The 144,179-nt window shown below is 42.4% G+C and overlaps 3 protein-coding genes and 1 long non-coding RNA gene across 9 annotated transcripts in view; all 4 read left to right on the forward strand.

Moving 5' to 3' along the window:
• The first annotated feature begins 9,583 nt into the window (after positions 1-9,583).
• PAIP1 (poly(A) binding protein interacting protein 1) lies at positions 9,584-47,370 on the forward strand. 2 transcript variants are annotated; one of them, XM_054032319.1, is made up of 11 exons: positions 9,584-9,898; positions 11,641-11,810; positions 16,083-16,271; positions 22,293-22,405; positions 30,837-30,948; positions 32,477-32,602; positions 38,253-38,359; positions 41,705-41,822; positions 41,992-42,046; positions 43,731-43,824; positions 45,978-47,370. In XM_054032319.1, the coding sequence occupies exons 1-11, from the start codon at positions 9,676-9,678 to the stop codon at positions 46,069-46,071; spliced, it is 1,401 nt and encodes a 466-aa protein (XP_053888294.1). In that variant the 5' UTR covers positions 9,584-9,675; the 3' UTR covers positions 46,072-47,370. The 2 variants fall into 2 exon arrangements, with proteins under 2 accessions (XP_053888294.1, XP_053888295.1); XM_054032320.1 differs by lacking the exon at positions 9,584-9,898 and adding an exon at positions 11,300-11,392.
• An 11,033-nt stretch (positions 47,371-58,403) lies between these two features.
• On the forward strand, positions 58,404-87,146 carry C6H5orf34 (chromosome 6 C5orf34 homolog). 4 transcript variants are annotated; one of them, XM_054032485.1, is made up of 14 exons: positions 58,404-58,422; positions 59,028-59,084; positions 59,319-59,542; positions 60,061-60,150; positions 61,752-62,416; positions 63,325-63,426; positions 68,974-69,097; positions 77,088-77,179; positions 77,489-77,558; positions 79,362-79,532; positions 81,197-81,324; positions 84,188-84,268; positions 85,609-85,649; positions 86,408-87,146. In XM_054032485.1, exons 3-14 carry the CDS (start codon positions 59,348-59,350, stop codon positions 86,596-86,598), a joined length of 1,950 nt encoding a protein of 649 aa, XP_053888460.1. In that variant the 5' UTR covers positions 58,404-58,422; positions 59,028-59,084; positions 59,319-59,347; the 3' UTR covers positions 86,599-87,146. The 4 variants fall into 4 exon arrangements, with proteins under 4 accessions (XP_053888460.1, XP_053888459.1, XP_053888457.1 ...); XM_054032484.1 differs by lacking the exon at positions 58,404-58,422 and adding an exon at positions 58,497-58,786; XM_054032482.1 differs by lacking the exon at positions 58,404-58,422 and having other exon boundaries at positions 58,497-59,084.
• Positions 87,147-89,625: 2,479 nt separating this feature from the next.
• Positions 89,626-104,380, forward strand: TMEM267 (transmembrane protein 267). 2 transcript variants are annotated; one of them, XM_054031994.1, is made up of 3 exons: positions 89,626-89,682; positions 99,366-99,753; positions 103,701-104,380. In XM_054031994.1, the coding sequence occupies exons 2-3, from the start codon at positions 99,442-99,444 to the stop codon at positions 104,034-104,036; spliced, it is 648 nt and encodes a 215-aa protein (XP_053887969.1). In that variant the 5' UTR covers positions 89,626-89,682; positions 99,366-99,441; the 3' UTR covers positions 104,037-104,380. The 2 variants fall into 2 exon arrangements, with proteins under 2 accessions (XP_053887969.1, XP_053887970.1); XM_054031995.1 differs by lacking the exon at positions 89,626-89,682 and adding an exon at positions 89,974-90,141.
• A 39,047-nt stretch (positions 104,381-143,427) lies between these two features.
• LOC128839209 (uncharacterized) overlaps positions 143,428-144,179 on the forward strand; it is a 14,295-nt gene continuing 13,543 nt past the window's right edge. The window contains exon 1 of the long non-coding RNA XR_008445384.1: positions 143,428-143,603. This is a non-coding gene — a long non-coding RNA (uncharacterized LOC128839209). The remainder of the gene's footprint in view (positions 143,604-144,179) is intronic.

Consider the following 144,179-nt stretch of genomic DNA (forward strand, 5'->3'; position numbering starts at 1 on the left):
ACATTTGCCAGGCACTCTCTTCTACCTACATCTACAGCCACCACACTACAGCGACTGAAGCGCTGATCAAATGGGAGAGCCTGGCTGAAAGGCAACCATCCAGCCTGTGGTGAGAAGCATCTAAGTTTGTAAGGACATTGAAAGTGTTAAGATCAGCTTAGAATGCATTGTGCTTTTATTTCATTTGACCAAATCTGACTTGTTATGCTTCGACTTATAATCATTTAATTTTCTTTCATAGTTAATACATTTGTTTGTTTATTCTGAAGCAGTGTGTTTGGTTTGAAGTGTGTCAGAGACTCCCTTTGGGATAACAAGCCTGGTACATATCAATTTCTTTGTTAAATTGATGAACTCCTATAAGCTTGCAGCGTCCAGCAGGCATAACTGGACACTGCAAGACGGAGATTCCTAGGGTTGAGTCTGGGACCGGAGATATGGGCTAGTGTCATTTAGTTGCACAATCCAAGGAGCAGGTTACATGCCAGAGGCTGTGTGTGAACAGCCCAGGAGTGGGAGTTCTCACAGCAGAGCAGGGTAAGGCTGGCTCCCAGAATGAAGGATTGGGGTGACGTAGCAGATCACCGGTCCAGATAACACCAGAAGGGAACATCACAGCCACATTACTATCTATGCCTATGAAAAAGGTCTTTACTGCTTCCTTGTATGGAAGGAAGATGTAGGGAATGTGTCAATGGTGGCGTTGGTGGAGGCCAATAGTACTTCTATGGTAATAACTGACCAAAAATGCTGAACAGATCCTTTGTTCACAAATGGGAAAAGGCTTGCAAATGGGAGTTTAGTGATGACCACCTGGGCAATTGTTCAGAGGCATTAAGAGTGCAAAGTGAATCTAGATGTGTCAGCATCAATTCAAACATTGCATATAAAGGTGGGAATGTCTAAGGTAAAAGTAACCAAGCAAGTGCAATTTGTGGTAGAGTTTAAATATAAAAATACATATCCTCTCTAATATCTATAGCGTAAGTCTGCATTGTTACAGTAACGCCAAGGGCATGTATAATTCATTTAGTAATGTAAATAGTTTCTGTAATATCGTAGATGTAAAATGTGTAACCAACTGTTACGGTACTAGTGATATAAATGTAAACATAAATGACACAGGCAGATGGTATGTATGGAGCTAGAGAGGTCAAACAAGTAGCAGTGGTACCAGAACATTACATAAGCAATGTAGGTCCTGTGGTAGTAAAGGAGAACTCCAAAAGGCCGTTGCTTATTGAGCCAGTCTATTCTTTAAAGCAGGGATTCTCAAACTTCATTGCACCCCAACCCCCATCTGACATCAAAAATTACTACACAACCGAAGGAGGGGGAAATGAGCCTTGAGCTCACCCAAGCCCTACCACCCTGAGCGGGAGAACCAAAGCCCAAGGGCTTCAGCCCCAGGCAGGAGGCCTGTAATCTGAGCCCCACCACCCAGGGCTGAAGTCCTTGGGCTTTGGCCCCGGGCTTAAACTTTGGCCCTGGACAGTGGGGCTGGGGCTTCGGCTTCAACCCTGGACCCCAACAAGTCTAAGCCAGCCCTGGCGACCCCATTAAAATGGGGTTGCAACCCACTTTGGGGTCCCAACCCCCACTTTTGCAAGTGGCAGTAAGCAGTAGTGAACCTAGATGAGCACCGTATGTCCAAACATTGATCTCAAGATGGGAAACGTGGGTCAAAGCATCTTGCCCAAGCCAAAGAGGATCAAGAGAGATACCGTAGCAAAGGTATTAGGAGGGGACATCTTAAATTAAATTGATGCCAGCATCCTGGATGGAAAAATCAGTAGAATGGGGCATGATGTGGCCTCGCTGAGCCAGCCAGTGACCTCCTCATTAAATCTCCTGAGCAGTCTAGGATATGAAGTTAAGTTGTTAAGACCCTACCAGACTGGTTTGATTTGCAAGAATTTGGACCAAGGGAAGCGTCACTACAATCTCCAGCCAGGTAGTAATCATAGGCACTGACTCCATGGGTGCTCCAAGGCTGGAGCACCCACAGGGAAAAATTAGCGGGTGCTTGGCACCCACTGGCAGCCAAGCTCCCCCTGCCTCGCCTCCTCCCCCCCTTCAAGAGAGCCGCATCCCCACTCCTCCTCTTCCCTCCCAGCGTTTCCCGCCCCCCTGCTGCCTAACAGCTGTTTGGAGGTGTGACGGGTTGGATCAGAGAAACCCCCTTGGGAGCTGCCACCCAATGTACCAAGACTACCTCTGTTCCTGTTTTCCCTGCCAGCTCAGGACTCCAGCACCATGTCTTGCTGAGCCAGACACTCCCATCTGCTCCAACACAGACCCAGGGTCTGAATCACTTGTCCCAAAGCTGCAAGTTTACCTAAAAACAGCTCACAGAAGTGTGCTTGTCTATAGCACTCAGATGCCCAACTCCCAATGGGGTCTAAACCCAAATAAATCCATTTTACCCTGTATAAAGCTTATACAGGGTAAACTCATAGATTGTTCGCCCTCTATAACACTGATAGAGAGATATGCACAGTTGTTTGCCCCCCAGATATTAATACATACTCTGAGTTAATGAATAAAAAGTGATTTTATTAAATACAGAAAGTAGGATTTAAGTAGTTCCAAGTAGTAACAGACAGAACAAAGTAAGTCACCAAACAAAATAAAATAAAATGCGCAAATCTATGTCTAATCAAACTGAATACAGATAATGTCACCCTCAGAGATGCTTCAGTAAGTTTTTTTTCTCAGGCTGGACACCTTCCAGGCCTGGGCACAATTCTTTCCCCTGGTACAGCTCTTGTTCCAGCTCAGGTGATAGCTAGGGGATTCTTCATGGTGGCTCCTCTCCCCCTTTTGTTCTGTTCCATCCCTTTATATATCTTTTGCATAAAATATATGGAGATATCCCTATCTCATAGAACTGGAAGGGACCCCGAAAGGTCATTGAGTCCAGCCCCCTGCCTTCACTAGCAGGACCAAGTACTAATTTTGCCCCAGATCCCTAAGTGGCCCCCTCAAGGATTGAACTTACAACCCTGGGTTTAGCAGGCCAATGCTCAAACCACTGAGCTATAAGGCAGGAACCCTTTGTCCCTCTGGGTTTCCACCCCCACTCACTGGAAAAGCACCAGGTTAAAGATGGATTCCAGTTCAGGTGACATGATCACATGTCACTGCAAGACTTCATTGCCCACTTGCCAGCACACAGGAAGATTCACAGGTAAACACAGCCATCTGCGGATAATGGTCCTTGTTAATGGGAGTCATCAAGATTCCAAACCATCATTAATGGCCCACACTTTACATAATTACAATAGGCCCTCAGAGTTATATTTTATATTTCTAGTTTTAGATACAAGAGTGGTACATTTATACAAAGTGGATGATCATACTCAGTAGATTATAAGCTTTGTAATGATACCTTACAAGAGACCTTTTGCATGAAGCATATCCCAGTTACGTTATATTCACATATTACCATATTTTTCTAAAACTATCCCAGTTACATTATATTCACTTATCATGTTTTTATAAAACCATATAGACTGCACAACGTCACAGGCGGCGCTTAGGACTTTCCCGGAGGAGGAGGAGCGGGGACAGAGAAGGGGCAGGGACTTGGGAGAAGGGGTGGAATGGCGAGGGCAGTACAGGGGTGGGAAGAGGTGGGGGGGGTGTCATGCACCCACCGGGCAGAGGGGAAGTCGGCGCCTATAGTATTAGTAATAGCTCATTCATTGTTTTTGTAAATAACCACTGCATATGTGTTCGAAGCTGGTGTACCTGTTGCTTGGTGAATTTCTTTTATAATGTCAGTCATAATCACCATGTCAATTTATGTTTGTGTCATATATATGCTATACAGGAGTGTGACATTGACTTTGTGTTTAAAAATGTTTCTGTGCAAGATGTTCATGTTGCCTATGTGTTATATATAAACATGTATTTACCCCCAAATTGATTGGATTCACATCTATGCTAAAACAGTTAATAGAGCACCCAAATTTAAAACAGCACCTTAAAGAAGTGAAGGCACAAGGTAAAAATGTGATGCTCACCATTCACCACTCCACTAAAAAGATAGAAAAAATCCTCAAAAGGATGCAAAGGGAGAAATGTTACTCTCACTGGTGGGAAAGCTTGTTTTTCAATCCCACCAACTTCAAGGAAGTGTGGAGTGTGCTGATCCACCCATTTGTCATTATTTTAATAATACAATTTGTCTTGATAGTTCCAATAATTACAACAATCTGCTGGATAAAGAGGAAGTTAAAAACCCTCTACAGAAACCAAAGTGGTGTCAACTGTGATAACTTAGTTATCACATCAACAGGGATGAGACTGTAAGGGGTCCTGCCACTCAACCCTCTCAACCCCCTTCTTGTTCGTCAGTTGCCGCCCTTTTTCAGTAAGAGTAGAAAAATTGTGTCATGTGACTTGGGAATAGCCTGCCTGGTAACAGGAGAGCATAAAAGCCCAGCACGCCCTGTGAAGCGTGCTGTCCGTCCCAGAGGCAGCCCAGTGGCTGCAGAATAACACCAAGAAAGAAGATCAACATACCTGTTTGTGAGTTCCTGAGCTGGTGTCGTCGTTCCTGATCCTCATCGTCCAGTCTGCGGTGTTCCTGGTTGTGGTCCTCTTCCCTTTCTGTTCCAGCCATGGTCTCGATCCTGTTGTGGCATCCCAGTTCCACTCTTGATATCCCTGTGAAATGATGATGTACAGTTTTACCTGTTTATCTTGTTAAGCCATTTGTAGTTTAGGGGTCCTGACTTCATGCCAAATTTGTGTGTTAACTACAGTAAAAGCTTTGTTATCCAGCATGTTGGAGGGAGAATGGGGGGATGACAGTTAGTCAAAAATTCCGGTTAACTAAGTTATACTTACCAATGGATTACCAATTTTCAAAGAATTAGAATACAATAATTAGGGGGAAGGGATAGCTCAGTGGTTTGAGCATTGGCCTGCTAAACCCACGGTTGTGAGCTCAATCCTTGAGGGGGCCACTTGGAGGGGGTCTGGGGCAAAATCAGTACTTGGTCCTGCTAGTGAAGGTAGGGGGCTGGACTCCATGACCTTTCAAGGTCCCTTCCAGTTCTAGGAGATGGGATATCTCCATTTAAATAAATAAAAAGAATAAAGTATAAAATAGTATCCAGGTACTCACCAATCCAGTAGTAATACTGCACTGCAGAGTGTTTGGTTTTTTTGAAGCACTTAGTCATATACAAGTAAAGTTTTCTATAGAGTAGGTTCTTATGACACTACATATCACTATGGGCAGTGCATGGCGAACACCCAGATAATTAAAAATACACAACACTAAAACTAGACTGAACATAATTTAATCTTTCTTTAGAATAGAATCATAGAATATCAGGGTTGGAAGGGACCTCAAGAGGTCATCTATCCAACCCCCTGCTCAAAGCAGGACCAATTCCCAACTAAATCATCCCAGCCAGGGCTTTGTCAAGCCAGGCCTTAAAAACCACTAAGGAAGGAGACTCCACCACCTCCCTAGGTAACGCATTCCAGTGTTTCACCACCCTCCTAGTGAAATAGTTTTTCCTAATATCCAACCTGGACCTCCCCCACTGCAACTTGAGACCATTGCTCCTTGTTCTGTCGTCTGCCACCACTGAGAACAGCCGAGCTCCATCCTCTTTGGAGCCCCCCTTCAGGTAGTTGAAGGCTGCTATCAAATCCCCCCTCATTCTTCTCTTCTGGAGACTAATCAATCCCAGTTCCCTCAGCCTCTCCTCATAAGTCATGTGTTCCAGACCCCTAATCATTTTTGTTGCCCTCCGTTGGACTCTTTCCAATTTTTCCACATCCTTCTTGTAGTGTGGGGCCCAAAACTGGACACAGTATTCCAGATGAGGCCTCACCAATGTCGAATAAAGGGGAACGATCACGTTCCTCGATCTGCTGGCAATGCCCCTACTTAAACAGCCCAAAATGCCGTTAGCCTTCTTGGCAACACTTGGCAACACTGTTGACTCATATTTGATGATTCAGAAGGCACTTCAGGATCTTGCAGTGCCTCAGGGTCATCATTATCAACATCAAGTATCGTTGTAGATGTAGAAGGTGTAGGAGATTGGGCTGAATCTATAATGACCCTATGACTCACCCTGGAAGTTGCTTTTTTGAATAAATCCCTGATATCAGCTTGCTTACTTGTCTTCTGCCTCTTTTGCATAAAAGTAGAGTGCAGAATGTGCAATTGCATAACCTCCTGGGCAGTATACTAGTTCCAGTTATTAGACTGAAGATTTGTATTGGGAGATATCAGAAATGCCGGTTAATAGAGCTTTCCGGTTGATAAAGTGCCGGATAGCACAGCTTTTACTGTACTGAGTTATTTTAATAAATCTTATTGTTTGCACCCCATTAATTGTCTAGTGCTCTTCCTTCAGTGGGAAGGTCTGGGAGTGAGGGAAGAGGATTGCTACTGGTGATCAGATACAGATCAAGGGGTACCTGTAGGAGATAGCGGGAATTTACTTCCTGGCTTCTCTCCTAACCCATTGGGGGTTTAACAGGGGTGGGGGGGCTTGGGGCTCCTCCAGCTACGGGGCAAGACTCGGTGCTCTGGCAGGCAGGGCCTCGGGTGAAAGAAGTGGGGCTGGTGGGCTAGCCTCCCCAAAAGGAGGGGATTAACCTGGCACCCATGGTGGTTCTGATTCAGATATCTTCCCATCAAATTTACCCCTTGCTGTAAACTAGATTGCACTTGAGCTTTTCACTTCCAATACTGAACTCCTAAAGGCTTCTTTGGGAGCATCTTTTATTTTCTACAAGGGAAAACAGACAGTAGTAGGCCTGGTCTACGTAAGGCAGCTTATGTTCACTGAATTATGTTAGTGTCTATACTACAGTCTTATCCCGATGATGTAAATGCCCTACTACACCAACATCATAATTTCACCTCCAGAAGAAGCGTAGGGCTTATGTTGGTGAAGTTAGGGTGATGCAGTGTCTCTGCAGACACTTCGGCTAACAGCCAATGTAAGTAACAATGAAAGTAGAGTCTAGCTGCCCTCTGCTCCCCCTGAGAGTTGAGTGGCTGGACCCCACTCCCAGCTGGGAGCCGGGGTGAGAATGGACCCTACTCCCGGCTGCGAGCCAGGGCAAGAAGGCTGGACCCTTCTCCTGGCGGGGAACTGGGAGGCAAGAAGCTCCAGGTGGCTTTCCCCGTTCCCAGCAGGGAGCCAAGGAGGACAGGGGTATGGCAGCCAGGCTTCCAGCCGGGAGCTGCTAGCGGAGCTGAGAGTTCTGGCTCTCCGCTCCTCACACTGCCCCTCTTAGGTTGGTGGAAGTGCTCCTGGTGAGGATGTGCACCACCAACCCAAAGAAGGTAGTGTGGACATGCAGAACCGTAGTAATAGGCCAGGGCAGGCACCTGCCCATTCCCTCCAGGGCGCTATAAGTTTACATACCCTTAAAGCAAAAGTCTCTGTTCTGCAGTCTTAGAAAATCATCAAACATTATGTGTTAAGCAAGGCAAAAGAAGTAACAGTAGTTCTTTTATATTGTTGCATAGGTAGGGATTCAATAGATATCTCTGGCATCTCATTAATTATGTCCTTTATTAGTCACTATTTACATTCATCATGTCTTAAAACACAAGTACAATTACACAATAAAACAAGGTTCACGATATCACAGCTGGGCTCTCAAATCACTTCATTCTTCTATCTCACTGACTGAAAGGTGACTTCTTGCCCCTTACATACTCACGGGGGCATGTCTGACAACAATCTAGGAGGATCAAGGAAAATGTAGTTCTCAGAAACTCTGAAAGGTTACATGAAATTCTATAAAGGTCCAGGTTTCAGAGGGGTAGCCATGTTAGTCTGTATCAGCAAAAACAACGAGGAGTCCTTGTGGCACCTTAGAGACTAACAAATTTATTTGGGCATAAGCTTTTGGGGGCTATAGTCCACTTCATCAGATGCATGGAGTGGAAAATAGAGTAGGCTGGTATAAATATACAGCACGTGAAAAGATGGGCGTTGCCTTATCAAGTGTGGGGGGGGTCAGTGCTAACGAGGATGTGGCCCATTCCCAACAATTGACAAGAAGGGGTGAGTATGAACTAGAGGTGAAAATAAGCCAGTCTGGTCTGGTCCGGCGTACCGACAAGAGCCGGTACACTGTGCCAGACTAGACCAGCTTCTCTGGCGGTGATTTAAAGGGCCCAGGGCTCCAGCCGCTGCGGGGAGCCCTGAGCCCTTTAAATCACTGCCACAGCTCCGACAGCTGGGCTTGGGCAGGGATTTAAAGGGCCCGGAGCTTTGGCCATTGCAGGGAGCCCCGGGCCCTCTAAAACACCGCCAGAGCCCTGCCGCCACTACCCCAGTGACAGCAGGGCTACAGCGGCATTTTAAAGGGCCCAGGACTCCCTGCAGCAGCTGGAGCCCCGGGCCCTTTAAATCACCGTCGGAGCCCTGCCGCCGCTACCCCGCAGGGGTAGGAGCACTGGGCCCTTTAAATCCCTGCCTGAGCCTGGCTGATGGGGAGGATTTAAAAGGCCCAGGGCTCCCCGCAGTGGCAGGAGCACCGGGCCCTTTATATCACCGCCGGAGCCCTGCCGCGCCGGGGTAGCGCCCCCGTGGTGATTTAAAGGGCCCGGAGCGCCGCAGTGGCCCGCCCCCCAGGCCCTTTAATTCGCCCCTGAGTCCCGGGGCTCCCAGCCGCCTCTGCAGCTGGGAGCTCCGGGGTGATTTAAAGGCCCTGGGTCTCCCAGCCACAGGTGGCGCCCCAGGGCCTTTAAATCTTGAAAGGCCCCGCCTCTTCCGGTTGAGGCCACGCCTCCGCTCAGGACTCCAACATACTCAGCGTACCGGTAAGTCCTTTAAGTTACTTTCACCCCTGGTATGAACACAGATCTCTGTTGATATTCACCCTTTCTTGTCAACTGTTGGGAATGGGCCACATCCACCCTAATTGAATTGGCCTCATTAGCACTGACCCCCCCCCCAGGTAAGGCAACTCCCATCTTTTCATGTGCTGTATATTTATACCTGCCTATTGTATTTTCCACTCCCTGCATCTGATGAAGCAGGTTTTAGCCCACGAAAGCTTATGCCCAAATAAATGTGTTAGTCTCTAAGGTTCCGCAAGGACGCCTCGTTGTTTTTACAAAGGTCCAGAACATTCTAGGAGGTTAGTGAAAATGAATCTATACGTGAAACATTTTCCTTCAGTCTATTTTCCCTTTTGTCGCTAACAACAGAAGCAGCGCCCCGAGCCCGGCACCCCCTGAGCTCTGCACCACAGGCAGTCACGTGCCTCACACGTCCCTAAATCCAGCCCTGCTCCTATGAACGGGTTCAGCTGGCACAGAGATGGCCCTTCCTGAAGCTTCTCCCACGCCACAACCCTGCCCGAAACCATTCCACGTGGCGTGACGTGGGAGAATTCTGTTCTATTTAATGCCCGTTAGATGCTAACCCTAAGGACACCGGGGCGGGACTTGCTTTGCCCCCGCCGCCTCGGCGGGGTCCAGGTTACTATGGTGATGGGAGGCCTCCCGGCCGCTAGGGGGCGCTGTGAGCCGCCGCCGAGTGCGGGATGAAACTGAAAGTGAAGGGCTCAGGCTGCAGCAGCTGCCGTGAGGGAGGGAAGCGGCCCGCGGGAGCTGCCTCGGGCCCGGCCTCGCGCGCTCTCCCAGGAGCGCTTGAGCGACCCGTCTCGAGCATGTCGGATTGTTTCGACCGGGCTCCTGGTGCCGGCCGAGGCCAGGGCCGGGGTCGAGGTGGCGGCGCCCTGCTGAGCGGATCCGGCGCCGCGGAGAGCGGGGCCCGTCTCGGAGGCAGCGGCTTCCCCAGCTCGGGGCCCGCCGAACCGCAGCACAAGCCGGGCTTCCAGCAGGAGCCGCTTCGGCCGCCCAAGACAGCGCCGCCGGCCACCGGAAACGCAGGTACTGCCCGCCGCCGGCAACGGAGCCCCTGGGAAACCTTCCTCCCCAGCTACCGGGCACCGGCGCCCCAGGGAACCCCTCCCCAGCTACCGGGCACCGGCGCCCCAGGGAACCCCTTCCCGTACCGGGCACCGGAGCCCGCTCCTTCGCCTACTGCCGGCTTGCTGGGACACCGTCCTGCCTACCGCGCGATCTGCTCTTCTAGGGCCAGCAGAGCAGAGGCCCCGAGCCCCGTGTCTCGTCCCACTGCCGAGCCGCCTTACGCCCTTCGCCCAGGGGCCCTGACCGAGCAGTGACCTAATAGCTCATGATTCAACCTCGTCCCCCCACCCTCAACTGAAACAAGCAGAGCAGAGCCAGGGCAGGCCCCTGCCCCTTTCCCCCAGGGCGCTATAACCTCTTCACTGACGCCTGTACCCAGGTTGTTAGATGTGATGTTGCATTATATATCGCCATAGGCTTCCCCTGACCACCCTCTTCTGTGTTTTCTATCCACCCACATGTCTCTTTTATTTGGCAGCAGATTGTGAGGTTTGTATCTCAACCTTTCATAAATGGTTCCCTCTTCAGCTCTCTCCTCCAGCAATTTTTTTTCCCGGTAAAAATAGTTTACTGAAGCAGATAACAAAGCAACAATGCTGGGTATCTAAATTTTTACTTCCACAGTTCAGCTAGCTAAAGATAACAAAGGTATAAAAATACATGCGAAAATGCAGATAACTTTTAAAAGCAAGAAATATAGCTTGATCTGTTTCTCAAGCAATGACTGACAACAGGGTGCATGGTTTGTTAAAATATAAATTCAGCAATTTTCATAGTACTTGTCAATAAATGACAGTCTTACGCTTATTTTAAAAAAAGTTGAGAAATCCACAAGATTAGCCAAATGTTTCTTCAGACATCTGTGATTTAGAAATGATGATTTCTATAGTTTCAGATTTTTTTGTATAATTGTCTTAAATGGGACCTGCAAAAAAGGGGAGAAAAAATAAGCTTTTGCTTCTTTCCAATGTAGAAAAAAGGCCTGAAATGTGTTTTGTTTAAAACACAGTCATGTGTGTTGTTGTTTTTGTTTTTTACAGTTAGAAATTCAGATCCTGTCTACTCTGGAAATTTTTGTGCTGATTAGAGAACTATTTAAGGCTCGGATCCTGCAAACACTTATGTATATGCTTTACTACCATGAGTAGGCCTATTGTACTAAATGAGCTTACTTATGGTAGTAAACTTAGCAGGTGCATAAGTGTTTTATCAAAGCCTAAATTATGACATCATAAGAAACTGAAAATTGAGCAATTGAAAGGAGAAAAGATTTTTAGTCAGATTGTATAGAAGTGTCTTGTTAAAATATTCGGGAGAAAATGATGTTTGCTAAAGATTCAGAGCCTTCTCCTGTTTTAGTTAAGGTACAAGAAATCACAAAAATCTGAGATCCTTACAAGTTTTCTAGCAAAACCAGTGAAGACCAGACTTGACATTTCTTAGAAATACCAGGTAAAAAAATCTCTTAAAACTAAAAACCTTTTAGGCCTTTTTACACCTTAAAGACCACAATATTAATTTAAAAAAGTTTTCTGCAGGTTGCTTTATGTGCGACTCCTGAAGTCATTTTGCTTTCTCTTCCATCCCCCAAGAACACAAATTCCATTATATACTTGTTTACTTGCGTGAAATTGCAGAAATTTGATAAATTCTAGGATTGAGGTGTTAATGTAACGTGATGGCTTTTAAAATCTTTACAGAACATATGCCGCAGACAAAAGTGCCCCCTGTATCACAAGATAAAATTGCAGCTCACGATTGTGGATCAGCAATGGCTAAACCTCAGTTGGTTGTGGCACCAGTAGCAACGTCAAAATTGTCAGTGAACGCACCTGAGTTTTATCCGTCGGGATATAATCCTAGTTTTACAGTAAGTGTTTGGTATCTAACTGGATTCAAATTGTCAATTTGTTTCTCATAATTTTTTGGTGTGAGATGTCAGCGGTTTGAAAGCACTAGATTACCCCCACCAACTTCAGCCATGCCAGAGGCCCACTTCCTGCAGCAATAAATTGGAATGTTAAGTGATCTGAATGAATATCACAGAATACATCAAATACATCTTTGTGTGCTGATTTTCTGTCCCAGATAACTGCATTCCTTCCTGATTACACCACACACTGATTTGACCAATATTCCAGCAGGCAGTCTCTTCCTGAGACTGCAATGCTTCTTCATGACCAGCTTATAAGTATAATGCAAGGTGGACTTCTCTGACCATCTATGTTATTGTCTTGAGTGTTCCCTCTGTAATAATTCCAGTCCTGGGGAGGCAGGTGAGAATTCCTGGAGTCTTCCTTTCCATTTATTCCATGATAATCACTCAGATCATTTAGCATTCCAATTGTATTGTTTGAACAACCAACCCTCAAACTTTAATGCTGTTGTTTTATAAATGGTGGGACAACTACTTTTATATTATACTGAAAAACTATGTTTTGAGAAACATAGGTGGAGAAATAAAAGTTGGATTTTAAATATGATCCTTTGACGTGCCAATTTTTAACATCATTTGTGACCTATAAATGCTGATGTGTTCATAGAATATCAGGGTTGGAAGGGACCTCAGGTGTTGAACTGGCTACCAGTGTAAACACTTTTTGCACATGGATGAAACTAGATTTGTGTGACATCTGTGATTGGTAGCATCCAATTTCTAATTATATTGCCAATTTTAACACCAGCTATATTAAAACATGGGGAAAGAGAACCGATTGGTAATGGATATAGAGTCAGTCACCTCTAAATCCGAAGCTTGTATTTGGACCAACTATTGCTGTCAGCCATTCCATCGCCTAATAACCAGTTAGCTAAATACAAGGGGTAGCAAATGGTACCATTTGTCAGTTTTTGAAGACAAAGGAGTAGGGGTGGAGATTGAGCTAAACTTTCCCTGAAAGAAGTGGTCCCTCCGGAGCATGGTGCAGGCACATAAACATTGCCTTCTTTGCTCCAATTTGTCATGTCCTACATATTGATTAATGTTAATGTTTTTTGACTTGATGCTCCTGTTTAAAATGCTGGTACGCATTTTGCGTGACTTAAGGACCAGGACAGAAGAATACATTGCTTTCTAAAGATATATTAATTTGAAATATGTAAATCAAAAGATGCAGTACTTTAAAGCAGACTGCATAATTGGTGTAGGATAGAAAACTGTATATTCTATTTAATATATGTGAGTATTTCTCATAAATGAGAATTAATTTTAAGACTTTTCATGATTATTTGATCAGATGACACTTACAACCAAAGGATTGTTGAGTTCAGTTCATTAAAGATCCCCTTAGCATTTTTTTGCAGAAGTAAGCAGTTGAACTCTGTTATTCAGATCAAATTCAAATTGCGTAATTACTTTGTGCCTAAAAGTCTCCCAGTGCTTTTATTTACAGTATTAGCTTCATAGTGTTATCTGCAGCATAGTGCTGCTGTGCACTGTTAAATAGCTGCTGTAATTCAGAGACAACTGAAGTGATTTTTGCAGGGGAAGAGCAAGTCCTGTCCTTCCTCAGCCCAGCCCTACCCACACAGGGTAGGTACCACGGGCCAGGGCGTCCCCACATCCTCCTCCTCCTCCCCCCCCCCCCCCCCCGCTCCCAGTGGTGATTTACCTCTCCACTGCCTACTCCGGGAACCCAAAATCAGGCACCCACATTGCTGGGGAGGGGCACGAGACCCCACTCTTGCATCTTCCCTTTACTTCCCCATCAGAAAGTCATTTTTCTGCAGGGAAGCAAAGAAATATGCAGCGGACATGAATTCTGTGTACACGCAGTGGTTCAGAATACCCCAGGAGTAGAACATGCAACAATAACATTACTGTAACTCCAGCAGAAGGCTACAGTGTTTTCACCTCAGTAACTTTCAGAGTCAGGTAGACTCCTTTTCTTGCCTTCCACAATTCATTGGCAAAGGGGATTGAGTTCAATAGGTGTTTCATAAGATTTACTGAAGTATAAAGCTATACATTGTTTCTACAGATGATTATAGAGAGGCACCAACCTCTCTCTGCTTAAGATTGCAATGAGCTTGCATTGTAAAGTCCTATAAGATTCAGCTGGTCAGTATATAATCTAAAGGCAGAGGAGTATGTTCCTAGAAAAGCTAAAGAAAACTTTTTTTTTTAAATGATAAATTATAGGTCATTAAAACAATTACCTACAAATCTGGCCCAACATTTCAAGCTAGGGTATGTTGGGACAGTGCTCACTATCTTACTATATCACTTACTAGGGGTGGGACAGACTTGCAGCCAAGGATTTGACACACAGCCTTTAAATCTGTTTCTCTGTCTCTCTCTAAAACAAACATTTGTTACTACCTCTTCAATCTTTCCATATCATTACATCTTTAAATTTCATACAATGGCTATGTTTGGGGAAAAGTAGGTTTTTGTTATGGATTGTTCGGGTTCCAGTCTTGCCCTGCTGCTATTGACTTTAGCTGGAGGATTGCATACTATGGGCCTAATACAGAGCTCTTTGAAATTAATGGGAATCTTCCAATTGATTTTAGTGGCTTTGGATCAGACCCTATATGAATTTGTGAGCATATTGTCTTTTATTAGCTGATTGCCACTTAGAAATAACTAGGATCACTCTGGAGTTCCTGACTAGCAGAGACCTTCTTTTAGTTGAGATACTAGTGAAGACAGTGATACTCACCTCCTTTGTAAAGTGCTTTGAGATCCAATGAAAAGTGCTATATAAGAGCTAGGTATTATTTTTTATTATTTGTATTATTAGTGGCCTGAGGGTTTTTTAAGATTTAGTGCTAGATTTAAATTGGTCCTTTGTGTATCAGGTGCCAACAAGCTGGTTCTATATTAGTAGTAGTAATATGTATAACGCATTTTCCCCTCCCATTTGGTACACAGTGTCCTCAGACATAATTCCCTCAAAACTATAGTACACTAGAGCTGTATATGATGGATGTGGTACAGCAGTTATCCTTTAAACTACAGAGGGAGTGTTAATGCAGGGACATGTCTAAGCTAACTGAAGCTTGAGGCCACCCTCAAAAAATGAATTAAGTTTTATCCTCCTACTTCTCCAAGATGAATTGTTATCTTCCTCCCATCTCCAAGTCCCTCATCTTTATGCCAAATGAGGGTTTCCAGTACATCCCAATAGCTGTTGCTTCTGATTGTCAGCTGTTTCTTTTACTTGTTACACTCCCCTCTGGCTGTAGAATCAGATTTCAAGGATGCTGTTTGAACCTGCACCTGTTCTTCTGTACCTGCCTAATGTGAATTGTGGTTGCTACGCAGTAACTCAGCAGTTATGGGAAAGAATAATTTTACTTTATTTTACAATACTTAATTTTTTTCACATATTCACATGATAGTTTACTGGATTATTATAAAGACTGCGATGCTTCTTAATGTAGAAATACAATATCTAGCAAGCTGTGTGAGGATTTGTTAATTAAGCATTGCATATAATAAAAATATGGATGTAAAATCATTGTCAAGTTTTTAGTGTTTCTCAGATATTCTTTAAAGTTGACAATTGTGTTTCAATAATTTTTTGTTTAACTCATTGTAGAAGGGATTTGTCGTCTTATGGTCTGAAGAAGTCTTTACAAAGTCAAGTTTCCCAAAAGTACTCTTGGTTCAGTTTGTTCCCTTCAGTAGGGTCTATAACTTATCAACTATTTGTCGGCTTAATTTAGATAATGTAGAGTCCTGTAAAATTAAACCAGATAAATGTTTTTATTTAATTTTAAAACAAGTTAAGGGGAAAACATAAAATGTTGTGAAAATGTTTGTGGGAGACTGTTAAAAAATGTTGATTGTGGAACTCATTGCTACAGGAAGTCATTGAGGCCAAGAGCTTAGCAAGATTCAGAAAAGGATTGGAAATTTATATGGATAACAAGAATATCCAGAGTTATAATACTTAATGCTAACAATTTTTGGAGGGGATATTAACCTTCATGCTTCCTGGCTTAAACCAATGTCTAACTATTAGAGGTTAGGATGAGATTTAATGTTGGGGGAAAATCATCTCACGGCAAGGTTCTTACACTTTCCTTGGAAATATCTGGTGCTGGCCACTGTTAGAGAGGATACTGGCACATATTATTTTAGATTGCTTTTTAAGTAGCCTCTAACCATAGGTATATTACTTCATTGCTCTAGGATTCCTCTTTTGAAGATGGATGTGATGGCTATCCAACTCTGACAGAGTATGTACAGGATTTCTTAAATCACCTCACTGAACAACCAGGCTGTTTTGAAACTGAAATAGAGCATTTTGCAGAGACACTGAATGGTTGGGTCACTACAGATGAAGCATTACAAGAGCTTGTTGAACTCATCTATCGACAGGTAGCCTGTGTATTGTTCTGTTTATGCATTGTTCTGTTGTAGGATTTTGCTACAAAGCATGAATTTATTAAAATATGTAAGATACAAATCACCAGGAATCCTAGTTTTCTCTGATTTAAAAAAAAAAAAAAAACCAAAATTCTCAGATAAAAAAACATAAAAATCAGTGTTTCTCCAAAATTAAAATGAAATCGGGTAGCGGGAGCCCCGCTGCCCAGGGCTGACAGCATCAATTTCCCATATTCCTGTGCATGTGCTGGTGGTACTGGGTTCTATTGTGTATGTTTTCATTTATTTATTTATTTATTTATTTATTTATTTTAATGCAAAAACTAAAGATTCTCTGTAAAAACGCAAATTCTGCGTCCCCACCCGCCCCAGCAAATGGATTTCTAGGATTGCTGCATATCACAGTATATCAACTAGCATTTCTGTGTACATGTAATATTTTTATAGTATGGTTCCATTCATATGTGAGATTGAAATATCTGGGCAAAGCTTTTGCCCTGTAAATTGAAAATAGTGATTGGAAGTGGGTTACTCTTTCATACCTCAAGGGGGAGGATAAATATCACTTGTTTGTTCGCACTGCCATTTCCAGCTGTATTCATTTCTCTATTGCTCTCTGATAATGTCTTGCAACTTAGGCGTAGATGTTATGTCTACACTGCTCCCCCCACCCCCCTTAAAAAAAAGACACAGCAGTGAGTCTCAGAGTCTGGATCAATGGACCCAGGCTTGCAGAGTTGTGCTACAGGGTTAAAAATAGCAGTGTAGGAGCCCGGGTTCTGAAACCTGGCAAAAGGGATGCGTCTTCAGGTTCTGACCTGTACCCAAATGTCTCCACCATTATTTTTTAGCCTCATAGTGCAAGCCCAGTGACCCGGGATCTGAGACACATTGCTGCGGGTTTCCCACCCTGTACCCCCCAGCCCTACCCACCAGTGTAGATATATCCTTAGTATGAGATTCACTGTTATGTGGGACTGAACAAGATACTTGTAGTCCTACTTCTGAGGCTCACTTTTTTAGTTTCTTGGCATTTGAGGGCTGCCAGGGGCATATGTTGGATTTTGTATAATAGAGATTAATGAAAGGTGACAGCAGTTCCTTTTGAATCATCCTTCCATCACAATGAATGGGCAAGTTAATACTTCCCAGAGCTATTGTTGCAGGTTCTCTGCAAACTCAGACATTGCTTCATCAGTTAAAACTGAGTCAATTTTTGAGGGTTTTCTTCTTAATAACAGTTAAAGATTTACGTTCTAAAAAACGAAAGCTGAGACTGGAAGACAATTGAGGGATCTGCCCATATCCCTTTGTGTGTCTGACACTGGGAAACGCTTCTCTACTGGCTGAAGATTCCATGCTTTCATTGGAATGTATCTGTTTTGGAAAATCATGATTGAAGAAAGAGCTAATCTCTGGGGTAGATAGATCCAATCCCATGGATGGCCATAAATATGAGGATGAAGGTCTTGAATTGAACTATGTACTAATTGGGGAAGGATTGGAAAGAGCAGTGTTGCTAAGCTAATTATAGAACTGGAAGGGACCTCAAGAGGTCATCTAGTCCAGTCCCCTGCACTCAAGGCAGAACTAAGTATTATCTAGACCAGGGATCGGCAATCTTTGGCACGCGGCTTGCCAGAGTAAGCACCCTGGTGGGCCGGGCCGGTTTGTTTACTTGCCGCGTCCGCAGGTTCGGTCGATCGCGTCTCCAACTTGCCGTCCCAGGCCAATGGGGGCTGCGGGAAATGGCGCGGGACAAGGGATGTGCTGGCCACCACTTCCCGCCGCCCCCATTGGCCTGGAGCAGCGAACCGCGGCCAGTGGGAGCCGTGATTGGCTTTACCTGTGGACTCGGCAGGTAAAGAAACCGGCCTGGCCTTCCAGGGTGCTTACCCTGGCGAGCCGTGTGCTGAAGGTTGCCGATCCCTGATCTAGACCATCCCTGACAAATTTGTCCAACCTCCTCTTAAAAATACCCAGTGATGGAGATTCCACAACCTCCTTAGGCAATTTATTCCAGTGCTTAACCACCCTGACAGTTAGGAAGTTTTTCCTAATGTCCAACCTAAACCACCCTTGCTGCAATTTAAGTCCATTGCTGCTTGTCCTATCCTCAGAGGTTAAGAACAATTTTTCTGTGCTAATGAGCTAATATCAATTGTTCTTCCAGGGCTTTGGGCTTAATTTCATGCAACATTTGTAATTACTACTTGTTACAGAAAGTGAAAAATAACAAATGTTGATTGAAACAAAAATTGTATTCAGCTTTAAAATAGAATTTGAGAATGATCTTAAAATATTTCAGGAGGGTGTAAGTTTGTAAATTGGTTTTGGTCTGATGTGTGAAATAATTTGAAGAATATTGAGTTGAATGAATGGTTGATCAGTCATATGGGAGTCTAGCCTGTATAAAGTTTCTCATATTTTTCCAAAAAGACTGATTCCAGTTAAGCAAACAGTTCATCCAACCCTCCCTTCATTTATCAGTGCTTCAATTCGCAGCATCACTGTTATTTTTCTAATTTTAATTCTCCATGGAGCACCATGAATAGAGAACTTAGTATATGCAACTCAAGTTTATTGGGGGGGGAGGAAATAGGTAAAACTTTTTTATATTTTTATATATATATATATATATATATATATAATATATATATATATATATATATATATATATATATATATATATATATATATATATATATATATATATAGAAGTAGCAAGGAGATTTCATGTAGAGTAAAAGTATCTGACAATTTTAATATTTCTTTTTAACAATTAACCATTTTTTTGCTTTGGCCTATTTTTGAGTTGCTGTGATTTCCTCAAATGCGATAGAGGAACCAGTGGAGGTAGACCACCCAAAATGATAGAGTGCATAATGTATACATTATGACTCAATCTTAAACATAAGGCACTTATAGTATCCAAACTGAAAAGTTTGCAGTTCTGTATGTAAAACACAAGAATATAATATTTGAGTTCCCAATCTACTAATTAGTTAGGCATACAATTATTTTTGTATCTCCTAGATAATTACACTTTTACCAACTTAATTAATTTTTCAGGATCTGACCTATTACAAAAATTTCAAACAAATCAGTTCCGGTGTGTTATAAGCATTTGCTCAATTGATGGTGTCCTAACAAGACAGAAGTACAGATCTTCTTTTAAAAACAAACAAACAAAAAAACCCTGTCGGTTCTGAATTCAGCTATTCTGTCTTTCATGATTTGACATCTACAACTTTCTACCATTTTGATGCAATGTTGTTGTCACACTGTCCTTTGGAAACATGGAATTTGGGCTAGAAACCTGAATATTCAATTTTTAAATATTAGAGAAGGACTAAATTTAGGATTACATTGCATCAGCTACATTTTGGGTGTGAGGGTGGGAAGAGGCGGTTTTGTTTTGGATTCTACTTCTGACCTTGATTGGTTCAGTCATGTTGGCAAAGTATTGAAAAAGTTCCATAGAATCAATTTTCATTTTTGTTCTTGTGTGGTTCTAGGTCTTCACTTAGATCAGATGAGAATTCAGTGAAACTGCAGCACTTTCTTCAGCCTGTAATCTTTCAAATTTATTTATTTATTTTATTTATTTATAAATCCCTCTGAAACCTCTTTCAGTTATGTTTGTAATTTTAGTACCCTCATATATCAAATGGGTGCTGTTTTGATGGCCTGCACAGAACAAATTTAATTATATTATCACAGTTGGATAGACCCACAATTTTCCTAAGAGATCTAGAGTGTCTTAGGGAAGCTGAGGCATGATTTCTCCTTTTTTCAACCAAGCATTAAGCCGGTTAGTGGGTTTTTTTGTAATTTCCACAGTGTTGCTATTTTGTCAATGGCTTTTAAATAGTGTGCTGAATGCCCATACATCAGACATTTTGGATGACCTTATTTTATTTTCATTAAGCAAATGGTAAAGACCTCCATGTCAGTATTTTTCTCATCCTTCTTGAATGGCATCATTTGCATTTTGGACATAAAGCTGTGTAGTTTGAATTTCGGATGTAGCATTAATAATTAAGTAGGAAAGCATTTTTCCTCTATGGAGTATAGCCATTGTTCAATTATCCCGTTTGACAAACTAGTTTACATTGTCAGTGTTGATTCTTAATTCTTTCTTTCTTTTTTTACTATCTTTCTCCATTTGCAGTCTCTTAGCAGTGGAATCATAAGTGTAAATTTGTCTGGTGGAGTGTGTGTATGTGTATATATTGAGGGAAAAGTACTTTGATCATTTCTTTTAACTTATTCATTTTGTGCTACATTAAAGGTGATGATATTGGCATAAAATAACTTTGTATCTTACCTATCAAGTTCAAGTCTGGCATAATCACAGAATTTGCCATTTTTGGGGTGTTGCAGACAAGCAAGCTTTAGCTGAAATTGAAGAGTTGCTAGAAGTTCTGTCTATGATGCCTGTATTGAGAATGTATTGCTTGCAGCAACATCAAACTAATCAATTTTCTGCTATTTCATTTCAATAGAAAAAATTTCAATGAAATGTTTGATTTTGAAGAGTCAGAAGAAAATGGCTTCCTAGAAGAATATGAATCCATTATCCATTCCTGAATAATTCTTGATAACATTTGTTTTAATTATTACAGTCCAGTCATTTGTTTTGTACCACTTCCTTTCAGTTTTAGGCATGTTGAGTCAGGAATTCATATGCTAATATTTGGTAATCAGTAAACAGTTTGTTTTACTGAACAATAGCTTTTCCATTTAGCTTTCTCTTTTAGAAAGAGAAACAACCATCTATGTGAATTCATCACTGAAGGCTTAAAAGAAAAATGAACTAGCTACCTTTGTAGAGAGCAACGTTATCAAATGCCCAGCACACTCTGTTTTAGTTTCTAGATTCTAGCAAACGAAGCCCTCCTAACAGTTCACAATTGTACCCAATCCCATCTCTTCAGTATCTGACTATTAATTGTAACTGCTAGCCATGATCTTCTTTCTAATCACCAATGTTGTTTACCCGTTACCCTTTTTCACAGGATTCTAGAAGGCTCTCTAAATTTCATATTGCTTCCTAATAGAGTAACGAAAATCTTGATGTCCTTCCCTTTTCAATTTTTAGAATAGACTTTCATTTACAGATCAAAATGTTTCTACTATTAAAAAACACAGCTCTTGAAATATTTTGCTCAATTAATTCAGAGTGATATAAAAGTTCAAAAAAATAGACCCCCCTTCCTCCCAAAATTAAGTAGTGTCTTTTTTTAGGAGAACAGGGAGAAAACAAAGGTTTTGCAACCTTGACTAGTTTATAATGGTTATGACTCTGTTTCCCAGGTGTTAAGTGCTTTGCCTATTGAGTGATCCACAAGCATTTTTAGTTGAGGTTTTTGGCTATTTTTATGTTGACAGCATTCTTAGGTTTTTCTGAACTTTCATCTAAGTATTGATGTTGAGGTAAACAATAAATTACTAATGGAGTGTAACTTTCAGATACATTGGGCATTAGGATGTGAAGGGAAGGAGGAATTACTGAGACACAGAATCATAGGGTTAGAAGGGACTGCAAGGGTCATCTAATCTAACCCCCAGCCAAGATGCAGGATTTGTTGTATCTAATCCATCCAGGACAGGTGGCTATCCAGACTCCTTTTGAAAACCTCCAGTGAAGGGGCTTCCACAACCTCCCTAGGCAGTCTGTTCCATTGTCCTACTGTTCTTACAGTGCCATCATGCTGGAGGGTGTTGGCATTTTTACAAAGTCAAGACTTCAAGGTGTGGGAAAGCTGGTTTGATATTGAATTGCCATTTGACTCTCTGAGCAATCCCTTGCTGAAATTAAGCATGTTACAAATAACAGTTATTGAAGTTCTCTCTTTTTGCTTAGTCTGCTAATCAATGATATAGCCAGCTTTTTAGAAATCCATTGGTGTTGATCAAGTGCTTTTACTGAAAGATATCTTTATTTCCTAATGAGCTAATTTTCATTTATTGTGAATAATAATTTATTTTCTGAATTTATTTTGGAAGGCCACATCTGTCCCCAATTTTTCCTACATGGGAGCACGGCTGTGTAATTATCTATCTCATCATCTAACCATTAATCCACAAAGTGGAAACTTCCGGCAATTGTTACTTCAGAGGTCAGTATCTACCTGTATTTTTATGATGAGGAAAAACTAGTATGCTTAAAAATGACTTGTTTTCCTCCTTTTGTCTTTACCTCCGAACTTAGTTCAAAGGAGTCAAACTACATATTTAATATAAAGCAAAGTTTAGACTGAGATTTTAAATGAAAGCTACATATTTGAGACCAAGACCCTCATTTTTGATGAATTTGTGAATTAATAAATTACTAATAAAGCCTGACTGGAAACTAGTTCCTCCAAAAATCAGTGTAGTATCCCCCACAATCTTTTTTCAATTTTTCATAACTTCTAAAGTGTCCTGTTTTAGTCTCTTGTTTGAAAAGGAAAATGTGCTTCCTCAGTGAAGTAACTTGCACCTTCACCTTGAAATTCAAGAGTGACATATCTCTGCAGTGTGTCTGTATCATATTGCTTCTGAATTTCTCTTGCATGTCAATATGCTCTGCTGCTGCTACCAACAGTCCTTAAATTCCCTGAATTGTTTGTGTTAAAACCATTTTTAGGATTTTGATATTTCATTTTTTTGGTCTCAAGTTTGTCTTCTGATTAGAAATACACTTGTGAGACGGAGAGAGACTAAGTGCAGTATAAAAGAATAGGATTCTCTCTTCAGAGTTCTTTTGGCAAGGCACTTCATTTTTAATCAAAAGTTCTGTTGCGGTAATCCTATTTTGAAAGAGCGGTATTCTTGGCCTCTAATAAATTATGGGGAGCACTTTTTATTAGTCTGTATGGCAAAAGGCTTGACAGATTAGTGCACTTGAAAGGTATACTTACATTTACAGTTTTTCTTCATAAGATTTAGTCTTTAAAAGAAAGTATTCTTCCTTTTCCCAAGGGTCCTTTGGGTCATTGTCAGAGCTGTAAAGATTTGTTCTTTTCTTCTTAAATCTTTCTTATACTCTCCTGCAATCAGTAGATTTCTAGCTAAACACATGTTAATCAGCGTTGAGGCTATCATCACATCAGTGAATCGGGAGAAATCTGCTGCTGGGCAATAAGAAGCACTAATTCTTTCCCCTCTTAAGAGTCTGAATTTCTAACCCTTTGACCTCCCAGGAAAGATACTAGACATTGAATAGATGTTTTTTCTTTTAAATAACTTTTGCCTACTGTGGATTTCTAGGAACTCTCCAAAGGATACACTACTCTATTTCATGATTAATAAAATACTTTATTGGAGCAGAGTCTGTTACCATGTTGTTGAATATTTATTTCCTTCTTTCCCTGAGTGATTTGTGAGCATCCTAATTCTAGATTATTAATATGAAATATTATACTCAGATAATAAATACAGTATAGGACTTATATTTACGAATTAATATTGTCAATGATGGAAAGTCTGCCGTGACCTTTGGTAAATTGTCCCAGTAGTTAATTACCCTCACTGTTAAAAATGTATACCTTACATTCTACTTTTTTGTTTTGCTAGTTGTCAGATAACTTGTCAGATAAAATACTGATTAGAATAAAGTTATTTCCCTGCTGGAAAGGCAAGGTTGACCACAACTCTGTGAAACGAAGTATAGTGCACAAATGATTTGAGATAGATGGAAAGTTCAGTTGCTATTTAAAGCAAATTATTTTCTCAGAAAACAAATTAAGGGCTTGTTCAACCTCCCTTCTATTTCTTCTATTCATTTGTTTGCTTCTGTTTTATTTTGTAACAAATGAAATTGGGGGATAACTCTTGGTTACACCCATATGAGTCAAATAAACGTTGTGTAGCGTTTAGAAAACCATTATTTAATATATATTTATTACAATTACAGAGCTAGCTACACCTCTGTCCCCTTTTGGGGTTGGGTCTCTTGTGCTTTCCTGTCTCAGGGTGGAATCTCATGATTCTTCCACTCTTAGTCCAAATTTTCAAGTTATTAGAACTCAGTTTGCATGGCTTTGTATGTGGAATACAGTTTTTGAAATGATGGTGTCAAGCTGTCTGAAGATGCTCACGGACATGAGTACCAACCTTAGGGCAGATTGCCACAAACCAGGGCACAAGCCCCAAACTGGTTATATGTTTTGTAGGGCTGTCAAGCGATTAAAAAAATTAATCCTGATTAATTGCATTATTAAACAATAATGGAATACCATTTATTTAAATATTTGTAGATGTTCTACATTTTCAAATATATTGATGTAAATTACAACACAGAATATAAAGTGTACAGTGCTCACTTTATATTTTTGATTACAAATATTTGCACTGTAAAAATGTTAAAAGAAATAGTTTTCAATTCACCTCATACAAGTACTGTAGTGCAATCTCTTTATTGTGAAAGTGTAACTTACAAATGTAGATTTTTTTTTTTTTAATTACATAACTGCAGTCAAAAACAAAACAAAAGAGCTTACTAGTCCACTCAGTCCTACTTATTGTTCAGCCAATCGCTCAGACAAACAAGTTTGGTTACAATTTACAGGACATAATGCTGCCCACTTTTTGTTTACAATCGCACCTGAAATTGAGAACAGGTGTTCACATGGCACTGTTGAAGCCAGCGTTGCAAGATATTTATGTGCCAGTTACGCTAAAGATTCATATGTCCCTTCATGCTTCAACCACCATTCCAGAGGACATGCGTCCATACTGATGATGGATTCTGCTTGATAACACTGGTCTACAATTTTTGAGAAGTCGTCTGCTTCAGAGATAAAATGTGCTATTTATTATGTATTTTGATGTGCTGAATTCAAATTTGACAATTAAAACAACTGGCTACTGTTTCTAAGATATTTAAGTTTTTACATTTTATGTCTATGTATAGATAGTAGTTTTTTAATCATAAATTGTAAACCTAGGTCTTTTCATGTGTTTATGGTTGCTTTACATGATAATATTTCACCTGTCCTGTTTATGTAACACTTTAAAAATCAGCAAAAGGGTTATATAAATAAAATTTATTATGAAACAAAAGGCAAACTATGTACATAGTTTAGTCCTATTCAGTGCCTACTCAGCGCTTCTTGGCTTGTCTCTTGTATTCATTAAATGGAGCATTTCTTGTCACTGTCCAGCAATAGTCTCCACGCATTCATGGGCTCCATTTGCCCTGATAGCGTTTCTCCATTGTTGCAATCTTCTGGTGAAATCGCTTGCCGTGCTCTTCGCTCATTGCTCCGCAGTTCGGTGGAAAAAAATCTAGATAAGAGTGCAAAAAATGTATCTTTAGTGACATGTTGCAACCAAGGCTTTTGTATGCCTTGAGGAGGTTTTCCACCAACAACCTGTAGTTGTCTGCCTTGTTGTTTCCAAGAAAATTTATTGCCACTAACTGGAAGCCTTTCCATGCCGTCTTTTCCTTGCCACACAGTGCATGGTCAAATGCATCATCTCGAAGAAGTTCACGAATCTGAGGACCAACAAAGACCCCTTCCTTTATCTTAGCTTCACTTAACCTTGGAAATTTTCCACAGAGGTACTTGAAAGCTGCTTGTGTTTTGTCAATGGCCTTGACAAAGTTCTTCATCAGACCCAGCTTGATGGGTAAGGGTGGTAACAAAATCTTCCTTGATTCAACAAGTGGTGGATGCTGAACACTTTTCCTGCCAGGCTCCAATGACTGTTGGAGTGGCCAATCTTTCTTGATGTAGTGGGAATCTCTTGCACGACAATCCTATTCGCAGAGAAAACAGCAGTACTTTGTGTATCCAGTCTGCAGACCAAGCAAAAGAGCAACAACCTTCAAATTGCCACAAAGCTGCCACTGATGTTGGTCATAGTTTATGCACCTCAAAAGTTGTTTCATGTTGTCATAGGTTTTCCTTCATATGGACTGCATGACTAACCGGAATTGATGGCAAAACATTGCCATTTATGCAGTAAAACAGCTTTAAGACTCGTCTTCGATGAATCAATGAACAGTCTCCACTCATCTGGATTGTGAACGATGTTGAGGGCTGCCATTACACCATCGATTGTTGCAGGCTACAAGATCCCATTCCATGAAGAAGAATAGGACAAGATCCTTTTGACGGTCACGGAACATGGAAACCCTAACATCACCTGCCAGGAGATTCCACTGCTGTAGTCTGGAGCCCAACAGCTCTGCCTTACTCTTGGGTAGTTCCAAATCTCTGACAAGGTCATTCAGTTCACCTTGTGTTATTAGGTGTGGTTCAGAGGAGGAGGCTGGGAGAAAATGTGGGTCCTGTGACATTGATGGTTCAGGACCAGAAGTTTCATCCTCTTCCTCTTCCTTGTCTGACTCAAGTGAGAATGATTCTGGTGCATCAGGAACCGGCAGCCCTTCTCTGTGGGGTACTGGGCATATAGCTGATGGAATGTTTGGATAATGCACAGTCCACTTTTTCTTCTTTGACACACTTTTCCCAACTGGAGGCACCATGCAGAAGTAATAATTGCTGGTATGATCTGTTGGCTCTCTCCAAATCATAGGCACTGCAAAAGGCATAGATTTCCTTTTCCTGTTCAACCACTGGCTAAGATTTGTTGCACAAGTGTTGCAGCATATGTGTGGGGCCCACCTCTTGTCCTGATCTCCAATTTTGCAGCCAAAATAAAGGTGATAGGCTTTCTTAACCATAGTGGTTATACTGCGCTTTTGTGATGCAAAAGTCACTTCACCACAAACATCACTTCTGCTATCTGCACTGTTCACACAAGTACGAGGCATCTCTGCTCACTTTGGCTAAACAGAAATGTGTCCCTTTGCAAAATCAAACACTGACAAATAAGAGAGCACGACACTGGATGATTTCTAGAGCTGATATAGGGCAATTTGTTCAGCAGAGTGATGTAAGCTTCATTATGATTGCATCATCCATGACTTCTAGGAATAACATGATGCAATTCATATCATGTATGACCCAGTACCAGCTTCAGATTGCATCATTCATTGTTTTGCCTAAAAAGCAAGTACTGTCCAAACCCAGTCATAGATTTATTCATAGATCCAGTCAAAGATGTATTTTAGTCATTTCTGGTTTAAATTGAGATCCCTTCCCTTTATAACTCACTTATCCTCCGCCATTCCCAAGTCAAGGGTCGTATATACTGACCCAATAGCATATCTTGAAAACTAGAGCCAATCAACAATTTTAAGCATCATTTTCGTTCTCAGTGACCCAGAATTAGTAAAGTTTGATTACATTTATTTCAGAAGCATTTTGGCTGTAGAGCAGTGTAACAGTCCAAAGCCAAGCGGACCCACACATGGTCATTTTCATCATCTGAGTCCGATGCCACCAGCAGAAGGTTGATTTTTCTTATTTGGTGGTTTGGATTTTGTAGTTTCCGCATTGGAGCGTTGCTCTTAAAGACATCTGAAAACATGGTCCATACCTTATCCCTCTCAGATTTTGGATAGCACTTCAGATTCTTAAACCTTGGGTCGAGTGCTGTAGCTGTCTTTAGAAATCTCACATTCATGCCTTTTTTGCATTTTGTCAAATCTGCTGTGAAAGTGTTCTTAAAACAAACGTGCTGGGTCATCATCTGAGACTGCTATAACATGAAATATCTGGCAGAATGCAGGTAAAACAGAACACGAAACATACAGTTCTCCCCCAAGGAGTTTAGTAACAAATTTAATTTACGCATTTATTTTTTTTAATCAGCATCATCAGCATGGAAGCATGTCCTCTGGAATGGTGGCCGAAGCATGGAAGAGCATACGAATATTTAGCATATCTGGCATGTAAAAACCTTGCAACTCCAGCTACGAAAGTGCCATGCGAATACCTCTTCTCACTTTCTGGTGACATTGTAAATAAGAAGCAGGCAGCAGTATCTCCCATAAATGTGAACAAACTTGTTTGTCCTAGTGATTGGCTTAACAAGAAGTAGGACTAAGTAGACTTGTAGGCTCTAAAGTTTTACAAATGTAGATTTTTTTTTTAATACATAACTGCACTCAAAAACAAAACAATGTAAGTTACACTTCATGATAAAGACATTGCACTACAGTACTTGTATGAAATGAATTGAAAAATACTATTTAAACATTTTACAGTGAAAATATTTGTAATAAGAATAATTTAAAGGGAATACTGTACACTCTGTATTCTGTGTTGTAATTTAAATCCACTATATTTGAAAATGTAGAAAAAATCCAAAAATATTTAATACATTTCAGTTGATATTCTATTGTTTAACAGTGCGATTAATTTTTTAAAACTCGACTGATTTTTTTTTGTTCATCGCGTACGTTAGCTGCAATTAATCAGCAGCCCTAATGTTTTGTATTAGATTTCATCAATCAAGTAACAAATGTGAACTTGACAAGCACTATAACAGACAGTCCCCTGGGGCACTCCAGTTTATCTTGTCACCCGTGCAAGCCTGCGTTTGTGATAGATGGTCCCTTCCACCAAAAATCACAATGATATTCTGGTTACTCCAAATCCCAAAGGGCCAGTCACTTACCACAGGTCAGTTATGTCTTAGATCTCTCGCCAAAGACCATGCTTGTAGCCAATTCTGTAATAAACTAACTAAAGATTTATTAATTAGGAAAAAGAAATGAGTTACTTACAAGGTTAAAGCAGATAACCATACACACACATGTGTTACAGTCTTAAGTTCCAAAAAGGTGATAGTAGCTGCTATATATGCAAGCACTATATGTCTTTTAGGGCTAACCAAACTAAGTGATTTGGGATCCCTGGCTTATGCTTAGAACTATTGCCCTCTCCCAATTCCAAGCAGCATAGTAATGATGATTTCTCCTTAACGAGGATTTCTATTCCCTTCCCCTAGCGTTCAATCTGTGATGGGATGAGGACTTGTGCACCTAGAATCATAAAATCGTAGGACTGGAAGGGACCTCGAGAGGTCATGTAGTCCAGTCCCCTGCTGTCTTCATAGGTGTGAGGGAAGCAATCAACAAAGTATTTTGTCCGCTGATGTTCTATAATGGTTTGTCTGGTGCTATAGGCCTTCTTTTGTTGGAGGAGGAGATGATGTCTCTTGTGGTAAACTAGTATATTGCACTTGGTAATGCTTCTCTCCTGGCTGTGGGGTTTATAATCTTAGCACACTTTTTATAGTTACAGAGCAAACACTTAAATATCACCTGATGATGCGGATAATATTAGTAAGATTAATACATGCAGCATCATACAAGCATTTCATAAAGTCTAAACACTAAATACATTCTTAAAACATTCTTAATACATTAATACATTCTTAAAACTCTAATATCTATTTTAACAATAGTAACACACAGGTGAGCCAGATTGGTTTCCAGCAATGCATTTGTCATTTTTGTTCAGTGAGGCTTAGGAGCCTTGGCATGAACTGACACCTCATCTGCCAGCATCACAGATAGCACTTTGGAAGAAAAGCTATAGAAGCTTATGCTTGAAAGAAGCAGGGAGAATAAGACTTGCCCAAGACCAATATAGCAAATCTGCGTCAGTATTTTGGAGTAAAAGTTTATGGTTTCCAGTCCCAAAATCAATCCATCAAACCACAATCATGCTCAGCTCTCTAAAACTGGGCTTAGAAACACAAATGTGTTCAGGAAGGTTTGCCTTGTTAGTCCATCTAGAAAACTTAGTTAAGATTGCTCATGTGGTTTTCTTATCAATGTTGACACTGAAAATCCAGGAAATAACATTAATATTTATGCCAACCTTAACTTGCATGTTCTTCTATCCAAACATAATCCTAAATCAGTCATACTTCAAAGCCAGGTCCCTTTCTGTTCCATCAAATTATCACTGAAAATGCTTGATAATGAAAAGGATTGGTCCATGAGATTCTCTGTTGCTGTGTATTGGTATGCACATTTCCAAAGACCTTGTTTGGTATGGGTACTTAGATTTCTATACAAAACTGCCCCTTATTCCCTTTCATCTTTTTTATGTTCTGTATTTCCATTCAACTGTAGTCCGCCATCTCATTTTGATTTACAATTAAACTATACATATCAATAATTTATAACTGATGGGCCAAGGTTATATGGGTGATGTTTATAAGTGGTGTAAAATAGTCTGTGGTGTTGCACATGAAGCCACTAATAGAAAGCTATGAGAAACTATCATTTAAAGTATCCCTACTCAACTTCTACTCACTGTGTGTAAGTTACATTTTCTTGGACCCACTTAACAATATTTAACTTGTATAGGGACAATGTAGGGAAATAATATATATCAGTGATATAATTTAAAAAAATTAATATTTTCTGTTCCATTCTGCTGTCTGCTTCCATTCTTTCAGGACTAGAAAACACTGCCTTTTTTGAAATCATACAATTAAATTAATTAATGTAAAAGAAAAAAATTAATATTGTCTGTACGAAGTCTATACATTGCTTCATGAATCAGTCCCTTTTTATTGATATTTTCTATCCAGTTTAGTAGTTCACAGCATTTTAACTGTTTAACACGCTATCTCTTATGAACACTAAAATTTCTAGCAGTAACAGTAGTTTTGATTCTGAAGATGTTTTTGTAGGTGTCGAACGGAGTATGAAAACAGAGATCAAGCAGCAAAAGGTGATGAGGCTACTCGAAAACAATTTCATGCTTTTGTGCTTTTCTTAGCTGAACTTTATCTTAACCTCGAGGTAAGAAAAAAGTTCTATATCGTGGCCCTTTTTTGTTACTCATTTAAAATTTCTTTAAAAAAAAAAAAAACTTCTATTTTAATCTTTTATGTCATTGAACCTTTAACCATCTAGGAACTTCAAAACTGATTCGTTATCATCAGTCTCAGAAAACAACCCAAGAACAAGCCATGTAGAGACTAGAAATGCTTCTAATAAATTATAATAAGAGCAACTTTCTTAAAGTCAGTATTTGATGTGGATGCTGTCTGTCTATCTTTCTTTCTTAAGCTAGGGGAAACCAGTCAGCATGAGGTGTCTCCTGTCTCTGTTTTGAAATGAGATTTTTGCCTGATGAAACCACCACAATATATATTACTGTACTCAAATCCAAGAACCAGCTGATAGGGGAAGTTCCTTCCTAACTCTTATCAGTTAGAACTTGGCTTATGCCTTGAAGCATGCCAGTTCATTTTCCATACATATGATTTTTTTTTTTATCTTACCCTGGTGAGTTTCATCGGTAAATATGTGATGAGATTTTTAGAACGTATATATTTCCTTTCATTGGTTTTTAAATTTGGTGCATGTTTCAATTTAATTGAATGTTCCAATAAGTTAAGTATGTGCTTTGCTGTTTTGGGGAAACTAATCACAAAAGAAATGTATGTATTGCACATTAATTTTTTTATAACTAGACATCAAAAAAGCCATTTATAAATTCATAGATTCTAGGACTGGAAGGGACCTCGAGAGGTCGAGTCCAGTCCCCTGCCCGCATGGCAGGACCAAATACTGTCTAGACCATCCCTGATAGACCTTTATCTAACCTACTCTTAAGTATCTCCAGAGATGGAGATTCCACAACCTCCCTAGGCAATTTATTCCAGTGTTTAACCACTCTGACAGTTAGGAACTTTTTCCTAATGTCCAACCTAGACCTTCCTTGCTGCAGTTTAAACCCATTGCTTCTTGTTCTATCCTTAGAGGCTAAGGTGAACAAGTTTTCTCTCTCCTCCTTATGACACCCTTTTAGATACCTGAAAACTGCTCATTTGCTGATGGCAGTCAGACTTTTCCCAGGTGACAGCCATCAGCTCTTGCAGAATCTAACCTTTATTTTAAAAAACAGTTTCTAGAACTTCTAATTACAAAGAGAACTTTCCAAATTTGACCTGGAGGGGAAACAGGGCACATAATGGTGCGGTAGAAAGGTTTTTATTCTCAAGAGCTTGGGATGACCTTTGTCACTCATGAATGGGGAAGTTACACACACATTTATGTAGGTCCTCCCAAACAAGTGCTAATACAGTCATTATGCAATACCGTCCAGCAAGTATGCTGTATGTCAAATTTTATAGAAAAGCTACTTTAACATTTTTTTTGGAGTTTTTATTAATCTTTTTCATATTCCTCTCTCTGTCAAGTCCAATTGCTGTATTATCACATCGACCTGTACAGAATTGAAGAGGGGAAACCTTTATAGCAAACTTTAGAAATAATTTGAATCCATTTTAAGTGTTCAGACATGGTTTTTGGTCATTTGTAGATTAAGGGAACAAAAGGGCAAGTAATGCGAGCAGAGATTCTGCAGACTGGCCTTCGGGAATTACTGAACGCGCTTTTTTCTAATCCTGTGGACAACAATTTGATTTGTGCAGTAAAGTTACTGAAGGTAGGAAGAGTTCAATATTCAGTGTTTTCTTTCTTTTAAAAGTATATTGTAACTGCTACTTTTTGTAAACTTAAATGTTGATGAAATGTTGCAGGTTTTGTCATAATATAACCAGATTGCCCTGCTGTATGAAAGTAAGTACTTGATCAACACTACCTTTTTATATGAAAATATAAGTTCTCTGTTGAGATCAAATAACACCAAGATATATTTAAAAAAAAATTGCTAGTTCATTATTATTGCTTTCATATTTTCATGTTAAAATAGCTCCTTAAAGTGATTGTTATATTTTTTGATAGTTGCCTCTGAGGTAAGGAGAGAGAAAACATTGCCTGCCAGTGATGAAAAGTGCAAGGAATGCAATATAGCAGTTGCTATAGTTTCTGCTGGTAAACTGCAGATTTTCTATAAAAGTATATTAAGAGCTGAAATCATTAATATAATTTTATGTGTAGCCATAACAAATGCAAATATGTTTGTTTCAAAACATTGAAAAAGCATTTGCTCCTTTGCACACAGAGCTCTTCTTCGGGTCTGGAAAACTTACTTAGGGCTTGTTTACATTCTACAGCGCTGCTGCAGCACAGTTCACCACTTAGTGAAGACACTACTTATGCCTTTCTCCCATCCATGTGGGTATCCCGAGAGGCGGTAGCTATGTCGAAGGGAGAAGCCCTCCTGTCAACATAGTGCTGTCTGCACTGGGGGGTTAGGTTGGTATAACTTTGTTGCTTAGGGGGGTGGATTTTTCTGAGCGATGTAGCTATACTGACATAAGTTGGTAGTATAGACCAGGTTTCTCAACCCATGGGTCAGGACCCAAAATTGGGTCTCCAGCATGTTTCAAAAGGTCGCATGGCAGCTCCTGTCCCAAGGGGATGGCTGTGCTTGCCTACCTCTTCCAGGCACTGCAACCTCTGGGGTCCCAGAGCCCCTCAGGTTTGGCCCAGTGTCATGATGATGGGAGTCCGGATATGCCAAATTTGAGTGAGTGGCACTACAACCCCATGAGCCAGGTCACAACTCCACTCACACAAATTTGGTCCAGTCAAGGAGGCAGGGCCAAACTTGAGCGGTGCTGCAACCCCGGAAGTTGCAATGCCTGGAGCAGAGCGCCGCGCCAAGTCCAGCCAGCCCCACAGCACAAGAACTGCAGGAGCCATCACTGTTGGGTGAGTGCAGGGCAGGATTCAACTGAAACCACCCCATTGCCTCTACTGCCAGACTGTTTTGAGTGCAGGGTCAGGCAAACGTTTTGGCCTGAGGGCCGCATTGGGTTTCCAAAATTGTATGGAGGGCTGGGTAGGGGAGGCTGTGCCGCCCCAAACAGCCAGGCCCAGCCCCCATCCCCTATCCACCCCCCCTTGCTTCTCACCCCCTGATGGCGCCCCTGGGACTCCTGCCCCATCCAGCCCCCCTGTCCCCTGACGGCCCCCCGGGACCCCTATCCTATCCAGCCGCCCCGCTCACTGTCCCCTGACCACCCTCAGAACCCCAGCGCCGGACTGCCCCCCCTCCGCCCCATCCACCCCCCACCTTCCCAATTGCCACCTGGGACCCCTGTCCCCATTCAACCCCCCCTTTTCTCCATCCTCTGACTGCCCCAACCCCTATCCACACCCCTGCCCCTGACCACCACCACCCCAAACTCACCTGTCCTCTATCCAACCCCCTCTGCTCCCTGTCCCCTTACCGCACTTCCTGGTGCAGTGGCTGGTGGCGCTACAGCCGCGCTGCCCAGAGCACCAGGACAGGCAGCCGTGCCACCCGGCTGGAGCCAGTCTCTCCACCACGCAGCACAGAGCACCGCTGCGCTGCCTGGTAGGAGGTCGCAGCCCTGCGGCCAAGAACATTGCACCTGCAGTGCAGTGAGCTGAGGCTGTGGGGGAGGGGCAACAGCAGGGAGGGGCCAGGGGCTAGCCTCCCAGGCCAGAAGCTCAGGGGCCGGGCAGGAGGGTCCTGCAGGCCAGATGTGGCCCACAGACTGTAGTTTGCCTTAAAAGGAGACCTACACAACACTTTCAAAAGATGAGACTAGGAGCTTACATTCAAATTTTGCTATACACTAAAATCATGGACTAAATAGAAACACTGGATTTATGGCTTATTACAATAATCTATAGCCTGCTAACACTCCCACCCCCCTGCCCAGTTGCTGCTGCTCCCTCCTGTTTCCTTTCCTACCTGTGATAACAACAGGCCACTTCGCCTTGAATGGTCCTTTTTAAATATGTGTTAACTACTTATGCTAAATAATCTGTTCCATCTTGTATTTATCTCTGACAACTGATCTATACTACAGAGTTAATTGGATGTAAGGCAGCTTATTTTGACGTAACTCTGTAAGCACCTACACTGAAATGTAGCTCCCTCCCATGTAACTTGACCACTACACCAACTTAACTCCACCTTCACGAGAGGCATAGTACTTAGATCAATGTAGGCCGTGGCTACACTCGAAACTCTAAAGTGCTGCTTCGGGAGCGCTCCCGCGGCAGCGCTTTGAAGTGTGAGTGCGGTTGCTGCAGGTACTCCACCTCCACGAGGGGATTAGCTTACAGCGCTGGGAACATGGCTCCCAGCGCTGGGGCACTGTCTACACTGGCGCTTTACAGCGCTGTAACTTGCTGCACTCGGGGGTGTTCTTTCACAACCCTGAGCGAGAAAGTTGCAGCGCTGTAAAGCGCCAGTGTAGCCATAGTCACAGTTAGGTCAATGCAGTGTCAGTGTAGACACTCTAAGCAGACAGAAGAGAGCTCTCCCATCGGCTTAATACCACCACCTCCATGAGAAGCCCTCTCCTGCCGACATAGCACTGGATTTTTCACACCCCTGAGCAACGTAGTTATACCAAAGTAAGTGAGTAGTGTAGACCTTGCATAAATTTCCCAGACATGAAGAGCTCTTTGTAAGCTCAAAAGCTTGTCTCTCTCATCAACAGAAGTTGGTCAAATAAAATATATTATCTCACCCACCTTGTCTCTCTAATATTCTGAGACTGACATGGCTACAACAACGCTGCGTAGAACAGTTGGAAGTTTTGGCAGATAAGTAAAGGAGCAATTGGTTGTTTTTTTTTGTTTTTGTTTTGTTTTTGTTTTGGTTGTTTTAAAATGTAAAATTTATTTGCATTGTTTGAGTCTGCACATAACATGTGCAATTCATTGAGAATCTAAGCAGTTCATCTTTAACAACTGCAATTTAAGAAAAATAAAATTCACTTTTTTTCTTGGGTTGATATCTAGTTACAGCAGTGGTTGTGACATCACAAGTATAATTGGTGTTGGAGAACAGGAGATCATGATGTTCTGAAAACTGCTTCTATGATATCATCCAGGGTTTTTGCAACTAGAAATAAACCAAAAACAGCCTCTATTTCAAATAAATAAAATTCAAATTTGGATATCTAAAATTAGGCTTCTGAAACCATATTTAATTAAGTAGCCTGATATTCACAGGTGCTGAGCTCCCTATGATTTAGTTATGAGCTGACTGGGTGCTGCAGATGCTAAGCGCTCTGAAAAGTCATTTCTTTAGGTACTAAATGTAGGCTTTTATGTCTTCATTTTAAATGTCCAAGTTTGGAATTTTTGAAAATATCTACAGTAGAACTAATATAAATTAAAAATGTGGAGCTCTTTATGAAGGTTTATTTTATGTCTGCAGCATTAAGATTTGGGGGAGTTAATCTTATTTTAAAAAAATAAGTGAGGGGTACAGGCACAAAGATTTCTATTCCTTCTGTAGCTTTTTTTCGTATTTCACACTTTTTTATTCATTGTGTATTTCAAACAGCATTTAATCTGTTTTACATAGATTTGTGGTTGAATATTTACTACACCTGATGAAAGATCCTGAGTAGTTCATGAAGTCTGTGTAGAAATAAATGTTTGGCCTTTTTCATTAAGGTAATACAAATAACTCTCTGGCTTACAGCGACCATGGATATCTGCCCTCAGTTACAAGTTAAAACTACCAATCAAATATTTGATTGTAGTTGGCTTATCAAATGATCTACTGTATTTTGTTATCTTTTGTTTTTGAAGTCATCAGGACAAACATGCATTTCAAAATCATTCATCTAAGACGGTGGTACCAGCAGAATCGTTCTATATTAAAAGAAGTGTTGCTATCTTTTGTTAATTGGGTATTATATGGGATTTAACTTGGCAACAATTAAGTGGCATTTTCTAACTACAGAAAATATAGCAATGTAACTTTAAAAATATTTTACTTTGTATGTAGTAAACTATAATCTCAAAGGATCCCAAAACAGTTTAACAATATATATATAGCACCAGTGAAATACAGCAACTCTGAGGCTGGAGGTCAGCAACCAGCTAGTGTACAGTACACAATAGTGGAGGCAGGGGAAATTTTGACAAAGATCACAGGCAAATCCTGGCTCTTCTGAGAGTGCCAAGATATTGTTAATCCCTGCACAGAGCAGTCAAGACGGCCTTGATTTTTTTTTTTATGCTGTCAACAGTAAGGTGCATTGTACTCCATTTCTATTCCTCTGAGTGAAGAAGGGCCAGATCAGTCTGGTTGGAAGTCTGTTTATTGAGTCTAGCTTTATACATGATATATTACTCAATAGACCAACATTAGCAATTGCCATAAAATGCATCAATCATAACTTCATTAGGAAAAAATAGATATATTACATTTTAGTAATAAGGGTTGAAATCTTTCAGGGACAGAATTTCAAATGAGTCAAAAGTCAAAATTTCAGGTAAGGTCTAATCGTGCTGCTTTCTTCTCTCATACCTGTGGCCATATTAGTCTTTTGTGATTCATGGAAGTTCTAAACTTGCATACAAACTGTGTTCTTTTTCTCTCCTTTAATTTCAGATATCCTAAAAATACTTTTTTTTTTTTTTTAATGTGGAATTTGGGAACTTAGTACCAGTTTGTTTAGCTTTTTGTCATAAATCTAAATAAATATTACTTTTATTGCAAAATTTAACTTTGAGATAAAATTGAAGTTTATCTTTCTCATGGTATTTTGGCCTAATTGCAAGACCTCTGAGGTAATGCCTACACTAAGTACTCTAGGGAGAGCTACTCATCTTCCAGTGATATGTGGGTTTTTGGGCAAACCCAGTGATCTATCCCTCTTTTTAAGGGAAATAATTATAAAAATAGTAAAATAGAAAAATCCTCGTTGCTTGAAAAATACCTTCAGGTTGTGTGCACATGTTTAAAGAGTGAACCTTATGTGACTGTTTTAAAGCCTTGTGAGGTTATTGAAGAGTTGTTTTCAAATTGTGGTTAGTGTAAAGTCCTGAAGATAACATAAATGGCAACAGGGCTGGTCATTCAACTTCTAAGTAGCATTAAAGAGTGGAAGCTTCAGTGACCAAACTCACATTGTTTACAGAAACCAAAGGCCAGCTGTTGATGAACTGCCAACTCGATTTAATGAGAATTCATCAACTTATACAGTCCTGTAATGTTATGAAATTAAAAACATCTAGAAAATCAAGGTTGGTTTTTCCTTTAGGGTAGTCAAAGAATGTGTCTACACTTGTCACAGAATTCCATGAACCGAAATAACTTTGCTTTTTAAGATTTTATGTAGTGAACTTACATGCTTTTTTATTAATAAAATATGCTCCTTTTTTTTTTTTTTTTTTTTTTTTTTTAGTTGACCGGGTCAGTTTTGGAAGATGCATGGAAAGAAAAAGGAAAGACTGATATGGATGAAATGGTTCAGAGAATTGAAAATGTTGTCCTGGATGCAAATTGCAGCAGGTGGGAAGAAAAATTAGTTGATCATTAATTCTTCAATGCATTCCCTTACTCATGTGTGGGGTTTTCCTACTTCTTCAGAGCTGTATGTGAATTTGAATACAGTAGAAATATTAAGTATGTCAATGTGAAGAATGCATTCTTTTCAGAGTTATAGTAACCTTAATGGTCTTTGTTCTTATGGCCATGAGGTAATATACTTTATGCTAGAACATTCCCACACAGCAAATCCTGTTTCTAAAGAATGACTGGGAAATTTGTACACGTATAAATTAGATAGTTTAAGAAATTAATAAAGATTTTAACCTTAGGTGTTAAAATACATTTTTAGTGCTATGCTTCGATAGTGGACACTATAATTATTGCATTTGTTGAAGAAACTGTGTCAGTTACAATATTTCTTGATTTTGTTCACAATTTACCACCTTGGAAATTTATATACCATATATGATGACTGGTTACTATAGAATACCATGAATATTGTATGTTTGACTGCTAATATATCTCCATTATATTCATTAATTGGAACCAACAGCACTTCCAAAATGAACTGCTGTGCAGAAGAGTTAAGATTAGTTTTCTAAGAGAATATGTTGGATGCTATAATTATAAGTGGCAAAACTGTTCCTGCTAGAGTATCTTGCATAGAATATGTTGATTCAAGACATTGTGAGGGAGATTGACTTCACTAGTATGAGGGTTTATTGACTTTATTCAGTGTCGCTGATCATCCCCAATGATTATTCTGCTGCCAGGATACATCCTCTGTCTCTTATGGATCTGATTGGAGAAACAATGGAGGAGTGGCTAGGTAAATGTCACTCTACTACATTCAGCTTCTGGACTTCTACATAGAAATCTGGGCAGGAGTTTATTCCATCCCTCTGAGTCCTTCCAAGGCTGTTTTACACAGCTATAGTGGGATCCAGACAATTGCAGCAGGTCTCCTGTCAGAGGGAGGAAGGCCAGTGGATCAGTAGTTGTCCCTGCAGAAGCCCTGTTGCTGCTCAGTAGCATCTGTGGCAGGTATTGCACCTGAGAGCTTCTGGCTTTGTATGGAAGGAGATTCATATTTGTGGATCGTCAAGATCATTGGGAATGGGAGGACCTACAGCCTCCAAAATCCATGGTAACCAAAGCCTCTCTCACCAGAGGAAAAAGTCAAAAGTAAATTCAGATAAGTGAATGTTGTAGAGTTTTCATCCCCCCCAGCTTTCTTATGCAGGCTTTTCGATTGGAGGGGTAATAATTAGTGAAAGTGCCATCTTGATGTAAAATCACAGATGGCAATGCTGACATGAAAGAGAATGTTACAGACTCTGCTTGATTCACTCTTGCTTCAGGTTTGATATTTTAATGGAAATGGAAGTATTGTCTATTGCATATCATCTTTTCAATTAACTATGAGGGGGGAAATCAAATCCCTGAATTTGTGCCTTCTGTAGATCTAGTTGAGAGAAAGTAGTATAAAATCCATCTCCCTGCATCCAGACCCTGATGAGGAAAGAGAATTTATCCAAAATAAATCCTGGAACAAAACAAATTTGAAGGATTTATTGTCTTCAAAGTGTAACTTTATAAAGAAAACCATGTCCTCCAATTACCCAGTACTGTGACCTCCTGAACATAATTGGATTTTTTTGTTCTGTTGCACCAACTTTATGGCTGTTAGCCACTTTACATAAATCAAAAGCCTTGGCAGTATCTTGGATTTTGCTTACTATTAACACTCAACTTTAAATAATTTGTGAGTTGTTACTTTTCATTATTTTATTATGCTATATGCTCATCAATAATTTTTTTTTTTTTTTTTTTAGAACAAGTGAGCTTGGAAACATGACATTTAATTTTTTTCTCTCATTGCACACATTTCATTGCCATTGATTAAACTACAATATCTTCCTTCACAAAAATAGGTAAGGGAAAAAACGGACTATAAGCGATACTGTCCGCTATAAGTCCAAAATGATGATTGAGTTAAATAACTAAAGTTTTGGGAAAGATTCCTCAAACCTAGACAGTCATACAGTAGACATCTGGGAATTTCATGTTATTCATAAGAGGCGTAATGGGAACGATGATGATTGATGATGATTGTTCTTCTAGTCTCTTATGTTCCTATTACGCCTCTGGCATTTAGGGCAGCGACAAAGCTCCTCCACTCCTGTCTGTTCCTGGCAAGTCTTTCAATGGTTCCCAGCTGTGCCCCAGGTTTTTCAGGTTGGCTTCCACAGCTCTTCGCCATTTTGTTTTCAGGCGGCTTCGTTTTCGCTTGCCTTCAGGTGTCCATCTTATTGCTACTCTGGTGATGGAATCAGTTTCCATCCGAAGCACATGAGCGATCGATCTCCAGCGCCTCCTTGCAGTGATGGTGCTGAGATCCTCTTGGCTGCACTATGTCAATAGATCTTGATTTGAGATTGTTCTGGGTCAAAAGATACGGAGGATTTTTCTGAGGCAGATTGTATGTAATGAAGACAGTTTGGACATGTCATACTTTCTCATTCCCCAAGAACAGTACAGCCTCTAATTTTATAAATAGTTACTTATACATCTAATAGTTTTTTTTGTTTTGTTTCATGTTGCACTGGTTCTAAGAGGATGTGTTAGCTAAAATAGGGAAGGAACTTGCCATTTGTAATTGTATTGTGCAACGCATAAGAAGCGAGTAAAGATGTAAAACATCATTTGAATGTATTAATATTATGTATACTGTTTAATCATACGTAAGTGGAAAATGTAATATCCCGTGGGGCTATATTTAACATTTCAATGTGATTCTCTTGAATACACCTCTCCCTCGATATAACGCTGTCCTCGGGAGCCAAAAAATCTTGCCATGTTGTAGGTGAAACCGCGTTATATCGAACTTGCTTTGATCCACCGGAGTGCACAGCCCCACCCCCCCAGAGCACTGCTTTACCGCGTTATATCTGAATTCGTGTTCTATCGGGTGGCGTTATATCGAGGTAGAGGTGTACTTGTTTTCTGTAATTGATTACGTTATACAATCAGAATTACTTCACTACATCCAGGGTAAGAAACTAGCTCACATATGTGTTCATTCAAAATCAATTGTGGTGGCATTTCCTAAAACCATTTTACTGTAGATTTGTTTAGTAACTATTAGGGTTTTGATATCTTACTGGTTTCTCTTCCCCCTACCTTTAGCTATAAATATGTGTGAAGCATGCACTTTAAATTATTTTAAGGGACTTGGACTTAAATAGTAGCATATGCAGTGTTACAGAGGTGTTGGATTGTAAAGAATCTTGGGTTTTTTTTTTTTTTTTTACATTTTAATACAAAGTATTTAATCAGTCCTTGGTGTTTTTTGTCTATTTGCAGAGATGTAAAACAGATGCTACTGAAACTAGTAGAACTACGCTCAAGTAACTGGGGTAGAGTTCATGTAACCTCAACATATAGGGAAGCAACACCTGAAAATGACCCCAACTATTTTATGGTATGAATATACTCCGAAACTTCAAATGTTCAAGTTGATGTATATTCATAAAGAAAGGCATAGAAATTTTGTTAACCTTGATAGATGTTCTGGAAGTAGTAAAGGCAATCAATGATTATTCTGCTTATATTAAATATGTGTATAATTTACTGTGTCATTTCAATTTTAGAATGAACCAACATTTTACACCTCTGAGGGTGTTCCTTTCACTGCAGCAGACCCAGGTATGTCTCCAGCTTAGTATAGCTATATATTTCTTAGGAAAATGACTAAGTTGAGGAGGCCCTGTCCAAATAGGCACAAAGTATAAACCATTTTTAAATAATGGAAATGAATGCAGTTTCAATGGCAAATAGTGTGAAGACGGTAACGCAAACAAGTGATTGAATCCTTCCAGTGTGCCCACAGATGGGGACCAGAGAAAAAGCAAAGCTCTTCTTACATCACTCCCTCTGTAAAAGGGGATAGCTGGCTCATCCTGCTTTGTTGTTTTCCTGTTTTCTAGCTAATGGAGATGGAAGAAAGACATCTTGTATTTTATGTGCACTCCTTATTCTTCTCTCCTACGTTTAGCAGCAACTTTCTCCTGTGACATGATCTGTTATCATTGGGAGAATTTTACCCTGAAAAGAGCTGAACTAGGTCAAAAGAGCCCATTAGGCTTGGGCAGATGTGACTTTGACTCTGAAAGGGATATGAGCCAGGGGGGAGAGTGATGGGGGGTTGTTAGTGGGTTCCCGGCTCTCCGAGCTCTGGTCAAGTGTAGGTAGTCTCTTGGTCTATCCAAGGCCATGATCAAGTGTCTTGATGTTTTTTGGTCTTTTGGCCTCGAGATGAAAACCTTGTCTTTGCTTCTGGGACCTTGAAGTGAAAAAAATTTCTGTAGTAATAAGCCATAAATCCAGTGTCTGTTTAGTCCATGGTTTTTAGAGTCTGGTGCTACAGACCTGGACACACCAACTCAAAGCAGCACCAGACCCTGCCAGAACAACAGATGCAAAATCTGCAGACATATCACTACTGCCACAATGATCAGCACCCTCCACAACACCCCTTTCTTGAGCCATGAGTCCTACACATACCTATCACATGTGGTCTACTGCACTAAATGCCCCAATAGCCACTATGTGAGTGAAACCAGACAGTCATTATGCTTTTGAATGAACTCACACAAGAAGATGAAAAGAGAAAAACACCCTGTCACCTGTGCGTGAACACTTTTCACAAAGGGATCACTCTATCAGTCCTCATCATCAAAGGAAACTTACAGAACACTTACAAAAGACGAGCCTGGGAGCTTAAATTCATAACTTTTTTAGACATTAAAAATCATGGATTGTATAGAGAGACTGGATTTATGGCTTATTACAACAATCTATAACCCACTAATAACCCCCCAGCTTCTCCCCCCCCCCCCATTCTTTTCCTCCCTATGACTAGAGGGGTGCTACTTGGCCACTTCTTCTTGAATGGTCCCTTGAAACATATGTCAGCTATGCTAAACAATCTGTTCCATCTTGTATTTAGCTATGACATTCTGAGTATATTTTCCGGGCCTGAAGAAGAGCTCTGTGTAGGCTCAAAAGCCTTTCTGTCTCACCAACAGAAGTTGTTCCAGTAAAAGATACTACCTCATCCACCTTGTCATTAATATCCTGGGACCTACACAGCTATAACAACACTGCATGCAACATTGAAATTAGAAGGGAAGATCACTTTCCTGAATTATACATATCTCATTGTTTATAGAGTCTAATAAAAAGGCCATGTTCATATTGCATCATTGGGTGCTGGACTAATCTTTCTCCTATTTTAAATTACATTCTAATTTTACAAGACCTCTTAGAAACATTCGTATGTTAAAAGTAGACTATGTATAAACTTACGATTTTTTTTTTTCTTTGATAGATTATCAAGAGAAATATCAAGAGTTGCTTGACAGAGAGGATTTCTTTCCAGATTATGAAGAAAATGGAACAGATTTATCAGGGGCTGGAGATCCGTATGTTTTGTTTTAGTCTGATACTTTTGCTCAAAAATATCTATAAGTTGCATTTTAGTTTTTTGTTTAAATTTTTATTGATTTTTCATAAAGAAGCACAATGAAAAATTCAAAAAGGTACATGCCTTAGAGCTTGGATATGTTTCCAAATATCACATGCTTCATGGGATCTCTAAAAGATTTATGTAATTTGACAAATTGTCAAAGCTGCAAGACCAGACAATACAAAATCAGACAGTACTACATAGACATAACATGTTTGGGTTAGGGTAACAGTAATAAAATAGGAGAAGACATGCATGAATAGGGAGGAGAGAGAGGGATGAGGTGAGGAGGGGTAGATGGAATGGAGGTCTGGCATTCTTTGAGCCATCCAAGAACTAATTTTACAAAAAATGGAAGAGTATAGTCTTATGCCCAAAATAGAGCACTGCAGTTTTGAGAACATAGGCCCTACACAAAATACAAAGCATCGTATTGAGGGTTATGGTAATGAACTAAAAGTGGGGAGTTCTAAACATCTAAGTTGGGAAATCAGTATTTATTTCCACAGCAGTGTTACCTTGGCTGCATTGTGCAAACTATATATAATTAATTAAACACTAAAAACTACAGAAAATTAATGTTCCAAAGTCAACCACTTAAAAGTTAGGAAATGCCAGAATTAAAGTTGCCTGTGCAACCTTAATTTGGTCTCCTTCTATGTCTGCATTATGATCGTCTTTAATTACATCATCCCATATTATTTTTTCCTCACAGAACCGCTGCCTCATTCAGTGCACAGGCTGAACAACATTCACTGAATGAGCTACCATTCAGTATTTCATTTTATCCTCATAGCCCCGTGCCTTATTAACTGTAGGCTGTTCAAATTCTGCTCTGCATACAGAATTACTAACTTCCTCACTGGCTTTTGTACAGTGCTTATGACTATAATATCTGAATGCTTCACAAGGATATGTCTTCACAAATCTCCTGTGAGTTGTATTGGTATTATCCCCGTTTTATAGATGGAGAACTGAGACATGGAAAATCTAAGATCAGAAGTGTCCACTAATTTTGGGTGCCTAGTATGAGATGCCTAGGCCTGATTTCTTCCCCCTGCACCCTCCCTCCACTAATGAGGTAACAGTTGAGGCTTTTGGGAACACGGGGATGTGTGGGAGTAGGGTTTGGTTGTTAGTCTCAATGCTTCCTTTCTAGAAAAAAGGGATACATCCCAATACTTAACAGCAACCAGCCACTCCACTGCCCTCACAGCAGTAACCACTACTGAATGAAACTGATAGACATGGACATTAGCTGGAAGTTTTTATTACAATGAGAAGCAGTGAAATAAGTCTTGACTCTGTCATCAGGTTTCAGGGCTTCACCCACTGAGTTCAATGAATTTCAGGTGTCTCAAATGCATTGTTGCAGACTCTGCAGGCTTGGGGAGACAACATTGTATTCCTTTCAATTCAGTTTGCGTTTGGAAGGTTTTTTCACAACCAAAAAGGCTAGAAATGACAGCTTAAACCCTGATTCTGCACTGAGAACTGCAATGGCAAATTGCTGCTGCCTGCACTGAGGCCCACTGACCTCAGTGGGGCTCGAAGGGTATGTTTACACAGCAAAGAAAAACCTATGCCTGGCCTGTGCCACCCAATTCAGGCTCATGGGGCTCGGGCTGCGGCCTGTTCATTGCTGTATAGGCTTCCAGGCTCAGGCTGTAAGCATAGTATTTGGTCCAATGCATAGGACATTGGAGAATGCAGGCTTTCTTTTTAAGAGGCTGTATGCCAGAGCCTGCAACCATACGACTTTATGATGAGTCACCATTTGAATCTCATACACTGAACAGACATGTCAAACCTCCAAGGATATCCTAGGTACTGCAGGAAATAGTTTTGGTTATACAGTAGGTGTCACTCTCCACTTTGTTACCAAACATTGTCCCAACATGGCAATGTATTGTCTGGTGACCTTGACTTTTTTACCCTTAATTAGAGTTGTGGTATATTGATGATTATTTATGAAAAGATGTTTTTTTCTCCAAAGAATACCTTGCAATTTAATCTTTCTGTTTCTCTGTATACTTTCTTTTCTTAAAAGAAAACTATACAAATATAGCCTAACAGTATGTTTTGTTTTTGTTTTTTAATTTTTTGCAGGTACTTTGATGACATCGATGATGAGATGGATCCAGAAATTGAAGAAGCATATGAAAAATTCTGCTTAGAATCGGAACGTAAGAGAAAACAGTGAGATGTTATACACAATATTAGCTTAATAAAACAGTTTAGGTATGATTAGTAAACAGGGAAAACCACGAGAACTTGTCACATGTATACCAAATTAAGGATGTTGAGTTTCTCTGAGTATTAAAGTTATGCAATTTCCATTTTGTTAAACTGAATCTGCCAAAAATTGTAAACTTATGCCCTGTAACTTAAAATGTTGTGTATATATCATAGTTTATTTTATGTACAGTTAAATGAACAATGTTTTGGCTGCAATAAAATTGTTTTGAAAAGTATCACATGGAAATAAAATTTTACTAACTGGGAACTGTCCCATTAAAATGCTAAATTTCTCTTGGAAGACATGAAAACCTTGAGTTAAAAATAAATTGCTCACTTATTTTAGTATACACTAGGATTGCCTCACCCTTTTTATCATACAGGAATTTCTGGTATTACATATTTTTAGGTTAGGAAACTCAACTGCAGATGGGTAGATTTTTTTTAAATGTGTATCACAATCATGAAAAAAGCTAGTTATTTTTTTTCCCAACGTGTGTGGCGGTATTTGGGGTTCTTTTCTGGAATAAACATTTTTAATATGTGACATCATTAATACACAAGCACTGCTTTGGAAGCCAGGTGCTTTAAGGACATTTGTCTATTTTCAAGTTTTGCAAGCAGAAGCTTCTACTAAATATTTTGCATTCTTCTACAAGAAAACATTAATCTAACTAGGTTTTAGCCCGTGCTCTACAACGTGTGCAGCTTTGAATCTATGTATTCTTGAATGTGATTAACATGTCTACCCTTCTGAGAGAGCCCCAGGACACTCCTTAGTCCTCTAATTAATTTATACAATTTAGAGTGTTGATTCCATAGTTTGGTTTGTATCAGTTTTTACATTTCAGATATATTAACAAATTTTGAAGTCAACTGCTGCTTGTCTCCAATCTAATAATTTGTTTTGTAGTTTTTCTGAAATACCCAAAGACAATTTTTATTATTGCCTATAATTCAGTTGTAGTGGTTCATGCTATTTGGTATTGGATAGATGAAGTAGAACCCATTACCAAACTCAAAATGCATATGTTTCCAACTTCCCAAGAAGTAATTAAGATAGCTTATGTAAAGAAAACACATGTTGTAAATATGCATGTAAATAGTTCTGTTAATATTGCACTGTAATACATTTGGTACAATAATTTGTGTATCAGCTATACCATTAGCATTGACTACATTTTCTTGCTGTTTATTTGTTTAGCATATTAGTTTAGAGTAAGTTTTGAAAAATAAAATTTAACTAGCTTTGTTTCCTTTGGAATATTTTCATTACGCTTTTCTTTTCCTGGTTTCAAAAAAAAATTTGATCAGAATTTTTTGTTTCCCCAGCTTATTTTAACAGTATCTATGTACTCCGTGCCTAATACTGAATCAACTTAATATCTCATATTTAAGCATTTATCAAATTATACTTGCAAGAAGGCAGCAGATTAACATTTTTTGATTACACAACTGCATTGAGAATTTTTTTCTGTAATACAGATTTGAAAAGCAAATTCATAAAAGGACAATACATATATATAAGTACAATATTCACATTTAAAAATGTCCATACACAATCTGGAATTTGCAGGTAAGAGTAAATTAAATTTCCCTTACACATCTATTCTGCACATTTTCAGGTACAAGTACATCACCATAGAAATAATATAACTAGATCCATCAAAGCAGTTTTCTTGAAAAGAACATTTCATCCAAACCCAACTTGTTTTAACACCTCTTCCCCAATTATTTTTTTTAATCAGGCCTTTATGAGGGTCTCAGTTTGGGGCAAATTGCACCTGTATTTTCCCCTTAATGGTCCAGCAAGAGTAGCCACTCTCAGGCTTTTAGTTTCCCTGGCTGTTGCCTCTCTTGGATGGAGACCTGTGTCTCTCTCCCTTCTGACCAGGGTATTTCCAGGCTGAACAGTTTCCTGCCTTCACTGTGTTATTCCCAACTAAAGATGGACTGCCTAAGCAGGCTTCTCTGTGAGAACAAGGGGTAGCAGAGCCCCATCAATTAATTTTGGTGGAGAATTCAAAACCTACCTATTTTATTCAGGGGTTGGAGGAAGCTATACAATAGAGTTGCTTGGAAGACTGTTTCTTTAGGACCACAATGAGTGGTGAAGGAAGGACCTTTATCTTGAGCTGCCTGGTTCTATGTAAGTTTTATACCACATTCTTCACTATGCTGCTGTTTTATCCAGCAACAGCAATGTTTTCTTGGTCCCTGGTTGCTCTTCCAGCATGTGACTGTACAGTAGGAGAAGAATCTGTTGCTGCCACTGCCACTGAAGAGTTGGCTCGAGAAAGCCACCCCAGCCACAGTCACTGTTTCTCAAGAGCTGCTGGTCAAGAGTTTTGAGCACCTGACATGGGCTCTGTTTTCTGGCTCTCCTCCCCATTCCTCAGGGTCTGTATATGTGCATGACTTTTTCTCTCTCGTTCTCTAGCTTCCACAATCAAATGTTTATTCTCCTGGTTTGGCTCTTCTATGTCACATTTCTTTCATGTGTGTATAGCTGCAGCAGCTTGGTGGCTGTGATCTAGATACCTATTGGTAGAGCCTTCCTATGTTGGTATTTATATGGCTAATCCTCCAGTGCTCTATCCATAGAGACCCTACTTGGAAGAAGCCAATTATAGAGAGACTGCCTAATGTGCCTCTCCTTGCGGTCCGCAGATTTCCTAATTGAAAGAATGAAGCAGCTGCTCAGGAGTCCAACAGGTGGTGCGAAAAATCAAGAGACTCGCAGTCAAATTGGGAGACTTGACTTAGATCTGTAAAGGGTATTTTAATCTAATGGTGCCCTGTCCTGTTCACTGGGACACTGCCTGCACTCTTCTGCTGATAACATCACTAAGCCCCCACCGCCACTGCTTATCCTATTTATGATGGTTCAACTTTCCAGCATTTCTTCTCTCTGGGTCAAATGCAGTCCCACACACTAAGTTTATCTTTTTGGCTCTTTCCACTATATAAGGGGTAGAAAGCTTTCCTTCCCACCCAAGACCATACTGCAGCTTTGGCTGCAATAATCCTTGCTACTGCAGTACTTACACTTAACATATTGTTGGATTTGTTCCTTCCTCCCATCTCATCTCAAACATATTGTAAAATTCTTCACCAAGTTGACCACAATGTCACAATTGCTCCATAGCCACCAACTCAACAACAGATTGTTCTTACAGTAAATTCAATCAGTAGAGCACTATTTATCTGTAAAGTGGGGATAATGATAAAGTGACACAGTTTACAGCACACTCTGGATAAGAACTCTGTTTCTGAGTCCTAGTCCAATGTCATAAGCATAGAACCATCCTTCCTTTAAAACAAATATTCCTGGTATTTTAGAGAGAACAAAAATCCTACAAAGATTAATAATCCAAATTTGTGTCCACACATAGACTGCTGCAAAATAGCACCTGGTGTGAAATAAAACTAATTTATAGAACTGGCTTAAATTCAGGTATTTCAATTTGCAGGGGATTTCAGTATTTATGAATCTTTCTTTCCAATGTAGAATGAAAGAAAATTTGCAAAAATGTCATGGTGAACTGGAGATAACTGAAAATTTTGTCTTAGAAATACCAAAATATGGTTATCCTAAAACAAAATATGAAATGGACACTCTTGTCAATTTCATAGCTGCTTGTCACTGAATAGGTTCCCTCAGAGGACTGGTAGACTTCAGGGCAGGGAGCCTAACAGCCCAGAGACCCGGCTCCAGCGTGGTTTCCAGGGCTGCTGTTGCAATGCAGGGACCTTTCAGTCCTGACTCTAGTCAGGGCTTGAAGGGCTTCCTAACTGGAGCTGTGGATCCTGAAATGCTGATAGTGTTTTGGCAGAAGGTTTGTTACTCTGTAATAGATTCAGAGAAACATTTTGCTACACCAAATTGGTGGTGTCTAAATTATGTTCATCAGAAAACTTCCAACCAGATCGATTATTTAGTCAGATGCATATTTTTGTGTAGAAAAGTCCCAGATTGAAAAAGTGTGTGGGGAAACGCTATTGGATTTTGATTACCTCCTGAACCACTTCCTTAGCACCATCCTTTCTCAGTCTTATCAAGCTATACCCTTTTTTTTTTTTTTTTTGAGCTGTTACCCAATTCTTAATCTTTTTAACATGTGCTTTATCGATATTGTATAGAGCTAATTTTTTTTATCAGAATGTTGTATGGTACTAAGTCAAATGCTTTGCAAATGTCTTAAGTACACCCCTACCCCGATATAACGCGGTCCTCGGGAGATGAAAAATCTCACTGCGTTATAGGTGAGACCGTGTTATATTGAACTTGCTTTGGCCCCCTTCTTCCCTGACCGCCCCCTCCAGAGACCCCTGTCCCTAATCACCCCCAGGACCCAACTCCACACCTCCTGTCCCCTGACAGGCACTCACCAGCAGCGGCAGGAAGCGGAGCAACGTGGCCCCAGCCTGCTCCATTCCACCACCTCCCAGCCATGGCGCTCCGCTTCCTGCCGCCGGTGAGTGCGGGGAGGTTGGGGAAAGGATGCCCCCCGTACTCACCTGCTGCACTCCGCTTCCTACCACAGCTGGGAGCTGGCGGAGTAGAGCAGGCTGGGGCCGGGCTGCTCCACTTCCCGCTGTCGGTGAGTGCAGGGAGGTTGGGGAAAGGACGCCCTCTGCACTCACCGGCGACGGGAAGCGGAGCAACGTGGCCCCAGCCCACTCCGCTTTCCTTGCCCCAGCCGTGTCACTTCGGGGGGGGGGAGAGGGGTTGGGGAAAGGTCCCACACTCACCTGCAGCACTCCGCTTCCCACCGCAGCTGGGAGCTGGCGGAGTGGAGCAGGGCTGCTCTGCTTCTGCTGCTGCCAGTGAGTGTGTGTGTGTGGGGGATCCCTTCCCCCAAGTCCCCTCCCCCAAGTGACACAGCTGGGGCCGGGGCGAGGGAAGCAGAGCGGGCTGCTCCCGGCCCCCTGCTAAATCCCCAGGCCACTCTGGGACTGCAGGGGCCCCCAAAATTGCCCCCCAAAATTGCCCCCCACGGCTCCTGCCTCCTAGATCCTGGAGGGGGATCCCCTGACTGCCCCCGAGACCCTCTGCCCTTTATCCAACCCCTCGGCCCTGGCCCGGCCCCCTTAACACGCTGCTCAGAGCAGCGTGTCAGAGCTTTACCGCATTGTATGCGAACCCGTGTTATATCCGGTCGCGTTATATCGGGGTAGAGGTGTACATTACATCTCTGCAGTTACCTTTGTCAACCAAACTTTTAATCTCATTAACTAATGAAAATGGGTTTGTTTGACAAGACCTGCTTTCCAGGTTGAAAGGCATTAGTTATATTCCTGACCTTTACTTCTCTAGCAGTTGAATCTCTTTTCAGCTTTTCCATTATTTTGCCCAAGATTGATGTCAGGCTAGCCAGTTTATAGGTACTCAAGTCATCCCACTTTATCTTTGTAGAATATTGGCACAATATTAGCATGCTTACAGTCTTCTGGAATTTCCCTGGTATTCCAAGATTTATTAAAAATAACATTAAGTGGTCCAGAGCTCTTCTCAGCCATCTCTTTTAGGACTCTTGGGTACAAGTTATCTGGGCCTTCTGCTTTAAAAATATTTATCTCTGGTAGATAACATCCTTGTCAGCTACTAATGAACTAGAAAGTACGTCATCTTCATATGCTACAAGGTCATCATCCTACATCCTTTAAAATACAGAACATAAAAACTAGGGCTGTCAAGTGATTAAAAAAATTAATAGCGATTAATTATACTGTTAAACAACAATAGTATACTATTTATTTATATTTTTGGATGTTTTCTACATTTTCAAATGTATTGATTTCAATTACAACACAGAATACAAAGTGTATAGTGCTCACTTTATTTTTAATTACAAATATTTGCACTGTAAAAAATAAAATAGTATTTTTCACTTCACCTAATACAAGTACTGTAGTGCAATCTCTTTGTCATGAAAGTTGAACTTACAAATTATGTACAAACAATAACAGCATTCAAAAATAAAACAATGTAAAACCTACAAGTCCTCTCAGTCCTACTTCAGCCAATTGGTCAGACAAACAAGTTTGGGTACAATTTGCAGGACATAATGCTGCCTGCTTCTTGTTTACAATGTCACATGAAAGTGAGAACAGGTGTTTGCATGGCACTGTTGTAGCCGGCATCACAAGATATTTATATGTCAGATCCGCTAAAGATTCATATGTCCCTCGATGATTCAACCACCATTCCAGAGGATATGCGTCCATGCTGATGACAGGTTCTGCTCAATAACTATTCAAAGCAGAGCGGACAACGCATGTTCATTTTCATCATCTGAGTCAGATGCTACCAGCAGAAGGTTGATTTTCTTTTTTGGTGGGTTGGGTTCTGTAGATTCCCCATCGAAGTGTTGCTCTTTTAAGACTTCTGAAAGCATGCTCCACATCTCATCCCTTAGATTTTGGATGGCACTTCAGATTCTTAAACCTTAGGTCGAATGCTGTAGCTATTTTTAGAAATCTCACATTGGTACCCATTTTGCGTTTTGTCAAATCTGAGGTGAAAGTGTTCTTAAAACGAACATGTGCTGGCTCATCATCCGAGACTGCTATAACATGAAATATGGCAGAATACGGGTAAAACAGAGCTGGGAACATACAATTCTCCCCCAAGGAGTTCAGTCACAAATTTAATGAACACATTATTTTTTAACAAGCATCATCAGCATGGAAGCATGTCCTCTGAAATGGTGGCCGAAGCATGAAGGGGCATGCGAATGTTTAGCATACACCTCTACTCCAATATAATGCTGTCCTCGGGAGCCAAAAAAATCTTACCACATTATAGGTGAAACCACATTATATCAAACTTGCTTTGATCTGCCGGAGTGCGCAGCCCCGCCCCCGGAACGCTGCTTTACCGTGTTATATCCGAATTCATGTTATATCGGGTCGCGTTATATCGGGGTAGAGGTGTATCTGGCACATAAATACCTTGCAATGCCAGCTACAAAAGTGCCATGCAATTGCCTGTTCTCACTTTCAACTGATATTGTAAATAAGAAGCAGGCAGCAGTATCTCCCGTAAATGTAAACGAACTTTTGTCTTAGCAAATGGATGAACAAGAAGTAGGACTGAGTGGACTTGTAGGCTATAAAGTTTTACGTTGTTTTGTTTTTGAGTGCAATTATGTAACAAAAATATCTATAGTTGTAAGTTACACTTTCATGATAAAGAGATTGTACCACAGTACTTGTATGAAGTGAATTGGAAAAAATATTATTTCTTCTGTGTATCATTTTTAAAGTGCAAATATTTGTAATAAAAAATATCACATGAGCTCTGTACACTTTGCATTCTGTGTTGTAATATAAATCAATATATTTGAAAATGTAGAAAAACATCCAAAATATTTAATACATTTCAATTGGTATTCTATTGTTTAACAGTGTGATTAATATTTTTGAGTTAATCACGTGAGTTAACTGCGATTAATCAATAGTCCTAATAAAAACATATTGAACTTTTACCTTTTCAGCATCATTATTAAAAATTTTACCATCTCCACTTAGTAAGGGACATATACAATTTGTTTTTGTTTGGTTGGGGTTGTTTTTGTTGTTTGTTTGTTCCTAATGTACTTACACTACTTTATTGTGCTTAGCTCTGCCAGACATTTTCCCCCTGATGTCTTTAGCTTCCCCTGTCATTTTTATGTCATAATTTCCAATTTTTATATTGATTGCATTCTAATTCTATTCTCCTGTTTTCCATTTGTAATATACAGTATTGCTTTTTTGTTTCTAATTGCTGCCTTCTGAACCAGCATGGGCTTTTAGCCAGAGTTGTCCTTGATTATGGAATTGTAGGTTTTTGGCCATCTCATAAACTCTTCTTTAAGAACTCCCAATTTTCATTCACAGTTTTTCTGTCTAAATTTTTATTCCAGTCAATTTGACTCATAATTTCTCAAAGCTAGGGAAAATTAGCTTTTTGAAGCATCAGGGTATATATGTTACTGGTTGGGACTTTCTTCTGTTTGATCAGATTCTGTATAATCAGGTCATGATCATTAGTCCCTATATATATATATATATATAGAAACTAAGAATATTTTACTACTGGCTACATGAAACCTCTTGTATATGTCTCCCAAATTGAAGTTTTGCCCATAATGGCACAATTTTGCTTTCTATATATTAGACAGGTGCTTAAAAAATAACTCACCCTATTTGCTGGTCTGTAGCGGATCCAGAAACTAAGGTTTCCCCCTCCCAGCCTTAGCAACCTCTGTGATATATCACTCAGCTGCCACCTTAAACCATTGAAATAGAGATAAATTCAAGAAAGATATTGATAAACTGGAGAGGGTTAAGAGAAGAGCCACAAGAATGATTAAAGGATTAGATAAGTCTTATAGTGACCGATTCAAGCTCAATCTACTTATTTTAACAGCGAAGGTTAAGTAGAGACTTGATTACAATCTATAAGTACCTGCATGGGGAACCAATATTTAATAGTGGGCTCTTAAATCTAGCAGAAAAAGATATCCTGATCCTGGAAGTTGAAACTAGAGAAATTAAATTGGAAATAAGGTAAAAAAAAATTAATGGTGAGAGTAGTTAACCATTGGAGCGATTTATCAAAGGTGGTGGTGGATTCTATATCAAGGACAATTTTAAAATCAAGATTGGATTTTTTTTTTTAAATATGCTCTAGAAAATATTTTGGGAAAGTTCTAGAGCCTGTGCTACACAGGACAGATTAGATGATCACAATGGTCCCTTATGGGCTTAGACTAAAGGATGGTTCTGCAACTCCTACTGCAGCGATCGTGATGTTTAGTATCATCCCATCCCTAGCAGACACCTAGAGAACATGTTGATCAGTGCAATATTGACAACCAGGAGTACTCAAAAAGCAGGCTGCCCCAAATATAAATATGCTTTAAAAAATACGATTTTTAAATATATATATATATATATATAGTTCTTTTTACTTATATTCTGTTTAACACCTTTTTACACTCAGATCATGTGTTCAGGCTTTCCTATGCAAGCATGAGGGATAGAAGATTAATATTTTATAAAAAAATGAAAGTATATAGTCACATGCTTTCAGGAGCTGGGGCTGTAAGAAATACACTGAATATTGGAATAATCCATTGATGTCACATCCATTACTGAAAAGTTGATTTGTAAACTCTGGTTCAGTTCATGTATCCCCAGTAATTTCTTTCATTTCAGAAATGGAGAGTTAGCACAATTGTGGAGAATATACTTGACTATAACAGCGTTTAAAAGAGAACTGGATAAATTCATGGTGGTTAAGTCCATTAATGGCTATTAGCCAGGATGGGTAAGGAATGGTGTCCCTAGCCTCTGTCTGTCAGAGGATGGAGATGGATGGCAGGAGAGAGATCACTTGATCATTGCCTGTTAGGTCCACTCCCTCTGGGGCATCTGGCATTGGCCACTGTCGGTAGACAGGATACTGGGCTAGATGGACCTTTGGTCTGACCCGGTATGGCCGTTCTTATGCACTTTGCATAGGTGAGGCAGTGTTGAAAGCCTACCATTTCAGTTCTTTCTCTTTTGACATTTCTGCAGTAACAGCTTCTACTATTCTGCACTCTTTACAACTATTTTGATTATTTCACAGTAACCCATATCCATCCCATATATGTAAAACAGCCAGACCCTGAAAGCTAGTTTTAGGAATAGTATAATTTCTATCAATGGGTGGACTAGGTCCAGTATCATCATATACAGACATGTCACATGCTGATGTCTTCAAGATCAGTCTTTTCTTACATGAGTAAAGTTCCTCCTGGGGTGTCCACTGTTGACCAGGGGTGTGATAGTATAAGAGAGGTAGTATGAGCAGAGGTGTAGGAACCTAGAACGGATGCATTTCCACTGCAACCATGTTCCATTCCCTGCTCCTGTTGTGCTCCCTCACACATTCAGCTACAGACAGTTCCTGCAGGAGGCTGCAGTGCCAGGCCTCAGCCCCATGCACCAAGCATGGCAGCTCTCTGCTCTCGCGCTGCTCAGCTCAGCCCTAAGCAGGGCTGGCTCCAAGCACCAGCTGGTGCTTGAGGCGGCAGATTGTTCAAGGCGGCATTCTGCCCAATCCTAGGGCGGCACGGCTGCTTTTTTTTTTGTTCTGCTCTGGCCGCCCTGTAGGGGGCGGCAGCGCAGAGAACCAGAGCACCCTGCAGGGCAGTCCTCTTCCTTCCCTTCCCACTGACCGGAGCGGAGCCCTCGCGGCAGGCGTCAGGAGGCGGCGCAGCGGGAGGGGCCGCATGGCAGCGCCCCTGCTGTAGCCCTGGCCGCCCCCTTCTCTCTCTCTCCCGCCCGCTCCTGGCCCCTCCCCAGCCGGTCCCCCTGCATCCGTGCTCCGGCCGCGCTGCAGGTGTGGTTTTTTTTTGCTTTGCTATTCTGACGCCCCGTTTTTGGTTTTTTTGCTTGGGGCGGCCAAAAAGCCAGAGCGGGCCCTGGCCCTAAGAACCTACCCAATCCTGCTTTCCAGAGCCTTCCCCAGTGTGCTAGAACAATTTTGACAGTTGGGATACTGAGAGCCATTGAATCAAATGGTAACCTTGTATTAGGGTAACCAGAGGTCCTTATTTTATAGGGACAGTCCTGATTTTTCATATATAGGCTCCTATTACTCCCCACCCCATCCCAATTTTTCACACTTGCTGTGGGGTCATCCTACCCTGTATATAACTGAAATCACTTCAAGCCAGGGGGTGCAGCATTACGCTCTGCACCCCTATTTCAAGCAGCGATGGCCACGCCTGTAGCGACACCTCAGAGGAAGACAAGGAGAGCGAGCAAGCGGCAAACACTAGTAAGTGCAAAATGAAATGACCCCCCCAGGCAAAGGGATGGGAACGCCCCAGCGGCTGAACTAGGGCTACCATATGTCCAGATTTCACCGGACATGTCCGGCTTTTCGGTCTATAAATAGCCGTCCGGGGGGGATTTTTAAAAATCTAAAAATGTCCGGGATTTCCCCCCGGTCGGCTATTTATAGATAGAAAAGCAGCAGCCAAGCGCCACTGGGCAGCCAAAGCCCTTTCTCAGCTCCCCCCCCATCCCCTGCAGCCTTACCATGCCGTCCGGCCCGCAGCTGTCTTCCCCCTCCTCCCCTCCCCTGAACGCTCCGCCCCCTGCTCCTCCCCCTCCCGTTTCCCGCCAATCAGAGCTTCCCGGGAAGTCTGAAAAGAAGCAGGGGCAAGCGGGAGGCAGCAGCAGGTAAACTGGGGCGGGGGGGGCGCGCAAGGAGGAGAGCGCTGGGGAGGCGCGGCCCTAGCCGAGCGGCACCCAGCTGCCCCAGCGGCTCCGGCCCAGCTCGGGCCCCAGCACCCCTGGCCCGGACCCGGCCCGGCTCGGGCCCCAGCAGCGCCAGCCGAGCACCTCTGGCCCGGCCCCAAGCCCCACAACCCTGTCCGGAGCGCAGCCCGATTCCTGGGCTCTTTAAAGCTGGCCCTGGTCAGGGGACAGGGAGGGGGGGTTGGATGGATCGGGAGTTTGGGGGGGGGGCTGTCAGGGGCGCAAGGGTGTGGAGAGGGGTTGGGACAGTCAGGGACAGGGAGCGGGGGGCGTTAGATGGGTCTGGGGGGGGCTGTCAGGGGGGCAGGGGTGTGGAGAGGGGTTGGGAAAGTCAGGGACAGGGAGCAGGGGGGGTTAGATGGGTCTGGGGTTCTGGGGGGGCTGTCAGGGGGCAGGGATGTGGAGAGGGGTCGAGGCAGGCAGGTAGCAGAGGGGGTTGGATGGGTCAGGAGTTCTGGGGGTCCTGTCGGGGGCAGGGAGCAGTTGGATAGGGCATGGGAGTCCCCGGGGGTCTGTCTGGGGGCAGGGATGTGAATATGGGGTGGGAGTGTGGATAAGGGTCGGGGCAGTCAGGGGACAGGTAGAGTCGTAGGGCATTCTCAGGAGGGGGCAGTCAGGGGACAAGAAGCAGGGGGGCTTAGATAAGCGGTGGGGTCCTAGGGGGCAGTTAGTGGCAGGAGTCCCAGGAGGGGGCAGTCAGGGGACAAGGAGCGGGGGGGGGGTTGGGGGTTCTGAGGGGGGCAAGCGGGGTGGGAAGTGGGAGGGAGTGGATGGGGGCGGGGCTAGAGCGGGGCTCCTCCCCCCCCAGTGTCCTCTTTTTTGCTTGTAGAAATATGGTAACCCTAGGCTGAACAGGTCACAACGGGAGGGCGGTCTGCCACGGCTTGCTCGCCGGCCTTCTCCCTGCGCGCGCGCCCAGCCGCAGAGCGAGCCAGCGGCACCACGCAGGCAGGCCCGGGACAGCCTCCACGCGCAGCGGTCGCGCGCGAGAACCTCGCCATCCAGCGGGGTGGGCAAGCCCCGCCCACTTCCGATAGCCCCGCCCGCTACACGACACCCCGCCCCCTCCTCGTCTCATTGGGCCCCAACTCCAGCCCGCCGGATCCGCCGCCGTTCGAGCGGGAGCCGCTGAGCCAGGCTCACTGGAACCCCGAGGCGCGGCGCTTCCCGCTCTGCTCCGGCTGCACGGCCTGAGGCAGCGCCCGGCCCTCCGCCCTGCTCGGCGCCCTTATGCGCAGCGGCGTGCGCCTGGGACGGGGGGCAGGGTTGTGGCTGGCCTGGGGGAGCTGCCCTTGACTCTGTGTGGCCCTGGGATGGGAATAATACAGCGAAACTCCCCCAAGTTCTGGGGCTGAAACGACTCCTGTAGAAAAGTGTGTTATTGTTATTCTCCCCCCTCCCCCCGGTATAGTGCCTGCGGAAAAGGCACAACGTAGCTCAGAAGCATTGTCAGTGCTCCTCTGTTGGCCTGATGATGTTGTGTACCAAGTGTTGTTAATAAGCAAATGCTAAGTGTGGTGAAACAAAAGGCACCTGAACTAAGTCCTACACGGAGCGTTTCAGCCTTGACAGTCAGCAGAATTAATTGCAGTTTCGATATTTACTTTCTTCCAGAACTGTTGATATTTGTCTTGGGACATACTGAATCTGTAAACGATACTTTAATACGGGGTGAGTATTTGTGTATTTATACATATAAAGTAGAGCTTATGCTGTTGGTTTTGTCTATGCATGCTATGTAAAGTAAAAACTTGCTGCACCACCCCATGACGTGATAGATTTGTTAACTGTGGATCTACGAATTTACTGTAATCCTTTTTTATAGACCTGTTCCTGTTTCATTATTTGTACATGTGTATTAGGAAAACTACCCTTATAGCCGAAGTCTGTTGTTCCTTAATGTAGGCTCTCTTCGACATTTTCCTTTTACTGCAATGAAGCCTGAAAGTCTTATGATTCTTTATGAGGATGACTCTGTAGAGGTGCACTATATAGATGGATCCAGACTGCTTCTTTCTCCCTGTGGCTCTGAATTCCTCTTTGAAAAGGCACTTCCTGTCTCTGCCCATCCTCTGCAGCCAGCTGAAAGGATTCGCCAAAGGACTCAGTTTGTTATTAGTACCTACCGAGTACGTGAGTTAAATTTCTTTTTCTATTCTATCTCCAAATAGAGCAAAAATAAAGGAGAAGAGCAGGTGGGATAAGAAGGTAGTACCAAGGCATATTTTTATTCCTTCCATTGTAGCAGCAAACAACATAAAAATTTTATAAAAAAAGGTAGTTGAAATACTGAATGAACTGCCAGTGTTAGCAATCAAAGTAAACATTGTCAGTCAGCTAACATGTTCTTCTCAAATGTATAGAAGCCCATTGTGGATGGACAATATATCTGGCCCTTAGTATTCCGAAAGGCTATGTAGACACCTTAATGTTGATTGGTAGTTCATACAGTGCCTTTGCGTTTGGTAGTTCATACAGTGCCTCTACATTGTAGAGAAATTGTGATGGCATTGTTGGTTATCAGTATACAAATGATGCTGAATTATAAATCACTATTTTCCTCTCAAAAAGAGGAGATAAAGCAACACTGAAATGTTCCCACTGCGTAGCCAGTTCTATGATAATATGTCTCATACCCTTTCCTCAGGAGCAACTTCTACGAGCAGTAGATTTCCGGAACCAGTTTTGTAGTTCCTTGTATTTACCTTCAAGTATCATACCTTCTGAAAGGAAAAATGTAAGTTTTACGTACCTGATAATATTTTTGCAAAATAAACTTCAGTGAGAGTCTGATTCAGTGATTTATTTTATTTATTTATTTTGTTTTACTTTCCTTGTATGTGGGGATTTTTTAAGTTCTGTAAAATGCAGTTTGGTTGGTAAATTAGGTTTAGAAAATTTTGATTTTCAAGTTACATAAGAAGAACATAAGAACGGCCATATTGGGTCAGACCAATGGTCCATCTAGCCCAGGAGTAGGCAACCTATGGCACGCGTGCCGAAGGCGGCACACGGGCTGATTTTCAGTGGCACTCACACTGCCTAGGTCCTGGCCACGGGTCCGGGGGGCTCTGCATTTTAATTTAATTTTAAATGAAGCTTCTTAAACATTTTAATAACCTTATTTACTTTGCATACAACAATAGTTTAGTTCTATATTATAGACTTATAGAAAGAGACCTTCTAAGAATGTTAACATGTATTACTGGCATGCAAAACCTTAAATTAGAGTGAATAAATGAAGACTTGGCACACCACTCCTGAAAGGTTGCCGACCCCTGATCTAGCCCAATATCCTGTCTTCCGACAGTGGCCAATGCAAGGTGCTTCAGAGGGAATGAATAGAACAAGTAATCCATCCGGGAAATAAAGATGGAAACTATTTTATTTAATGTATTTGGTTTGGTAAAAGCACCCAATATTAAAATGATGGGCACAGTGGAAAAAGTTATACAAGAATGTAAATTGAAGCAAGTTGAAGAATGTAAGTTGTACTTGTATGTAGCTAGGTAGTTGAGGTGTAACTGATCTAACATCAAATTTTGACACCTTTTTTGCAAATAGGTTTAATAAGTATGGTTTCAGGTACCTCTGAAATGTGATACCATAAAAGGTCTAAATTCATTATTATATTTTAAAATTTCCTTCGGGAATATATTCTAGACACTTTCCAAAAGAGATCCACATCACTAAATCACCGAAGCTGCTCCCCTGTTGGTAAAATTGGAAGGATTAGATTTTTTTTTTAAATGTTGGTTTCACTGTACACAAACTGAAATAAACATTTCTATCAATCATAATTGAAATTTACAAAAGGCAAAGTTTAAAAAAAAATGCCACTTGAGAACTTTGATTAAAGGATAATTACTTTGTATATTTGACGTGATGTTGAAAAATGTGTTTTTAACGGTTAAAAAGCTTTAATTTTTTTGAGTCCCAGCATCTACTGTTATTAAATAACTATTGTCTGACCTCCCTTCCTATAATTTTGCACAATTGTGAAAATTTAAATGGATAAAAAAATTGCTAAAAATTAACTAACTCTAGCCATTGAAATTATTTAAAAAAAAAAAAAATCAAATTCTGCCAAGCCTACTTGTTGGCAATCTCAACAGAGAGGACAAGGATTAAATGAGCCTGAGCATAGTAACTAAATTACTCCTTTAGCACTGAGTATGGTTCTGCTAGAACAGGTAGAGGCACACTTGAGAAGTGAAGTGAGATGTCTTATTTTATAGATAAATAGGAACATTCACTCTTCACCACTGTCACCTTTCAGAAGAACTAAATTCACTTAAAATAGATTCTACTACCTTCTGTTCATTTCCCTCTTTTTAGATTCTTCTCTCTGATATCTCAGTAATCAATTGGCCTAGCCCCAGTGTTACTGATGCAGCAGAATGTATGGATAATGGCAGTGTAAAAATCTCATCCTTAGATGGTCATGCTTATCTCTGCATGTCAGAACTGCAGCAAGAGTTTACAGTGGAGTTTTTATGCAAAGTAAGCGAAAAGTGTGCTGCGTCTCCATCTTTCTCTGAAAAAAACAGCAATAATCAAAACAAAGGTCAGCATGGAAAATCAAGCAGAAGTTTTATCTCAGAAATGTTTCCTAAACAAATGAGAATGGAGAATAAGAAAGAGGAACATTGCTGGACTATAAACAAATGCAGGGAACTGGACAAATCAAAGGGCTATTTAAACCAAATAAAAGGACAAGATGAGGCCCCATTGTCTCTTACATGCTGTTCATCTGAATACGTGTGGGTTATGCAGCGCTGGTCTGTTTCCTCATATCCAGAAGAATGGAAATACCCTTTGTCCTTGGCATTAATATTCCACCAATTGCACATTGATAACATATGTAAAACATATGTGGAGAATAAATGCACTAGAAATGGAACTGCAGGATCTGATGCTTTAAAGGAAAGTGAAAAAACAAAGGCAGTTTCTCATTTGCCTAGAGCTTTGCCACTCAGCTGTAGTGCACCACACCTACACAGGTAACAGGAAATTTGTTTGCTTTTTAGTTTTGTGCAATATATTTTACAGTTCCGAAGATCTGAATGTCAGCTCTTCAATAGCCTGATTGACTATTAACCATCATAAATGTCTATTTAAAATAAAATGTGTAACAAACACACTTTTCTTACGAACTTCATGAAATGTGGTATTCATAAGACCAACAATACATAAACTGGTGTAAGAAATTGTAATAGTAATCTGAAGAAAAATGCTAAGCTGTAATATTTGGTATATTGTGGAGAGAGAACCTCTAATTAGACAAATATGCAAGTAACAGTAATGGGGATATTGAAAAAATACATTACAACTACTTTGGGTTTTGGGAAAATAATGCTTGGGAAATTTGCCAGTGGCATGGGCTACTTTTTTTAAAAAACTGTATCTTCAGAAAAAGGAAGCGGATAAGGTGTGTGTGTTTTATGTTCGTTTGTACACATCCATTCTTGTTGTCTGTTCACAAAAACATGATTCATATTTGATTATAAGTGACTTGTTCCATATAAAGTATGAGAGGGAAAGTACAGCTATAACTTAGAAAGTCAGGTTAAATGGTAATAATTGAGCAGACTGAGTTTCCTTGAAACAAATTTTTTAAGGGTCACAAAGTTTGAACACTGTCTCTCACACCAGTTTACTCTGAGACCTTTCATTGACTGAAGAATAACTTCTTGGCTAGTTGGGTGGTTCTCAGTTCATCCATTTGCAGTTCCTGAATATGCGCTGCTTTTTTATGTGAGTTGAGTATTGCATTTTTATAATATTTTATCAAAAATTAAGCAAGTTATGCGAAGATTTCCCTGGCTTCTTTGAACAGTGCAAAATATTAATAATAATACTGATAAACTGCAAACTTACTGCAGCTTTTCTGTCTTTTACTTTTGCCCAGGTGGAGTTTCTGTGACTTCTTTCTACAGAGGAAGCAAGACAATGAACATAATTCATGCCCTCTACTAATAAAAATTGTTTGGTGCCAGGGTATTATTTACAGGTAAGAAACAAATAATTTGTTCACTTTTGGAAGCTTGTGCACTTCTGTGGGAATTAGGCTTTTAAAAAATGAAATTTCCAGATTCAAATCTCTATTTTACATGTTTTTGCTGTATTTATCAGGATTCATTACTCTGAAATAAAACTTCATAGACTGTGACTTGGCCATTGTGGTATTAGCTTGGGAGTAAACGTTTGTCACTGAATTGAAAAATGTTTTATTCAATCATTCTTTAATTAAATGAACTTTAAAAAGGTGCTTCAGAATTTCTTGTCTTTGAAAATTCTGAGGTGGGTATATTTGTATATTGTACAAATAAAGTTAGGACTCTGAAGCCACATTTAAAACTCCTAAATAAGAGGACTGTTTGGGTTTTTTTGGGGGGGGGAGTATTGAGCTCCTGTAGCTCCTATGGACAGCTGCCAGAGTTAAGGAGTTTGGCTCCTCTGAAAATTTATGCTGCTTGTTTAGGGCTAATTTCAGGCAGCTAAGTTTTAATATGTTGGTCCCAGTTTCTAAATGAATCCAGATTTCACAATCAGCCAAATTCTACTATGGATTAATTGTATAGCTATATATGCAAAACATTTAAAATAGGGCTGTCGATTAATCGCAGTCAACTCATGCGATTAACTCAAAAAAAAATTGCGATTTAAAAAATTAATCGTGATTGTTAAACAATAGAATACCAATTGAAATTTATTACATATTTTGGATGTTTTTCTACATTTGAATATACATTGTATTCTGTGTTGTAATTGAAATCAAAGTGTATATTTGATTATAAATATTTGCACTGTAAAATGATAAACAAAAGATAATATTTTTCAATTCACCTCATACAAGTATTGTAGTGCAATCTTTTTTGTGAAAGTGCAACTTACAAATGTAGGTTGGGTTTTTTTGTTACATAACCACTCAAAAACAAAACCATGTAAAACTTCAGAGCCTACAAGTCCTCAGTCCTACTTCTTGTTCAGCCAATTGCTAACACAAACAAGTTTGTTTACATTTACAGGAGATAATGCTGTGCTCTTCTTATTTACAATGTCACCAGAAAGTGAGAACAGGCATTCTCATGGCACTGTTGTAGCCAGCGTCGCAAGGTATTTATGTGCCAGATATGCTGAACATTCATTTGTCCCCTTCATGCTTTGGCCACCATCCCAGAGGACATGCATCCATGCTGATGATGCTTATTTAAAAAATAATGCATTAATTAAATTTGTGACTGAACTCCTTGGGGGAGAATTGTATGTTCCCAGCTCTGTTTTATCCACATTCTGCCATATATTTCATGTTATAGCAGCGCATGTTGTTCATTTTAAGAACAGTTTCACTGCAGATTGGACAAAATGCAAAGAAGGCATCAGTGTGAGATTTCTAAAGATAGCTACAGCACTCGACCCAAGGCTTAAGAATCTGAAGTGCCTTCCAAAATCTGAGAGGGACGAGGTGTGGAGCATGCTTTCAGAGGTCTTAAAAGAACAACACTCCAATGCGGAAACTACAGAACCCAAACCACCTTCTGCTGGTGACATCTGACTCGGGTAATGAAAATCAACATGTGTCGGTCCGCACTGGTTTGGATTGATATCAAGCAGAACCCTACGATGGTGGTTGAAGCACTAAGGGACATATGAATCTTTAGCACTTCTGGCATGTAAATATCTTGCAACGCTGGCTACAACAGTGCCATGTGAATGCCTGTTCTCACTTTCTGGTGACATTGTAAACAAAAAGCGGGCAGCATTATCTCCTGCAAATGTAAATGAACTTGTTTGTCTGAGTGATTGGCTGAACAAGTAGGACTGAGTGGACTTGCAGACTCTAAAGTTTTACATTGGTTTATTTTAGAATACAGGTTTTTTTGTACATAATTCTACATTTGTGAGTTCAACTTTCATGATAAAGAGATTGTACTGTAGTACTTGTATTAGGTAAATTGAAAAATACTATTTCTTTTGTTTTTTTTATAGTGTAAATACTTGTAATCAAAAATAAATATAAAGTGAGCACTGTACACTTTGTATTCTGTGTTGTAATTGAAATCAATATATTTGAAAATGTAGAAAACATCCAAACATATTTAAATGGTATCCTATTATTATTTATCAGTGTGATTAATCGCAATTAATTTTTAATTGCTTGACAGCCCTAATTTTAAAGTAAGGGCTTGTCTACACTGGCAAGTTTTGTCACCATAACCTGCCTTTTGGTGACAAAACAGCAAGAGCATACACACTACAGTGGGACTTTTGTCACAAAAAACATCCAGTTTTGGCGACAACAACTTCCACCCCTACGAGAGACTTTTGTCTTTTCCCCTCTCGTTATTGTTGACAAAGAACCACTGTAGACACTGCTGATTTTGTCGACAGAACTGTCTTCCGCCAGTATCCCACAATCAGGGCCGGCTCCAGGCACCAGCACAGCAAGCAGGTGCTTGGGGCAGCCAAGGGGAAGGGGCTATTCGGTGGCGGGTCCCTCGGTCCCTCTCGGAGGGAAGGACCTGTCGCCGAAGTGCTGCCGAAGAAGAAAGCGGCGCGGTGGAGCTGCCGCCGAAGTGCGGCTGATCACGGCTCTCTTCCCCCTCATCCCCCCCCCCCGCCTGCTTGGGGTGGCAAAAACCCCGGAGCCGGCCCTGCCCACAATGCCTGCCTTGATTGCTCTCCTCAGTGTTTTGATCTCTGCTGCCCTGCAGGCGTGTGCCCCTCCCTTTCAAAGCTCCAGGAAGTATCTGTGTGCTGCTCCCTTTGGGGAACAAACAAAGAGCAAATCGCTGGAATGCTCCTGTTCTGCCTGGCACTAGGAACACAGCGGGGCAGGCAGACTGCTGCTGCGGGGGGGAGGGGTACAGACTGCTGTACTGCTTTGCCATTCTTCAGCATGGAGAGCTCACAGAGCTGCTCATGATGCTGCTCTCGGCAGCTGAGGGGGCTGTGACAGAACTGGGGGAGAATCCCAAGATGCATAGCGATCAGCTCTTCCTTCCCACAACACTGCACTGTGGGATACATACCCACGGTGCATTGCTCACCCTGTCGATGATGGTGTCTCCAATGTGGACGTGATCTGTCGACAGAGGGAGCAAGTGTGAACACCCTGTGGCGATTTTTGTTTTGTCGACTTTTGGGTGTCGACATAAGTTTTGTCAACAAACTTGATAGTGTAGACAAGCTCTTTGATTATTTAAATGCTTTCACGTTTGCTGTTTAACTGTTTTGTTTGAAAATAGAACGACGAGTACTTGTGGTACCTTAGCGATTAGCCCACGAAAGCTTATGCTCAAATACATTTGTTAGTCTCTAAGGTGCCACATGTACTCCTCGTTTTTTTTGCTGATACAGACTAACACTGCTACCGCTCTGAAACTTGTTGGAAAAGGTTTCAGTTGTCATCAAGGCACTGAAATGAGAGAATTTGGTATTATGTCCTTCGGAGTAGTATAGTGGGAAAATACTATAAAGCTTCATTCTTTCTCTACAACATCTATTTGCCAAGTAACAGTGAGTGTGAAATATTTTTGAACTTTCCAAATGTTTAACCCACATGAGCAGACTGACTATTAAGACCCCAGTTCTGCAATTCATTCTAAATGTGTTTCCCCGTACCCATGTAAAGCCATTTGGACTTCAGTGGGGCTTTTTGTGGACAGAGTGCACTGCCCACCCAGATTAAGTTGCAGGATTGGGCCCTGGTCTAGTCATAGATCACATAATATGTGATCATGTAATGAAAAATCCTGTATCATATCAAAATAACTATATGCAAGGAAGAGGTGGTAAGGTTGCTAAGTTAGCATTAAATCTGAGAGCTTGTCTAAATGTGGATAAATGTAAAGTAATGCACATTGGAAAAAATAACCCCAACTATACATACAATATGATGGGGGCTAATTTAGCTACAACTAATCAGGAAAGAGATCTTGGAGTCATCTTGGATAGTTCTCTGAAGACGTCCATGCAGTGTGCAGCAGCAGTCAAAAAAGCAAACCGGAAGGATGTTAGGAATCATTTAAAAAAGGATAGATGAGGCCAATGAGAGCGGCGGGTAGCAACGGCCAGTATGTCCCTCGGCCTGCGCCGCTTCCAGCAGCTCCCATTGGCCTGGAGCAGCGAACCGCGGCCAGTGGGAGCCGTGATCGGCTGGACCTGTGGACGCGGCATGTAAACAAACCGGCCCGGCCCACCAGGGACTTTCCCTACACAAGCGGCGTCCCAAGTTTGGGAAACACTGGGATAGAGAATAAGACAGAGAATATCTTATTGCCCTTATATAAATCCATGGTATGCCCACATCTTGAATACTGCGTACAGACATGGTCTCCTCATCTCAAAAAAAATACACTGGCATTAGAAAAGGTTCAGAGAAGGGCAACTAAAATGACTAGGGGTTGGAATGGGTCCCATATCAGGGGAGATTAAAGAGGCTAGGACTTTTCAGCTTGGAAAAGAGACTAAGGGGGGATATGATACAGGTATATAAAATCATGAATGGTGTGGAGAAAGTAAATAAGGAAAAGTTATTTACTTGTTCCTATGATATAAGAACTAGGGGCCACCAAATGAAATTAATGGGCAGCAGGTTTAAAACAAATAAAAGGAAGTTCTTCTTCACACAGTGCACAGTCAACCTGTGGAACTGCTTGCCTGAGGAGGTTGTGAAGGCTAGGACTATAACAGGATTTAAAAGAGAACTGGATAAATTCATGGAAGTTGAGTCCATTAAAGGCTATTAGCCAGGAGGGTAAGGAATGGTGTCCCTAGCCTCTGTTTGTCAGAGGGTGGAGATGGATGACAGGAGAGAGATCACTTGATCATTACCTGTTAGGTGCCCCAGAGGGAGTGAACCTGGCATTGGCCACTGTCAGCAGACAGGATACTGTGCTGGATGGACCCTTGGTCTGACCCAGTATGGCCGTTCTTATGTTCACTGCGCAGCTTTTAGCGACAAGTCTGTGTTGACACAGTCTTGTCGCTAAAAGTCAGCGAGTGTGAACGCTCTTTTACGGTATTTTGTCGGCACTTTTGCTGACAAACTACTTCCAGTCCTGAAAGCGGCATAAGCTTGCGTTCACACTGCCGCTTGCATCTGCAAAACTTTTGTCTTTTGCGGTGGGGCTTAAGTACCCACGAAAGACAAAAGTTTTGGCGACAACTGTGCAGTGTAGACACACCCTGAATTTCCTGCCTCTTGCGGGGTTTAATCAGAACTTCCCCCTAATGTGGACATACATCTCACTCCTCCATCATTGCTATATTTCATTTCCAATACCTGTGGGTGAATTGTTTTTATGGGATAGCTACTTATATTTAGGGCTCTCTGTTTTTAAAATAATTGGATAGTTCTAAGCTTCCTTTTTAAAGGGAAAAATAAAAAAATAAGCAATAAGAATACTGTTTGGAGAAACAAGGGAATAACTTTTCACATGGAGTCTTTGGTGAAAGGATGTGTATTCACATCTAGTAAATTACCATTTTTTTCCCCTTTAACTGGCAATACTGATAGTTAACTCCTTTTGTGTTCTGTCTTCTGATCTCTTAGGCTTATCCATGATATTGAAAACTTTATAGAAATTTATCCTGGAGATGGATCAGTTTTCAAGTCAGAAGGAGCATTTTTGGGAAACTATTTTACACGTTATTCTGTTCACAAAGAAACAAGACAGGTGGGAATTGCAGTACTTAAAAAACCCAAACTGTTTTACTACTTGAATGCTACTCTAATTTTCCATTTGAGGTTATCAGCATATTTCACTTGAAGACACTGCTATAACAGGACAGTTTGTACTATGACATTGTTCTAGTTTAAGTCACACTTTAGTATTTTGCATAATAGCTTCTCTGAAGATTTTTCAATAATGTATTTTTATCACTTGTGAATTAGAGAAAAATCTGGTTAGAATATTTATCTCAAACTCAAGAAAGTAGGTATTGTGATCCCATATTCCCCATTTTTCTCTGTTAGAATTTTTCCCTTTTAAAAACTTCATTCTTTAAAGTTTTTTTTTTTAATGGCATCAAAGGTCCAGATGTCAGTTTTAAGTGGTAGCTCTCAGTTCTTAAGCTGTCTTACTACATTCTGATCTCCTTTAATAAAACAAGACAAATAAAGAGGCAGTGTGGTGCAGTGGATGGGACCCAGCAGACCTGGGTTCTACTCCTTGCTCTGCGAATGACCTAGTTAACTTTGGACAAGTCTCTTCACCTCTCTCTGTTTTCCCTCTCACCTTTTCTTTCTTATCTATTTATTTCATGCTCTTTGGGGCAGAGCCTGTCTCAAGTATTAGCACAATGGGTTTGGGGATATCCGGATTTTTAGCTGGTGCTACCATACTATAAATAACAAAGAACAGAAAATATAGAAAAATACAGCTTCTTCTTCGAGTGCTTGCTCATATCCATTCCATTAGGTGTGCGCGCGCCGCGTGCACGATCGTCGGAAGATTTTCTACCCTAGCAACACCGGCGGGTCGGCTGTGGAGCCCCCTAGAGTGGTGCCTTCATGGCGCTGAATATATACCCCAGCCGACCCGGCGCCCCCTCAGTTCCTTCTTACCGCCCCTGACGGTCGTTGGAACTGTGGAGCGCGGCGTAGCTGTTCTCCACTCTCCCTAGCTTATCCAGTTATTCACAGTTATAGTTGTAGTTTTAGTGGTTTATAGTTATATAGTTGGTTATTCACTTGTTATAGTTGTTATATAGTTAAAAAAAAGGGGGATTAAGGGGGTTGTCTCCCCCCTTTTTTCCCCGGCCGCGTGGTCGGGCTCATGCCCAAGGCTCCCGGCTTCAAGCAGTGCGCCTCCTGCGCTAAGCATATGCCAACGAGCGACCCGCACGACTCGTGTCTGAAGTGCCTGGGAGAGTCCCATCAAACAGATAAGTGCAAGATCTGTAAGGCCTTCAAACCGAGGACCAAGAAGGAGCGGGACTTTCGACTCCGGCAAATCCTTATGGAGGCAGCACTTAGCCCGGACGCTCCATCGGCGCGCCAGGCCCCGGCACCTAGCACCTCGGTGCGCAGTGCCCCAGCGGCACCGACCATGCCGACCACGGCAGACAAGCCTCCACGGCACCGGACCTCATCGGCACCGCACTCACAACAAGTGCCTCGGCACCGTTCATCATCCCCGGGACATAAAAAATCCCATAAGGCGGGGACCTCAGTGCCGAAGACGCCGGCTCCCCCGGTGCCGGGGGTAGAGCCGCGTCCACCTGTGGAGCACCGGAAACAGGTGCCTCCAGCACCGTCGACTCCGGCTCCAAGGCCGTTGAGTCCGGTGCAGACAGAGTCACCACCGAGACCGGCGGTGATACAGTGCCTCCCGTCGACACCGGAGACTTTCGCGACGGCGAGAGACTTGATCGCTCTCACGGAGCCGGCACCGCCACAACCACCGGCACCGTCGGCACCGTTGACTCGCACGGTCCAATCTAGGGGAAAACCTGCCTTGATGCGCCCTCCATCACAAGGGCTGGAACCGCGGCACCGATCCAGGTCCCGAAGCAGGTCCCCTCGCCGCTCGCAGTCCCGGCGCCGGATATCACCTCGACACCGGTCGTACTCGCGGCCAAGATCATCGCGGCACCACTCTACATCTCGGCACCGTTATGATCGTCGGCACCGATCAACGTCGAGACGTAGCTCTCGGCACCGGTACGATCGACGTTCGATTTCGAGAGGCCGCTCCCGGCACCGGGCCTACTCTAGGTCATCGTCTCGATCCAGGTCCGACTCCCGGCACCGGCGAGGCCATCGGTACCGATCGCCGGCACCGCGTAGAGATGGAACATCTCTAGATCGGCACCGGACGACACCGTATCCCACGGGATTCGTCTCGGCGTAGTCGGCACCGCCATGGCCATCGAGATCGGTGTCTCGCTCCTCTGAGGACCTACCAAGATCGGCATACCCCCCTCAGGGGCAAGCCGGGGAACAAGATTTAGGCCATTGGCAAGAGGGAGCAGAGGACCCTGACCAGGGCCCATCTCACTGGTCGTTCTGGACCCCGTGGGCATACCACCAGGCGCAAGGGGCTCCAACAACCTCTCGCTCGGGTCACTCTGATACAAGGGCACCAGAGTCCACCATCTCTCGCCCTCCTCCAGGGGGCATGGAGGCCTCTGTATCCGCACCACCTGACGTCCCGGACCCAAGGACAGGTGACGCTCCGACCCAGGAACAGGGAGACCAGGATCCTCCCCTGGATCCCTTACCACCAGAGGCATCCTCCTCTTCCTCTCCGGATGAGGCAGTGGCGGGCACGTCGTGCACAGGTCCACCCCCGATAGATCTTCGGGCTCATCAGGACCTGTTACGTAGGATGGCCCGTAACATGGACCTACAGACGGAGGAGATAGTGGAGGTGCAGGACCCCATTGTAAATATCCTCGCGGCGGATGTCCCATCAAGAGTGGCGTTGCCTCTGATCCGCACGATCCAGGCGAACGCAACTACGATATGGCAGACCCCTGCCTCTATCCCACCTACAGCGAGAGGGGTGGAAAGAAAGTACTTTGTCCCTTCCAAAGACTACGAGTACTTGTACACCCATCCCCAACCGTGTTCACTGGTGGTGTCATCAGTGAATGCAAGGGAGCGACACGGTCAACAAGCTGCAGCGCCCAAATCAAAGGAGGCTAAGCGTCTCGATTTGTTTGGCCGTAAAGTTTATTCAGCTGGAGGGCTGCAACTTAGAGCGGCTAACCAGCAGGCGCTCCTGAGCCGCTATAACTTTAATTCCTGGAACTCTATGGGGAAGTTCAAGGAATTGGTTCCCCAAGAGTCCAGGGAAGAGTTTGGGGCCTTGGTTGAGGAAGGTAAGAAGGTGGCTCGGACCTCCTTACAGGCCTCCCTGGACATAGCGGACTCGGCCGCGAGAACCCTAGCCGCAGGTATCGCTATGCGCAGGACCTCCTGGCTCCAAGTTTCGGGTTTACCCCCTGAATTACAGCAGACCCTACAGGATTTGCCCTTTGAAGGACAGGGGTTGTTCTCGGAGAAGACGGACTCTCGATTGCAGAGCCTCAAGGACTCCAGGACAATTATGCGCTCTTTGGGGATGCATGTTGCGGGTCCCCAGCACAGACCATTTAGACCCCAGCCTCAACGTTTTTACCCCCCTCCACCTCGTCAGAGACAGGACCCTGCCAGAAGGCGAGGGCGAGGTGGTAGGAGAAGATGGGTTGGCCCTCAACCAGGTCAGAACCAGGGGCCACTAAGACCACCTTCAGGTCCTAGACAGAACTTTTGAAGGTGCGGTCGAGGACGGCGCCCCAGTCATCCCCCAGGATCCAGCTCCCTCCTTTCGGGATCGCCTCTCCCACTTCCACCATGCTTGGTCCATTATAACTTCAGACCGTTGGGTCCTCCGCACGGTGGAGAGGGGATACGCTATCCAGTTTTCTTCTATCCCCTCCTCCCACCCCCCTTCCCCGTCCCTCTTCAGGGACCCTTCTCACGAGCAACTTCTTACACAGGAGGTTTCTACGCTCCTTGCCATGGGGGCCATAGAGGAGGTTCCGATAGAGTTAAGGGGCAGGGGATTTTATTCCCGTTACTTCCTGATTCCCAAGTCCAAGGGAGGTCTGCGGCCCATCTTGGACTTGCGCGGACTCAACAAATTCGTAGTAAAGTTGAAGTTCCGCATGGTCTCTTTGGGGGCCATTATCCCTTCCCTCGATCCTGGAGACTGGTTCGCCGCCCTCGACATGAAAGACGCATACTTTCATATTGCAATTTACCCACCTCACAGACGCTTCCTGCGATTCGTGGTAAACACGGTGCACTACCAATTTACAGTCCTTCCCTTCGGCCTATCCTCGGCCCCAAGAGTGTTCACGAAATGTATGGCTGTCGTGGCAGCGTACCTTCGTCGGCAAGAAATACAGGTGTTCCCGTACCTAGACGACTGGCTGGTACGCGGTCGCACCAAGGAGCAAGTTCAAGCTCACGTCCACAGAATAGTGCACATATTCAATGAGTTGGGCATCCTACTCAACAAGGACAAATCCACTCTAGAACCTACCGAGAGAATAGAATTCATCGGCGCAGTTCTAGACTCCAGACGTGCACAAGCCATCCTGCCAGACAACCGCTTTGGCACCATCAAGAACCTCATTCAAGGGCTCAAGACCTTCCCAACTACCACGGTGAGGTCGTGCCTCACCCTGCTGGGTCACATGGCTTCCTGCACGTACGTAACCAGGCATGCCAGACTTCGGCTTCGCCCACTTCAAACCTGGGTGTCATCAATATACCGTCCACATCGAGACAGCCTGAACATGGTGGTCACGGTCCTGAACTCGGTCCTGGCCTCCCTCACCTGGTGGCTAGATCGCAATGTGGTCTGCGAGGGGATGCCATTTCACGCCCCACAACCCTCTCTGCACCTGGTCACAGACGCGTCATCTCTGGGTTGGGGCGCCCATCTCAACGAACAACATACCCAGGGCCTGTGGTCTGCACCCCAGTTAGCCCTGCACATCAATGTTCGGGAACTGATGGCGGTGCGCCTGGCGTGCCAGGCATTCCTCAATCTCCTACGTGGCCGCTGTGTGTTAGTTCTCATCGACAACACCACGGCCATGTTTTACATCAACAAGCAAGGAGGAGCACGTTCGTCAATTCTATGCCAAGAGGCCATTCGCCTGTGGGACTTCTGCATCGCCCACTCAATCCATCTCACGGCATCGTTCCTCCCTGGAGTCCAGAACACTCTAGCGGACCGACTCAGCAGGTCCTTCCAGACGCACGAGTGGTCTATCCGTCCGGACATCATACATTCCATCTTCCAGAGGTGGGGGTTTCCCCAGATAGACCTGTTTGCATCTCGAGACAACAGGAAGTGCCATATGTTCTGCTCCCTACAAGGTCGAGCTCAGGGCTCCCTCTCGGATGCGTTTCTCCTTCCCTGGAAAGACCACCTGTTTTATGCATTCCCTCCGTTTCCTCTGGTCCACAAGGTACTGCTCAAATTGCGCAGAGACCAGGCACAGGTAATTCTGGTCGCTCCAGCGTGGCCGAGACAACATTGGTACACCACACTGTTGGAACTCTCGGTTCAGACACCGATCCCGCTTCCGTTGTGTCCGGATCTCATCTCTCAGGACCACGGCCGGCTGCGTCACCCCGACCTGCAATCACTCCACCTCACGGCGTGGCTGCTCCATGGTTCACCCAGGCAGAGCAGCAATGCTCGCACTCTGTCCAACAGATTCTGCTGAGCAGTAGGAAGCCCTCAACACGCACCACGTACCTGGCCAAGTGGAAGCGGTTCTCCTGTTGGTGCGAACAACGAGCCATGTCCCCGTTGCAGGCACCCATTCCTCTCATTTTGGAATATCTCCTCTCCCTAAAACAGCAGGGGTTGGCGATATCTTCAATTAGAGTTCACCTGGCCGCTATATCGGCCTTTCACCCAGGGGAACTCGCGTCCTCGGTATTCTCTAACCCGATGGTCGTTAGATTCCTCAAGGGCTTAGACCGGATGTACCCACAACAACGTCAGCCCGTTCAGACGTGGGACCTCAACCTGGTTCTCTCCAAGCTCACAGGTCCTCCATTCGAGCCACTGGCCACCTGTTCACTTTTGTACCTATCCTGGAAGACAGCCTTCCTTGTAGCCATCACCTCAGCAAGGCGTGTTTCTGAACTCAGGGCGCTTACATCTGAGCCCCCTTACACAGTTTTTCACAAGGATAAAGTGCAACTTCGTCCACATCCTGCCTTTCTCCCTAAGGTGGTTTCTCCTTTTCATATCAACCAGGATATATTTCTCCCGGTCTTTCATCCTAAACCACATGCCACTCGCCAGGATCAACGTTTGCATTCCCTGGACGTACGCAGGGCCCTGGCCTTCTATATTGACCGCACAAAGCACTTTAGAAAGACGATGCAACTCTTCGTCGCAGTGGCCGACCGAATGAAAGGCTCACCGGTCTCCTCACAACGCCTATCCTCCTGGATTACGTCTTGCATCCGGACTTGCTATGACCTGGCAGGTGTCTCAGCACCGCACCTCACTCCACGAGGGCCCAAGCCTCCTCGACTGCTTTCCTGGCACATGTTCCGATCCAGGACATTTGTAGAGCGGCGGTTTGGTCATCAGTCCACACATTTGCAGCTCACTATGCACTAGTGCAGCAGTCCAGAGACGATGCTGCTTTCGGATCAGCGGTTTTGCACACAGCAATGTCTCACTCCGACCCCACCACCTAAGTTGGGCTTGGGAGTCACCTAATGGAATGGATATGAGCAAGCACTCGAAGAAGAAAAGACGGTTACTCACCGTTGTAACTGTTGTTCTTCGAGATGTGTTGCTCATATCCATTCCAAACCCGCCCCCCGTCCCCACTGTCGGAGTAGCCGGCAAGAAGGAACTGAGGGGGCGCCGGGTCGGCTGGGGTATATATTCAGCGCCATGAAGGCGCCACTCTAGGGGGCTCCACAGCCGACCCGCCGGTGTTGCTAGGGTAGAAAATCTTCCGACGATCGTGCACGTGGCGCGCGCACACCTAATGGAATGGATATGAGCAACACATCTCGAAGAACAACAGTTACAACGGTGAGTAACCGTCTTTTGTGTGTCTAGGATGGAGTTCAGTTGCTAATTGACCACAGGTGGCACAGCAAATTACTGAGTTGGCAACTGCAGACTCAGTAAAACCTCCATAGTGAATCAGTTTCTAAGATGGTCACAGCAGAGTGTTGCAAAGTGTAACTTGTTCTGGCTGTCTAAACCAGGCTCTTAAAATGAGGCACTTGAATGGGGGTGGGATGGAAATTGACTCAGAGGTGTGTGTGGATAACAACCTTATGTTCACATATTAAGAGTTGCTAAGAACACAGAACCAAACATAACTATTTCTAGGGCTATCTCCTTACTTGGTCTGGTCAGAATATCTTTCAAAATCAGATAATAGCATCACAGCTGGGCCTTGGTGAAAGGCCTTGGTTCAAGGGGATGACCATGACATGATGTTTGTTTGAGGTGGGAGGAGGCATCACCACCACCATGCTGAATAAGATGTCTAGTGTGCCTCAAAAGAACCATTCAAAATATGGGCGGCAACCTTCAAAATCTTTTTATTCTATCAAAATACGTTTCTAATGATCCATAGAGGGGATATGGCTTTGTTTTAAGATTTAGGTGCATTGTCATGATAGTTTTGTAACCTCACCAGATCAAGGTATATTCATTCACTTTGTTTATATTTTCTTTGACTGTTTCCTGTTTTCTCTCAACATTTTATTTAACATGTTGACAAGGTAAAATGACTCTCCTGCCATCTTTCAACCACTTTGGATCGTTTAAGAATTTAAAGCAGGGTAAGGTTCCACACAACAGGCCTCAAAACTGGTTTATTACTTGGATTAGCGTCACATTTACAGATAGTAGGCCAAAATCTGCCCTCTCATAAAAGTACTCCGTTCCTGTTTAGTCTGTGCAAGTTTTATACTTAGGTCTGAGTGTAGAATGTGGCCTAATGAATATGACTGCCCTTTAGCTTTGAAAGGATATTCTTATTCGTCCTTCAGCGCAAACATGCTGCTATAACAGTTCACTGGGCGAAGGAATGCCCAAAACTTGATATCTTGCTAGTTCTTAAATACCACAATATCTATAAATAACTCCTCTATTTTCTGTTATGTTCTAGAGAGAAGAAAAAATGTATTCAGCAAACAGTCTGCCTCCTGATACACCAGAAAGTCCATACTCCATCTGTTCCATTATTACCCAGGCAACCAGGTGAATTATTCATTTTTGTTATATTAATTGCTCTAGCCTTTGGAAGGGCATTCAGTAACAAAGATGACAAATAATGATTACCATGTTGTTCTAGTTAGACTTCAACTATAGCTGTGAGTATAAGAAATAAATCAGTTATTTATATCAACAGTATCAGAAAAATATATAAGCATAATGAAATAGGTTACAAAATAGACCCTTAACAATAACTGTGTAAATGAAGCTGCGGCAAGTATTTGTGCAGTGCAGCATAATAATATAATAAAAATAATGTTTTCTGCATATGAGATGTATTTTTTTCCTTCTCAGAATTCTCCAATACTGTTACAAGACTAAACTTTCATTAACCCATAATTACAATATCTGCTGCTGGAGAATGGTATGTAACTGAAGACTTGTAATTATGTTAACACTTGAACTGTTAGCATGTGTTTAGTAGGGTCTATAGACAACAGCTTCTGGGAAAGAGAGACGTGATGTTGGAATTAGTAATATTTGAAATTAATAATATTGATATGGGAAACCACCAAACACTAATTTAGCCATAAATTTCTTTATTAAATCCAAAGGCCAAATGGTATTGATACCGTTGCTCTAAACATGCCTAAAAAGCCTAACTAATAAGCAACTTATATGTCACAGTATAAAACATCTATTAGCATTTGATCGAGATACTTACTTACAAATGAGCTAAACCTGTGGGTGCTTAGACGCATCTAGGTCAGCTTCAATGTGGTCAGGCAGGTATTAGCAATGAAGTAAGAGTTTACTTTTTATACCCTTTTTAACAAACAGGTAATGTCATTGTTTTTTAGCTGAAGTCAGTAATTGACAATCTGAGACAATTAACCCTTCTTTCCAGTCTTAATCCAGATAAGATCTACAGCCTCCTTTCTTCCCAAGGCCTTCCCTTTCGTACCTTCTCCCTCCCACCCCCAAGCAGAACTAAATGGCTAAATTTATGGGAAGATTTGGACTTGTTTCTTTTAAGACAGTTTTTCTTTGTCTTGTTACTACAGCTCTTTATTTTATTAGTTACTTTTGAAACCATACATCGGGGTGGGCAAACTTTTTGGCCCGAAGGCCACATCTGTATAGAAATTGTATGGCAGGTCATGAATGCTCACGACATTTGGATTGGGGTGTGGGAGAGGGTGAGGCTGGGGGTGCAAACTCGGGGCTGGGGATGAGGTGTTTGGGTGCAGGAGGGTATTCTAGGCTAGGACAGAGGGGTTCAGGGCTGGGGAAGGGGGTTGGGCCACGGGGGGGGGGGGGGGTGGCTCAGGGGTGCAGACTCCAGGTAGTGCTTACCTCAAGCAGCTCCTGGAAGCAGCTTCATGTCCCCCCTCCGGCTCCTACGCAGAGGCGTGGCCAGACAGCTCTGCTGCGTGCTGCCCTGTCTGCAGGTGCTGCCCCTGCAGCTCCCACTGGCCACAGTTCCTGGCCAATGGGAGCTGCGGGGGCGGTGCTTGGGGCAGGGCAGCGTGCGGAGTGGAGCCCCCTGTCTGCCCCTATGCATAAGAGTCGGAGGGGGGACATGCCACTGCTTCCAGGAGCCGAGTGGAGTGGCCCCCAGTCCTGCTCCCTGGCTGGAGCACTGGAGCGGGACAAGCCCCAGACCCCACTCCCCAGCGGGAGTTTGAGGGCCAGATTAAAACAGCTGGAAGGCCAGATGCGGCCCGCGGGCTGTATTTTGCCCACCCCGGTCATACATCCTTCCCACACTACAGTACTAATTATTATTCTCAAGGCCTTTTACTTGATGATTGGGGGCTTCTTTATAAGACACACACAGAGATATCTATATCTAGTATTGAAGTCAGGATCATAATCTTTCTTTTACCTTCCCGATTGCTCATTTGTGAAGTGGTGCTCTGCTTCTCCATCCTTTGTTGGTTAAGTCACACCCTTAACCGAATTTAAGATAACTTTAATTCTTTAATGTTACGTGTATCCTACAGGTGGGTGTAAACTAAGAACAAAGGACTAGCTGGTGGGGCCTGAACCCATTGAATGTAAGGGGATGTCAGCAAATCAGAGAGCAACAAGGCAGGGAAGCAGGTTGCTGGTGTCTCAATAAAAAAAGCTGCACTGTGAATCTGCATACAAATTAAATATTAGTAATGACACAACTTTAAATATAGTAAATTTTATTTTTTCTTGAACACTTGGTTCACATTAGATACCAGGGACAGATGGAAGAGAAATGCTGCCGGTTCCGTTGCATGAAACAGTTATTCCCAATGTGGGAAGACTTGTTGCATATTCAGATAATAAAGTCCATGCTCTGTTTTGTGATGGGATGACCTTGAATATGGTTTGGGATTTCAGCTCTTGCTATGGAAGAACACAGGTAATTCTCAGGAGCAGGGAAATATCTGTTTTTAAAATCTTTCTATCTGAAGGTGGTGTTAGTTAATAAATGTGAAGTCTAGGGAAAATTTTATACTTAGTTCTGATATCCATAAAAAGCAAATTGTGCAGTTGGGGAGCCTCCATCTGCCCTGGGTTTGTAAGTCACATTGGTTATATACTGTGGTTCACTGTCACAAGCTAGTAAATTGGTATTTCATCTAGTTGAAAATCTGATCTTTCCTTGTTTGCCACTGTTGATATATTGCCAATATTTTAACAAGGGGGCTCTCAGAAACTTTTTCTCCTTTATCCTGTAATGACAGCCCTTGTCTCATAACCATAACTAAGGAGAGAGGCACTGGTACTTATACATTTGTTTGCTATTATGTGAATTTTGTTGGAACTGTTTATCCTTGAAAAATATACTAAGTGTATTGGTAGTAAAAGAGAGTGCTCAATTTTTATTTTTTTTTTTTTGTAATTTGAAATGGGGGTTGTTGTCTCAGACAATTATCTCCTCTCAGAAAAAGTGTTAAAGTAAAAGGTGGGGTATAACTTCACTTACATTTACAAATTATGGAGTATTACCAACTTGACAAAAATGAGTAAATCACCAAGACTAACTTGAAGTCCTGTTTACACTGGACAAGGAAACCACATTAATTTCCTCTAGCAAGCCATACTTAAGCAAGCTTACTAGGCCAGTGCTGATCATATCTAAAGCATATGAGCTGTAGCTGGTTAGTTGTAGCTGAGAGCATCATTCTTGCTCCTCTAAGAAATTAACAAATATTAAACACATTTCCCAAGCTCACTTATCTTAATTCTTTCAAAAAGGAGAGTCAAAGCTTTTTAGATTAATTTTTGGCATTAAAGCCATCCTTTATCAGCAGATATTCTAATAATGCAATATATGCTTCCTCTGTGATAAGTGACCTGTGGAAATGGGATTCCATATTTATTTTGTAAATTGATTCAGTTTTCAAGTAAAACAGACTTTTTTTTTTTTTTTTTTCCCTGAGTGCCAAGTTGCAAACTCAGAGTTGATGGTGGGAGTGAGAGTTGCTATGTGATTTCTAGTTCATGCATTATTGCTGGTAATAAAAGACTTGCCATTGGAAGTTTAACAATTCCACAGATAATGCTTTAGCTTGGGGGAAGAATCCAACTCACTCTTCTGTAGCTCTGTTGTGTTAGAATGTTGACTGAACTAAAAAGTACTGGGGAGGGGAAGCATCAGCAGATGTGACTCAGTACATGCAGAGTAAGATTTGTTAAGAAATGATGCTTCATTTGTATGAAGTTGCTACTCTTAATAACAGAACTTGAGAATGAAAACAAATCTATAACCTCATTCTCCAGATGAAAGTAGAAGGAATTAAATATTCTGAAAGACTGGACATTTCTTCACATGAGGTCAGACAGGAAGTGAAGGGGTTGAATTTTTCATTATTCTCAGACAGCACATTGAAATCCGTGTTTGGGCAATGTTTGGCACCAGGAACTCCCAGTTGTTGTTTCTATGATCATGCTGCCAGACCACACCTTACATCTATACCAGATACAAATGTTTAAGTGAAGCATTTGCAGATATTTCTTTTTGAACTAGCATATGTTGTTGCTGTTATTTAAAGTAGGTCTACCTCTTTGATTCCACTGCAGAACAATGATGCTCTTTCGTCTTTCTCTTCCAAGATAAATCAAGGTGCTACCACAGGATGGTGTAAAGTAATTTCTCCTGATGGGGCACAGCAGCTAATCCAGATAAACCATCCTGGACTCTATGAAAGGTATAGTTGATACATGGAACAAATTTAACAAATTCAGGAATTCAGTAAAAGTTTTTTGTAAGAAATGTAAATAGTTTAATGTGTTTCTGTAAAATAGACTGTGAAAAAGGTTGTACCTGACTGGCTAGCAAAGATCCAGATTGCACAGCTCAGGTCTTCATCCAGTTAATTTGATGGGATATTCACTTATTAATTTAATCATTTTTCCATCATTCTGAATAATAGCTATTAGGAGTTGAAGCAGAGCCTGTCATCTGGGGGGTGCACTCAAGAGGGACTGGCAAGGGGTCTAACTGTGACGCTACTTTTAGTTGCCCTCTCCCCCCCTTTCTTTTTTTTTTTTTTTTTTTTCCTCAAATAATGTATCCTAACCAAAAGGGCTAGGGAGAGCACTTGTTCTTTGCTTAGGTATACCCAATATCCACAACTACTTATAGGGTTCAAAAAAGTTGCTTAACTTAAATTCTCTATGAATTATTTTTGTACCAATATTAACGCAAATTTGATCAGATAGCAATTCTTGAATTATTTGAATGTTAATTTTCTTTCATCACTTCCATAAATTTCTTAAGGCTAATTCTACTCACCATGGTGACACAAGTAGTCTAATTCAGTGGTTCTCAAACTGTGGTCCGCAAGCTCCATTCGGGTGATCCACTCTAAGGTGCACACCTGCGCGGCCGCACACAAAAGAATGAAGGGCTACCCACCTAATTAGTGGAGCCGCACAGGTGTGCGGGAGTGGGTGGAATTTGGGATGTGCAGGGGTGCGGCGGCCAGAGAAAGAGGCGACTTTCCACAGCTCCAGGGCTACAGCTGACGGGGAGAGGGCCCTCCTTCCCAGCCTCAGCTCTGTGGCTGGGGAGAGACACCCCTCCCTCACAGCCCCATCTCAGGGGCTGCTGCGGCAGGGGAGAGAGGGCACATCCATCGCATTAGAAAGGTAAGACTACTGATATTAAAATATGAGTTGTGTGCTGTTATTTGTAGAACAAATATATGTTAATTATTAAGTTATTTTAATATAGCACTTTTATCCAAAGCACTTTTACAATAGTTAGCTAACGGTACAAACAATATTTGGAAATATCATTAAGTGGTCTGCCGAGACCCTCAGCAATATTCAAGTGGTCCACTGGAAAAAAGTTTGAGAACCACTGGTCTAATTGAAGTTAGTGGGACTGCTGTTGTGAGTATGCAAACGAGATAAGCAGGACTTAAGCCCTTAGTTTGCTCATTGGCAGACAGTTGTGTTAATGAAGCAGTTTAACAGAACGTTATTTTTCTAAAATAAAACTCATGTCCTTATCCATTGTTTCTTAGGCTAGATCTACACTATGGAGGGGGGGTCGACCTAAGATACGCAACTTCAGCAACGCGAATAGCATAGCTGAAGTTGCATATTTTAGGTCGACTTGGGTGTGAGGACGGCGGCGAGTTGACCGCTGCTGTTCCCCCGCAGACTCCGCTTCCGCCTCTCGCTGCCGTGGAGTTCCGGAGTCAACGGCAGAGCGATCGGGGATTGATTTTATCGCGTCTACACTAGACGCGATAAATCGATCCCTGATAGATCGATCACTACCCACTGATCCGTCGGGTAGTAAAGACGTGCCCTTAGACAGCTGCTTAGGGTGTTCAGATGCTGTTATGTAATATCTTATATTTATGTAGCTCTTCTCATCATAAAAATTATCCAAGTAACTTGACAAACCGTGCACACCATATATTATATATAACTAACAGAGATTACTTGATCACTGCGATGCAACCAAGTGGACAGCTGGTGCACTTTGCAATATAGGAGTGGGGAAACTGTGGTCAAGGACAACGTATGGCCATAGGCGCCGACTTCCACTGTTCCTAGTGGGTGCTCGACCCCACCCCGGCCCCGCCCCTGCACTGCCCTCACCCCGACCCCATTCCACCCCTTCCCCCAAGTTCCCGCCCCTGCCCTGCCTCTTCTCCACCACCTCCCTTGAGCGCGCCGCATCCCCGCTCCCCCCCCCCCCCCCCCCCCCCCCGGAAAGTCCTAAGAGCTGCCAAACAGCAGTTTGGTGGCGGGAAACACTGGGAGGTAGGCAGAGGATCGGGGACATGGCACGCTGGGAGGGGGAGGAAGTGAGAGGTGGGGCAGAGCGGGTGGTTAGGGGAGCTTGGCTGCCGGTGGGTGCAGAGCATCTACTAATTATTCCCCGTGGGTGCTCCAGCCCCAGAGCACCCACGGAGTCGGTGCCTATGCCTGTGACAATCTGTATTCTTACAAAAATTACTGTGGACTCTTTAATATCCATGCAGAGCAGACAGTACCTCAGTTTTAAAGTTGCATTCAAAACACATGCATATTAAAGTGAATGGAACTTCATAATATAGGAGTTCCATGAATTAAGTTTAAGGGCTGAGTTGACCATATAGCATTCAAAACTGGTTATTGGTTCCAGTGCGTTTGGGCATATCAAATCTGACGCTTTAAACCACTAAGCTGTCTCCAGTATCTAATCTCCTCTTCTGTCACCTGAAACTCTAAAAAGTGCTTTACAAGCAACGCATTAAAAACCACAAGGAACATTACTTTGCATTTAAACATAATTAATATACTCAGTTGTACAGTAAGGTTTTTTCATTTATATGTGGGATTCATAAAAGGACAAATTTCTTCACTGGGTAATCGCTTATTGATTCTGGAGGGTTTCTGGTTTTCCTCTTTTATCAAATACACATAAGAATATCCTGGAGGTTAGCTCTATTCTGTTCCATTCCCTATTCCAGATCTATTGTTTAATGCTGTCAACTTTCTGTTCACATTTAATTAAGGGGTATTTGATCTGAATTATTTTCTTTTTTATGAATTGTATTCTTAATACAGGTACATCAAAACAGTAGTAGCATGGTGCAGAAGTTTGAATGATGATGAGGGAGAGACTCTTCCTGCAACTGAAAGAAACTGGTACTCATCACATATAACTTGCTATTCATAATATAGAAGGAAACCACCAAAGTTTTAAACTCTAAATATGACCTACTACACTTTTTTAAAGATGAAAAATTTAAACCCATTTATATTTTGTGACTCCACATATTTTTATTTTTTTTACAATATATTAAACTATACAAGCAGCTCGTGTTTAAACAGAGGCCTGTTTCCTCATATCTATTTTCTGTTTCTGTATTGAAACCATAATGCTGAAGCTCTTGCCAAAGCAGAAGACAAAGTCAAAACACTGTTTAATATGTGTTGCAGGATCAAACACAGAAACTGGGCTATGAGAACATAAGAGGAGAATCATTATTAAAAAACAAAATACTTCCTTACTAGCATAGGAAATCCAGAAAATTCTAGTCCCAAAATATATGCTTCCTTGTGACGGTCTACTATAAAAATCTTATCATCAGAAGAACAATGTCGTTTCATATTTTAGATTCTGTGTACACTCCCATCATTTTGGGAAGTGCTCAGATAGCATAGGTAATAAACACTAAGAACACAGATTATAAATATTTACTTTGAAGAATAGATGCTGGCTTTGTACTCTTCCTGTTGCTAAAGTTTTTGTTCTAATAGCCGCTATTCTGACCCCACAGGAATGCATCTTGTGCTTCTACAGAATCTGTAACAGTAGTTAAAGGGACTATTTAATCATACTTCTGTCTGAATTATTTTTCTGAACTGTTACAAGTAACATCTAAAATTACTATCTCAGAGATCGTTAAGGAAAAAAATCTTTTCTTGTTTGCTTTGAGCACGTCACAGGATTTTATATAAGCAATTTATGTACAGTTCTCCCTTTGTATGTGTGTCTTTTTTTTTTTTTTTAATAGGGAAATGTGATCACAGCTCCACAGTAACTGGCAGAGGGCTTTAGGTGCAGGTGTAATACTTTGAAAGTACTTCCAACTGACATTTTAAATTAACTAGACTTTTAGCTGTGTCCTTTTTAGTTAATATGTAAGCTATTCCATAGCACTGTGCTGATATTTAAGAATACTGGCACACCTATATAATTTGGCATTAAAAAGCTCTATATAGATTGAATTAAAATTGGTGGGGGAGAATATTCTCAAAATAGAGCTCTCATCCTGCAAACAATTGCACATATTTAACTTTATCCACATGAGCAGTTCCATTGACCTCAAAAATATGAAGGAGGAGGAAAAAGCAAATAATTCTTTTACTTGTACAGGCCATCTATAAAACTACATAAGGAAATAAAATCGTAAGGGCAAAAATACACATGAGAAATTTTTCATTATCCTGCTATATAAAAGTTTTAAATCTTCTTTTAACAGGTCTGTTGTTGCTGAACTTGAGAAAATACAAAGATTTAACTGTATCCTTTCAGCAAATATTTCTTTAGCATATTTTGAGTGTTTAATGACCATGTCCTTTATTCCTTTTATTGTGTAGGTCTCTAATGGTTATTTCTTTTTATTTTTATATATATATATATATATATATATATATATATATATATATTTTTTTTTTTTTAAGTTTCTGCCCAGTTATTTATCCTAGGCATGCTCCCCATGTCACACCACTGGGAACTCCAAAAAATTGGCAGAACATACAGAAATCCTCAGAAGGGAATAGTTCTATTGTTCAAACTTCTATGTTGTATCTTTTTATTAACCTTTTCTTGTAAAGAGGAGTGATGTATATGCCTTTTGGGATAGATACAAAGTTATCAAGTGCCTCAATTTTGCTCCATTGTTAAGCCAGCTGCAAAAAAAACTGTTACTTCATATACTCAAAACACCATGTAATTACCCCTAAATTTATTTCAGTTTTTTAACGTGCATTGTTAATTCCTTTAGACTGCACAATCTGACATCTTCCTTGATGGCTTTTCTTTTAAATACATTTTGATATATACAGGAAAATACTCATTTAATATAGAGATTTGATGGAAATAAGATGCGGAAATATTAAAGAACTTAAACTTATTAGATTGCATAGCTTTATTTATTGGTTGCAGTATGCAGTGGCAAACCACCTAATTGAGAACAATGGTTAAAATATTTTAAAATAATTTCTTTCATTATTAGAGGGGAGACAAAACAGAAATTTCCTTAACAAAGCAACTGCTAGTCTTACTGCAGAACAGCAATGTTCCAAATAAGACTTCGGCTATGAAAAATAATCCATCTCATATTACTGAAAGACGACCAGAAAACAGTTTACCGGAGGATATTGGTGAAAGGAGCATATCAGAGGCTTTGGAAAAAACTTCAAAAGTCATCCAAGATATTGAATCTCTCCTAGCCTCCTCTGGGAAGTGATGCTTGAACAAACACGTGAAAGACCAGCATTATTTAAATGTTTATGGGCTCTCTACTGCAGTCTTGTGTATCAAGTGGGATTTTTGGATGTGCAAGGAATGAAAGATCAGGCCCTAAGAGTTGGAAGCCTGTAATTTTTGTTCTGAATAATTGACACTCTCCTACTGTAACAAAAGAGTTCTAATAACCCATACAGACATACAAAGGATAGAACAGAAATTAGGTATATTTATGTAGTATGGTTCTATTTACAGGTAGTGCTTGAGTAAAAGTGCCACCTTTAATAGAAATTAAAATTACAATGCATGTTTGTAAATTCCAACATGTTTGATGTATATACAGAAATGCTTTAAGCAATTGAGTTACTGGTAAATAACTGACTAGGCTATCATAATCTGGTTAAGCAATTTTTAAATTTGAAAATCTTTTATTTTTAAGAGATCAAAGGAATATTCAAGATGGCCCCTCAACTATTTGTGCTCTATATTTTTACTGTAAAATAGTATTTTAAGAACGTTTTGAAAATAAAAAAGTTTCACTAACCCTCATTTGTTTTTCATTTAATGAATATTGCCTTATAGTGCCCTACCTAAACAAAACTTATTTTCTTTTTAGGTTATCATACTTATACATGCTATAGATAAAGAAAAAGTCTTCTAGATTATCTTGTCTTTTCCTAACCTTATCAGCCAAATACAGGATTATTCCCTCCAGAATATTCTCCGCTGCTTTATCTAGTCTTGTGTTAAATCACTAATGAAAAGAAGCTTGCACTACCAAAATTATTTCCAAAACCCACAAAACTCCAATAGTTCATAAAATGCTCTTTAACAATTTTCAGCATGAATAAGGTTTTTGTTTTTTTTAGCATTGATACTTTGGAGCATAATGTCTGTCTGAACAAACCCTTTAAAGACAGGCTATGCAAAATGTGGTCTGAATGGATGTGCTCGGGCATGGTGAAGTTGACAAAAGGCGGGAATCTTATGAAGCCCAAAATCCATCTGGTCGCCCAGTGGATCAAGAACACGTGGGTGTCCATTCCCTTGGAAATGACAGAAAAATCATTTCAGAAATGCTGTATCAGCAATGCACTCAACGGGTCAGAAGATGATTGATTACACACCAGTCTGATGATGGGAAGGAATCTGAGTCTGAAGACGACACTGCTGACATCTACGATGACAATACAGGTGCAGCTGTGACTGAAGCAGTTTAATAAACTGTTAGTGAATCAGAGACTGATTCAGTCAGAAGGATTTTAAGACTTTTTAAAGTCTCATATTGTTCTAAGTTACTTGTTTTAAATATCCATTTACTGATTTTAAATATTGACTAATTTTGAAGGTGAATACATATTCAGTTGTTATAACTACAATAGGTTTTTTGTTAGATTACATTAAAATAATTCTAGCAAAACTTTTGAATGTTTCTTGTGATGCCAACTTTTAAAATATAGCAGGGGTCGGAAAACTTTGACTCCCGGTCCGTCTGGGTAAGCTATTGGCGGGTCGGGACGTTTTGTTTACTTGGCATGTCTGTAAGCACACAGCTCCTCAGCTTCCAGTGGCCACGGTTTGCCATTCTCAGCCACTGGGAGCTACGGGAAGTTTTGCCGTTCCCAGCCACTGGGAGCTGCCGGAAGTGGTGTCACTTCCCACAGGTCCTATTGGCTGGGAACAGCAAACCGCAGCCACTGGGAGCTGAGGGGCTCTGTGACTGTGAACGCTCCAGGTAAACAAAATGTCCAGGCCTGCTAGCGGCTTCCCCGAACAGGCCAGGAGCCAAAGTTTGGCAACCCCTGAAATATAGGGTTGGTTTATGAAAGGGTCATTCACTTTTTGCTATTTTTATCTATCCATTTTGGGGGGGTTGCTTATAAATGAATGGGCTAATGAACGAGTATATACAGTAATTTAATTTCAAGAAAGGAAAAAAACCCTTAACTTTGAAATATTAAACTTGGTGCGTGAAGCTTTTTTTTAGCTACTTGTGCTCAGCTGTAGATGATGTAAAGAAACTGGAAAAGATCCAGAGATGAGTGACAAAGATCAAGGGCCTAGAATGCAAGCCCTATGACCAAAGGCAGAAGGAACTGGGTATGTTTAGTTTGAAAAAGAGCAGATGAAGTGGGGATAAGATACCAGTCTTTAAATACTGAAAAGGCTGCCATAAAAAAGGTGGAGAAAAGTTGCTCACTCCTCTTACAGAGTGCAGGCTAAGAGGCAATGGGTTTAAACTGCAGCATCGCAGATTTAGATTACATCTCAGTTAAATTTTTCTTAAGTACAGTTGGACAATGGAACAAACTGCCCCGGGAAGTTAGGGACTCTCCTTCCTTGGAGGTTTTCAGGAGACTGGGATCCGCTGTCTGTCTTGGATGGTTTAGACAGGACAAATCCTACCCTTGGCAGTGGCTGGGATTAGACCATATGACCCTTACAGTCCTGTCTAACCCTATTGTTCTACGATGCTGATTTTCACAAGCTGCTGTTGCTTACCAGCCAGGTGGCTGCCGCCAGAGCACAGTGTAGCAGTATGTGGCTTTTAACTGCTGGCTGTAGTGCAGGGGGGGCGGGCTGGCGCTGGGATTACATTCCCTGACCTAGCCAGGCCAGCAGCGCTTATTTTCTGGGAAACGTTTTACAAGGGAACGCTGCATAATCAAATGACCATTTGCCCAGAGCTAACGGGGCTGGCCGGGCGGGGCCTGGGGGATCCGGCGCTGCCATCAGCGGGACGGAAGCACTGTCTGCCTTGGCAGCTCCTCACAGCTTTCCCCGGGCCGCGGCAACAGTCACCGCCCCTCCCCCGCTGCGGTGAGAGCAGCCACAGCGCGGACAGGGCCCCCGCGAGGGGCGGCTCCTGGAGGTCTGTCCGCCAGCCGCTATCCCAGAGTGCTTTGCGCCTTTTAGCGGCGGGCCGCCCGCTGCGTCGCTCGAGTGATCTGCGGGTCCTGCCTGTGGCCGCCGGCGGCAGCGCCTCCCCGTGGGCAGAGCCGGGCTCCGCAGGGAGCAGGAGCGTGCGCGCTGGGGCCGCCGGCTTGGGAAAGAGGCGGCAGCAGGAGCGGCTGGGACGAGAAAGGTCTGCGCGGGGCCCCGGCGTGAGCCGGGCTGGGGTCAGTTCGGGCGGGGTGTTAGGAGGGGGAGAGGGGGGCTGGGCTGGGGCCCTGGTGTCAGTCCAGGCTAGGCTGGGCCGAGGCTCCGGTGTCACTCCGGGCTGGGGCAGCGGAGGGAGCTGGCGCTTCTCTCCCCAGACGCTCTTGGCTGCGTGTCCTGAGGGACTCAGCACTGCAGAGTCCTGTGCTGCCTTGGGCTCCAGTGTCACCCGCCCTCGCTGGGATTCACACACGCCCCTTCCCTTGGCACCAGAAGCTGGGCTCGCTTCACTGCGTGCTCAGGCTTTGCTCGGAGCAGCCGAGAACCGAGCCCGCCTAGCCAGGGGTTTGGGGCAGAACAAGTGCCGAGCTGCTGCTTTGTCATCACCAGAGACTAGCGGCCCCCGGGACAACTGGGCTTTAGCTCTGCTCTGTGGAGCCAGGTAGTAGTAGGTTTACTGACCGCTCTTCAGAACTGCCTCTGTCAGTGGGGTGACCAGATAGCAAGTGTGAACAATCGGGACAGGTGGTGGGGGGTAATAGGCCTCTATATAAGAAGAAGCCCCAAATATCGGGACTGTCCCTATAAAATCGGGACATCAGGTCACCCTCTCTGTCAGGCTGATAAATTCTTCCCCGTATGCCCAGCCCAGCTATCCCCTGTTTGCAATGGCTCTGCTACCTGACTTTAGTTGCCTAGAAAATCATAGGTTTCAAAGTAGCAACCGTGTTAGTCTGTATCCGCAAAAAGAACGGGAGTACTTGTGGCACCGTAGAGACTAACAAATTTATTAGAACATAAGCTTTCGTGGACTACAGCCCACTTCTTCGGATGCATACGAAAGCTTATGCTCTAATAAATTTGTTAGTCTCTAAGGTGCCACAAGTACTCCTGTTCTTTTTTTAGAAAATCATAGGAACAGCACTGTGATCCATAAAGCTGAGTTAGGCACCTAGGCTCCCCATACAATGGGGGGAGAGAGGCATCTAACAATTTGATCCACAAAAGACTGAATTTTTGTTGGAGTTGAGGCGATCTCTGGTAATGTTATTAGCATGTATCACATGTAGGATCTTCTGTCGTCTTTAATATTTTTTTCTGTAGTGCTTTTACTTTAGGAATAAATGTACTTGGTTAGAGAGGGCTGTGTGGTAACTTACAACTGTGGCAATTATGCTATTTGTAGCCTCTGAGGAGAAAATCAGAGCAGGCCTGCTTTGTCAGTCTGACTTTGCTGGGAAATTCACAGTATAGGCAGTAAATTGTGAAGCCTGGAAATAACCTGATTAGGAGGCAAAGAGATGTGTGTGTCTCTGCCCAAGAGAAGTGACTATTGGGGAGCAAGAAGCTCAAGAGCAGACACTGTTGCTGGACCATGGAGGGAGAAAACAGTTGCCCAACAAATTGTGTTCATCTATATGTCTGACAATTTTATTCTTTACTATAGTTTCAACCACTTTGCCCGGTACTGAAGTCAGGGTTACTGGCCTGTAATTGGAGTCATATTAGTAATCCTCCAGTCATTTGGTACAGAAGCTGATTTAAATGATAGGTTACAGACTACAGTTAGTAGTTCTGCAATTTCACATTTGAGTTCCTTCAGAACTCTAGGGTGAATACCATCTGGTCCTGGTGACTTATTACTATTTAGTTTATCAATTTGTTCCAAAACCACCTCTGATGACACCTCAATCTGGGACAGTTCCTCAGATTTGTCACCTAAAAAGAATGGCTCAGGTTTGGGAATTTCTCTCTCATTCTCAGCCATGAAGACCGATGCAAAGAATTCATTTAGTTTCTCCTCATTGGCCTTATCGTCCTTGAGTGCTCCTTTAGCACCTCAATCGTCCAGTGGCCTGATTGTTTAGCAGGTTTCCTGCTTCTGATGTACTTAAAATACTTTCTTTTTTTCTTTTTTTTTTTTTTGCTATTACTTTTGTTGAGTTTTTGGTTAGCTGTTTTTCAAATTCTTTTTTGGCCTTCCTAATTATATTTTTACACTTCATTTGTCAGAGTTTATGCTCCTTTCTATTTTCCTCACTAGGATGCTTTTTTGCCTCTCACTGCTTCTTTAACTTTGTTGTTCAGCCACCATGGCGCTTTTTTGGTTCTCTTATTATGTTTTTTAATTTGGGGTATACATTTATGTTGAGCTTCTATTATGGAGTCTTTAAAAAGTTTCCATGCAGCTTGTAGAGATTTCACTTTTTGCGCTGTACCTTTTAGTTTCTGTTTAACTAACTTCCTCATTTTTGTGTAGTCCCCCTTTTTGAAATTAAATGCTACAGTGTTGGGCTTAATCACTACACTATTACCAAGCGGTCCAGCTATATTCACCGCACCATAGTAAGTCTAACTCAGGAACCAATCCATGTAACAAACCTCGATGCCAACTCTGCCCACATATCTACACCAGCGACACCATCACAGGACCTAACCAGATCAGCCACACCATCACCGGTTCATTCACCTGCACGTCCACCTATGTAATATACGCCATCATATGCCAACAATGCCTATGGCTAGCCAACTACAAAAGCAGTTTCTCCTCCCTTGGTGTTCACACCTCAACTGTTAGAAGAGGGCCTCATCCCTCCTGACTGAACTAACCTTGTTCTCTCTAGCCTGACTCACTCTTGCTTGCATATTTATACCTGCCTCTGGGAAGTTCCACTACATGCATCCGACCATCTACTCCATGCTCCAATACATCTGTTAGTCTATAAGGTGCCACAGGACTCTTTGCTGCTTTTACAGATCCAGACTAAGATAGCTACCCCTCTGATACTTGACATTATTATAGAGTTTTTTATTTTAATAGCCTCTCTAATCTCCTTGTGCATTTCCCAGTCACTATCACCATCCTGGTTGGGTGGTCGGTAATATATCCCTACTGCTATATTCTTATTATTAAAGCCTGGAATTACTATCCATAGAGATTCTATGGTACAGTTTGGTTCATTTAAGATTTGTACTTCATTTGATTGTATGCTTTCTTTCATATATATAGTGCGACTCCCCCCACCAACATGACCTGGTCCGTCCTTCTGATATATTTTGTACCCTGGTATTACTGGGTCCCATTGATTATCCTCATTCCACCAAGTTTCTGTGATGCCTATTATATCAATATCCTCATTTAATATGAGGCACTCTAGTTCACCCATCTTATTATTTAGATTTCTAGCATTGGTATATAAGCACTTTAAGAACTTGTCACCTTTCAGCTGTCTGCCATTACATGACGTACTTATAGACTGGGATCGAGGCAGCTCTACTACACTGGCAGAGTTTTGCCACTATAGCTCGCAAACCCTGCTAGTGCAGAAACAGTTAATACCAGCAGAAGAGTGCGGGTATATCTTATACCAGTTTCCTGAATGAAATAAGCTAAACTGGCAAAAACACTTCTTTGCTGGTATAACTGCATCTAGACCAAATTTTTAATTGTAGATCTGGTTTAAATCTTCTTTTCACACAATAACTAGATTGAGCTAATTAAGTAATGTATTTTGCAAGCCCTCTAATCGTTATTGTAGCTCTTCTCTGAAACCTCTCCAGTTTTTCAGTATCCTTTTTTAAAGTGTGGACACCAGAACTGGAGGCAGTATTCCAGTAGTGATCTCTTCAGTACCATATTCAGAGGTAATATCACCTCCCTACCCCAACTTGATATTCCCACTATGTGAAATGGAGTTTTCTGGTACTCTAATGCTGTGATGGATAGAGTGTATGTTGCTTTCATTGACATGTTACCAGAAGTGTCCTTTTTGGTACATTAGCATAATCTTAATTCTGATCTATATTTTGGGAGCCTATAGCTGCATGTTCTCAACCACTTTTGGGATAATACCTTTGTACACCTAATACTTGTTTGTATATCTTCAGTAATAGGATTTCAACTAGGCTTTTATTCCCTTTGCTGTGTTTGCAATAACCGCTTGGAAGGGAGGCCCAGATTTCATTTGATAATTATTATCTAATAATTAGAGCAGTGATATGTCCTGTGCGGGTTCTGTAGCAAAGAAAGTCTACAACGTCATCTGGAGACAGCAGTCATTTTTGTCTTGTTCGGTGGTGGTCCTGCAAGAGCAGGCAGTTTTAATAGAGCAGCTAGGTCACTCATGTTGAATAGGGTAAGTCCAAGGCTGCATCCCTGCCTTACTCATCATTCATGCGTGAAGACTTCTTTTTGCATGTTTTTTATCTCTCAGTTGGATTGTTAGGTTTATTTTAATTATATCAAATGCTTTCACACTAATTCCATTTTGTAGTAGTTAAAATCCAGTAGTAGTTTAAATCTGAGGTTCTGTATTGACTCAATACTTTTTAAATAAAGTTTAGTTTCTTTCCTTGTCTTATGTTTTTATATATATGTTAAGTATGCGTAGTGTAAAGATGTGAGGCTTCTACAGAATTGTTTACTAATATTGATGCTGCCAATACAGCTGCCTATGTTGTTGCTTGGATGAGAGCATCTTTAGTTCTTTGTATTAGGATAATTAGTTTGTGACTACATCTCTGTTGATTGTCAGTGGAGGGTTAGGTTAAGTTGCATTTTCATAGTGGTATGGTTTAGAATATCAGTTAATATGTTATGGACAGCAAGTTTTCAGTTTCTGGAGGTTTTCTTTGCTTTTTTTGCTATGGGGGTGGAGTGGGTAGTCTTTAATGGAATTTCCTAGTAGATGTGAAATTTAAGGTGGTGTTTTTCCCTGGTCTATGATTTTGGTATTTAGTTCCTTAAAAGTAAAGGGTTAGATGTGTTCTTTCAAACTTTACCATTCTGAATTGCTAGGTGTTTTTGTGGTTAGGTTTGATTCTTATGTATCAGAATTAGTGTCTTTTGCAGGAAAAAAATAAAATTAAGTCTGATTTTTTTTGTTTGTTTGTTTGTTTGTTTTTTGTTGGAGCCTTGATTTATAGTTCCTTAGTATGATGGTGAAGGTGTGTAACCTGAAGAGCCCCTAAATGCCCACAGGCAGGTGGCCCACTATATTGTAATGCATATCAGACTTGACACACTCACTACACGCAACATATGTATCGTACTATGTACTTAAAAGGTATCATGTGAGGTATCCTATGTAAACAGGTAACATGCTGGTTCCAAAAATGATTGTGTGATGTATGTACATGTTGAGTACAAAGAGTTATGCATGTGGAAGGCAGTGCATAAACCCATCCTGCCCTAGACAAAGGAATATGGATTCTATCTGGCTTGATTACAGGCAGAGGACAATGAAAGTACATTTACATATGTAAGCAGGGTCTGAATGAACTCTCCCCTGACAGCTACTTCGGGAGGGGGAGAGACTTCAGGAGCAAACTGTATTTACATGAACACACCTACTCTGCATAGGTATCTAGCAGACAGGAGTTGTGTAGCTCCAAGTGATCAGCTTTGGCTGGTATTGGGTTACAAATCACTTTAGTATGGCATGCAGGGGTAGTGAAATGTTATTAATGTTTTCTTCGTTGTATGCTTAAAAGGGAGCAGAACTGTGCTGAGCTTGTCCCGATTGAGGGGTCACCCTCAGCTGAAAGGAATTTGTAAGCCAGGGGCTTGAATGCCAGACCCCTGTGAAAGTAAGAGGGATGGGGATAGGTGTCCCAGCTAGGAGGTGTGAATTCTTCCTAAGGGTCCCCAGTCTGTTCCTCCCCACTGTTCAAAGATAGAGCTAAGTAGGTTTCATTAGGAGCCTTTATTATGTCAAAGTGCTTAAATCACCTCTGGTGGGGCAGTGTTTCTGCCCAGCCCGCAAAGAGCTGAAAATCACTAAGAGACTGATGAGCAGAGGTCACAGCAGAGAATCAAGAGTCAGAAGAAGGTGACTGACAGTTGGCTGGTGAACAAACTGCTGGTGAGGCAGTGAGCTGAATGAGCCGCTGGCGAGGCGGCCAGTGGAGAGGAACCACGGCTGGTGGGACAGCCGGTGGAGAGGAACTGTGGCTGGCAAGGCGGCCAGCCAGAGCAAGTGTTCAGATGGTGGAGCAAGCAAGGTGCCTTCTTCCCCGGGTGGGATGTGAATTCACACAGATGCACCTCTGAGCCCAGGATCTTTACTGATCAAGGACAACCACTGTGAGTGGGGTATGGTGAAGGAGCAGAGAAGGGCACAGAAAAGGAACTTTTGGTTGTAGAACTCAAGAACATGAGATGGAAGGCACTGCCCCACTCACTCTGGGGTGGGTGTCCTGCTCACAGTTTTATGATTATGAATCCTGCTTGTGGCATTTTCCCTAATTAATGTCAGATAACTTCCTTCCTTTCATTAAAGGTTTCTTTTCTACACTCAGACTCTGTGCTTGTGAGTGGGGAAGTATTGTCTCTCAGAGGCGCCATGGGGTGGTGTGTAATTTTCCCAGGTAACTGGGTGGGGGCTTGAGCCGGTTCTGTGTTGTATTGTTGAAGAGGAACCCCTAGATATTGAACCCGTCCCTGGTTGCTGCTGGCTCCACCTGTCAGAAGGGTTACACATATAAGGTAAACAAAGCAATCAAGTTAACAAGAAATGGAGGAAGGAGCTTACTGAGATCACCAGGGGCCAAGTCTGCACCCCTAGGAAGTCTTCCTGGCTCTTGAGACAGAGATAATGAACTCTAGAAAATATAAGAAGAAGCATAAAGAGGTTCTAGTTGTTTGTAACCAGACCTGTCTCTTTTGCTCTTGGTTAGTATTACTGAAATTCTGTTCTTCATTAATAAATTTATTCTACTTTTATTACAAAACGGTCTCATTGCTGTGTATTAAAGTGAAGTGTGAGTCTTCAGCTAACCAACAGACTAGAGTGTACACTGTCTCTTTGGAGTGAGTGAATTTAATAATTTCTTTGTGTGTCACAGTGAGAGGGACTGGACACTGCAGAGAGATGTCTCTCAGGAACTGGTGTTCACTGATTATCACCTATCAGAGGGGTAGCCGTGTTAGTCTGGATCTGTAAAAAGCAACAGAGAGTCCTGTGGCACCTTTAAGACTAACAGATGTATTGGCGCATAAGCTTTAGTGGGTGAATGCCCACTTCGTTGGATGCCACAGGACTCTCTGTTGATTATCACCTATAAGGCAAGGTTTCAACTGGCAGAGTCTTGGAGTTTGCTCATGAGGTAGACAGTCAGCTACCCCACGGTCTAATCTCCAGCAAAACTCTCACCTGCTGAGGTGGAGGGGTGACACACTGGCTTACAGTTCTGGATGTTATGAATAGAATATAATAAGGTGTCAAATGGGCACCTGTGTTTTAAATGGGAGGGTTTCCTCTGTAGCAAGTTATCTGTTTTCCTGAGTGCTGCTTTAACATTTTTTGTAGCTGATTGTTAAAGATAGTTTTGTTGATCTCCAGAGTCTCTTTCATAGGTCATCTGTGGTCTAGTTGATGTCATTTCTCATTTGGTCATAAGTTCCTAAACAAATATTATCAGGTAAAGATTTGGTGAATGGGGATGTTGGGTTTCTTCCATATTTTGATTTTCTGTCCTGTGCTGATATATATTTTGTAAGACATTTGTAAAGCTTCTGTGCTATGTGGGTGCTTACTATTACTTAGTTTGATTTTTTTTCAGAGTAACAGCCGTGTTAGTCTGTATCCGCAAAAAGAATTTAGTTTGATTTGTGCAAAGACAGGACGAACAGTCGTTGCTGACTGGGGTTGGACTGTTTATGTATTTCCTTACCTCTGTAGACAAAAGTAGGAAGTGTGAATATTCCAAAATGATTAGAGTTCAGCAAGAAGGTGCAGATGCTATAATCTGTGGACTGTACGCCAAATTTGCTATTGAAGTAAGCTGATACAACTGCAATGAAGTAAATAGAGATATGTCAACTTACTCCAACTGTGCATGCATTCATATGTATGTATGTACAAAGAACTCTTAATGTCTCTTAATGAGCTTTTCCCAAACAGAAATCCTGTGCAGGGTATATTGTGAGCTGAGACAACATCCAATCTGACATGGAAATCAAGTAGAAGTGATCTTCTTTTTAACTATATTTCTCCAGTTTTCCAGCTCTCCTTCTCGGGCCCCCCCCCCGCGCGCGCTGCACCAACCACTTCTTTAATAAGTGCTGCTACTTGGTTGGCTAGGAAGAGGTTTGTGAGATGCTGGGGTCACTTGTTTCTTAAACTGGAAAAAAAAACCTGGAATTTAATTCTTCAAAATGTGATATTTTAAATTATGAATAATCTTAAGAAAAGTACAAAGACTAATGCTGCAAAAAATGGTTCATGTTATATGATTACTCTGAAGGGGTACAGTCGGTTAACAGGCTCTAAATTTGACCTATTTTTTGTCATCTCTATGCAAAGTTCATGTATTCATTCTTTTTTCTTTTTCAAATGAATGCTTCAATGGACAGCTGACATTCATTATAAAAGAAAAAAGTTCAACATATGAAGCACTTTTGTACAACCCTTCAATACACCTGCATGTGCTTAGGATGGAAGAAATATTTAAGAAAATTTATTTCAGTTTAAAATTTTGTACAGTTTATAATAAAGAACTTTTTTACAATCATGAAAAATTTCATAACAATGTCTTTCAAAAAATCATTTTTAAGGGCACCACTTAACATGAGTGTGAAAATAAATTCTTATTCAATTAAAAAAAATTATTTACCAAAAAGTAATGTAAAAGAAAGGACTTTGTGCTTATCAAAGCTTTACTGCATTATAAGGAGATAGCAACCATCATGTAAAGAGAGCATATTGTCTATTTAAAATGCATTGAAACTAATCTGTTCCCACAGATTTTTGAAATAACGCAGGAGCATAACTATCAGATGTTTAGAACAGAGATTGTGTTCTGAGAGGCAGTTTTTCAGTTTTGCATATAACACTTACAGAGCTAGGGAATAGAACAAATTTCACCAGCTACACAAGGTAAGGGGCGTTCTCCATATTAGTATTTGTTTAATGTTATATTCCATCCTTGTGATAACAGGATCTAATTATTGTATGTGGTTTTGAGATGTTGTTTTAATGAGTCATTAAGGAGATTTAGTTGTTCCCAAGGTGCAGTACCCTTGCAGCAAAAAGCTTTGCAACAACTTCAAAGTGTAAATGATTTGATAAAGATTTTTTCTAAATGATAGAAAGCAATTGTCACTAATAATATGATTTCCCTTTTACGAATTTTTGATCCCATAGTTCAACGTGAAAAGTAGAATTACTTGGGTTAGCCCAGCATTCTCAAGAACTGCAAAGGTGACTTGATAGATTGAGGGAATGTGCTGGAAACAGCAGTAGAGGTTGCTGCTGAGTGCTAATTAGAGCAGCATATTTAGATTTCCTCTGAAAGGAGTAAAGTTCTCCTCAGTTCTCTTTGACTGAACTATATTGGCTTCATGATGCTATCTATCCTGACTATTGCAGGAAAATCCTCTCAGATTTTGTTTTATGAAATTGGAAATGTCAAAAGATAAGAATCAAAGCATGATTAAGTGTTTATTCTCATTAAAACAGCACAAAAATTTTGATTCAGAGCCATACTGTTTGGGTCAATGAATTAAGTTAATTATATTTAATATTTCTGGAGAATCTTAGATTTTGTGCAATGAATTTTCTATTAGGATATGTTTTATTACAGCTGCAGATATAGTTGGGTTTGACAAGTATTTAATGCTAGCTGACACACTTCTTCATTAAGACTTTTCTCTTTGATAATTTACAGAATGACTGAAGATTAAAAGGACAATGGGCTGCGTGTATCCTGATGGCATCTTGTGTACAGTGACAAGTTACTTGCTATGGCATCTGAGACTGAAAAGGCTCATGCTCTTCTCCAAACTTTCAGCACAGCTTCAGTTATTTCCAGTTTAGGATTGGGAATATTCTGCTTCATAGCAGACCGACTGCTGCAGTTCTCTTTCATTCAGCAACACGACTGGGTCCGAGCTCTCTCTGATAATGCAGTGCATGGTGTGGTGGGAATATGGTCCTGGGTGATAGTGATTGGGCTCAGGAAGAAGAGTGACTTTAGTGAAGTCATTTTAGCTGGTTTCCTCTCTTCTGTCATTGATGTGGATCATTTTTTTCTAGCTCGCTCCCTTTCGCTACAGGTAAGCAAAGTAGATCAAAGTTCACTTTATTTTCTTAACTATTTTTGCATTTTCACCTACTTCTAAACTCTATATCAGCTCTTGGAGCCTAAACTTTGCAGTCCGATGTCTCAGTGCCTTGATGTATTTAATTGGTTACAAAATATTTTTAAAACATATATAAAAAGCTATAGTTTGTGTAAAAATTCATTTACATCTCACTGCAATTTTAAGTATAAAAGCCCTACGTGGCATTTTTTTCTGTCTTTTAAAAAATGTGTAGTATTAGATGTAGATATTTAAGTTCTAGAGACTCTAGGCATATAGCTCCTAACATTTGTATATCACTCGCTTTGTTAGCCAAGTTACACTTCTGTGTGTAGATTCATATACTTTGTTCTTTTTTTTTCTTTTAGAATAAGTGGTAAAAGCAGCCAGATGATAGAATGTCCAACTGTTATTTAGTTTAAATAAGATTAGGCATTGACAGATTGAAAATTAAGCTTAGCGAGGGCTCTGTTTTGCACCCACAGAAGGAGGAGGTGGTGGTGGTAAATAATTACAGGCGTAATTTTAGGACCACAGCTATTTGTCGGCAACATTTAAAGTCACTTGTATGTTGCAATTATTTGTGCTTGCAAATATGGTGGAAAAATGGAGACCAGCCTTTGAAAAATCTCACTTCTAATCAACAATTTGATGTTCGTAGCCAACTACCATTAGGAGGTACTCAAGAAGGTTTTGACACTAGGTTGATTTTCTTTGGATTAATAAGGAGGAAATATGACACCAATATTAAGGAATGTGTATGTATAATAGATAGTGATCTTTTTGCAGAGCTGTTTCTGTCAGAACAAAGTTTTTGTGCCAGCCTTGTTGGAGAGAACCAAATTTGAGTGTTCTATGTAACACATTAGTTAAATCTAATAGAAAGTAAAGAACAATATAAAAATGTTTCAACTTGGGAAAATGGAATTTTCTAAATTAAATTTGTAAGGAACGTTTTGTGTAAAAGGTACTATTATTTGTAACAGATTTTAAAATCTCACTTGTGCTTGAAAATGTTGTACCTCCTATTGTTGCAAGATACACCTACAATTGCTATAAATCAAGCCTGCACAACATGCGGCCCGGGGGCCACATGCGGCCCGCGTGGGCTCATTGTGCGGCCCGCGGGGGTTGAGTAGATAGGCTCACTGTGCGGCCCGCGGGCGTAGGGGGGGGTGAGTAGACAAGCGGCGGGTGAGGGAGGGGGGCTGAGTAGGTGAGCGGGCAGTGGCAGGAAATGAGTAGGCGATCCAGGAGGGTGGAGGGCTGAGGAGGCGAGTGGGCGGGCAGTGGCGGGGGGTGAGCAGGCGAGCCAGGGCAAGGGAGCTGAGGAGGCGAGTGGTGAGTCGGTTGCTGACCTGTTCTACTGATCTGGTCTTGCTTCTATCCCCTCTCCCAGGGCTGGCTCCAGGCACCAGCAAAACAAGCAGGTGCTTGGGGCGGCACATTTCTAGGGGTGGCATTCTGGCGCCGGCCATCATAGATGCCGACTCCGGGGCATGGGAAAAAAGTGCCCTCGCTGCCCCAGCTCGCCTACGCTCCGCCTCCACCTGCTCCCCTGAGCGCGCAGCCACCGCTCCGCTTCTCCCCCCTCCCTCCCAGGCTTGCCACGTGCGAAACCGCTATTTCGCGCAGCAAGGCTGGGAGGGAGGAGAAGCCGAGCGGCGGGCGCTCGGGGGAGGCGGTGGTGGTAGAGTGGAGGTGAGCTGGAGTGGGGAGCGGTTCCTCTAACCCCCCCATTACTTCCTGCGCCCCCCCACCCTAGCTCACCTCTGCTCCGCTTCCTCCCCTGAACGCGCTGCTGCTCCGCTTCTCCGCTCTCCCTCGCCTGAGAGGGACGGGGGAGAAGCAGAGCGGCGGCATACCCTGGGGAGCAGGCGGAGTGGAGGTGAGATAGGGCGGGACGTCACGGGGGGCCCATAGGAAGCAATGGGGGTGAGAAATGTGGCACGCCAGGGGAGGAGGCGGTGCTGGGGATTTGGGGAAGGGGTGGAGTTGGGGTGGGGCCGGGAGCATGAATAAGAAAGGGGAGGCGGCCAAAAATTTTTTTGCTTGGGGCGGCAAAATCCTAGAGCTGGCCCTGCCCTCTCCAAGCGTTGCAGCTGTCCAGAGGTGCCTACCTTCCACGCCTTCCTCATTCACACCTCATTCATTCAACAGGGCAATTGATTACAAAGTGTGTGTGTGGGGGGGAGATCTTATTCTACTTCTAGCAAAAATACATTTTTCTTTTACCTTAATTATACTACCTTAGGGGCCGCTATAACATATTACCGAGGTTCAATACTGCTGTTTCGGTGGGGCGGCGCTGGGGAAGAGGGTTTAATTCCGTGGAGCAGATGGCGCACGGGGAGGGGGGGGTTCGGCGGCGCTGGGGAGGTTGTTTCCATGGGGTGGGCGGTGCTGGGGGGGGGGTTGTGTTTCGGGGGGGTTGGGTGGCGCTGGAGGGGGGTTGGCGGCGCTTGGGGGGTTTCGGCCCTCAGTTGTTTTCTTTGGAGTAATATGGCCCTCACCGCTTTACGAGTTGTGCAGGCCTGCTATAAATGAAAGATTAGAGAGGGAAATTCTCAATTCTTTCAGTTTGTGTACTTTGTGCATTTGACTGTACTCTTTGGATGTCAGTTTCCCTGTTTGTTTGTGTGGGACTTTCATATCACAGAAAAGACAGAACACTTTTGATTTTTAAATAGAAAAATATTGTAAAACCACAAAATTGTCAGAGGACACTTAACTCATTATTTGAAACTGGGACGTGGACAACCTGAAATCTAGTCAAACGGTTTAAATAGAATTTATTTTAGATCTTACTTTAATGAACACTTGTCATCTGTACATCCACTTACTTTTTAAAATCTGCTTTGTATATGTGAATCACTAAATACTAATTGTTTTAAAAACCTAGTTTTTTTTTTTTTAAAGAATCTATTTGCTATCCTGAGCTTTTTTTTCCTCAAACAGGAATATTCTGAAAATAAGTCTTTTCTTAACTATTTCCAGTAAATGGCAAACTTCACTAATAGTGACAGGTTTCAGAGTAGCAGCCGTGTTAGTCTGTATCTGCAAAAAGAACAGGAGTACTTGTGGCACCTTAGAGACTAACAGATTTATTTGAGCATATGTTAGTCTCTAAGGTGCCACAAGTACTCCTGTTCTTTTCACCAATATTATATGTCAATGCAGAAAGGATAATATTTGCATGTACAATACTCTAGCTTGTACTATCATTCCTGTTTACAACTACAGTACTCTGCTTGAACCTACTTTTGGAATGATTATACTTTATTTATTTTTAAATTTCCTTGCTGTTAGTTTGTAGTCTAGTAAAAGAGTATTTGTTTTTTTTTCAAATTCCAACTCTGACAGTCATTATATATTATGAAAATTCAACACCCAGTATTACAATAGTTAATGAAAAACAGTATGCTTATGAAAGGATTGTGACAAGAACAATTCTTTCATTAGCTGAAGTATAGAGGAACTATATTGAGACTTTTCACCTCAAGGTTTGAGTAATGAAAAGTACCTCCACTAATGAAGAAAGGAATAAAGAATAACATCCTCTGACACCGGTCAGATGTCATATTGTTAATTTCTTTCTTCAACATAAATCTGTAGGATCTAATAGTACACTTGAAGTCAGTGGTCACTTTACCATTAACTTCAGCAGTAGCATGATAATGTATTTTCTTCTCTATTAGAAGTGGGCACTCCTGAAGTACCTAAAAGTATCTAAGAAAACCTTTTACTCATTCTTGAGAGGGAGAAATGAATAAAGATAATAGGAAAAACAGTTTTTATTTGCACTTCTATGGGAAACAAATGGTTTCTGTTCACTTTATATTTCATCTGTAAACATCCGAGAAGCATTTTTACCTTGTCATGATGGTGTTGGTCGCCAACTGTATTTTTCCTTTCCACAGGCTGCTCTGACTCTTCCGCAAAGACCACTTCTTCATTGTTCTACTGTGATTCCTGTTGTGGCTGTGACATTAAAGTTTATTATGCACCTTTTCAGGCTTAAGGACTCATGGTGCTTTCTTCCCTGGATGTTGTGTATATCCTGGACTTCTCACCATGTCCGTGATGGAATTCGTCATGGCCTCTGGATCTGTCCATTTGGAAAAACTGCTCCCTTGCCATACTGGTTTTATGTGGCAGTCACAGCATCTTTACCTCATCTGTGTTCATTTGTTATGTATTTAACAGGTACTGGAGAACTAATGTCTATAAAACATGGAATTCACATTGATGTCTAAGGATGATAGTCCTTGGAAGTCACTTGTTTTGAAGATTATAGTGAAGTTGATCCCTGTGCATTCCTCATGATTTCTAATTTAGGCAATTTGAAGCCATGGAGCCATTTATAATTCCAGAATTGATTATTTGTGGCTACAGAAATCTGTTGTCTGAATGATGTTGATGTAATTTCCAGGCATCCTCTTCATGACATCTGTAGCCTTCAATGTCAGTTCTGTAATAGCTAATTAATATATAAAATTCAGTCATTCCTAAATATTTAAATTTCCTCCTCCTCCTATTATCTCTGCTATAATAGTGCCATTCCTCTTGTCACCCTCCACTTTGGGAAATATATTCTCCCTTTGAGCACCCATTTTTTTTCCTATAATTAACATTTGCACAGTACTTTGAAGATGCAAAGCACTACAAAAGTGCTAAGTATTAGAATTCAGTGCTGTATATCCCTTCTGAGAAATATCTAACAGCTGTTTTTGTAACTTGTTAGTTTACCCCATTTGAGTCTAACTTCTTGTACTCAAATGGCTGGAAAAATAATGCTGTTTGTTTTTTCAGGATGTGCTACTGATTGTCTTGGGAACACTTAACAGTGACTGCTATTTAGTAAAATGTATTCCAAGCACTGCTCTTGCATAGTTGCCTGATACTCAATTTCCAAAAACCTCTTATCTGGGATTTTTGTTTAGAAAAGAGAAAACAATTAGTTTAGGAGGATTGTGTCTGTGAAATTACAGAAGGTTTGCATTATTTAATACTAATAAATATTTATTTTATCTAATATTTAAACAATTGTGTTAAAGGCTTATTTGCTGCAGGAAAGTATAAGCTTTAAAGAATTTTCAGTTAAATCCTAAGAAAATTGAAATGACTCCAGAAATATAGCTATTGTATTAAGAGTTTACTACTGTATCTATTACCTGTTACTGTGAAGCTTTTTTTAGCTGCAGCAGCTTCTACTAAATATAATATTGTTCCTCTACTTAAAAACAAAAGCACCTCATTATTCTGAAATGTTATTTTATGCTGGTAAAATGCAACTTTGTGCGTGTGGCAAATTCATGAAAATGGCAGGAATGTGCACCATGAGCTTATTCAAAGTAACCTTTTTCATTCTGTAGAAATCTCTCAGAAAATCCCCAAAATAGAACTCTGTGTGTTAGGTTTTAGTGGGTAGCATTATAAGTTGTGAAATATTTTGCTTCAACCTCTTCCTTAAAAACTCTTAAAACAACAAATTCCAATTTATTTATAGGTGTAAAGAGCCAGATTCTTGGCTGGTGTAAGCTAGTGACTTCAGTGGAGCTATGCCAACTTACACCACCTGAAGATCTAGCCTGAGATGTTGTTTTTATGGAAGAGAAACTGCAGAGTTGGATTTGTTTAAAATAATCGGAACGATCAGTAAAAAACAACTTCTGTATTTTCTGCATTTTAGAGCTCCCTAAATTTACCTCTGCTATTGCTGACTCATGGGGGCTGCATAGACCTTCTGTGCTATGCAGCTGTGCATACTGCACCCTATTCTGAAAAGTTACTTCCTGCCAATCTTCTCTCAGAAGCAGAAGACTCAGCACCACTTGAGTATAATATGGTAATTAGGCTTGTGAGAAGAATGTTGAGGCAGTTAGTCTGCTTAGTATGAAACCTAAAAGTCTTAAAGTTCCCTCCTTGGAAAGAAAATTTGAGGGAGCAGTATGGCATGAAAAGAGGAAGCTTCTTTAGGAGTGCTTTGCACAGCATGTGAATCTTTCCCTTTTATGTGCAACAAATGCTGCAATGGACAGTGGGTATCAAAGTCGGGGAGGCTGAGCTTCCGCAAACAGCCTTGCGTGGCCCTGCCCAGGCTCCACCTCCAGGTCCCCTCCTGCTTCCTGGCACTGTGCTGCGATGGGCTCTTCCCCTCTGGCCGGGGCCCCAGGCTGGGACTAATGGGGGCTGGCCTGCAGCCAGGGACTCCACCTGGCGCTCCGGGCCTGGGGAGTGGGGCTGGGAGCTGGTGGGCAGGGCCTCAGGCAGAAGGGGTGGGCGGGGCTGGGGGCTAGCCTCCCTAAGCCCGGGGTTCACCCACCGCCCAGGAATGCAGCCCAGAATGCAACACCACACGCATTTCAAATTGTATAGTGCCTTTTTTTTATTTATCCTTTTTTTTTTCTTATTAAAACAATAAATAAAATCCCTACCCTATTCGGAGAATAAAAGTCTGTTTTCTCCTCTTAACGTTTATTTAAAAATATCGGCTACCAAATGTTTAGTTATTAAAACCCGTGCATGAAGAAAATCCATATAGGAAAGTTTGTTCTGTTCTTGTTTCATAGTACAGTATTATCTGTAATTTATTTTTATTCAAAGACTATTATGATAAAACTGAAATGAAACTCTCACAAATGGGGGAAAGGGGACTAAAGATTCTTAAAGATAATTAAATTTTCAGGTTGTAATCACAGCATTTTTGTACCAGATACATTTCTGCCAATTTTCCTTAAGACTAGTACTATAAAAAAAGTTTGGTTCTTCCTTGAGAAATGTTCCTATGAGTGCTCCACTCCTGGTGCACATGTGCCCAACACATCCTTGATTGGAGATTTTCATTAGCAGTGTCCACTTGGCCTGCACATGTGCTGTTGGTATCCTTTGCCCTGCACTGAGGCTATATCAGGCTGTGTGGGTGAACCTCCCTCTCGGTTCCTTCTCAACCACCTCAGCTCGAGACGGAGCTAGCATGTTTATTTCTCGCCTACTTTGGCATTTATGGAGCTTCTCTTTAGCTTAGTTAACTGATTTGTTAGTTGTAGTTAGCTTAGTGTTTAAAACAAAAAAACTCTCTCCTTTTGGTTAGGAATACTTGTTCTGTTCCCGTCAGGGAAATTCTCCCTGTGAGGCGCGTGCCTGGTTCACTGGAGATTAAATGCTGCCTCTTGTGTAAAGAGGCCATCCCAGCTGGTGACAAGCTTTCACTGCCTGGGCAAGTCCTACATGCCACAGAAGTGCAACTTCCATCTAGCCCTGAAATCTAGGGTTTGGAATAACTAAGAAATCAAACTTCAACTCCTCATGATTAAGTGTTCCCTCTGCCCTCCTTTGGAACCAGGTCAGGACCCCTCTGAATATCAGTCTCCAGGAGTTTCTAGTGTCCCATCCACCTTGGTGCAATATTTTCCTAGCAAGAAGAAATGCTCAGAGCCCTCCTCCCAAATCCTCTCAGAAGAGGAGATCTAGTTCCTCTCCCAGGGATTCTCCTTCAAAAAGACCTCTGTCTCCAGCCAGATCTACAGCCTCGAAAAGGTCTTCCTTGAGGCTCAATACTGTAGAGAGGAAAGGCCCCTCTCGGGGGGATGTTGGAAAACACAGCTCTAAGGGCTCTAGGAAGATCCTGGCACCCTTGGCTGGGGACAGCACCGAACATAGAAGATCTATACTGTCAACTCTGACTTGTCTCTCAATGCCCTTACCAAGTGTCTCAATATCATGTAAGTCTCCAACCTCTTCGATGCCAGCTTTCAAAGCACCTTATGCTTCTGGTACCATTGGACAAAGACAAACAGCACCATTGAGTACCACAGGACTTCAGATATTAGAGAGACTTGGCAGTGACTGTTCAACCAGAGTCTCCATTGCTGGTAGGTAGTGAACATCTTTTGCTACCAAGAACCTCTTGGTCTCTGGATCTTTTTGCATCCCCGGTTCCATTGCCACCCTTTTCTGTAGGAATTCCCCCATTAGAAAAAGAGGATGTTGATGATGACCTACCCACTGCTGCTTCCATTTCAGTGCAGGGTTCTCCAGTACACCCTTACGCTAACCCCTTCTCCCGAAGGGGCAGGGAAGATGCTCTGGGATCTCATCATTCCTGGTGAGAGCAACCCTGGATGCCAAACCCTCCCCTGTATGGCCATGCTGGGACCCCTATTATCACCTGTTTTCTAGGGCCTGATCTTATCCCGTTGGGATGATAGGGAGAACTAAGCTTCCCCCCAGCAACAGAGGAAACATTTGAGGAGGAGGAGGCCAGAGTGGACAAAGAAGCCATGTCTCAAACCACCATCTCATCCTCTTTGCCAGATGAGGCCCTGATGCTTCCTCTTCCTTCAATAGCCAATCCAGGACCTTGTTAAGTGGGTGGCAGACTCTCTGCAGATACCCCTTGAGGAGGTTGGAGAACCCCCACAAGCTGTTGGACATTCTACATTCCAACACCGTCTAGAGTTAACCTCTCTATTAATGAGACTCTACTGGAACATGCTATCTGGCAAACCCTGGGTACATTACACCCACTTGTAAGAGGTCCCACAAAAAATAGTCTATCCCCACCAAGAACTCTGAATTCCTCTTCTCCCACTCACCTCCCAATTCTCCGGTTGTCGATGCGGTTACCGAGTGGGGCAAACAATGCCATTATAAAGTCATTCTATATGACAGAGACCAAAACCACCTGGACCTCCTGGGAAGGAAGGCTTACTCATTGGCTATGCTGCAATTACTAATTACAAATTACTAAGCATTGATGGCCAAGTACAACTTCACCAGCTACATGAAATATGGGTCATTTATTGAACATCTTCCTCTAGATCAAAGGGAACAATTTGAGGCCAGTATTGCTGAGGGACAGTTATTGGGAAGAACACTGCTGCAGGCAGCACTCAATACTGCAGACACCAAAGCTTATTCTATTTCTCGGCGGTGGTGAGTTGGGCTTCCTGGATACAGTCGTCTGGCTTCCCAGTCAAGGATCTCCCATTTGATGGATGGAACTTGTTTTCAGAGAACACAGATGAGTCGTTACATATTTTCCAGGGTCACATTACACTTGTTAGGCATCTGTACTCCTGCAAACCAATTTAAGTTCAGCAGATCACAAATGATACTAAGATCCCACCCTGTACAACTCTCCAGATTCCAGAGACCCGCAGAACCTCAGGAAGAAAGGCAGGTTCCAGAGGAAGAGACAGTATAATCCATCTGACATGGCTTCATAACAGGTGTCATCATTAAAGCATTAGTTTTGATGGGACAGTTGAAGGTTCGAATTCCCTCCCTCATTAGCTTGCCAGTTTCATTGTTTTGCTCATCTTCCCCCATTTGGAAACACACTCCCGTTTCCAGCCTGCCTGGGACTGGATCACCTCAGACAAATGGGTGCTGGAAGTAATATCATCGGGCTACACCATCCACATTACCTTCCTTCCTTCCTCCCTCCTCATTCCCCTTCCCTGTCCCTTTTCAGGGACCCCTCCCACAAGCCCCTGCTAAGGCAGAAAATAAACTCTTCTGTAAGGTGCAATAGAACTGGTACCTGCTCAGTACAGGGGAAAGGTTTTCTATTCCGACTATTTCCTTATATCAAAGAAGAATGGAGGGCGGCAACCAATTCTAGATGTCTAAACAAATTTATGAAATCTCAGAGGTTCAGGCAGGTGACCCTGGTGGCTAAAATTCCATCTCTAGATTCAGGGGATTGTTATTTGGCTCTCAACCTCCAGGACGTACTTCCATATAGCAATGCACCCATCTCACAAGAGATTCCTCCAATTAGAGTAGACCAGGATCATTTTCAGTATTGTGTGCTCCTTGTTCTCAGCTCCGAGAATGTTTTTGAAGGTTCTATCGGTAGTGGCTACTTATCTATGTCGTCAGGCTATTGTGATATTCTCTTAACTCGAGGATAGGCTACTCAAGTCTCAATCTTACCAACAGGTGTCCATATTCCACAAAGATAGGGTGTCCTTATGGCCACATCCCAGATTTCTCCCTAAAGTTACTTCCAAATTTCACCTGAATCAGACCATATACCTGCCAGTTTTCTTTCCAAAACTGCATAATTCTAACCAGGAGACTGTTCTCCCCACTCTAGATGTGAGGAGGACATTATCCCTCTATCTGGAGAGAACTAAGCTATTTTGTAAATCCAATAGACAGTTTGTTTTGATTGCAGGCAGGTCAAAGGGCTCTGCCATTTCTACCCAGGGGCTCTCTAAATGGATTTCTGAGTGTATTATAGTTTCCTACCAGGTTGTCGATGTTTCATCAGCTTTTTGGTGCACTCGACTAGAGCGTGATCTACATCTATGGCTTTCCTTAGAAATGTTCCATTTCAGAAATCTGCAGAGTTACTACATGGTCTTTACTACATACCTTCTCTAGACACTGCCCTGGTCAATGTCTCCAGATATGATGCTGCAGTTGGCAATGCAGTTCTCTCTTCTGTGATGGACTCCATTCCAAAGTCCCCCCCTACTGGGGACACTACTCAGGAGTCACCAAGAATGGAGCACTCATAGGGACACTACTCGAAGGTTACTCACCTGTGCAGTAACTGTGGTTCTTCTAGATGAGTGTTCCTGCAAGTGCTTCAGTACCTACCCTCTTTTCCCTCTTCTTTGGAATTTCCTCCGAGATTCAATAGTGCAGAAGGAACTAAGAGAGTGGTTTCCCGTACGGCCTTGGTGCAAGGCAAAAGGATACCACTGGTGCATGTGTGGGCTGAATGGACACTGCTAATGAAAATCTCCAATCAAGGCACATGCACCAAGAGTGGAACACCCATAGGGTGAGTAACCTCTTCTCATCTCTTGGAAATTGGCCATCCTGATTATCACTACAAAAGGTTTTTTTCTCCTGCTGATAATAGCCCACCTTAACTGATTACTCTCGTTATAGTTAGTATGACAACACCCATTTTTTTCATGTCCCGTGTGTGTGTGTGTGTGTGTATATAAATATCTTCCTACTGTATTTTCCAATGCATGCATCCGATGAAGTGGGTTTTAGCCCACGAAAGCTTATGCTCAAATAAATTTGTTAGTCTCGAAGGTGCCACAAGTACTCCTCGTTCTCTTCTTCTGTGTTAAACTGCTAGAGAGAGAAATCACTTAACAATGTCATTTTAGTTTTAACCATGGACATCTTAAATGTTTAAAAAATGGTGAACTTGTTTTCACAGCTGCAAAAGTGCATTAAGCGACATAAATATCTGTCACATGTGGCTCTTTCTAGTCTCCCTGTCCCCAGGAATTTTAAAAAATTTAAATATGTTATATGTACATATCACTATCTCTTTGTATTAGCAAAGGTAAAGTCAGAAAAGCTCTCCTTTCACTTGGACATGGAAAGTGATGGGGATTGTGGTTGTTTTTAGACCCAGCAAGAGTTTGTTTCACAGTTCCTAAGAAAGATCTATCTCCTGCACAAACAGACTTTTCCTTTGTGGTAGATAAATCCGTTTTGCTGAGGAAAAGAGTTGTCAATCATGCTTCTTATTTGGAGCTATAGGCAACAATTTAGGTAACTTGGACTCAGGCCATTGCAAGCTTTGAAGATAAGAATCAATCCCTTGAATTGGACATTGTATTCTATGGGTAGACAATGTAGAGAGAAGAGGACAGGTTTGTGCTTGTGGTATGCCAGGCTGCTAAGAAGGTAGGATGTCACCTTCAATTCTGTACTAGTTGTCATTTCTTGAGGGCTGACTGCTTTATGTGCAGGTAGATTGCAGTGATGTAGTCCAGCCAGATGGTGACAAAGGCCTTTCTGACTGCATTAACTATTTGAAAGTGTTTCACTCTATAAGTAACTTAATGTATTTGAATGCAGTGTTGTTGTAGCCTTGTCAGTCCCAGAATATTAGAGAGACAAGGTGGGTGACGTAATTAATGTATTTGAAATTTACTGCACTCTTTACAGTAAAAGTAAGTATAAATGTGTAGAGTGCACCAGTCTTAAACTCACTGAAAATAGTATAGCAAATGCAGAATAATAGCTTAATTTAAAATGGGGGATACTTACCACTAAGGTTTTCCCAGGTGTTAGTCTAACAGTTACGTTAGTGTACAAAGAATCATCACAGGTTATCATAAATGCTAAAATTCCTGGTTGTATTTTTCAAGTGCAGAAATATTTATTTCCCCCCAGATAAACTGTTTTGGGGGGTATATGCTGTTTCTCTATTTTGGTAACTTGCTCTTTTGTTTAAATATATATTCAGTTTTACAACTATTTAAAAAAAATGCAACAAAACTGTGTAAATAGGACATAACAATTGTTTTACTTATCCAATGGCCTTATTAGAAAATAAGACAGATATCCCCACAAAAATCACATGGCTACTCTATTTTAAAATGCAATTGATTATTTTTTTATGGGTTCTGGTACAATTTTTGCTTTAAAGAACTTTAATACTGATTGTGCCTTAAATTAATCTGTGATAAATTATGACAGTTCACTGATCATTGCCTTTCCCAAAGCTGTGTCTTCATGTACTGAGTTAAATTGAATTAAGTATATTGTTAACTATCCAGGCTCAGGCATTCATCAGTTATTGAAATAACATTCCCTTTGACGATGAAAAAGCTACTTCATGTTCTTACCTGGAAACAAAAAAGCAGTTGAGGAGAGGGGAACCATGTGTTAAAATACTTTTAAAGAGAATTTAATTGTGTTGAAATTGTCAAGGTTGGAGCCAAGGCCGTGGTTAGGCGTATGCGGCTACATAGGGCACCTGAAAATTTGGGGCATCCCTGGGATCCTAGAGTCCACCCTCCCGCCTCTTCTTATCCCTGTTCTGACCCTTCCTGCAGGCTCCCACCACAGCTGGCTGCTGCAGCCTGGTGAGTCTTCCTCCGGAGGGGATCTAGTACTTAGGTCTGGCAGGCTGGAGGCTTTTTCACTCTTATTAGCACATCATTGAAACTGTTAAAGAGCCATTCAAGTGGTAATGAAGCCATTTAACAGGCATTTGTCAACCCCCAGCTATATCCTATCAGTTTCTGAATTTACTGACAAAAGCAGTTGTGCATTATTATAATATTGACTCAGAACATGTTAGTCTACAGGACCTTAGTTTAAAATTTGCTTTAAAAATATTTCATTAGTGTGTTGCTGAAGATTATAAAATCACATTTCTAAAAAAAACCTTGCATAGATCTTTAGATGCACAATCTGAGTATTCATCTTTAGCATTAAATGTTTGGATCTTCAGACATACCGTTTTTAAAATAAATCCTTAAAAAGTCCACCCTTATCTAAAATACACATGCGAGCCTGGGCTGCCATCAGGCATAGGGGCACCAGTTTAATAATAGTGCATAGGGCCCCATAAATCCTAAGGACGGCCCTGGTTGGAGCTTGTAAATGTGCATTTGCATTGTAATCATTCCCTGAAATAAAAATGAAATTATGAGCAACATAAATACATCAAAGAGAGCCTTCAGTTAACAGCAGCTAATAGAATCAGCCTAAAATTCTCCTTTTTATGTAAATTATACTCACCATAAGCCAAATTCTATTCTGTTAGTATTACCTTACTTGGAATTTACACCTGTGCAGCAGAGAGTAGAATTTGGTTTTAAGGGCACCATCTTGCTCCCTTTTTTCAGGCAAAACTTGAATTGAAAACAGTCAGTATGAGTTTTAGAGAGACAGAGTAGATGAGGTAATATCTTTTATTGGACCAGCTTCTGCTGGTGAGAAAGAGAAGCTTTTGAGCTACACATAGCTCTTCTTAAGATCTGGGTAAAATATTCCCAGCATCTCAGCAAAATGCAAGGTGGAACAGATTGTTTAGCATAAGTAGTTAGCATATATTGTAAGGGACCATTGAAGGTAGAGTTTTGTCAGGTTAAAATGTGCTGAATCAATCTCTTAAATGTGTTGCATCTTTTCCCATTCACTTTATCGCCATCCTAATGGTATTTACAGAATCCTGTTGTTTGCATTCTTTAAGTGGAGGAAATCTGTAATTATAGGATTTTCTTTAAGTATTACACTGGTATCTGTTAACTGTTGTCAACTTTGGTTTTAAGTCCTCTAAATTGTCCAAAAGAGTGAATACTGTACTGCAAGACAGTTTTATTTTACTTGTAACACTATTGAAACATTAAAGATGTTTGACAAAAGTAATGATGATTGTGCTTGCTTATTACACTCAGCCCTCTTGTATTTCTTGGAGGCTTGATACTCAAGTTATCACTTTCCATCTGTTTTCTTTATACATACATACATTATATTTTTAATTGACTATGTACACATCAACTACACTACATGTACTTTCGGGGTGTGGATTAACTTGTCAGACCTGGGCTCATCTGATGTCACGGTTTCTCCTCAAAGGACCAGGACACCTTGTGACACTCCTCTGCAAACTATTAGTTTTCTTTTTACAATGCTTACAAGAAATTATCAATGAGTCTTAAGGAGATTTTTGAGGCCCTCATACAAATTGTGGTGGAGGCATTTCAAGCATAAGGGGTAATTAAAAAGTCCAAAGTTGTTTGTATGAGGTGTGGCTAAGTGGCAGTTGAAACTGGCATTGGTGGTGGAGCAGAGAAGCAATGCAAGAAGAGACAAGCATGGAAATTCAGGGAAGGGCAAAGCTACAAAGGGCCTTGGAAGTCGGGACAAAAAGCTTTAGGGGTAGGTTGGGTAGAAAGTGGAGGGATTCAGAAGAGGGTAGACATGGTCAGAACAAGCAAGAAATATTAATTTGGTAGCTACATCTTATATAGCTTGGGAAGAGTGGGTGCAATGTGAGAGATAGGGAAGCTGTAGATATAGAGGAGACAATCACACTAGTCAAGACAGCAGATAATGAGTAAGCAGTCTGGTTGTGTGAATAGAGAATGTTGTTTGTTACAAATTTTATGCAGGAAGGAACATCAAAATTTGAACACAGCTTGTCTGTGTCAAGGGAGAGGAAAGATTGAAAGATGGATTTTATGTTTTGACTTGAGTGATTGAGGTGATGGTAACAGTGACAAAGAATGGGAAGAGTGGACATGGCTTCGAAAGAAAGGTAAAAGTTTCAGTTTTGGCCTTGTTAAACTTCTATTTTAACAGCAAAAATTTCCAGATGAAGATATTGGAGAGACAAGTTGAAATGTGGGATTACATGAAAGGAAACACATGTATGTAGCACAAGGTAGATCTGTAAAGTATTCATGTAAAGATGTTAGATTACTATTTGATATAATGAATGAATAATACTAAGGTAAGACATGCTATAGGCTGGGATTAAAAAAAAAAAAAAAGTCTTGTGCATTACGATTGATAATGTGAAATTGTCTATTGACTTCTGTGACACTGGCATACCAAGTACCAGCTCATGCCAAGGCCACTGGGCCTCACTGAACATTGACAAATGCATAGCTGGAAAACAGTTTGGCTCACGTGTTAGCATTGTTAAAATAGATATTGTGTTTATAAGAATGTGGTTAGTGTTTATGAAATGATTGCAGGACACTGCATGTAGTAATCTCACTTACATTATTTGTATCCCATGGTATAAAGTTATATTGAGTGTTTGCAGTTTAAACCATTGTAATTGTGTAACTCACCAAACAAGAAAGAAGTATTGGTCTTGCACATGAGAAGGCCCCATTGAAAGCTAATGAGCTATTGTGAAACATGAAAGTACAGACTTTTGATTGCTCCCCTCCCACACACCTATGAAGAGACCTCCAAGTGAACACTCCCATCAGTTTGAACTCTGGGGGAAGGAAATAAAAATGAGTGCTTGAGATGTTCATATTTGCCACTTGGTTGGTGAAATCTAAGTATAGGACTCACAACCAACTTGGGGTTTGTGCCCTACTTCCAGGGGCATGCACAGGAATAAAAACTTGGCTGCTTTTGGAGGGGCACTTTCTGTGCCCCCCGCAGCCAGAGGAACTGCCTTTTCCCTCCCACCCATGCCAGAGGAGCTGCCTCTCTTCCCCCCCCAATCCTCCACCTTGGCTGGAGAAGCTGGCTCCTCTCCCCTCCCCTTCCACCCCCGCGCGGCCAGAGTAGCTGATTTAGTCCAGGGCTGGTGGAGCTGTCATCCCCCCGCCCCAGCCCGGGGCCTGACAAGCTCACTTTCCCCACCCCTGCCCAGAGGAGTTCTGTACCACCACTGATTGGGGGGGCTTCTTTGTGCATGCCCCTGCCTATTTCTCAGTCTGCCCCGAGGTTGGCACTCATGCTTGTGAGCCAGTCCAGACAATGTGACAATCTCATTACTCCAAAGAATTAGATAGAGCTTTTTTGTATTTTAAGTTGTATCAATATGGGGCCAACAGTGTGTGTGTGGTACTGATACTTAATGTTTTCTCTGCAAAAAGGTGTGGTTGTACTTTGTCGGTAGTAGGTACTGGTGCTCCCTCAGGGGCAAGTGGAATATATTTCTTGAAAATGGTGATTACCTGTGCTAATTTGCAGTTAGAATGCAACCCTTTTTAAAAGGCTATTTTATTGATGTAGATTAACTTGCATAACCTTGTACCTATAATTATAGTTTGCATCATAAGTCTGAACACTAAATTCAAATATAAGGAATAAGGATTATGTACTCTGTGGTGCTTTAAAGTGACTGCAAATTCAGCAAGAGTCAGTTTGCTTGCATGAGTGGTTTTTTTACCTGTAAAGACGTGCGAGTAGCACTCGTCAAAATGAGAAGTGACAACACTGGCTAAAGCTAGATTGTAGGGTATGATCCAAAGTTCGCTGAAGTCAATGGAAAAACTCCCACAGACTTCTCTGGTCTTTGGATTAGGCCCACCATGCAAGTACAGTCAGGGCCAGCTCTACCATTTTTGCCGGCCCTGAGGACAGTAGATCTGCAAATTCTCCCAGTCGAGGGAGACTGCTCTTTGTCTTAATCTCCAGCAGCTCTGCTTTTTCTGCTCTTAGCAGAGCAAAACTGAACAGTAACTGCCAAGTAACTATAGATTGTCAGTTGCTTGTATGAGGTGGACACTATCCAGCAGGAGTTAGGTTGAGACCAGTAGTTCATTTGTGACATGCAAAACTGAGAGGAGACTTAATCTATTTCATTACACAGCACTCTCCTCTACAAAAATGGTTAACGGTCAAGAATAAACATACAGACTCCCTACACAGATCCCAAAAATGCCAAGGTTCAGTCAATAAATATTTTTCTTCTCATTTAATATTTCAACTGTTCCATTAACAGCAGTGGAGAATAAAAATATTGAATTCTCTTTTCAGTCAGCGTATTTTTTAATAAACCTTCATTGGTGTTTTTGTAGTGCCCCTAGAAAATTCTGGTGGTCTTCTTTTACACGGCTAAATTGCACAGATTATTTTTTGGGAGTACTTATTAGACACTTTGATTTTGTTCGGAGGTGAATACATAGTGATTAGAGTGGTTGAAAAGTTAGAGGGTTTTTTCCACAAAAAGTTTAACTTTTTGAGCAGAAATTCAAATACTGAAATATTTCAATTTGAAAATGGTATCTCATGGGAGCTGTAGTTTGCATGCCTCAAGCTGCTATTCTCCTCTACAGGCCAGTCTCCCAGAACAGACTACATCTCCCATTTTGGAAAAGGAAAGTGGTAGATGTAGTTCAGCCAGGTAGCGTGGCCCATAGAGAATCGAGATGTAACATCACTAAACTACATTTCTAAAGCAAAATATTTCAGCTTTTGGCCAAAATATTTTACTTTTTGAGTGATCTTTTTATTTAAAATAAATAATAAATGAAAGTTTTCACGAGGAGTGTCTGCTTTTCATTGAAAATTTTTGCTTTTCCGAAAATTAATTTTTCTGTCTAAAAATAGTTGTTCTTAGAGTGCTTGCTCATGTCAATTCCATGTTAGGTGTGTGTGCCCATGAACATGGCTGCCGGAGATTTTTCTCTCAGTGGTATCCGTAGGTCCGGCTCTGGCACCCCCTAGAACCCCACACTCATGCACCGGTATATGGGATGCCGCCAGGCCCACACCCTCTCAGTTCCTTCTTGCCACCCATGATGGTTGCTGGAACGTCTCTCTCTCTTGCCGCTTGCAAGAGCTCCTAGTGTTTTTTCATTATACAATTAATCTATATAGTTATATTTTAGTGTTAGTAGTTAGATAAGTTAGGATAGTGGTTCCATCAGGGACATTGTTTCAGGAACAGGGCGTGACACAGTCCCTGGGTTTCAAATTGTGTGCTGCCTGTCAAAAGCCCATGTCAGTGAGCAACCCCCTCCCCCCCCCCAAGTTACTTAAAGTGCCTGGGGGGAAACGCATGTCAACAAGTGCAAGATCTATAGGCATTTCAGGCAACGCATACAGAGGACGTGGTATTTGCCTAAAAGCCCTGTTAATAGAGGTGGCCCTTAGACTGGCCTTGGAGCCATCCCACTCTAATTCAGTGCCGAGCACTTTGACCTGGTACAGAGTGCTCCACGAGAACTGGGCTCACCACGATACCATTCACCATCGCTGATGCTGAGAAAGCGACACAGAAGGCAGCGTGCTGAACGAGAGCGCTCCCCCACACCAAAGAAAGATAAGAAAGGGGTGGCAGGTGAAGGACCCGAGCCGGGCCCCTTGCCATCTGCAGAGTATCTCCACCTAAGGCTCCAATCCCAAAAAGGGAACCACCACCAACTCTTGTTAGCTCCTTCGACGCCGGAGGCATTTTAGGTGGCCAGGGACCTGATAACCCTACTGGTGCCACCCACATCGCAAGACCTCCCTTCGACTTTGTAGTCAGTGAAGGCAGGCCCCTCCAAGGGGAAAACCCCCCATGGCACTGTCACAATGGTCACTCACCTGCCAGCGGTCCCCATCATTCTGGCACCGGTCTCCTACACCATGACCTCGGTCTCCAACTCTGTGACCTCCCATCCCCAGCTCCTCGTTCCCAGTCACTGGCTCCATGACACGTATTGCTGGCCTCACAATGTTGATTTCTGTCATTGGCACTGGTTGCCAACCTCTCAGCATGGGTCACCGACTCCGGCACTGGTCCCGACTCCTCAATCCCTGACTCCTCAGCACTCTCCACCATCTCAGCACTGATCCCTTCCTCCATTGTATCGATCCACAAAGCCACATCACAGGACCCCCTTCCCTCCGGCACCACTCCCCAGCTCCCCATCATAGCTGGCAGAGGGAGACACCAACAGCCCTGCCGCAGTCTCCAAGGGAGGAGTCCTCCCAACCATAGAAGCATTGGTCGCTGTATGCACCGGCCTTCGGTGCTGGCCCTGCGGTGGGAGTCTGGCCACCAGGGCAATGACCAGCACATTTGGCAATATTGGAACCAGTGGGGGTTCCTCTGATGCCAGGGCCTTACTCCCATAGGTCATCAGTAGCCACATCTGAGAAGCAGATCATGGCACCGCCCGCCTGCCCAGATGCAGGAGCCTGACTTTAATGCCAGTACCAAGCTGCAGACCTCGGCTCCGAGGGAAATTACCCTGATTGAAAAGGGGGTTCCAGTCACTCCCCCAGCGTTACCATTGTCCTCCTCATCCCCAGACAAGGCGGTCGCTGGTCCTGCCCACCGGCTCCCACCAGATGACTTTTGGGCTCACCAGGAGTTCCTTAAAAGAGTTGCCTCAAAGTTAGGATTAGAGGCAAAGGAGCTGAAGGAGTCTACAGATAGTCTCTTAGACATGCTGGCGGCTGTGGCCACTTCTAAGATTGTGCTGCCAGTTCACGAAGTGGTGCTGAAATTGGTCAAGGCCCTCTGGCAGACCCTATCTTCTCTGTCTCCAAATCAAAAAGGGCAGGAAAAGAAGTATTATGTCCCGGCCAAAGGTTTTGAGTACTTGTACTCTCACCCACCCCTGGGTCTCTGGTGGTGTCTGCTGAGAATGAGCGGAACAGGCAGAGCGCCACACACAAAAATAAGGATGCAAAGAAGCTTCACTTGTTTGGGAGAAAAATTTATTCAACAGCCAGCCTCCAACTCAGGATCTCCAACCAGCAGGCATTGCTGGGGAGATATAATTATAATATCTGGGACTATGTGGCCAAATTTAAGGATTCCTTGCCTCAGGATTCGAAGCAAGAATTTCTGATCATTATGGAGGAGTTCTAGACAGTAGCCAGAGCCTTTTTCCTGGCCTCACAACGTTGGTCTCCATCTCCTCGGCACCAGTCATCATCATATCGGCACCAGTCAACAGTGGATGCAGTTGATTTTGGGGCCAGGTCAATGGCCTCAGCTGTGTCCATGTGGCACAGTTTGTGGCCGCAGTCCTTACAAGGTGCAGCAATCTATTCAGGACCTACCCTTTTGAGGGCAGTGTTCTGTTTTCAGAGTAGACAGATACCAAGCTGCATGTCCTGAAGGACACCAGGGCTGCCCTGCGGTCCTTAGGCCTGGATACTAGGAGACATTTCCATCCACCACCACTACCTAGATTCTCGGGTCCACCACGGCAAGGACCGTATAAGAAAAGAGACAGAGGCTTTAAATTCTGCTGACCTGCTCATCCTCCTCGAACTCCCAGTTGGGCTCCGCACAACAGCCAGGTGGCCCATGGCAGGCATTTGAAGGGTGCGCCCAAGGACGGTGTACTGGACTTGCCTCAGGATCCCTCCCCCCATTTATTTCTGAACTGTTTATCTTCTTCTCTCACTGCAAGGCCCAGGTTACTGCAACTCATTGGATGGTCAACAGCATAACAGCTGGTTACACCCTGCAGTTTTCCTCCATCCCTTCCTCCCACCCCCTTTCCCTGTCCCTCTTCAGGGACCTCTCTCATGAACAACTCCTCATCCAGGAGGTGGAAACCCTCCTACAGGTAGGAGTTGTAGAGGAAGTTCCTCAAGAACTGAGGGGGAAGGGGGTTTACTCCTGATATTTCCTAATCCCGAAGGTCAAAGGGGGCCTCAGGCCCATCCTAGATCTGCGTCGCCTCAACTAATATCTCAAGAAGTTGAAGTTCCGCATGGTCTCCCTGGCCATTCCCTCCCTGGATCCAGGAGACTGGTATGTCTCCTTTGACTTAAAGGATGCCTATTTCCATGTTTCTATTTTCCGTGGACACAGAAGATTCCTCCAATTCATGATAGGTCAGCACTATTACCAATTCACGGTGCTGCCCTTCGGCCTATCGTCTGCTGGTAGGGTCTTCACAAAGTGCATGGTGGTGGTGGCTGCTTACCTGAGATGTCAAAGCATGCAGATCTGTCCATACTTTGATGACTGGCTTGTCAGAGACAGATCACGAGCCCAGGTCCAGCACAGCCTCACTTTAGTATGAGGCACCTGTTAAGAGCAGGGCCTGCTTATAAATGAACAGAAATCAACTCTGACCCCAGTTCAGAGAATAGAGTTTATAGGACCTGTCATCCCTGACTTGGTGGGCAGACTCACAATTGGTGTTGGAAGGGGTTCCCTTCGTAGCCCCATCCCCATCAGTGACGTTGGTCTCAGACACTTCGGATCTGGGGTGGGGAGCCCATCCTGGCAACCTCAGTATGCAGGGTCTCTGGTCCAAGGAGGATCTCTCTCTGTATATAAATGTCTGGGTACTCGGAGCTATACTCTTGGCCTGCCAGGTGTTTCTTCCCTACCTGACGGGCAGAGTGGTGCAGATCTTAATGGACAATACTGCCGCATGTTCTACACCAACAAGCAAGGTGGAGCTTGCTCGTCAGTCTTGTGTCAAGAGACTCTCCAGTTATAGGATTTCTGTGTGCAGCATGCCATTCATCTTGTGGCGTTGCACCTCGCGGGTGCCCAGAATGTGCTAGCAGATCTCCTCAGCAGATCCTTCTCTTCTTGCCACGATTGGTCACTCCACCCAAGGTTGTAGAGGTGGGGGACTCCCCAGGAGAACCTATTTGCATCCAGACAGACCAGAAAATGTAAGTAATTTTGCTCGATCTGCAGGCTTGCCAGATGTTCCCTGTCTGACTACTATACACCTTCCTGCCAATACCCCTGGTTTGCAAGGCGCTCCTGAAGGTCAAGCGGAACAAGGCAAAGATAATCCTGACAGCTGCGGCAAGGCTGCACAAACTCTGGTTCCACATGCTGCTGGAACTTTCGATAACGACCCTGTTAGCGCTCCCGCTCCGACCAGACTTGCTCTCATGGCACCAAGGCTGTCTGCTTCACTCAAACCTACTGTCTCTGCAGACCTACCTATCTAAATGAAAACACTTCACCTGTTGGGCTTCGGGCCACAGTCTTTCTCCCTCCTGGTTCTCACTATAATCCATCATAGACTACCTGCTTCATCTCAAGCACCAAGGCCTGGCCCTTTTGTCAATCAAGTTCACTTGGCAGCCATCTCGGTTTTCCACCCTCTGGTCCAAGGTAGATCAGTCTTCTCTCATGACATGACGATCAGGCTCCTGAAAGGTCTGGAAAGGCTATACTTGCAAGTTCATGACCCTATCCCTCCTTTGGACCTGAACCTGGTGCTGTCAAGGTTCGTGGGTCCCCCCCTTTGAGCTGCTGTCATCTTGTTCTCTGCTGCTCCTCTCATGGAAGGGCTCCTTCCTGTAGGCAATCACTTCAGCCCGACGGGTCTCCGAGATCAGAGTTTTGATGTCTAAACCCCGTTATACAGTGTTTTACAAGGACCAGGTTCAGCTTTCTTACCTAAGGTGGTGTCAGTTTCACAATAATCAGGACATCTTCCTACCAGTCTTTTTTCCAAAGCCTCACAAGACTAACGAGGAGTGTCAGTTACATTCTCTGGATGTTATGCGGGCCTTGTCCTTCTACATCGAGAGGGCCAAATCCTTCTGTAAGTCAACGTAACTCTTCATCATAGTGGCAGATAAGATGAAAGATCTGCTGGTGTCTTCTCAGAGAATCTCCTCGTGGATAACTGCCTGCATCAAGTTCTGCTATGAACAAGCAGGGGTGTCACCACCGTGACTGCCCATTCCACTAGAGCACAAGCTTCGTCAGTGGCCTTCCTTGCGCAGGTACCGATCCAGGACATCTGCAGAGCTGCCATTTGGTCTTTGGTCCATACCTTTGCACCCCACTACACCATCATTCAGCAGGCGCAGGACGACACCAGCTTCGGTAGAGCAGTATTGCAAATAGCATGTCCTTGAGCTCCAAGCCCACCTCCAGGGATACTGCTTGTGAGTCACCTAACATGGAATTGACATGAACACGCAGTCGAAGAAGAAAAATTGGTTACCTACCTTTCATAGCTGCTGTTCTTTGAGATGTGTTGATCATGTCCATTCCATTACCCACCCTCCTATTCCTCTGTCGGAGTTGACGGCAAGAAGAAACTGAGACGGCATGGGACCAACGGTGCCCCATATATCGGCGCATGAGCACAGAGCTCCAGGGGGCACTGGAGATGGCCCTATGGATACTACTAAGGGAAAAATCTCCGGCAGCTGTGCACGTGGGCATGCACACACCTGACATAGAATGGACATGAGCAACACATCTCAAAGAACAGCCATTTTTTCCTAATTGTCACCAGGTGATTGACCCTTTAAGGGGAGATGGGTCCAACCCTACCTGTGACACAGTTAGCTGGCCTCCCCAATGGACTTTTTCCAATTCTAATATATCTTTTTTGAGATGGAGTGACCAGAACTGCACACGATATTCAAGATGTGGGCATACCATGGATTTATACTGTGGTATTATGATTCTTACTGTCTTATTATATATCCCTTTCCTAATGATTCCTAACTTTGTTAGCTTTTTTGACTGCCACTGCATACTGAGCAGATGTTTTGAGAAAACTAGCCACAATGACTCCAAGGTCTCTTTCTTGAGTGCTAACAGCTAATTTAGACCCCATCATTCTGTATATATAGTTGGGATTATGTTTTCCAGTATGCATTACTTTGCACTTATCTGATTTTTATTAACCATTTTGCCACCCAGTCACCCAGTTTTGTGATCAGAATGGAACCTTCTGGCCTTTGAGTCTATGAACCTAAGAAAGATCTTCGGACTATTAAAAGACGCTGTATTGACAATAAATCCTGTGAAAAGGATTTTAACCCAAAGGTCAGTGGTTTTTTTTTTCCATGTGACTTTTCTGCAGCTGAAGCAATGCCTGAATGGAGTAAGATGAGTGGTCAATTACTATGAAAAACTGATTCTAATATGTATAGATCAATCCTGCTGTGGCTGGATTAAGAGGAAGCAGGTTCTACCTGTTTGTCTCAAACATATTCTGATAAATGCCGCAGGATTTTTTTTCCTTTTAATCAGTTCTTGGTTTGGTTTCATATCCATCTAATAAACTGGGACTCCTTAGTCACCAAGACTGTCTCCTGTGAGTGCATTTTCCCCAGAATTCTTGTACAGTCAGCAGTTAGAGTGTATCTCACTCTGTGCTTTGCTGGATGATTTAGGGACACTCTTTTGCAAAGAAGAAAAATTTCTGACACATTCTTGAAACCATTCTCACAATAGGGTGTCACAGTTATTTAAATATCACACTAAGCAGATACTGGGCAGCACATCCGTATCTGTTTAAAAAGCATATGCAGAAGGCTATAGGTATACCTTTTCTAAGAAAAGATAAATGATACTAAAAAAGAGGGGTTTCATCCAATCGGGTATTAAGGACAGAGATTCATCTTTTTTTTTTTTTTTTCTTCTTTGTCCATTTGTTCTACATTCCCAATTTGCTGAAGGGCTTCTTACTTAGATTGCTTTACCACATAGTGTAAATTGCTTACACTAAAGATTAAAGGTTTCAGATGATCAAGTGCAAAAGCACAGAACAGTTACAGAATCCTTATATGCAAGCTCTGTTAATGAGCTGCTGGCTGGCACTTGATACCCACCGCTGCAAGGTAAACAAGGAAGTATCTCGAAAGGGGGAGTGATTTTGTACTGAAGGGAGAGAGTAGGTTATTTCCCTGGTGACATTTCCTCATTCTGGACAGCTCTGAAGTTTCCCTGCCAAGAATTACTTTATTGATGTCATTGAAGATACCAGTTTAGACAAGAAATCAAAGACTCCCTATTGTTCAGTGACCTGCCTACATGAGAGACCACCTCTCTCCCTGGGTCTGATCTAAAGCCCAGATAAATTAATGGGACTCGTTCCATTCATTTTTAATGGGTTTCAGATCAGACTCCACCCCCTTTGACAAGCTGCCATAGTTGTGGTCTGCAGACTGTTTCTAGTGCTTAGGTGGAGCAAGTTTAGTGCTCAGGTGGTTCTGGTCCCTTTCCAGTCAATGATGCACAGAATATCTGAGTAATTCCTGATATAAACCAGAGTGGACTGTAATTTATGTTAATATTTTACCAAAGTGTGACCTCTAGAGCTATTGAGGCATTATTAGCACTTCTAATGGTCTATTTTGCAGCCTCCCTCACCCCATGACCATCAGAGGATATATTCTTTCATGGCTGTATAGATCTGAGGTGTTTAGTGTTTAATATGTTGTTTTACTTTTGTTTCCCTGGAAGTACCAATAAAAACCAACTTGCATAAAGCTTATCTGCTTTCCTACACATTAATATCAAACCAATTTTGCATTTCACCTTTGTCTGACATTTTTTGCTTAAGGTTGTAAAACATGTAAACTGGTAGTTGTGTAAACTTTACAGCTGGGAAGATACCTTATCATACTGAAGATAAATAATGTGCAATTAATTATCAATACATTTATGTTTAAAGAGATGATAAAATTAATCCCAGTGCCAAGTCCATCACAAAGCCCACTTAAGTTTTGAACAGAAAAAAATTGGTATTTACATGTTATAAGTAAAATTTTAAAGTGGATAACTGTATTTAGGTACATGTAATTCTCTGGAAGAGAATGGTAATATATTTGGTTGGCCTCGGGCTATGTACCTGTTTAAAAAGAAAATGTGTTGTATATGTATCTGAAAACAAAGGAAGCCAGGCTGGTTTTTGTTTAGCTTCAGGTAAATTGCTAGCCAATGTTAGGCCTTTTGCATCCCTTCAGTCTCCCACTGTATCCTGAACAGAAGTTCCCATCTTCTCGCCAGCTGATATGATAGATTTGGATGAAATTATGGAGTAAAGAGTTGTTGAGACACAGTAGTAAATTCATATTCCAATTTGTATGATATGGATTTGCAACACTTCAGAGAGAGCCTGGAAAGAAAATAATACAAAGAGGTATGCATCTATTCCAAAACTCTGAGAAGTAGAAGAAATTATTGTGAAAAAGCCAGTCCTTTGTACCACATAGAGCCGTATAACCTGGTAAGGTGTATGGCAAAATGAATGAATGAAAATCAGCTCGATGTTCATAAATCAGTTGTTTGGTAAGGGCTATGTGAGAAGCATCACATTCCAATGAAGCAGCAATAGCAACCCTACCACATGATTCTATTCCTATTGAAGTCTATTAGGTTGGCTACAAATTAATAGGAAAGCATGGTCCAGTGCTCTGAGGTATGGCACTGGGAGCCAGGAACTGCTGAGTTCTAATCCCTGCTCTTATACCAACTCCCTATGTAGTTGTAGCCAAGTCTCTTGATCTTTCTGCTTCAGCTTCTCACTGTAAAATGTGGGTAATAATACTTACCTAGCTCTCAGTAGACCTCTGAGAAATAATTGATTAATGCTTGTAAAATGCTATATACACACACCAAAAAACTACGTTAAAAGAGCATTATTAAGATTTGAACATCAAGCACTCAAATGTTAGAAAGTGCCAGAATTAAAATTGCTGTGCAACTTTAATTTAGCCTCTTGTGCATATGCATTATGATAGTTTTTAATTGCATGATCACATACTATTTTTTCCACAGGTCCATTGCTTCATTCAGTGCACAGGATGGACTTACACTGGGGATGAATCAAGGTTGTGAGGTAAAGTTGTCTGTTAAACCCCTCTTCATTTGTTGCAAAAGTTGGAAGGTGTGTCATGAAAGAGGCAGAGGATGGCAAAAAGAGATAGGATGGTTTCACGATTAAGGCTGTTAGCATATAAGCCTGTTTGTTAGCCTGAGATAGTATTTTGGGTTTGACTTTTAATACTCTTACATCCTTACTAATATGTATGAAGGACAAAGATGCTGTGTGTTGCATTTCCCACAACCAGATGGGGCTTTTAGTACAATGGGACAGATAAGGGATGGAGCTAAAAGTGTTACAGGGTATGGTGGGAGTGTAACAGAGTGAGTATCCTGGCCTATGCAGACAATCTGGTCCTGATCGCTTACAAAAGTCTCCAACTAATGTTTGACATCACCAGCCAGGCTGCCAACTGGATGGGACTCCGCTTCAATGCCAGGAAGTGTGCATCCCTGCATATCAATGGCAGTGGAAGGGATTCGGTCCTGGCAACACCATTTCAGATCCAGGGTGAAGCCATGATCTTTCTTGAGGACAGGCAAGCATACCAACATCTCAGCATGCCGACAGGTTTCCATGTCCAGCAGTCACCTGAGGAGACCATCGCGGAGATACGAGATGTGGCCAGGATCTACTCCTCCCTACTGACACCCTGGCAGAAGATCAATGCCTTGAACACCTTCCTGGTCCTCCGTATCTCATTTGTTCTGAGGGGATGTGCCGTGACGAAGGTACCTCTGAACAAGGCAGACTACACCATTGGGCAGCTGGTGAAGAAGTGGATGTTTCTTCCCCAGAGGGCCAGCAATGAATTGGTATACATCTCCCACAGGCAGGGCAGTGCCAACATCCCTCGTATGGGTGATCTCTGTGACATTGCAGTGATCACTCACGCCTTCGGACGTGCCTGGACGCCATGGTGAGGAACATCGTAGAAAGGGCTCTGCAGAATGCCATGAAGAAGCGAATCGCCAGGACCCCCTCCAACCAAGATGTCGCAACCTACCTTAGCGGCTCGCTGGAAGGGGAATTTGGAAGAGAGCGGGGAGACTTTGCTTCACTCTGAACTCAAGCCCGCAACACTACGCGATGACTGGAGAAGTGTATCGGCTGCCACTGGATGTGGTGCGAGGAACGCCAGGAGCTGGGAGTCCTGGTGCCACAGGTGAAGAACATGGAGCGCACCATCATCACTCCAAGAGCTAGAACCATGCTGGAGAGGACCCTGAAGAATGCCATCTGCTGCCAATCCATGGAAAACCTGAAATGGAAGCTGGGCAAGGCCTTTGAGGTGACATTCAAGTGGGACGCCAGCAACCACTTCCTCCCCGGGGGCAGCTTCACCTGATTTGCCGACTGGAGGTTCATCCACTGGGCCCAGCTCAACTGCGTCCTGCTGAACGGAGCCGTCCGCCATGGGAATCGGGACAAGCGATGCAGGAAGTGTGGCTACACCAACAAGACGCTACCCCACGTCCTGTGTAGCTGCAAACCCCATTCAAGAGCTTGACACGACACCATCCAGAATCACCTGGCCAGAGCCATCCCACCACCTGTGGGGAAGGTTGCCGTAAACTCCGCCATCCCTGGAACCGACAGTCAACTGCGACCAGACATCGTCATCACTAGCAAGGACCGGAAGAAGATCATCATGGTGGACATCACAGTGCCTTTCAAAACAGGACGCCAGCCTTCCATGACGCCTGAGCTCAAAAGCAGGAGAAATACACCCCTCTGGCCAACACCCTGAGAGCTAGGGACTACGAGGTCCAAACTCATGCGCTGATCGTCGGAGCCCTGGGCACATGGGACCCCTGTAATGAGCGAGTGCTGAGACAATGTGGAGTTGGTCAACGCTACATTCGGCTGATGCGGCAGCTCATGGTGTTGGACACCATCAGGTGGTCAAGGGACATCTACATAAAACACATCACTGGACATCAGCAATACCAGGAGGAATGAGCTGGAGTGCCGATGAGAAGCGCAGTCTGGAAAGTAACTCAAATACTTTCCTGATGGACTGTTTTTTTTCCTCTAAATGGGCAACCTACCTAATTCTCAATTACTGAGGGACAATCTCCACTCATTGATATATTTTGCTTTCCACAACCAAATCTCTGTACAACTTTGCATGAGTGATGTACCCGAGTATTCAGATTCTAATATCTAAACTGTATTGTTAAATCTATTCACCTAAATGTGGATTATTGCTGATTATGTGCTCTATGTATCATATGACTTTTAAAAACGAACTTTGTATTTGTGGATAATCTAAGCACTATGCCCAGATGTACAGACACTCTTTTCTCAACCTATCAAATAATTTTTTTAACATTAGTTGTAATAAAAATTTTAAATATGTGCACACACTTGACTACCTCAACTCCTTATCTCAAAGCAAGGTAAGGCAGCCAGTTGGGAGGGGCAAGGAGGGTTTGGATGGTGAGGAGAGGTAAAACACTAAGACCAGAGAAATACCTACCCCTGACTGGAGCACAGCCTCACTCCTTACCCCTCCCATGGGGTACAAAAGGAGTGGGATGAAGACCCCAACTCCTGACCCTCCAGAACGGAACATGACCATAAGTTATAACAGGTGTGACTAGGGGCGTGCATTGCAGGTATGTTTGGGCCTGCTAAGAAGGGGGGGGGGGAATGGGAGTGGGAAGGAGAATGGTAATGGGAGAATGGGGGACTGAGAATAGGGGAATAAGGAACAGGGACACAGGCAAGGCTCTGCAGTGTCAGAGCTGGGAAAGGGGGACACAGGGTAAATGCTCTGTGGCATCAGAGCTGGAAACAGAACACTGGGAAGAGGGAGCTCCATCGGTGTTCAGGTCCGAAGGTAGTGGGTTATCTCAATTGATTGTTCACAGTCCATCGGTGTGCAGAGCTAGGGGTTAGAAGAAGGGGTTCTATTAGTGTATAGAACTGTAGCTGGCGGAGGGGGAGGGGAAGGGGAAAACTCTATCGGCGTATAAAGATAAGCCCAACTAGTGTGAAGGACTTCGGAATATGTTTATTGGGGTTTTTAGTTCAAGGCAAACATGGCATTGCCTGCGCTTAGGACTTCTGGTCTTCTGCTTTCCATCTGTGTGACAAGAACCAGGGAAGGGGTGAACGGAAAACCCTCTAACAAAGGCAGTTGAATGCTGCCCAGGAGAACTAGATGCTATCTCTGCTTCTACCACAGACTTCCTGTGTGATGATAGGCAAGTCACTTAAACCAAGTTTTTCACAGAAGATCTACTGGTTATGTGTTTCTCATTTTCTGGGTGCCCAACTTCATACACTGGAGTCTGATTTGCAGAAGGGCTGAGCACACTCCATGTCTAATGAAGTCAATGAGAGCTTTGAACATATGTAGTGCTATATAATGCCAAGTACTCTGAAAAATCAGGTCCTTGTCATCTCAAATGGGGGACCCAACGTTAGTGGATACTTTTTTACAGTAATCTTCTTGTGCCTCGGCTCCCATCATCCTCACTTCACAAAGGTGTTGTAAAGATAATTATTTGTGAAGCACTCAGATATTATAGTGTTGAAGACCCTAGAAAAGCCCATAAAGAAATGAATGATTCTTAGAGCAGAATCTGAATTGTGCTCTAAATAAGGCATGGAGGCCACACGTTGAACAATGAGGAGAAAACAAAATATCAAACAGCTGATTGTTAAATGAGCACCATCCATTCCGTGCCCTTTTGAGTGCTTGATGTTGCAACTTAGTAATGTTCTTTCAACATAGGTTTGTTTATGGTTAATTTCCTAGCTTTTCATCCAATTCTTTCTTTCTGTCTTTCTAGTTCAGAGAAGTAGTCCAGATTACTGAAACAAAACCCACACGCATGCAGGCAGGGCTTTTTACATTCTTTGTTTAAAAGAATGTGTCAGGTACAGTAGCAAGAAGAATTTGCCTTCAATAGCTACAAACTTTCCTATGATTTAATTTTATTTTATTTTCATAGTCCATTTTTGTGACTATGAAATATAAGCTACAGTGTTCTTGGTTCTGCCTGTGAATAGTGAGGACCTGTATCCAGGCACTGGGTTCTTTCCATGGCCAGATGTATGGCTCTGGAGTCTATTGACAAGGTTACTCTTAGAGGATATCACCAAGGTCTCCTGCTGCTGCCCCACAAATCCTTTGTCTTTCAGGTAACAGCACACTCCACCATCTCATTTTTAATTTGTGATTGTACTTCAAATAGTCGGAGCTGGGAAACAATATTACTGGGATCCAATCTCCACTGTAGGTTTTCCAGATTCTAGAACCATAGACACACAGCATTTTTTTTCTCATCTAGTTTCGGTCAGCCATTTTGTGTAACCCTGGAGAGTTTTCTTTGCTTGGACTGAGAAGCTATTTTAATCTCCAGTTTTCGTCTTGCTTCACTTTTTTATGCACTGAGTGAAGCGGCTGTTCCAAATCTGCTTGGTAGTAGCTCAGCCTGAGTTGCTTTTAAATGTCAGATTGGAGATGTGCCCATTTTTAGCTAACACCAGTATTACTTTTTTGCTTCACATGAATAGCCACAGGTCCCAGTTCGCAGGTGCTTATATATTCCTTATAAACATTGAGAAAATCCTTGAAATGAAACATGGCTGGAGTTCTGGGAGCTGGTGAGGCTGCCAGCATGTCTGAGGAACTGAAATGTAATCAAAGTCCAGATATCAACTCCTTACGGACTTTGAATTGAATAGATACCAGAGAGGCAGGTTGTATCATTTTGTGCTTGTGTTTGAGTAGATATGCAATGAAAATCTTCTATGAACAGGATATTTCTTTATCCTCCATTCTTGAGTCTCTGCTCTCCTATCCCACAGGCTCTTAGCCTCCTCCAATCCTTCCTTCCCCCACCATTGTTCTCTGTACTCTTTACACATCCCTTTTTTCCTGTCCCTTGCCTTTCCAGCATTCTGCAGCCTGACCTGTTTTTCCCTCTCTACCTTCCTCCTGGCTCAATCCCCAATTGCTTTTACCTTGATCACTTCCAAACCCTCTCTTGGCCTCTGTCCAGTGCTCCTGACACCCCAGTTCTGGTCTCTTGTCAGTGTCCAAACAGTATGCTTTGCCCATTAGGATCCTGCTCCTGCAGGGCATCTACCCAGAACTACACTCCTGAAACATCTGAGCAGAGTGGAGTGCTGAGCAGGGGAACTTTCCCTGTTGTCATGCATTGCTGGTGATGCTCCTCCAGTCAGCTCTCTACTTCCCCAGGTGCTGTAGGCATTGGTGGTGAGGCAGCACTGCTCAAAGGGCTTGCAGGAGGTGTCTTGCTGCATGGGAACACAATAAGCAGCCCTCCCATGTTGAGGGATAACTGTAGGACTGTCTGGAAAATGCAGGACACAGCTGTAAGCTATACACCTGTCTGCTCATTGCTTTTAAGTAATTTTAGGAACATAAATGAAAAGAGCAATCAGCTGATTAACATTAGCTCTAATGGGACAGTAAAGTTGTCAAATAATAGTGACTGGCAATGGGATCTGGGACCTTTCTTCTCCTAGTCACTGGTTCAAATCCTACCTGATTTAGCAGTGACCAAAAACTGTCATTTGACAGCTGTTCATGGCCTCATTAAAATGAGCTGGTAGTTTCAGTTCTGTACCTAGTATACAAGAGTCCACATCCTGTTTGGCACTAATTAGCATCCTTGTTGGAAGCCTGAGACCTCAGGTAGTTCAGCTCCACAGCTAATAATTCTATCTCACTCTCGCGGTTCCAAGTGGAGGCTCATTGCCCATGGCAGCGTGGGGAAGTCTGTGCTGCTTTTCCCTGTGCTAAACCTTTTGCTCAAAAAATTAAAGGCTTCAGACCCAAAGAGCTGTGAATCTGGCCCCTCTCACCAGCACTACATTTACACACACACACACACACACACACACACACACACACACACAATATTAAAAGTTTCAAAAAGGACTGATGTTGAGTTTAAAGATTTGCTTTTCATTCCCCCTCCCACCTCCATGGCAATTGTTATGAATACCAGGTTAGAATCCAATTGCTGGATTTTTTTTTTTTTTTGTCTTCTATTCAGTGATTTCTTTTTAGCCTCGTATGGAGCACAAGCCAACATTCCAACAGATTATTTACATCCCCTTAGTCAAAATTGTAACTAAACCACTCAAATAAATAATGTCAACTAACCACCTAGTATTTGAGCAGTCAATTATTGTTAAATATTCCAGCAAGAATGCCCTGATGTAGGCAGTGGCCTACCTTTTTGATTGCCTTATGGTACTGTCTGTTTAGCAAGCCTACTAAAATGTCTTGATCACTCACTTTGCTATAAGCTAATGCCACCTGTTGGGAAAAAGGTGAATACATTGAAAACTGATCATCTTGACTGGTGGGATCTTGCAGAACAAACTGTATGTATGTAGGCAGGCCATCAATGTACATAGCAGTTTACAAAGCACATTAAACAAGCTAAAATACTTGAAGAGCTTACACTCTAAATTAACTGGACAAACATACAGAACTTAACTCAGAAGGGAGTGGTGGAAGGAGAGAAGGGTTCTGTGACAGTATATCCCTGTATTCATACCCTACACTCTATTGTAATAATCTTTGTACATAGTATGCCTTGTAAGGTATCATCTGAAAACTCATAATTTGCTGGTCTGTATTGTCCCAGTAAAATATGTGTGGCAGCATTGTGAAAGTATAAGATTCCCCTATGGTGTTATTAACACATGTTCCAAACCCCACAGCTTTGCCCAAACAGAAGTTGGCAGACAGGTCTGTCCTAAACAAAGGAATGTGTGCTTGCCTTAATTTGCATTTAAGCAGGAAACAGTCATCAAGCAGGAAGGGACAAGAAAGGAGTTCAAACAGGTGAGAAAAACAGCAGTGGAACATCCTTCCACATATATCCGGTCTCCTGGGTCTCAGCTGGAAATGTTTTTCAAGAGGGAGACTGAATCTATAGAAAAGGAGGGACAGACACCCCAAGGAACCCCTCTTTCTTTTCCTGACCCACTGCATTCACTCCATCTGAAGAGACAAAGGAAGCATCCATTGGACTCTGGGGGAAGGGTCCTGACCTAAAGAGTTTGTTCAGTAAGACTTCTGAAAGCATGTGGTGAGAAAACTTAGCTTTGAATCTACTAGAGTTAAATTAGGCATCAGTAAGCATTTTATCTTTTTTTTTGTAACCATTTCTGACTTTTGTGCCTTATTACTTGTATTCACTTAAAATCTCTCTTTGTAATTAATAAACTTGTTTTATCTAATGCAGTGTGTTCAAGTTGAAGTGTCTGGATAACTCTGTTTGGGGTAACAAGTTGTGTGCATATTATTCCTTTAAAGGGATAACCTACTCAGTATATTTGTACTGGCCAGGAGAGGGCTGGGCAGTACAGGACCTACATTTCCGAAGGAAAATCCCTGACAGGGTGTTTGTTGGGGTCACCCTGCAGCATAACCAAGGCTGGTAAGAGCCAAGGTGTGGCTGGCTGGCTGTAGCGCACACACAGACATAGCTGGGAGTGACTTACATGCTGTAGGTTACAGCAGCAAGGCATTGTAAAGGGCACCTGAGGTTACAGTCCCAGGGTGACACAGCTACTCATTAACCTGGATTATACCCTGGTATGTTACAGGGTCACAGTCATTTAACCTCCTCACCCAACACAAAACCAAATATGCATGGCCAAGAAGCTGCTTGAAGAGTTCACCTGCTGCCTAACAAGCATAAATGCATTTGAATTGTGTTTTTCTTTTATAGTTACTAAGTGCTTGTTTTAGTTCAGTGTAATTTAATTTCTTTTCATTTGCAACTGTTCAGTCTTGAATAATGTTCACATTTAAAAACTAATGTAACTTCTCAAAAGGTAATAATTAAAAAAAAAAGAATAATAGAGCTTCATTTCATTGTTTCACATTTTTCTGAGTTATAAGAGCTCAGTTAAGTAACTTAGATACGGATGCCTAATTTCAAAAAAACTATCTAAAGGCTATGCCTATTGGAGACCATAACTCTTACTCTTTTTGTTGTTGTTGTTTTTACAGTGGTTACTATTCTAATAAACTAGTGCTTTAAAATATTTGACCAGTCAGTTGACCAGTTATTTTTGAATCAATCAAATGTCCAACACTATGCCCGATTAGCACACTTCTGGGAAAAGGTGGTTTTGGTTCACATGTTCTCCTGTGATGGTTGTTAGACTGCGATAGTTAGTTAGAATGTGTTATTGCACATTCATGATATTGTTTCTTGGTTCTGGTTTTGTTTTTAAATTTCTCAGTGACATAAGAATGGGTTGTGTTGGCTTTAAATCTACTATTTAGTATCCACCTATAAATAGTTTTATGCTACTTAAAATTGCTAGCATAAGCTCCTTAATATAGTATCTATAAAGAGGATAAAAACCAACCTTGAACCAACCTTGTCTCCCTTCCTGTATGTTGCTGTTGAAGCAAGTAAACATTTTGTTTGCTTTGGCTCCCAGAAATATAGAAAAATGGCTTTGTAAACTCTGCAAGAACATGAATACTGTGAAACTTGAGCAAAATCATAGTAACACTTTTGAAGCAGTTGGTTTTATTCTGCATGCAGTAGTTTTGTCTGTTAGCAGGAATAAAATGTATCCCTGCAGAAAAGTAAAACCAGTTAATTGTATTCTTGAAAACACTATGGTGATGTGCATATATCTGAGTAATGAGCAGAAAACACTGTTGATCTCATGCTATGTGGAACTGTGTGGTTCAGAACATGGTCCTCCATTGTCTTTCTTCCATTGCAATCCCCTGTGCAGGGATCTGTTTCCACTCCCACTGATCTCAGACTTTTGCTATTGATTTCAACAGGAACTGGGGCAGATCGTTAGCGTTAAGGTTAAAGATGGGCCTGAACCACAATATTCAGATCCTGATCCAAGATGGGCGACCCTATGTAAGGACATGGCTGTTTAGTTATTCTGTGAGCTAGAGGGTCCTGTCTATGTCCAGCAGCTGGCATACAGACCCTCCTTTAAATCTATTACAACCAAGTTCCTAACCTGGGGAATACAGCTGTAACATTTACTTTATCAGGTTTCTTTTTCTTCAGTCATTTGTTTCTCTGTGTGTTATGGTGAAGAACAGCTAACTTGTATACAAGTCCTTATCTTGGTACAGATGCAGATTGGCAAAGGTTTCTAGATGTTGTAAGTCCCTTTCTGGCTTTACTATTGCACAAACAGTATTACAGAGCAGGTGCTCGCTGTGTGACTTGTGCATATCCACTTGCTGAGTTACATGTAAGTAACTTCCTTCATGCCAAAAGTAAATGAACATACTCTATTGTATCTCTATTCTTAAGAAACACGCACACACATTTCCACATAGGTTTTGTGTGCTTCTGGTGAATAACATGTTCTGGAAGATTAATGACCCAAGAGTGATGATAAGCAGGGTTAGGGGATTATGATGAACAAATCCATAGCACCAGACCTACTTGATTACATTTTTATTAGTACTGAATTGCAAAATTAGTGTTGGAAAGGAACGTAGTAGATATACTACAAAGTCTCTACACTGTAGGAAAGCATGATTCCGTGCTTCTGGAAATGTAATGGCTGTGTCCATACTCACAGTAACAGGCTGGCAGGACTCAGATTTTAAGGGACCATTATGATCATCTAGTCCAGTGGTTCTCAACGAGGGGTATATGTACCCCTGGGGATACACAGAAGTCTTCCAGGGGGTACATCAACTCATCTACATATTTGTCTAGTTTTACAACAGGCTTCATAGAAAGCACTAGTGAAGTCTGTATGAAATTTTAGTTTGTACTATGTGCTGTGACACTTTTGTATTTTTATGTCTGATTTTGTAAGCCAGTAGTCTTTAAGTGACGTGAAACTTTGGGGGTACACAAGACAAATCAGACTCCTGGAAGGGATACAGTGGTCTGGAAAGATTGAGAGCCACTGCTTGACCTCCTGCATAACACAGGCCATAGAAATGCACCAAGTGATTCCTGCATCAAATTTAAAATTTCTGGTTGAGCTAGAGTACAACTTTTAGTACTTATAGACATAAAATACGGTGAAGGTCCCACTAGATCAGTGGGACTTCAGCATGTGCTTAAGTGCTTTGCTCAATAGGGATTGCCTACTCAATCAGCACCTGGAACTGGGCAAGAAGTGGATTTTCCGTTTTATAAGAAATTCTCTGAATTTGGCTGTTTTGTTCTGAAACAGAACAATAACAATTTTTTAAATGTCCTGAAAAATGAAATTCTAAAGGGAAAAAAATCAGATCAAATTGTTTTGATAAAAAATCAAAATATTTTTCCAGTTTTGACATTTTACATTTTGTTCATAATATAAAATGTCATTTCAAAATGAAAAATCAAATGTGTTCTCTTTTCAAAATGAAATGTCATAAAAATTGATCTGTTTCCATGAAACTTTTTGCTTTCAATGAATTGGCAGATTCTGACAAGAGTAACGTTCTTTTGGGAAACTTCCAACCAGCTCTTGTGACCTCAAATTAAAAGACTGAAGGAAGAAGTAAACCTGGAGCCACTGCAGTGCAAGGGGGAGGGGAGTGTAGGAGGGAGAAAGAAGTCTGTGGGAACACAGAGGGGAGAAGAGATGCTGGGAAGCAGATGGCAGCACTGTGATGAGAGGGAGAGCCTGAGAAGCTGGAAGTGTTTATTCTAACAAGGGTGTAGAGGCACAGGGAGGTGAGAAGGGTGGTATTACAAGACCAGAGAGAGACTGGCAAGTGGGTACATTTTAGCAGAGGAGAGGCACTAACAGGTAGGTGGGAAAGACTTCCTCTTCCGTTTTTTCACAATTACCTGTTTTTGTTGACCATTGATGGGCACCGTATAAGAATCTTATTAAATTTAGTTGTTCTTGTTCAATTTAAGTTTCAAGAAAGACCTGAGAGGGAGGGGTAAGTAGGCAACTTCTAATTGCAAGGGGGAAAGGAAGCATTTTTCTTGAGCAAGTGAACCACTGCTCTCCTTCTTGTGCAGTAATATCATTTTGCACAAGTGGTGATTAAGCATGAACTGTTTAAAATTATTTGTCCCAACATTTTGTGCACCAGAAATGGTAGAAAGTTAGATCAGGAGAAGTTTCCTGTAGACAAATACTTCCTCTATGTGCAAGCATCAGGAAAGGGCCTTCTCTCATGCAACCCACAGAAATATGGAAAGCAACTAGTCTCCCAATTTAGCTTGAAGTGATTGACCAAAAAACAAACAACCCCCCCACACACACACACTTTTTGTTCAGATTGAATGTTCTAGTGCTGCCGCAAAATATTCTCCTCCCCCACCCCTAGGTCCCCCACCAAATGGAAATGTTATATTTGGTTCAGAAATAAGAGTGCAGGGAATGTGAACAGAGTGATGTCAGAGGTATAACTTCACCCAGGATGCTCTGGTTCTATGGTGGCAGAGAAGACATGCTCCTACAGTGTAACTTTGGTCTTCAGTTTAGTTACTGCTGTTATTAACAGTTCAGAAAGGCAGTAAGAGGTAGGGTGAAATGGGGCAGTCCAATTCTGCCCTCACTTATGGCCATGCAACCTCTTGGAAGTCCATGTGTTACCTGGGGTTCTTTCAACCCAAAACTCTTGGTAACTCTTACTCTGTGAGAGATGGTGTCAAGAAATAAATCAGGGGAGACACGTCCATCCGACCGATAGATGGCTGGCACAAACAGGACAACACAAGAGTGCTTTCACTTAAAGCTAAACTTTACTTCGTCTCAAGCACTTACAGATGTCCACAATAGGTTAGTAAAACACCCCCAATCCTCGATAATTACTGAAGCTGAGTGTGGCTGTCGAGTCACAGCCCGTCTGCCGGTGGGGAACACAAAATGCATCCAGAGGGAGAGACCCATTCAGCTACCTCAAACTTTCCCCCTTATTTATAAATTAAGTAATACAATGACATGTCACTTAACAAGGTTTCTTTAAGCGAGCAGTTTCCTTCTGATTATTGATTAACCAGGTGTGGTGTTTTTTTTCCAGAGTTTGCAGCCTTGAGGCCCCTAAAATGCATGTATCAACAACGTCAACACAATTCTTATCAGGAAGGATGGGGTGGGGTCAAGCTGCCCTTTCTGTGGCACCCAAAACCCCCTCACCTCCTGCCTTGGTTAAGCTAAGCCTGCTGCTTGGCCACTCTACGGCCTGCTGACTTGGCTGCTTTTAGCAATAAGTGATAGTGGTTTCAGGCACTTTACTGGTTTGCCAAAATTTCCCTGTACAGATCCTCTCCTTAAAGGTCACTTTTCATACAAGGGGGCCTTTACATGGTCACTGCCACACCTTTTCTAGATGCACCTGAGTTGAGATCCAACAAAAGCTCAAGGCTCTCAGCCGAGACCGAGCAAATGATCTTCTTGTTGGCATCCCATACTCAGCACACCAGCATAGTAATTGACAAGCGATTGTTTTAGCCTCTTTTCCCATTTAAGGGAGAGGCGACAAGTTCAATATGTTCCTTTCCCAGGGGTACGAGTGTCGGTGGCAGTAACCACTGATTTATCTGTCGGGGGACTTGCAATTGCCAGATTTTGTGCCAGGTCCAGCATGTCATTAGGCTGGTAACAAAAACCACTACTATTTGGTGCCCCAAGATTACCATGATGGGGGTATAGGGCCAAATTCAGGATGCCTGTGCCAGTGGGGGACCATCCCAATAACACTTCCCACCAGTGGTATGACAGGTCTTGGCCAATTCTTGCAAATACCCATTTAATTTCATTGGCATTATGATGCATGGTAACCATGACTCTGAGCCCTTCCTGTTTTGCAGTATATAGCTGGTTCTGTAAATCAGGGTGTACAAACAATGTTTGTAAAGCAGTTAAATCCATTCCAAGGGTCACAGGTGTTACAATAGAATACAAAGTATAAGACACTTTTAACTGACTATATTTAAATTTGGGTACATGAAATTCAAAATCACATCCCCTAATTGCTACAATATGACAAACTTTTATTCTCATAAGGATTATGATTTACTTTATGAACATAACTTCGTTTGTTTGCCAATACCTGCCAGGGGGGAAGTCTCACGCAACATGGAGGAGGATTTTGTGGATGAGGAAGAGGAGGAGAATATGCAACAGGCAAGCAGAGAATCTGTTCTCCCTGGCAGCCAGGACCTTTTCATCACCCTGGAGCCAATACCCTCCCAAGGCGGGTTCCCAGACCCTAAAGGCAGAGAAGGCACCTCTGTTGAGTGCACATTTGTGACTTTACTACTGGGGTTAAAAGCAATTGTGTTTAATGTTTGATTTGCCCTGAAGATTGGATGCATTCGGGGCCAGTACAGATACTGGAAAAGTCTGTTAACGTGTCTGGGGGTGGAGCAGGAATCCTCCAGGGACATCTCCATGAAGTTCTTCTGGAGGTACTCTGAAAGCCTTTGCAGAAGGTTTCTGGGGAGGGCTGCCTTATTTCATCCTCCCCAGTAGGACACTTTACCACGCCAAGCCAGTAGCAAGTAGTCTGGAATCATTGCAGCACAAATGGCAGTGAATGGTCCTGGGTTATGGTCACATTCATGCAACATTTGGTCTTTATCTTTCTGTCTCAGCCTCAGGAGAGTGATATCATTCATGGTCACCTGGTTGAAATAGGGGAATTTTTGTAAGGGAACAGGAAAAGGACCCCGTTCATGCTGGGCTGTTTGCGCTTGGCTAAAAGGGATCATCCCAGAGAATAGCCACAGAGTGGGGGGAAGGGGTGTGCTGCACATCCAACTCAAAACCACAGCCCCCTCCTTTTAAACAGCAAACCCAACCGGTATTGCTTGCTATGGGAAAGGAGGGCGCTGCAGTTTGAAACTATTCCCAGATGTTATGAAGGTGGAAGAAGCCCCTGAGGTTATTGCAGATTAGAAGGTGGAAAAAAATGCACTCGCAATAACATGTTTTCAGAGCTCATGCAGTCCTCCCACACTGATAGGCACAGCTGAATGCATGGAGGCATTCAGTGGCAGAGGCCAGGAAAGCATTCAGTGAGCATGATCAGAACACACAGGAGGAGATGCTGAGGCTAATGGGGGAGCTAACAGACATGCTCAGGCATCTGTTGGAGCTGCAGGAAAGGCAACAAGAGCACAGACTGCCGCTGCATCCATTGTATAACTGCCTATCTTCCTCGCCAAGTTCCATATCCTGCTCACCCAGACATTCAAGAAGGTGGGAGGGGGAGGCTCTGGGCATCCAGCCACTCCACTCCAGAGGATGGCCCAAGCAACAGAAGGCTGTCATTCAAACAGCTTTAGTTTGTAGTGTGGCTACAATAAGCAATGTGGCCTTGTCCTTCCCTCCTCCCCTACCCCACCCGGGCTATCTTGTCGGTGATCTCACTTTTTAAAAAAATAAATAAAGAATGCATGGATTCAAAACAATAGGGACTTTATTTCCTTTGCCAGCTGTGGTTGAAGGGGGGGAGGGGGGTTGGCTTATAGGGAAGTAAATTCAACAAAGGGCGTGGTTTTGCATCAAGGAGAAACCCACACCGTGGCCTGGCCAGTCATGAAACTGGTTTTCAAAGCCTCTCTGATGTGCAGCACGCCTAGCTGTGCTCTTCTAATCACCCTGGTGTCTGGCTGTTCAAAATTGGCCACCAGGTGATTTGCCTCAACCTCCCACCCTGCCATAAATGTCTCTCCCTTACTCTCATAGATATTATGGAGCACACAGCAAGCAGCAATAACAATGGGAATATTGGTTGCGCTGAGGTCTAACCCCATCAGCAAACAGCACCAGTGAGCTTTTATACGTCCAAAAGCACATTCTACCACCATTCTGCACTTGCTCAGCCTATAGTTGAACTGCTCCTTACTACTGTCCAGGCTGCCTGTGTATGGCTTCATGAGCCATGGGAGCAAGGGGTAGGCTGGGTCCCCAAGGATAACTATTGGCATTTCAGCATCCCCAATGTTTATTTTCTGGTCTGGGAAGTAAATCCCTTCTTGCAGCTGTTCGAACAGCCTGGAGTTCCTAAAGATGTGAGTGCCATGCTCCTTTTCCGGCCATCCCACGTTGAGGTCGGTGAAACGTCCCTTGTGATCCACCAGTGCTTGCAGCACCATTGAGAAGTACCCCTTGCGGTTTATGTACTGGTTGGCAAGGTGGTCTGGTGCCAAGATAGGGATATGCGTTCTGTCTATCGCTCCACCACAGTTAGGGAACCCCCTTGCAGCAAAGCCATCCACTATGACCTGCACATTTCCCAGAGTCACTACCCTTGCTAGCAGAAGGTTACTGATTGCCTTGGCTACTTGGATCACAGCTGCCCCACAGTAGATTTGCCCACTCTGAATTGATTCCCAACTGACCAGTAGCAGTCAGGCATTGCAAGCTTCCACAGGGCTATCACCACTCGCTTCTCAACTGTCAGGGCAGGTCTCATCTTGCTCCTGCACTTCAAGGTGGGGAAAAGCAACTTACACAGTTCCATGAAAGTGGCCTTACACATGTGAAAGTTTTGCAGCCACGGGAATCATCCCATACCTGCAAAGCTATGTGGTCCCACCAGTCTGTGCTTGTTTGCCGGGCCCAGAATCTGCACTCCACTGTATCAGCCTGCCCCACTGCCGCCATGATGTCCCAATTGCCCCATCACGTCTTTTCAGGAACGTCTGTGTCCATGTCCTCCTCACAGTTGTCCTTGTGCTGGCATCTCCTAGCCAGGTTCCACACATACTGCAGGATAATGCGCGAGGTGTTTACAATGCTCACAACAGCAGTGGTGAGCTGAGCAGGCTCCAGGCTTGCTGTGCTATGGTGTCTGCATGGGTAACCCAGGGAAAAAAGGCACGAAACGATTGTTTGCCGTTGCTTTCACAGAGGGAGGGAGGGGAGACTGACGACATATTCCCAAAACCACCCGTGACAATGTTTTTGCCCCATCAGGCATTGGGAGCTTAACCCAGAATTCCAATGGGCAGTGGGGACTGAGGGATAGCTACCTACAGTGCACCACTACATGAGTCGATGCTAGCCACAGTATTGAGCACGCACTTCGCCAACCTACTGCTCTTAGTGGGGACATACGTGATCGACTGTATAAAATCGCTTTCTAAAGATCGACTTCTATAAAATCGACCTAATTTAGTAGTGTAGACATACCCTTAAAGAAACCTTGTTAAGCAAGCAGTTTCAGTGGTCAAGCAGGAGGTTTCCTTCTGAATATTGATTAATCAGGTGTGTTGTTTTTTTCCCCAGAGTTTGCAGCCTAGAGGCCCCTAAAATGCATGTATCAGCAACTTCAACACAATTCTTATCAGGCAGGACACTGGGTCAAGCTGTCCTTTTTGTGGCACCCAAAACCCCCTCCCCTCCTGCCTTGGTTAAGCTAAGCCTGCTGCATGGCCACTTTACGGCCTGCTGACTTGGCTGCTTTTAGCAATAAGTGATGGTGGTTTCAGGCACTTCACTGGTTTGCCAAAATTTCCCCGTACAAATGGGGCAAATTCAGCACTGGTGCAACTCCAATGACTTCTTTGGAGTTGTGCTTGTTTGTGTCACAGCTGAATTTGGCCCATTTACTTTAATGGAGTTGCATGTTTGTTACTGACAACAGAATTTGGCCCTCATGTGAATTGTATAAAGAAATGATAAACTTTGATTCTTTGGTTCTTCTTAACCCACAGTTATTTAGCACCTTTAATGCCAAAGCCCTGGCAGGTGCCAGGTCCATAACAGAGATAGAGAAGTAAGAACACAGAAGTGGGTTTGATCCTGCAAGATTCTAAATACTCTGGCCTGATCCAGTAAAGTATTTAAGCCTATGCTTAAATTTAACCCTGTTAAAGTCAATAAAACTTTGAGTGTGTGTTGAAGTGTTTTGCTAGATGGGGCCAGAGTGCTTAGTACCTCACAGGCTCAAGCCCACTTGCAGCATCTGTGAAGGGTGGGGCTTTAAAGTTAGTTTCTTTTACTGCAGTCCAGGAGATAGGATCACCTTTGTTTCCTGTAATTTATAACCTGGTCTGTTACAGTAAGTGCTGCAGCAGTCAGAAGAAATGGATTTGAAGCTAGTCACTCTCTTTGCTGCTCTTGCATTTGTGATTGTCCAAACATCTGAGGGTAAGTCGTCCTGTACATTATATATTTGCTACATTTATAATAGGTTTATCTTTAAAAAAAGAAAAAAAAGGTGAAGTGTCTCTGTGTGGAATTGGAGCTGTTTTATATCCAGAGCACTGTGAGTAATTGGAGATTATTGCTTTTGGTTTTAATTTCTATACAGAAAACTGGGAGAACTTTAAGCATGACATCCTGACTCCACTGACATCAGTGGCAAAACTCCCCTTGACTTCATTGGGGGTAGGATTTCACTCTGTTTTAGCTAATTACCATTTGTAAAATTAAGGGCAGTTGGATATTTAGACTGGGAAACTTTTTGTAAATGGTTTAAACAAGGAAACGCCAGGTCTTTAGAAAGGATCAGTACAACAAGGTATTTGCCACAATAAATGTTACCATTTTAACTGCACTTCAGAACAACTGGGACAATTCATCTGATTGAAGTTACTCACATGCAGGAGGGTCTCTAGGACACTTTACTTGCAGACTTAACCAGCACTTTCTAAAATCATGTATACTGTGTGTGACAGATGCCATGTTTAAGTAGGATTTTATAGCTAACAGGTGGAAAAACTG

Source organism: Malaclemys terrapin, chromosome 6, assembly GCF_027887155.1.
Source record: "Malaclemys terrapin pileata isolate rMalTer1 chromosome 6, rMalTer1.hap1, whole genome shotgun sequence".
In the NCBI taxonomy this organism is placed as follows: domain Eukaryota; kingdom Metazoa; phylum Chordata; order Testudines; family Emydidae; genus Malaclemys; species Malaclemys terrapin.

Coding starts and splice junctions, on each gene's coding strand:
- PAIP1 (XM_054032319.1), top strand. CDS start 9,676: ATGTCGGATTGTTTCGACCGGGCTCCTGGTGCCGGCCGAGGCCAGGGC. Junction 11,811..16,082: donor GATATAATCCTAGTTTTACA/GTAAGTGTTTGG, acceptor TCATTGCTCTAG/GATTCCTCTTTTGAAGATGG. Junction 22,406..30,836: donor CGGCAATTGTTACTTCAGAG/GTCAGTATCTAC, acceptor ATGTTTTTGTAG/GTGTCGAACGGAGTATGAAA.
- C6H5orf34 (XM_054032482.1), top strand. CDS start 58,919: ATGCTAAGTGTGGTGAAACAAAAGGCACCTGAACTAAGTCCTACACGG. Junction 77,180..77,488: donor ATTATTACCCAGGCAACCAG/GTGAATTATTCA, acceptor TTTCCTTCTCAG/AATTCTCCAATACTGTTACA. Junction 84,269..85,608: donor CCTGCAACTGAAAGAAACTG/GTACTCATCACA, acceptor TTCTTTTAACAG/GTCTGTTGTTGCTGAACTTG.
- TMEM267 (XM_054031994.1), top strand. CDS start 99,442: ATGGCATCTGAGACTGAAAAGGCTCATGCTCTTCTCCAAACTTTCAGC. Junction 99,754..103,700: donor CTCGCTCCCTTTCGCTACAG/GTAAGCAAAGTA, acceptor TCCTTTCCACAG/GCTGCTCTGACTCTTCCGCA.